At 37.4% G+C, this 144179-nt stretch overlaps 1 protein-coding gene across 1 annotated transcript; it reads left to right on the forward strand.

The window, feature by feature from the left end:
- The first annotated feature begins 23872 nt into the window (after positions 1 to 23872).
- On the forward strand, positions 23873 to 117116 carry LOC127672475 (cytochrome P450 3A13-like). The gene is made up of 13 exons (XM_052167621.1): positions 23873 to 23943; positions 25473 to 25566; positions 33923 to 33975; positions 38380 to 38479; positions 79945 to 80058; positions 80355 to 80443; positions 81079 to 81227; positions 92074 to 92201; positions 92959 to 93028; positions 106450 to 106610; positions 110162 to 110388; positions 114832 to 114994; positions 117021 to 117116. The coding sequence occupies exons 1-13, from the start codon at positions 23873 to 23875 to the stop codon at positions 117114 to 117116; spliced, it is 1515 nt and encodes a 504-aa protein (XP_052023581.1).
- The last annotated feature ends 27063 nt before the right edge of the window (positions 117117 to 144179 follow it).

A 144179-nucleotide genomic window follows, 5' to 3' on the forward strand; every position in this document is an offset into this window, starting at 1 on the left:
AGGCACACTAGGGCTCCAAGGGCACTCAAGAGGAGGACAGCACATCAGCAATCTGTAACAGGGGAAACCCCACATCCATGGTTGCAGAAATAGCCCTAGAGCCTCACAGGAGGCACAAACACCAGCCAGAGACGAGACCAATTAAGGCCAGAAATAACAAGATGGCAATGGGCAAACACAGGAATGCTGCTATGAGAAATCTAGGCAATATGGCAGCGTCTGAACCAAACTCTCCAGAATCAGCAAGTCCTAGTTACACAACCACACCATGAAAACAAGATTTGGATTTAAAATTACTGTTCATGATGGTGCTAGAAGAACACAAAAAGGACATAAATGAATCTCTTAAAGAAATACAGGGGAACATGAATAAGCTAGAAACCTGTATAATGGAAAAACAATAATCACTTAAAGAAATTCAGGAGAATAAGGCTCAAGAGATAAAAGCCAATAAAGAAGAAACACACACACACACAAAACTTAAAGAAATGCAGGATAAAGAGAGTCAAACAGCAGAAGACATGAAAGAGGAAACACAAAAATCTCTTAAAAAATTACAGGAAAACACAAACAAGCAAGTGCAGAAAGTAAGCAAAACGATCCAGGATCTAAAAACAAAAGTATAAACAACTAAGAAATTGCAAAAAAATACAACTTTGGAGATAGAAAACCTTGGGAAGAAACCAGGGTCCATAGATGCAAATATCAACAACAGAATTCAAGAGATAGAAGAAAAAAATCTCAGATGCCGAAGATACCATAGAAACCATGGACTCAACAGTCAAAGAAAATGCAAAATGCAAAAAGCTTGTTACCCAAAACATTCAGGAAATCCAGGACACAATGAGAAGGCTAAACCTAAGGATTATAGGCATAGATGAGAGTGAAGATTTACAACTTAAAGGGCCAGCAAATATCTTCAACAAAATTATGAAGAAAACTTCTCTGACCTAAAGAGAGAGATATACCAGAAGCCTACAGAACTCCAAACAGACTGTACCAGAACAGAAATACCTCCCCTCACATAATAATCAAAACTCCAAATGTACTAAACAAAGAATATTAAAGGCAGTAAGAGAAAAAGGCCAAGTAACAGATAAAGGAAGACCTACCAGAATCACACCAGACTTCTCACTAGAGACTATGAAAGCTAGATCTTGGACAGATCTCATGCAGACTCTAAGAGAACACAAATGCCAGTCAAAACTACTATACCCAGCTCAATCTCTACAGATGCAGAAACCAAGATATTCCATGACATAACCAAGTTTACCCAAAATCTTTCCACAAAACCAGCCATACAAAGGATAATAGGGGGAAAACACCAATACAACGAGGGAAACTTCACCCTGAAAAAGCAAGACAGTAACCTTCTTTCATCAAACCCAAAAGAAGATACCCAATCAAATATAAAAAATAACATCAAAAATGACAGGAAGTAAAAATCACTATTCCTTAATATCTCTTAGCATGAATGGACTCAATTCCCCAATAAGAAGACATAGAATAACAGACTGGATATGTAAACAGGATCCTACATTCTGCTGCATACAAGAAACCCACCTCAGTGACAAAGACAAACACTACCTTACGGTGAAAGACTGGAAGACAATTCTACAAGCAAATGTGTAGGGAGCTGCTTGCTACCGTGCCCTTAAAATGGCACGGGTTTCTGCTTTCTGCCTTCCCGCTGGCAGGCTCCCAGTCAAAAACAACTCCTTATTTAGGTGGAGCCTGTTGAGTCTTGCCTCGTGGATACAGCCTATCAGCAATGTCCACGTGGCTAAGCCTGATTGGCTGGCTATTAGTATTTAAGGGCTTGGCTTATTCAGAAGAAGCTTGTACAGGGATCCTGAGTAAACTGCTTGAAGATCTTCCTGTGTTGCGTCATTCCTTGCTGGAGAGGGTGGTCGCGACAACTGGTGCCGAAACCTGAGAACTCTCCTCGTTGGTGGGGGGGGGGGTGCGGGAGGTTCGAAGATCAGAACTTCTTGCAGTCAGGGTAGTGCACTGGTAAGTTCCCAAGATAAGTTGGGACATAAGGGACCGTGAAAAGTGGGTAGCCTGCTCCTCTCTGTAGACAAAGAGGGAGTGAAAAGTTTGGGGAAAGGAAACCGAAAGTAAAAGTAAATTCCGCGGTCTTGCTGACCAAGGTTTAAGTTTGTGGATTAGCGACCTAGTGAAAATTAAAGGGTTACAATTTATGGACCCTGCTCTGCTCTGATAGCAGTGTCCTACATTTTTGCCTGCGTTCTTTTTTGGAGAGTTGTGTTCTGGTTTTGCTCACCGACGTGCACCCCCAGTGATCGCAAGTAAAAGGACTTAGAGCCTTAATTTTTAAAATGGGGACCTCACAGTCTCATCCAATTTTTCTGGCTCTTCAGGAGCTGCTTTTATCAAAGAACTCAAAGATCAAGAAATCGACCTTAGAGAGATTTCTTAATGAATGTGATACCGTGGGCCTACTCATTAGTACATCATCCACTGCTTTGAGAGGCTTAATAGTGCATCCGGGGATTATTGATCCAGATTTTAAAGGAATAGTCAAGATAATGGTAGAGTCCCCAAAAGGAATTACAGTTATTTCCCCAGGAGATAGAATAGCTAAGCTCATTGTGCTCCCTAGTTTGCATGTAAAGTTTCCAGCTCAGAAAATAAATAGGGGGAAAAAGGGTTTGGATCCACTGGCAATGACCTTACATTTTTGGCACTGAATTTAGACCAGCACCCCATTGTAGAGTTGCAAATTGAAAATAGATGAATTCAGGGACTACTGGACACTGGAGTGGACAAAAGCATAATAGCTAAAAAGGATTGGCCGGCAAACTGGCCAATCCAGATCTCCTCTCAAATGTTACAGGACTTGGGTTATGCAAAGGCCCTGGATATTAGGGCAAGACAGCTCAAGTGGCAAGATCAGGAAGGACACTCTGGTGTAATACAGCCATATGTCCTAGATTTGCCAATCACCCCATGGGGGAGGGATTTGCTGAAGAATATGGGCTATAAATTAACCAATGAATATTCGGAAGTCTCACAACAACTCATGAAGCAGATGGGCCATTACCCCGGAAGGGGCATTGGGAAATTTTTACAAGGAAGAACTAGCCCAGTTGTTGCTCAACAAAGACCCAATTGACAAGGTATGGGTTTTTCCCTAGGGGCCATTGAGGAGGGTATTCTTATCACATGGAAGACAGAGGAACCAGTGTGGGTTCCTCAATGGCCCATTTCCATTGAAAAGCTTGTAGCAGCTCATTCCTTAGTAAGTGAACAGCTCTCCCTTGGGCACATTCAAACCTCAGTATCTCCTTGGAACACACCCATTTTCGTTATAAAAAAGAAAACAGGAAAATGGAGGCTGCTTCATGACCTCCGTGCTATTAATCAACAAATGCAAGTGATGGGTCCAGTGCAGCGAGGCCTTCCCTTGTTGTCTGCCTTACCTAGCCATTGGCCAGTCATAGTAATCAATATAAAAGACTGTTTCTTTTCAATCCCCCTCTGCATTAAAGACAGGGAGCGGTTTGCATTTACCATCCCTTCCTGTAATCATGAGGAACATGATAGGAGGTATGAATGGAAAGTGTTATCCCAGTGCATGGCTAATAGCCCCACTATGTGTCAAGTATTTGTGAGTGCTGTCATCGCTCCTCTAAGGGGGCAATATTCCAGAGTAAGATGCATCCACTACATGGATGATATCCTTCTGAGTAATAAAGATGAGAAGGTTTTGGATCAGGCTTATGAAGAGCTAATAAGATTATTGAGAAGAAAGCAATTGTTTGTTGCCCCTGATAAGGTTCAAAAAACCAGTGTAGTCTCTTATTTGGTAGCAAGATTGGATCCTCTTACAGTAGTCCCACAAAAGATTGAAATGAGAAAGGATAATCTCAAGACAATGACTTTCAGAAGTTGTTGGGTGATATAAATTGGATCCGAAGCTATTTGAAAATACCTAATTATGAATTGAGGCCATTATTCAATCTTTTGGCCAGTGATTCAGCCCTGGATTCTCCTAGACAATTAACTAAGGAGGCTCGAGTGGCCTTGAGGAAGATAGAGCAAGGACTACAGGATGCAGTACTATATCGTTGCACAGAGGACATAAAAATGCCTTTTCCCCTTTAATTTGCTTTCCGATTCGGCATATGTGGTAAATGCTGTAAAAATTCTAGAGGTGGCTGGACCTATAAAACAAAGCAGTACTGTTTGTCAGTTACTGAGAGAGTTACAAAAGATCATTTGGCTGAGAGAGTCAAAAATTTTATACAACATATTCGAGCTCATACAGGCTTGCCTGGTCCATTAAGTGAAGGAAATGATCTGGTTGATCGTTGCACTAGAATGGAATATGCTTTTTTGAGCTCTGTTTTGGAAAATGCCCGAATTTTTCATAAGCAACTTCATGTTCCTTCAAAGACCTTGCAACGAAGGTTTGGATTATCCCAAGCAGATGCCAGACAAATTGTGCTCGAATGTCAACAATGTGCTGTTTATAATCATCCCCCTAGTTTAGGAATTAATCCAAGAGGTTTGCTACCTTTAAAAATTTGGCAGATGGATGTTACTCATACTTCTGAATTTGGAACTTTAAATTATGTTCATGTTTCTGTGGATACTTGTTCTGGCATCATTCATGCTACATCCTTGAGTGGAGAGAAGACATGTAACGTTATTACACATTGCCTTGAAGCATGGGCGGCTTGGGGACAACCTCAACAGCTTAAGACAGACAATGGCCCTGCCTATACAGCTCAGTCTTTTCAATCCTTTTGCAAGCAAATGAATATAATCTTGAATCATGGTCTACCCTATAATCCTCAGGGCCAAGGCATTGTTGAATGTGCTCATTGTACCCTTAAGGAATGTTTAACAAAACAAAAAGAGGGAATTGGGTATGGTAGAACACTCAAAGAACGACTCTGATTGGCATTATTTACTTTAAATTTTTTGAATCTAGATAATGATGGTTTGGCTGCAGCTGATCGGACACCAATGCCCTAATAATACCTTGAAGGGTTATGTTAAATGGAAGGATGTACTTCCTGGATTATGGTATGGCCCTGATCCAGTGTTGGCATGGGCAAGAGGTTCTGTTTGTGTGTTTCCTCAGACTCAACAAGATCCACTGTTGGTGCCTGAGCGGCTGACCAGACGCTGCAATAAAAATGAAGATCCTCCTGCTGTTACTGATTCTCAGCGAGACATTGATGCTGGTGTAGATGGAGCGAAGATGGGCGATCTTGTCGGTGTTCCCGAGACCCATGCCGATACGCCATGATACTAAGCTGTTTCCTTGTCCTTTTAGGTCTAACAAGTCTCTTGCTATACCTTATTCACCTTTAGAGAAAGAGGAGGGAAGCATAAATGAAAAGTATGCCCTTGCCATCCTTTTGATAGTACTTTCAATTGTTTGCCTGTGGTGCATCTGCAGAATGAGGTTTATCCAACAAAGACAGGCTGCAATGATGGTACAGGCATTCACAGCCATTGAAGCTGGACAGTCCTCCCAGGCCTGGCTGGCAGCCATGAAGGCCTAATAAGATGCTTTCCACGCTCAGGATGCGAGGCTAAGCACTGCACTCAGGGGCCCATGATTGGAAAGCCCTTGAGGGGAGTATGTGACTGCACATGGGTTGGTACCCCAGAACCCGTCTCTGAGCAAAAGGTACTGGACGGGTTTGATGAAATCCACTGGGCTGATGGCTCAGAAGGGCGTCGAAACAAGGTCCATGAGTCCACCCGATGGGCAAACGATATATCAGAGGTCAAACCTTTACTCTCGCCTGAATGCATGTTTAAAAAGAAAAAGGAGGAACTGTAGGGAGCTGCTTGCTACCGCACCCTTAAAATGGCGTGGGTTTCTGCTTTCCGCCTTCCCACTGGAGGGCTCCCCATCGTAAACAACTCCTTATTTGGGTGGAGCCTGTTGAGTCTTGCGCCTTCCGCGTGGATAGAGCCTATCAGCAATGCCCACATGGCTAAGCCTGATTGGCTGGCTATTAGTATTTAAGGGCTTGGTTTATTCTCTCCAGGGTCAGAAGAAGCTTGTACAGGTATCCTGAGTAAACTGCTTGAAGAAGATCTTCCTGTGTTGTGTCATTCCTTGCCGGCGAGGATGGTCGTGACACAAATGGTCTCCGGAAACAAGCCGGAGTAGCCACTCTAATATCAGAAAAAATTGACTTTCAACCTAAAGTCATCAAAAGAGACACTGAGAGACACTTCTTGGGGATCAAATGAAAAACACACCAAGAAGAACTCTCAATCCTGAGCATCTATGCTCCAAATGCAAGGGCACCCTCATTCATAAAAGAAACTTTACTAAAGCTCAAAGCACACATTGCACCTAACACAATAATTGTGGTGACTTCAACATTCCACTCTCCTCAATGGACCAATCAGTACAACAGAAACTAAAAAGGGACACAGTGAAACTAATTGAAGATTTGGACCAATTGGACTTAACATATATATATGTATGTATGTATAACATTTTGTCCTAAAGCAAAAGAATATACCTTTCCTCAGCACCTCATGGTACCTTCTCCAAAATCGACCATAAAATCGATCACAAGACTGACCTCAACAAATATAAGAAGATCAAAATAATCCCATGCCATCTATCAGATCACTATGGAATAAAAGTGGTCTTCAATAGCAACAAAAACAACAGAAAGCCCACATACACGTGGAAACTGAATAATACTTTATTCAATGATACCTTGGCCGCAAAAGAAAGAAAGAAACCAAATACTTTTTAGAACTTAATGAAAATGAAGACACAACACACCCAAATCTATGGGAAACAATGAAAAGTGTGCTAAGACGAACACTCATAGCCATGAGTGCCTCCAAAAAGAAAATGGAGAGAGCATACACTAGCAGCTTAATCGCACACATGAAAGCCCTGGAACGAAAAGAAGCTAATTCACCCAGGAGGAGTAGAAGACAGGAAATCATCAAACTCAGGGCTGAAATCAATCAAGTCGAAGAAAAAGAAAACCATATAAAGAATCAACAAAACCAGGAGCTGGTTCTTTGAGAAAATCAACAAGATAGATAAACCCTTACCCAGACTAATATGGAGGCACAGAGACAGTATCCAAATTAAGAAAATTAGAAATGAAAAGGGAAATATAACAATAGAAACTGAGAAAATTAAAAAAAAATCATCCGATCCTACTACAAAAGCCTATACTCAGCATAACTGGAGAATCTGGAGGAAATGGAGAGTTTCCTAGACAGATATCAAACACCAAAATTAAATTAGGATCAAATAGAACATCTAAACATTCCCACAACCCCTAAAGAAATAAAAGGGGTTATAGAAAGTTTCCCAACCAAAAAGGCACGGGACCAGATGGCTTCATTGTAGAATTCTATAAGATTTTCAAAGAAGACCTAACACCAATACTCTTCAAACTATTCCACAAATTAGGAACAGAAGGAACACTACCCAATTCCTTCTAGGAAGCCACAATAATACTGATACCAAAACCACACAAAGATCCAACAAAGAGAGAGAACTTCAGGCCAATTTCCCTTATGAATATTGATGCAAAATACTAAATACAATTCTTGCCAACTGAATCCAAGAACACATCAAAACGATTATCCACCATGATCAAGTACGCATCATTCCCGGGATGCAGGGTTGGTTCAATATAAGGAAATCCATCAATGCAATCCACTACATAAACAAACTCAAAGAAAAAAAAACACATAAACATTTTATTAGATGCCGAAAAAAGCATTTGACAAAATTCAGGATCCTTTCATGATAAAAGTCTTGGAAAGAATAGGAATTCAAGGCCCATATCTAAACATAGTTAAAGCAATATACAGCAAACTGGTAGCCAACTTCAAACTAAATGGAGAGAAACTTGAAGCAATCCCACTAAAATCAGGACTAGACAAGGCTGCCCTCTCTCTCCATATCTTTTCAATATAGTACTTGAAGTTCTAGCTAGAACAATAAGACAACATAATGAGGTCAAAGGGATACAAATTGGAAAGGAAGAAGTCAAATTATCACTATTTGCAAATGATATGATAGTATACTTAAGTGACCCAAAAAACTCCACCAGAGAACTCCTGCAGCTGATAAACAACTTCAGCAAAGTGGCTGCTTAAAGCATTTGACAAAATTCAGCATCCTTTCATGCTAAAAGTCTTGGAAAGAACAGGAATTCAAGGCCCATATCTAAACATAGTAAAAGCAATATACAGCAAACCGGCAGCCAACTTCGAACTAAATGGAGAGAAACTTGAAGCAATCCCACTAAAATCCGGGACTTGACAAGGCTGCCCTCTCTCTCCATATTTTTTCAATATAGTTCTTGAAGTCCTAGCTAGAGCTATTAGGCAAAATAAGTACGTCAAAGCAAAAGAAATTCAAAAGGAAGAAGTCAAACTATCACTATTTGCATATGACATGAAACTATACTTAAGTGTACAAAAAAACTGTACCAAAGAACTTCTACAGCTGAGAAACAACTTCAGCAAAGTGGCTGGTTACAAAGTCAACTCAAGCAAACCAGTAGCCTTTCTATACTCAAAGGATAAGCAGGCTGAGAAAGAAATTAGGGAAATGCCATCCTTCACAATAGCCACAAACAGCATAAAGTATCTTGGGGTGACTCTAACCAAACAAGTGAAAGACTATAGGACAAGAACTTCAGATCTCTGAAGAAGGAAATTAAAGAAGACCTCAGAAAATGGAAAAATCTTCTATGCTCTTGGATGGGCAGGATTAATATCGTTAAAAATGCCATCTTGCCAAAAGAAATCTACAGATTCAATGCAATCCCCATCAAAATGCCAACTCAGTTCTTCATAGAGTTAAGAGGAGCAATTCTCAAATTCATCTGGAATAACAAAAAAAATCAGGATAGCTAAAACTATTCTCAACAGGAAAAGAACTTCTGGGGGAATCATTATCCCAGACCTCAAACACTACTACAAAGCAATAGTGATAAAAACTACATGGTATTGGTACACTGACAGGCAAGTGGATCAATGGAATAGGACTGAAGACCCAGAAATGAACCCACACACCTGTGGTCTCTTGATTTTCAACAAAAAAGCTGAAAATATTCAGTGAAAATAGATAGCCTTTTCAAAAAATGGTGCTGGTTCAATTGGAAGTCAGCATGCAGAAAAACACATTCTTATCTCCTTGTACTAAGCTCAACTCCAAGTGGATCAAGGATCTCCCCATAAAACCTGACACAATGAAACTAATAGAAAGAAACTGGAAAAGAACCTTGAGGACATGGGCACAGGGGAAAAGTTCCTGAACAGAACACTAATAGCTTGTGCTCTAAGATCAAGAATTGACAAACGGGACCTCATAAAATTACAAAGTTTCTGTAAGGCAGAGAACACTGTCAAAAGGACAAAACGTCAACCAACAGATTGGGAAAGGATCTTCACCAACCCTACATCCAATAGAGGGCTAATATGCAATATATACAAAGAACTCAAGAAGGTAGACCCAAGAGAACCAAATAATCCTATTAAAAAGTGGGGTACAGGGCTAAACAAAGAATTTTCACATGAAGAACTTCTGATGGCCAAGGAGCACTTTAAGAAATGTTCAAAATCATTAATCATTAGAGAAATGCAAATCAAAACAACCCTGAGATTTCACCTCATACCAGTCAGAATGGGTAAGTTTAAAAACTCAGGAGACAGCAGGTGTTGGCAAGGATGTGGAAAAAAAGGAACACTCCTCCACTGCTGGTGGGATTGCAAGATAATACAATCACTTTGGAAATCAGTCTGGCTGTTCCTCAGAAATCTGGGCATGACACTTCCGGACGACCCTGCTATACCACTCCTGGGCATATATCCAGAGGATTCCCCAATATGCAACAAAGACACATACTCCACTATATTCATAGCAGCCCTATTTATAATAGCCAGAAGCTGGAATGTACCCATGTGTCCCTCAGTGGAGGAATGGATACCAAATGGATGTGATATATTTACACAATGGAGTACTATTCAGCCATTAGAAAAAATGAATTCATGAAATTCTTAGACATATGGATGGAGCTTGAAAACATCACACTAAATAAGGTAACCCAGTCTCAAAAGATCAATTATGGTATGCACTCACCGATAAGTAGATATTAGCCTAGAAACTTGGAATACCCAAGACATAATCCACATATTAAATGATGTCCAAGAAGAACAGAGGAGTGGACCCTGGTTCTGGAAAGAGTCAGTGTATCAGTATAGGGGAATACCAGAACAGCGAAGAGGGAATGGGGTGGATGGGGGAAATAAGGGGAGGGAAGAGGGCTTATGGGACTTTTGGGGAGTGGGGTGCCAGTAAAGGAAAAATCATTTGAAATGTAAATAAAAATATATCTAATAAATTAAAAAAGCACACAATGTTACAAATTGAAAAAAAAAAGATTGACTCAAAGTCAAACCATGGATCTGAGCCAAAAAAGTAAAATAATAAACAAACAAACAAACAAACAAACAAATAAAATCACCTCAAGCAAATCAATTGTCTTCCTATACTCAAAGGATAAGCAGGCTGAGAAAGAAGTTAGGGGAATGACACCCTTCACAATAGCCACAAACAATTTAAAGTACCTTGGTGTGACTCTAACCAAACAAATAAAAGATCTGTATGAGAAGAACTTCAGATCTCTGAAGAGGGAAGTCGAAGGAGACCTCAGAAAATGGAAAAATCTTCCACGCTCATGTAATGGCAGGATTAATATAGTTAAAATGGCCATCTTGCCAAAAGCAATATACAAATTCAACGCAATCCCCATCAAAATCCCAACTCAGTTCTTCATAGAACTAGAAAAAGCAATTCTCAAATTCATCTGTAATAGCAAAAAACCCAGGATAGCTAAAACTATTCTCAACAGTAAAAGAACTTCTGGGGGAATCAGTGTCCCAGACCTCAAGCCATACTACAGAGCAATAGTGTTAAAAACTGCATGTTATTGGCACAGGGACAGACAAGTGGACCAATGGAATAGATTTGAAGAACCAGAAATGAATCCACACAGCTATGGTGACTTGGTCTTCAACAAAGGAGTTGAAATCATCCAGTGAAAAAAAGATAGCCTTTCCAACAAATGGTACTGGTTCAACTGGAGGTCAGCATGCAGAAGAATGCAGAAGAATTGATTCATTCTTGTCTCCTTGTACTAAGCTCAACTTCATGTGCATCAAGGACTTCCATGTAAAACCAGACACACTGAAACTAATAGAAAAGAAACTGGGGAACAACCTTGAGGACATGGACACAGGGGAAAAGTTTCTGAACAGAATACCAATAGCTTATGCGCTAAGCTCAAGAATTGACAAATGGGACCTCATAAAATTACAAAGTTTCTGTAAGGCAAAGGACACTGTCAAAAGGACAAAACAGCAACCAACAAATTGGGAAAAGATCTTCACCAACCCTACATCCGATAGAGGGCCAATATATACAAAGAACTGAAGAAGTTAGACTCCAGGGAATCAAATAATCCTATTAAAAATGGGGTACAGAGCTAAACAAAGAATTTTCACCTGAAGAAATACAGATGGCCGAGAATCACCTTAAGAAATCTTCAACATCTTTAGTCATCAGGGAAATGCAAATCAAACAACCCTGAGATTTCACCTCACACCAGTCAGAATGGCTAAGGGTAGAAACTCAGGAGACAGCAGGTGTTGGTGAGGATGTGGAGAAAGAAGAACACTCCTCCACTGCTGGTGGGATTGCAAGATGATACAACCACTCTGGAAATCAGTCCAGAATTTCCTCAGAAAACTGGACATTACACTTACGGAGGAACAAGATATACCTCTCCTGGGCATATACCCAGAGGATTCCCCAGCATGCAATAAGAACACATGCTCCACTATGTTCATAGCAGACTTATTTTTAATAGTCAGAAGCTGTAAAGAACCAAGATGTCCCTCAATGGAGGAACGGATATAGAAATTGTTGTATATTTACACAATGGAATACTGCTCAGCAACTAAAAACAATGAATTCATGAAATTTTTAGGCAAATGTTTGGAACTGGAAAATATCATCCTAAGTGAGGTAAACCAATCAAAAAAGAATACACATGGAAAGCAATCACTGATAAGTGGATATTAATTGGCCCAGAAGCTCTGAATACCCAAGACACAATTAGCATACCAAATGACTCCCATGACAAAGTAAGGAGAGGGCCCTGATCCTGGAAAGGCTTGATCCAGCATTATAGGGGATTACCATGACAGAGAAAAAGGAGGGAGGTGATTGGAGAATGGGTGGAGAGAAGAGGGTTTATGGGACATATGGGGAGGGGGAAAATGGAAAGGAGAAAGCATTTGGAATGTAAACAAAAAATTTAGAAAATAAAAAAAGAAAGAAATGTGAGTTCCTTGAGCAGAGGGCCAAGTTAAACTGCATAGAAGAGCCTGATCTACTGATGAGACCGTGCTGTGTTTATCCTTGAATTTGTGATAATTGGTGACAAAACAATAAAATATGGAAATGGCATGTGTCATTCATTTAAAAAAAAAAGACGACTCTATTGTGAGTAATGCTAGAAAAAATCAGTGTGTCTGGGATTAAAAAGTTAATTTTATCAAAATGGAAAACGGATCATGGCTGTCTTAAGACTGACAAAACAAATGCTGCTCTGTGAAGCACAGTCTTCTGTGTAGGATTGTATTGATTTGTAGAACTGTGTAACACAGTACTACAGCTGGATAACTTCAAAAACAAAAATATATATGTCCTGGAAGCCAGAGATCTAAAACCAAGGAATCCAAAGGTTCTGTTCCCTCTGAGGTTAGAGTGGGAAAGATCTGCTCTAGGCCTCTCCCCTCATTTGTTAGTGGAACATTCACATTTTGTGACATTCTTGCTTATTATTTATGCCTTGTATTCAAACATCCCTTCCATAAGGACACTGGCCATTTTTGATTGAGACCAATCCCACTCTGTACTGTGATGACTATTTCCAAATAGAGTCAAGATCTGAGGAAGAAAAAATAGAACACTGCCAGTTATTGAAGACTGGGGTTCAATTCCCAGTAGCCATATGATACCAAAAAATATATCTGTAATTTCAATGTCCTTGGATCCAGTGCCCTCTTATGAGCTCTGCAACTGGTGCATCCCTGTGGGACGATATAGATGGATGAAAAACTGCCCATACAGCTATCATTAAATCTTCAGGTGGAAGTGGTGGCATCAAGATCCACTTTATATTCAATGACAAATTTTTAATTGGATTGATATTCTACAGATCTAGAGGAATAACCACATTACTCGTTAGTACATGGGTGCAATAGCAATAGCATTCCCAGAGTCTAGACTTTCATGGCACTCCTTTTGGTTCAAGTTTTATGTGATCCATGCATAGACCAAACTGCACATCTCTTACATATGTGTGGGGATACCTTGGTCCAGCCCATGTATGTACTTTGGTTGATGGTTCAGACTCTGAGAACACCAAAGGTCCAGGTTAATTGCCTTTGTTTGTATTCCTATCTCCTTCTGGGCAGGGAATCTTTCTTCCCACTCCTCCATAATAATACCCAAGCTGCATCCAGTGTTTGGCTGTAGGTATATGTATTTATCTGAGTCAGCTGATGGGTAGAGTTTCTCAGAGAACTACATGCTCCTGTCTGCAATCCGGACAGAGTATCATTATTAGGTGCTTGCCCATGAGATGGATCTCAAGTTGGGCCCATTTTTAGTTGGCCATTCCCTTAGGCTCTGCTCCAATACATATGCCTTCATTTCTTCTAGTTAGGAAACCTTGGGGTTGAAATTTTTGTGGGTGTGTTGGTGTCTCTATTGCTTCATTGGGATTCCTGCCTGCCTACAGGAGGTGGACTCTTCAGGTTCCATATCTCCAATGTAGTGAGTCCCACAAAAGACCACCCCCCTTGATTCTGGGATGCCACCCTTACCCAGATCTCTGTCCCATCCTGTAGATGCCACTCACCTTCTCACCCCTGTCAGTTGTAGATTTCCATTATTTTTATGGCCATTAACCATCTCTCTGGTCTTTTTCCATACCTGATCATGAGTGCCCCATTTCGGACCACATCCCACATCCCACCCAGATTCCTTCCTACATCTACTTCTTATGACTATTTTATTCCCTCTTCTATGTCAGGTTCAAACTTTCTAACTTGGACCTTTCTTCTTGTTTAGTTTTTTTGGGTGTGTGGAATGTAACATGATCCCAGAATTTTAGGGCTAATATGGAATTATAAATGACTAAATACTATGTGACTGGGTTACCTTATTCAGAATGATATTCTCAAGTTCCATCCATTTGCCTGCAAAATTTATGATGTCTTGGTATTTAATAGCTAAATAGTATTTTATTGTGCAGATGTACCACATTTTAACCAATTTTTCAGCTGAGAAACATCTAAGTTGTTTCCTTTTTCTGATAATTTTGAATTGTTACAAACATAGTTGAACAGTGTCTTTGTGTGATATTAAAGGATGTTTTTGGCTATATGCCCAGGAATCTTGAGTCACAACTGTTCCCAGTTTTCTGAGAAATCACCAAAATGACCTACCTGATCTTGATTTATCTTTGGTAAGTGATATATTTCTAGAAAATGATCAATTTCATTAATAGTTTCCAATTTTTTGAATACAGGCTTTTGAAGTAAGACCTAATGATTTTTGATTTTTTCCTTAATTTCCTTAATATCAGTTATTATATCTTCTTTTTCTTTTTTTTTCTTTTTTTTATTCGATATATTTTTTATTTACATTTCAAATGATTACCCCTTTCCTAGCCCCCCTCCCACTCCCCGAAAGTCCCATAACCCCATTCTCTCCCCCTGCCCTCCCACCCACCCCTTCCCACTTACCCGTTCTGGTTTTCCTGAATACTGCTTCACTGAGTCTTTCCAGAACGAGGGGCCACTCTTCCTTTCTTCTTGTACCTCATTTGATGCGTAGATTATGTTTTGGGTATTCCAGGCTTCTAGGTTAATATCCACTTATTAGTGAGTGCATACCACGATTCACCTTTTGAGTCTGGGTTACCTCACTTAGTATGATGTTCTCTAGCTCCATCCATTTGCCTAAGAATTTCATGAATTCATTGTTTCTAATGGCTGAATAGTGCTCCATTGTGTAGATATACCACATTTTTTGCATCTACTCTTCTGTTGAGGGATACCTGGGTTCTTTCCAGCATCTGGCAATTATAAATAGGGCTGCTATGAACATAGTAGAGCATGTATCCTTATTACATGGTGGGGAATCTTCTGGGTATATGCCCAGGAGTGGTATAGCAGGATCTTCTGGCAGTGAGGTGCCCAGTTTTCAGAGGAACCGCCAGACTGATTTCCAGAGTGGTTGTACCAATTTGCAACCCCACCAGCAGTGGAGGAGTGTTCCTCTTTCTCCACACCCTCTCCAACACCTGCTATCTCCTGAATTTTTAATCTTAGCCATTCTGCCTGGTGTAAGGTGAAATCTCAGGGTTGTTTTGATTTGCATTTCCCTAATGACTAATGAAGTTGAGCATTTTTTAAGATGTTTCTCCGCCATCCGAAGTTCTTCAGGTGAGAATTCTTTGTTTAACTCTGTACCCCATTTTTAATAGGGTTGTTCGGTTTTCTGGAGTCTAACTTCTTGAGTTCTTTATATATATTGGATATTAGCCCTCTTTCTGATGTAAGATTGGTGAAGATCTTTTTCCAATTTGTTGGTTTCTGATTTGTCCTCTTGATGGTGTCCTTTGCCTTACAGAAACTCTGTAATTTTATGAGGTCCCATTTGTCAATTCTTGCTCTTAGAGCATACGCTATTGGTGTTCTGTTCAGAAACTTTCTCCCTGTACCGATGTCCTCAAGGGTCTTCCCCAGTTTCTTTTCTATTAGCTTCAGAGTGTCTGGCTTTATGTGGAGGTCCTTGATCCATTTGGATTTGAGCTTAGTACAAGGAGAAAAGAATGGATCAATTCGCATTCTTCTGCATGCTGACCTCCAGTTGAACCAGCACCATTTGTTGAAAAGGCTATCTTTTTTCCATTGGATGTTTTCAGCCTCTTTGTCGAGGATCAAGTGGCCATAGGTGTGTGGGTTCATTTCTGGATCTTCAATCCTGTTCCATTGATCCTCCTGCCTGTCACTGTACCAATACCATGCAGTTTTTAACACTATTGCTCTGTAGTATTGCTTGAGGTCAGGGATACTGATTCCCCCAGATTTTCTTTTGTTGCTGAGAATAGTTTTAGCTATCCTGGGTTTTTTGTTATTCCAGATGAATTTGATAATTGCTCTTTCTAACTCTGTGAAGAATTGAGTTTGGATTTTGATGGGTATTGCATTGAATCTGTAGATTATTTTGGCAAAATGGCCATTTTAACTATATTGTTTCTACCGATCCATGAGCATGGGAGGTTTTCCCATTTTTTGAGGTCTTCTTCCATTTCCTTCTTCAGAGTCTTGAAGTTCTTGTCATACAGATCTTTCACATGTTTGGTAAGAGTCACCCCAAGATACTTTATACTGTTTGTGGCTATTGTGAAGGGGGTCATTTCCCTAATTTCTTTCTCAGCCTGCTTCTCCTTTGAGTATAGGAAGGCCACTGATTTGCTTGAGTTGATTTTATAACCTGCCACTTTGCTGAAGTTGTTTATCAGCTGTAGGAGTTCTCTAGTGGGGTTTTTTGGGTCACTTAGGTAGACTATCATGTCATCTGCAAATGATAGTTTGACTTCTTCCTTTCCAATTTGTATCCCTTTGACCTCCTTATGTTGTCGAATTTCCCAAGCTAGTACATCAAGTACAATATTAAAAAGATAAGGAGAAAGGGGGCAGTCCTGTCTAGTCCCTGATTTTCGTGGGATTGCTTCAAGTTTCTCTCCATTTAGTTTGATGCTGTCTACCGGTTTGCTGTATATTGCTTTTACTATGTTTAGGTATGGGCCTTGAATTCCTGTTCTTTCCAAGAGTTTAAGCACGAAAGGATGCTGAATTTTGTCAAATGCTTTTTCAAATGCATCCAATGAAATGACCATGTGGTTTTTTTCTTTGAGTTTGTTTATGTAGTGGATTGCATTGATGGATTTCCGTATATTGAACCAACACTGCATTCCCGGGATAAAGCCTACTTGATCATGGTGGATGATCGTTTTGATGTGTTCTTGGATTCAGTTGGCAAGAATTTTATTGAGTATTTTTGCATCGATATTCATAAAGGAAATTGGTCTGAAGTTCTTTTTCTATGTTGGATCTTTGTTTGGTTTTGGTATCAGCATAATTGTGGCTTCATAGAAGGAATTGGGTAGTGTTCCTTCTGTTTCTATTTTGTGGAATAATTTGAAGAGTATTGGTGTTAACTCTTCTTTGAAGGTCTGATAGAATTCTGCACTGAAACCATCTGGTCCTGTGCTTTTTTTGATTGGAAGACTTTCTATGACTCCTTCTATTTCTTTAGGCATTATGGGACTGTTTAGATGATCTATTTGGTCCTGATTTAATTTTGGTATTTGGTATCTGTCAAGGAAATTGTCCATTTCCTCCAGATTCTCCAGTTGTGTTGAGTACAGGCTCTTGTAGTAGGATCTGATGATTTTTTGGATTTCCTCAGTTTCCGTTGTTATATCTCCCTTTTCATTTCTAAGTTTGTTAATTTGGATACTTTCTCTGTGCCCTTTGGTCAGTCTGGCTAAGGGTTTATCTATCTTGTTGATTTTCTCAAAGAACCAGCTCCTGGTTTTGTTGATTCTTTGTATGGCTTCTCTTTGTTTCTACTTGATTGATTTCAGCCCTGAGTTTGATGATTTCCTGCCTTCTACTCCTCCTGGGTGAAATATCTTCTCTTTGTTCCAGGGCTTTCAGGTGTGTCATTAAGCTGGTAATGTATGCTCTCTACATTTTCTTTTTGGAGGCACTCAGGGCTATGAGTTTTCCTCTTAGCACTGTTTTCATTGTGTCCCATAGATTTGGCTATGTTGTATCTTCATTTTCATTGTGTTCTAAAAAGTCTTTAATTTCTTTCTTTATTTCTTCCTTGACCAAGGTATCATTGAGTAGAATATTGTTCAATTTCCACGTGTATGTGGGTTTTCTGTTGTTTTTGTTGCTATTGAAGACCACTTTTACTCCATAGTGATCTGATAGGAGGCATGGGATTAGTTCGATCTTCTTATATTTGTTGAGGTCTGTCTTGTGACCAATTATATGGTTGATTTTGGAGAAGGTACCATGAGGTGCTGAGAAAAAGGTATATTCTTTTGCTTTAGGATAGAATGTTCTATATATATATCTGTTAAAACTAATTGGTCCAAAACTTCAATTAGTTTCATTGTGTCCCTGTTTAGTTTCTGTTTTCCTGATCGGTCCATTGAGGAAAGTGCAGTGTTGAAGTCACCCACAATTATTGTGTTAGGTGCAATGTGTGCTTTGAGCTTTAATAAAGTTTCTTTTACGAAAGAGGGTGCCCTTGCATTTGGAGCATAGATGTTCAGGATTGAGAGTTCTTCCTGTTGTATTTTTCCTTTGACCTGCAAGAAGTGTCCCTCAGAGTCTCTTTTGATGTCTTTGGGTTGAAAGTCAATTTTATCTGATATTAAAATTTCTACTCCAGCTTGTTTCCTGAGTCCATTTGCTTGTAAAATTGTCTTCCAGCCTTTTACTCTAAGGTAGTGTTTGTCTTTGACCCTGAAGTGTGTTTCCTGTAAGCAGCAAAATGTAGGGTCCTGTTTACGTATCTAGTCAGTTAGTCTATGTCTTTTTATTGTGGCATTGAGTCCATTGATGTTAAGAGATATTAAGTCATAGTGATTGCTAGTTCCTGTCATTTTTGACGTTATTTTTTAAATTTGATTGGTTAACCTCTTTTGGGTTTGGTGAAAGGTTACTATCCTGCTTTTTCCAGGGTGAAGTTTCCCTCCTTGTATTGGTGTTTTCCTCCTATTATCCTTTGTAGGGCTGGGTTTGTCAATAGATATTGTGTAAACTTGGTTTTGTCATGGAATATCTTTGTTTCTCTATCTACGGTGATTGAGAGTTTTGCTGGATATAGTAGTTTTGGCTGGCATTTGTGTTCTCTTAGAGTCTGCATGACATCAGCCCAGGATATTCTAGCCTTCATAGTCTCAGGTGAAAAGTCTTCTGTGATTCTGATAGGTCTTCCTTTATATGTTACTTGGCCTTTTTCTCTTACTGCCTTTAATAGCCTTTCTTTGTTTAGAACATTTGGTGTTTTGATTATTATGTGATGGGAAGTATTTCTGTTCTGGTCTAGTCTGTTTGGAGTTCTGTAGGCTTCTTGTATATTCATGGGCATCTCTCTCTTTAGGTTAGGGAAGTTTTCTTCCATAAGTTTATTGAAGATATTTGCTGGCCCTTTAAGTTGTAAATCTTCACTCTCATCTATGCCTATAATCCTTAGGTTTGGACTTCTCATTGTGTCCTGGATTTCCTGGATATTTTGGGTTACAAGCTTTTTGCTTTTTGCATTTTCTTTAACTGTTGAGTCCATGGTTTCTATGGTATCTTCAGCATTTGAGATTCTTTCTTCTATCTCTTGTATTCTGTTGTTGATATTTGCATCTATGTCCACTGATTTCTTCCCAAGGCTTTCTATCTCCAAAGTTGTCTCCCTTTGAGTTTTCTTAGTTGTTTCTACTTCTGATTTTAGATCCTGGATGGTTTTGCTTAGCTCCTTCACTTGCTTGTTTGTGCTTTTCTGTAATTCTTTAAGAGATTTTTGTGTTTCCTCTTTCATGACCTCAACCTGTTGACCAAAGTTCTCCTTTATTTCTTTAAGTGTTTTTTGTGTTTCCTCATTATTGGCTTTTGTATTCTCCTGGATTTCTTTCAATGATTTTTGTGTTTCCCTTGCAAGGGCTTCTAACTTTTGATCCATTTTCTCCTGAATTTCTTTAAGTATGTCCTTCATGTGTTCCTGTACCAGTATCATGACCAGTGATTTTAAATCCAAATCTTGTTTTACTGGTGTGATGGGATATCCAGGACATGCTGGTAAAGGAGAATTGGGTTCAGATGTTGCTGTATTGCCTTGATTTCTGCTAGTGACGTTCCTGCGTTTCCCTTTTGCATTCTAGTTCTCATTGGTGTTAGTTGGTCCTGTCAATGCTGGAGTCACCAGTGCAAGCTGCCCCTTCCCAGGTGGCCTCTGGTGCACAGCTTACCTCCTGCACTGCCTGGAGACAGGGTGTTGTTGCCCAGGCTGTTCAGATCCTGAAGCAGACACCTGAAGGCTCCTGCTGGGGCCCGCTGAATTCACTGGAGCACACCGACTTCTCCCCGCTGGCCGCCCGGAAACCCCACTTGCCTCTTTCAGGACCTGGAGAGGTGGTGGTGCCGCTCAGGCTGATCTGGATCCGGAAGCGGAGAGGTCTGAGGGCTACCGCCAGAGTCCTCATGACTGAAGCCTAAGCTCTGTCCCACAGGAACGAGCTGTGCTGTGAGCTCCCTATATCTTCCTTTTCAATACATGATTTTGATTACTTGTAGTAAGCCTTAAGCATGCATGATAGTTGGTCAGCTGCCTACTCTCCATGCTCTTATAATCTACTTTTTTGTCCATAAAACTAAGTTATTATGTACTTTTTACCATGTTCTCTCTGGGTTGCACTTAACTCCAACTGGGCATTCTGGGGGCCACAGACTCTTGACCTTTAACCAATGCCAGATTCTCCTACCTTCTCCTGAACCTTCTTTCTTCTCTTCATCCTACTATCCCCCAAAACTGTGAAACCTAAACCAACCTATGTCTCTTTTGCTCAGCTATTAGGTGTCTGCATCTCTAAATTGGAGACAGGAACACAGGATCTATTTGCAGACTTAAAGGTTTGCGGGCCAACATTTAGCATTACAATAGACAGTAAAAGAAAACCTCAATAGGTAGAGCTAGTCGTTCCTGATATCAACAGGCCTCTGACATTGCAAATAGAGTTGCTTGCCCATACTGGCTCTAGGATTCCAGGGATGCAGGCAAACTTAGTTGAGTCTAAATGCTTCAGCCTGCTAGTTGTCCTGGGTAGGCCTGGTGCTCTTCTTTTGAACAAATCCCCAAATCAATAAAGGAGTCAATCACTAGACTAGTAGGTAGGACTTCTGGGTTCGATGAAAGAATACAGGAAGCAGGAGAGAGTAAGGCTTTTCTGAATCTGGGTCAACAGAGGGGTACAATGTAACTACTACAGATTCTTTGTATCATGGAGGATCTGCAAGAATTATCCACCGGAGGGGGTCAGATTTTAATAAGTCTTACAACACTAGGTTTTAGTTGTTGTGCCCAGAAATTGAGTTACCATTGTTTCTGAACTGTTTGTATTGTGTCTATCTTCAAATGGTGGCCTGTTTGGGTTCAAGAGAGAAAGGTATGGCAGCCAAGCATGGATTTGCCTTAGGTGCTCCACAAAGGCTGTGGGGGATTTGAAGCAAGAGGTTGGCATGGTATAACTCAACAGTGGGAACCTGGTGAGCTGGATAATGAGATTGTGGAGTTCAGAGTTAGAATCTCCATGAGATATAAGCAAGTCAGCCATTGCCCTCCAGTTCATTGCCAGCCAGGCTGCTGGGACAGGCACAACAGCAGGAATGAACCACTTCTACTTTTCACTATTTCATCCAAAATGAGCAGGCCTCCAGTGAAAGAGATAGAGCTGGTAGTACCTGATAGTTGAAGTCGTCTATTTGTCCCAGGCACCAAAAGTCCTTCAAGGATAAAGACAGAACAGTGGCCAGGAAAGTGGAATATGAGGACAGTGTTATGCTTGCTGCTACTGGATTTTTCCAGTCAGGAAACTGGGTATAGTGGTTTCATGTGGTGGTCACCAATGTCTGCACATGTCTGGAGTTGTTGCTACATTGTGTACCTGTAATGTGAAGTGTGAAGAGGTTAGGGCAGACCACATGACTGCAGAACTGCATGGGAACATAGCAAGCAGAAACTTAGGGCTTGGGAACTCAACTGGTTGACCTTGAGAGCAGCAGGAAAAGGGAGAAGGGTAGGCAGATCAAAGTGTAGGGAGAGCATGGGGAAAGAGATGGGAGATCAGAGATGTGAGCATCTCTTGGACATTCCAGAGACCTGGGAAAGGGGCATGCTTTAAGAATTCATGGGATACCACTCCTATTCTTCTTGCAGAGTATTTCCAAGGTTCCCAATTGTTCTTTGGTGCAAGGATAATTCTCTGCAAGTAGTTTCATGTTACATTTCTACAGGGATTCATTATTCTTTACATGCCTTAGGCATGTTCTTGGAACAGGTACTCATGAAAAAATTGTTTTGTTTTTCACTTCATGTGAGGCAAAATCTGAACAAGGTACATCAAAAAGTCAAACTACACACTATGCATGATTAATTCAGAAGACTGTTTCATTTGCCTTCAATTTATGGATAGAAGCATGTTCTATGGAACTTTATGAGGAAATCTATGACTTTTATCTAATGAGTCTCAGAAGAAAAACTTTTCTCAATGTACAAAATATAATAGAAATTTTACATGATCTGGTAATAGTAACTAACAAAAAAAAGTCCATCACCACCACTATTACAATAACAAAAATTTGGAAGAAAATAAACCAGCAAAAAGTCTAAGAAGTGATTATGCTGCACCAAGTATACATACTTGTTAGTCAGTGCTCAGAAACCACAAGATGCATGCAAGTAAAAATGGGAAGAGTTGGTGAGTGTTGTTTCGTAATTTCTGGAATTGTTAATAAAGATGATTATGTTGTTAAAAATACCTCATCTTATGGATTCACTAAACGTACAAGTAGAGTGTGAATGTGATGCTTTTTCAGAAGTCCAATCTGTAGTATGCCAAACTTCTTCAGCTATGGAGGATGCACAGTATGTGGATTACTATGGAAATGAAAGAAAACAACACTATAAAAATATTTTAAAAAATGTGTTCACGAACATCACCATATTTTTTTATTTTTTAAAGAACAATTTACTTCTATGGTATGTTTATTGTTGTTTTGAATCCTAGTACACAAAGACACTGGGATTGCACGTGCAATAGTGAGCAGTGTCAAGACTATTCCAATAATAATGACATAGTATAAGAAGAATATGTACAAAAAAGTGAATTGAGAAAAAAAAAAGACAAGAAAGAAATGCATGAGCCAGGTGGTGGTGTCATATGACTTTAAACCCAGCACTTGGGAGGCAGAGGCAGGTGGATTTCTGGGTTTGAGGCCAGGCTAGTCTCCAGAGTGAGTTCCAGGACAGCCAGAGCTACACAGAGAAACCCTGTCTAGAAAAAAACAAATAAAACAAAACAAAACAAAAACCAAAAAAGAGAAAGAAATGCATGAGACATTGTAGTTTATTTTAGGATGATTTTATTTACTTATTTAGGGTGGCATTTTGTCATGCTTTGTTACAAAATGTGATACTTTACATTTTAAGGTATTTAAAGTATTCCAGAGATATGGAATGTTTATGTGCATAAACATTTACAAATGGAGCATGTGTGCAAATATTTAATAAACTTTGCAATGTAGGAAACTACATAAATATAGAATGGAAATTTAGCATCAATCACATTACTATAATTTTTATTTAAAATATTGATGATCTTTGGTCTTACTGAGAGCATAGCTTTATTTATTAATTTCCTGCAGAAAATAACTACAAAAGAATTGAAAATGTCAGTTTTAATGAACAATTGCTAACTGTAAAGAGGAAACTCATGTTTCAGTACTTAGAATACAAAGTTAATTGTTCAACTGACAATATTGATTGTTCCACCTACTGCCCTAGCACATAAATACTGCTGATTGGAAGCACAGATAAACAACTGGATGCAGAAGGGGAACTCAAGGCCTTACCTGCTAGGAAAAGTCAGACAATAGATTTGTTGAAGTCAAATCCATGGACCTGGTTCCAAACTTTTCCATGGAAACATGGGCACTGTTGTCAACTATCGTCGTGCTGCTCTACCTGTGAGTAAAGGCTCGGACTCCTCTTCTTTGTACTCCAATAGCTGGGATGATTCTTAGGCTCTTATTCCCTTTTGAAAAACAAAAGTTATTATCCAATGAAAATTCATTCTGCCAGAGATGATAAAAGAAATCTGCTGTAAACTAAATCATTTATCTCATTGAGCTTTTCAGTCATACTGTCTCAACTCTTGTTTAGGAGCCAGTGTTGTGAAACTAAAGACCGGGCTTGAAGTGGTTATACAACTACTTATCTTGGTGGTTTTGTGTTATTGGTCTGTAATTTGTCACATTAGTATAGAAAGGTTTCTAGGATATAGAACTCACAACGACTACACCTGAGATGTTAAAGATTATTCTGCCTGTAGCCTGTTTGTCCAGAAAGTGTTTTCAATATAGATGGCTAGGTTACAAAGTCAGTTAATTAAGCACATTTAGCTGATGTACTCAGTACTGAAAGCCTTGGAAGAAATAAGACAGATATATGATGACTTATGTAGTAGTAATATCATTTGGGTAACTCATGGTGCTCTTCAACTATTCTTGGGAAAATGGAAGAAAACATCTTATGGCCATGTCACCAATCATACCTTGGAAAGACAAAAGTTTATGGTGCTATGACAGTAATTTGTTTTAAATATTGCTTCCATGGGCATGAAAGTCTCAAAGGCATCTGCAGCAACAAACCACCACACCTGACCAAACGGTGACTTCCAAATACTGTATCTTTAAATGAGAGTATTCATGTACATTACTGGTTTGCCTACATGCGTGATAAATATGAATGTCAGAATAAGGTACTTGATTCCCAGGTACTGGGATTATAGCATGCTGTGAATTGGTGTGTGTGTGTGTGTGTGTATGTGTGTGTGTGTGTGTGTGTGTGTGTGTGTGTGTATGTTACAGAACCTGGTACCTCTGCAAGAGCAGCACATGTTCTTAACTGCTGAGCCTTCTCTTCATCCCAACAGCTGCATGTTTGAAGTTCTGAACAGTTTGCAGACTGTGACACATGACAACTCAGAAAGATCCTCTTATGTTGAGCAAGCTCACAGCTTACTGCTTACATAACATTCACAAGGGATCTTGTGGACCTTGCATTCAGGTTACCCATAGTGGTTATCTGTGCTTGCTTCCTAAGTCTGTGAGACCCTCAGTAACATTCAAACTATAGCTTATAAAGTTGTATTACTTATTAACTCTAGGATTAGAAACATCAAGCATTAACCTAAAATGTCTATGCTAAGTTGGAATGTGAAGAGTATTAATACTCTAAGAGTTTATGTTAAATTCTGTTCACCTGTCTCCTCACTGAAAAGATTCTAGTAACTGCATCCAAGAATATATATTCACAGAAACACATATACACATGAATATACTCATATATTGAGTCAATGATATACATAGATTAGTACCTGTGTGAATACATATGTGCATATATCAATACCTATACATGTCCATATGAATCTGTGTATTCATATATGTGTATGTGTTAGTATACCCATGAGCTGGTTCTCTCCTTCATGTTTTAGTTATGGAACTTCTACCCATGGACATTTTAAAAATCTGGGGATTCCTGGCCCCAAGCCTCTGCCTTTTATTGGGACAATGCTTTTCTACAGGAGGGTAAGTGATGTTGAGCTACTTACTTTGCTTCAGTGACTGTCATTTTCATGTGTGTTAAGAAACCCTTGTCAGTTCACCAGTACAAGTAGCCATTGCAATGAAATGCTAAAGTTTTCAGCTTTTAAAATTGTTTGTGCTACACCAACATCATTGCCAGGTTATCCCTGGAATTTATTGACTTGAGTTGGTGTCCACAGGTTTTTGTCAGGTCAAGGGAGAACACTAGATCTTGACACACCAAGGCCCGATGCCAAAATGCTGATGTGTAAATTGTGTAAAAATAAAAGACTTAGGTTTCTTTTTCAGTTCAGATTCTTGAAATGTACAATTATTCATAATCAATATTAAAAGGATCATATGCATAAGTCCAATGAGTGGCACCCAACCAATTTGAATTACATTTCAGTTACATTGTTTGCTCTACTTGTTGAGTAGCTCTGGCATATGGCTATCAAGAGTCATATTGGTACTTTTGGGGAATATGCACATACTTGAATTCTTAACGGAACTCTTTAACCATGTTCTCATTTCCAACATAACAGGCAAGGCTTTGCCACCTAAATGAAGATTTGGCTTTACTCCTTTTCATTACAAAATAGGATCCTGTGTATAACTATACGGAACTGGAATATGGGAGACTAGATAATTCTTACAAACCACAGATGTTTAACCATATCATGAGTTTTGTTTCTCAAAACAGAAGCAGATTTATACAAAATTATTAATGAAAGCATGATTTGACAAATATGAAAATACTTAGTTGTAGTGTTTGTAGTGTGGAATATGTGTAAATACATGCATATATACAAATACATGTACATGTACATACATACAGACAATTTTGAAATGTTTATTTACATAATCTTTTTGTGTATGCTTTCTAAAGATGGAGTTCTGGCATATCATTTTTAACAACAGACCAACATGTTAAATATTTACTCATTAGATCGTGATTCTTCAAAAATGAGGGCTTAAGTTCCAAAGAATTCCACACTTTTAGACCTCACTTTAAAAAGCAATAACTTACCCCATCATTTTTTGATGACCTCTTCTTTATGTATTTGACATACACTTGTTGGGATAACCATGGGCTGAGGGAAAGTTTTGAATCCCAGAAACTTCATCCTTGACTGCTTAGAGGACATAGCACCAGATTGAGACAGAGCCTTGTGAAATCTGTTCCTTGAAATAACAGGAACTGTTTGTATTTTCTGTACAAACTCTTCTATTTGGACTTTGACCATGTTGTCTGTAAGATCTTTGTTTCAGTATGGATCAAATAGTACCACACTTTTTAGTTTTTATACGCAGATGAGTAATTTGTACCTAAATGTTTAAAAGCCCCAGATGTCCCTTACACTAGAAAAGACCTCCTAAAAAAAAAAGCATTCCAATAAAAGAAATTTGAGGATACTACTCCACAAATATACAGAGATGACAAAGATGTTACATGTTTAGAGACAGTGTAATATATCTTTAGAAACATCTAAAGAGAAATTGAATGTGCAATGAACTTGGCACAGGTATTTAACAATTTGATTTATGGTTAGGAAGTCTAAACTAACATTATCCTGATGCTATATTCCCTGCAAATGATATATTCTTCTATCCCATTTCAATTCTCACTTGCCCCCTCATGACTTAGAAGAGAAACATATAGGTATCTAAAGCCAGCACAACAGTAATTGTAACTGATATCCTAGTATCTCCTAGGTAAAACACCCCAATGTTTAAAACATTTAAATGCTGGGATTTATACATTTCTTCTTGTGATGGCCAAGCTACAGAGCTATTATGAGAAAGCTTATTAACAAAACGGGCAGTTTACACTTGTAGGACAAGGGCCATTCTGACAGTAGCCTCTGGTTTGATCATTATTAGTACTGTAAAAGTTATGGTTAAAATTGATCTAGAAATACTTTTTAGTAAAATCCTAATGTATTTCACAGAGCATGTGTTAATCAAAATCACCATACTTAATGTATCATTAAGGTGCACAGGGACCATAGCAAAAGAAGGGCGTTGAAGTAAAATAAGGCCTGAATGAGCAGAGGAGTTTTCACAGAAATGATAAAACTGACCCAAGTAATTTTGAAGTGTCTCTCACTCTCTTGAATAGGGAGATTCTCACTCACTTCAATATATGGAGGGTTGATAGAATAGGTAAGGTAAAATATAAAATGATGTCTATGGCATGGTTTGTCATTTTTTCAATAGATCATCTCATTATCCAGATGTACATTTAACAGCCTAAGTTCCTTTTCACCCCTTTCACTGACTATGGTATAATAGGAAATATCCAATGGGCAGGTTCTAAGAAGTTATCTTTAATCAGATGAGTTGAGCACACCTAGGATCATCTATCTACTAAGAGGCAAGGAATACTGTTGAACCATTGGAGTATGCCATTTATGGGGAATTTTATTCTGAACCAAAGCACAGAATTCTCACCATATTCTGGGCTTTGTATATCCAATGGATAATTGAATTGATCAGAAACTAGAAAACTCAGGTGATGAATAAGTTGGTGATGTTTGATAAGTTCTATCCTTAATTCCACATGGATAATAAAATAATAGTCCTTATCAGTCACTCAAATGAGAACATCCATACTGATACAACAATGAAAATGCAAATAATTCATGATATTCCAGTGCAGATAGAGCACTGAAACATCAGAATTGCACAGTAAACATCATATTATTAGTAAGTAGGCTTCCTAAGTGTCTGTGTCAAAATGGATGTCAGATTGATAGGCCCAGTAGACTTCATCACCTTCCATGGACTTGGCAGAAAGTAATGCCAGAATTGCTAACAATTAATTGAATGTAAGTAACAGGGTGCCTTGTCTCATAGAGCATGCAATTTTTTTCTGCAGTGAGACATTTAACCTATCATCAAGTTGGGAGTATGACCAACCAGACTTCAAACCTATCATCATATGCATCCCAGTTTCTGGCACCCATAGTACAGCAGCTGCTTTCAAATAATAGGAATGTCTGAAAAAGTGCTTTGATACCCAAGCTGCTCCATAAGCTGCCTCTGGAAAAACACAAATATATCTACTTCCCTACATAAGCACAGAGTCAGGACCACACCGTTTCCCTATAGTAAGATCTTTCTATAAACACCTCTATATCTGGAGCATGTCTGCCATAAATTCTCTGCAGCAGTTAATCTTTGTCGATCAAATCTCAAAAAAAAATATAGATGAATTAAAATTGAGAAGATTTTTAGGAGTAGGCAGGTATATGTAAAATTCCATTTCTTTTCAAGAAATACTTTAAAATACCCACTTACAATTTTTGGCCTTTGCGGAATGTAAGCGAGACCAATTATATATACAATACTAAAGATGGCATGAATTTTTAAAGGCACCAAAAGTGTATGCAGGAATGTTCATTGTTTTTAACATTTTCAATGGCTAGCTATAGAAAAGGATTCTAGGCAATTAGTAAACTAATGCTTACCAGCATTTCTAGTCATTTGGATAAACATGTGGAGTAACCCAGATATGTGTCACATTTGTGGCTGTCGAGCTGTGGCTGATGATATGTGGCTGATGATATGTCTATAACATCTATCAACTATAATACTGTAAGTCTTGGGGATTTGCAACATAACAAGCAGTAGGCAGATAGGTTACATGATCAGGATGATTTGCCATACCTGATCTCTAGACTGAAAGAGGACAATTCTGATGGTCCTGTTCTCCTCAATTGCTTCATTATTTGTCCGTAAGAGAAGCCAGGGGCCAATTTCTAGTAAAAAAAAAATAGAGGCAGATTTTCCACGTACCAGGATAAAAAGACAGATTCAAAGAAGGAGGGGGGTTGCTGACATATTTGGAGAAAGAACATAGCAACTATATGAGGTCTCAAGGGGCGCTGGTGTCTGTGACCACTACCATAGATGGGTCGTCAAAGATGTTTCACAGAGGTTGGTTGGGAATTGCCACTGAAGTTTAGGGTAGGTGAAGAAATGGAGACAATGAATTGATAAGGGCACACTTTTCCATGTGAAAGACATCAGCACCCAGCACTTGTGCCAGGTAGATGAATTGGAAAGGAAGAAAAGGGGAAATCATTTGAAATGTAAATAAAAAATATATCGAATAAAAAAGGAAAGGAACAAACTGTGTGTGTGTGTGTGTGTGTGTGTGTGTGTGTGTGTGTGTGTGTGTGTGTGTGTTTTGTCTGTGGATTCAAGGTAGGGGCTGGTAGAATTATCACCTCCCAGAGCTACAGACTGGTAAAAACATAAGGGAAGTCAGTTGGGGACTGGTAGCTCAGCTGGTCTCAGAGAAAATCTGGTAGCCTTAAACTGCACACAACATTAGAGTATGGAAATTGAGAGTGAGGCATAGCAGAGGTATGATGGAGACTTGACTGTGTCTGTAGCTTGTGTAAACTGAGAAGACACACCAAACATCTGAATGGAATAATAGGAAGCTGGATATACTGCGTGACCTCTTTCCAAGAAAGCAGAAAGACTAGTGCTTGAAGATTTTGGAGAAAATAAAGAAAATCTCTTGGTTCTGAAGTTGTTGCTGGACATGCTGAGACAAGTGAAGTATCTCTTTAGCCTCAGTAAATTTTACTAGCTACCAGGAAGGATATGAGCAACTTGCATGGCATGTACACTGTCAGAGTAAATGTTTAGAGGGTAAGGGAATGCAAAAGAATCTACGCTTTGAGAAGACATAACTGAAACATACAAACTAGGATGAATGTCTTCTTCAAGTATAACATCAGCCATTCCAGACAGATTCTCACTAAGAAACACAGTACTTGCTGTGGGGATTGTATACTTCATACAAAGGATAAAATGATTAGAAAGTAATGTTGACAAATCTGAATTAAAATATCTGCAGAATATGATATGCCAAGGAGAGCTACCTGTCATGAGTCAGTGAAGGCATAGAGTGTATCTATCTCCTCTTTGGGAGCCCCATCTGCCCTCTAGTCTGTATCTCCTCCTGCAACTGAGACAAGTGCTGACCTCATGCAGCAAAATCTGGCTGTCTCTCAGGAGGTTCACCCTAACCAGTGATACAGGAAGTCTCCCCTAACCAGGAACAAAGGAAGAGAGGCAAATCAGGGACACAGTAGGCCTCCTGTGACCAGAGACAGAACAGAGTGTACAAAACAAGAGAAAGCACTGCCTTCCTCCAAGGAGACCTGCTTTAACCCATGTTACAGGTATTTATTTCCAATGAAGCAGAATCCAGTCAGAGATACCCAGAGCAGTTAATACCAGAGACAACCAGATGACAAAAAGAAAGCACAAAAACACAAGCAACAGAAGCTAATGTAATTCAATATCATCAGAATGCACTTCTCCCACCACAGCCAGCCCAGATAACCCTAACACGCCTGAAAAGCAAGATTCATAACTAAAATTCCCTCTCATGAAAATGATAGAGAACTTTAAGGAGGTTGTAAATAACTCTCTCAAAGAAATATAGGAAAACACAGGCAGTGCTTAAAGAAAAAACAAATAAATCCCTTAAATACATATAGGAAAACATCTTCAACCAAGAGAAGGAATTGATCAAAAAATTGCGAGACCTAAACTGGAAATAATAACAATAAAGTAATCACAAATGTAGGAAACCCTGGATCCCTGGAAATGTAAAAATAGGAAAGGAATAAGGAACTACAATGCCAGCACAACCAGCTGAATACAAGAGATAGACAAGAGAATGTCAGGAATATACCATAAAAGATATTGACACCCTGTTTAAAGAAAATATGAAGTGTTAAAGGCTCCTCATATTCATACAAAGCATCTTGGAAATTCACAGCACAATGAAAAGATCAAACCTCTGAATAATAGGAATAGAATAGTGTAAAAATTCAGAGTTCAAAGGCCCAGAAAACATTTTCAATTAAATCATAGGAAAAAACTTCCCTAACCTAAAAAAGAGATGGCCATAAACATACAAAAAGACCACAAATCACCAACAACATTGAAACAGAAAAGAAAATCTTCCCCTCACATATTAACTAAAAGACGAAATTTACAGAACAAGAACAATATTAAAAGCTATATGGGGAAAAGACAAAGTATCATATGAAGGCAGACCTATCAAAATTACAGCAAACTTCTCAACAGGGGTGATAAAAAACAGAAGACCATGTACATGTGTCACACAGAGAATAAGAGAACACAAAGGCTAGCTCGGGCTACTATACCCAACGAAATTATCTGTCACCGACATTGGAGAAACCAAAGTATTCCATGACAAAACCAAATTTAAACAGTATCTTGCTACTAATCCAGCTCTACAGAGGACACTAGAACGGAAAATTTCATTATAGAAAATACAGGCAAGAAAACACAACAAAGTAATAATCTCACAACAAACATAAAAGTAGAAAATCATAAAAACTCTCTCTCTCTCTCTCTCTCTCTCTCTCTCTCTCTCTCTCTCTCTCTCTCTCTCTCTCTCTCTCTCTCTCACACACACACAATATTACCTCCCAAAATAAAAATAACAGGAACTAAGAACCATTGGTCTTTAATGTGTCTTAACATCAATAGACTCAATTGAAACACACCACACTGATAAAAACAGACACTACTTCCAAGTAAAATGCTAGGAAAAATTCCAAGCAAATGGTCCCATGAAAAAAGCTAGAGTCACCATTTGAATATCCACTGAAATAGACTTTCAACCAAAATAGATGGAGAAGGAACTTCATATTCATCAAAGGAAAAATCCACACAGACAAAGTCTCAATTCTGAAAATCTATTCCCCAATGCAAGGGGTCACATATTCATAAAAGAAACTTTACTAAAGCTCAAAACAAACATTGACCTCACACAATAATAGAGACTGTACTATCTTTTCTCTCAGTGATTACACCACCCTTTCTATTTTACAGATCCACAAGTCTGACATTTGACAAATATTATTTCTAATAATCTCAGGACCCACATTGAGCAACACATAAGTCAAGTAGAAGGAATGAGGATGCCCAAAGTGCAAGATGATGAGAAGATTAGGGAAAGAATCATGGAAAAGAAATATAGAAGGAACATAGCTCAAAACAGGAAGTCTTCCATAAAATAATGACTTATGTTGGAAATTTGTTGAGCATCATAACTTCTTACATGTTAAATGCAGGAAAAAATGACCAAGGTCACCACAGAGCTAAATGATACAATCTTGGCAAACAACCTAGGATAGTTCAGACACATATGCCATTCTGACAGCTCAGGAAAAGTCAGATCCCTTTGGAACTACAACTTCCACTTCTGTAATGCACTGTCTTCATCCCTAGACTATAACTTAGGAAGTCTGCTTGTGTACAAGGACTGAAATGTAATGTTCTCTTTGTCCTTTCTTTAGAGTCTCTGAGCATGCCTTGGTTCAGAATAACTCTAAGCCCTGGGGGGAGTGCTCTACAGGATAGGTTTTAACATCTGCCAGGCTCATAGTTTCATGCAGTTGAAATTGACAGTGGCTGAAGGAGTAATTGCTTTATGTATATTGCTTGCCTGGAACAGACTAATCCCTAGGCTAGACCCAGCATCATACAAATTATAGGATGATGCCACACACCTATAATACCATCAGTTAAGAGGATTAGAAATTCAAGTTCAGCTTTATATACACAGAGATTGAGTCAGGCTGAGGTACATAGGATTCTATCTCAAAAAAGTCACAATAACCACTTAATGACTACATTGATTCCTCCCCCAACCCAGGGTTCAGTGGTAACAGTTGAGATCAAGCTTTTGACTTTGTTTCCCTTATATCAGGGAAGAACTCCTTATCTTTTGATGTTTAACAGAGGCACCAGAAGTCAAAATCATTTGCCTGTACTTCATTTCTAGTATAAATCTAATATGCTATAGGCATCAATGTTGTCTTCATTTTACAGAAGATATTAAAATCCTAGAGAAATCATCGGGTGAGTGAAAGGGCAATAAGCAATGAGAAGGAAAGAGATTTTGAAAATTCCTGTCAGTCTCCCTGATTCTTGATGCCTTCATATATCAAAATGTGAAAGACTAGTGTGTTTCAGGATTCCACAGTCAAAGCATAACCAAAGAAACTGCCATAGATTAATACAGTTAGCACTGTTCTTTTATTAGAGAAGGAAAAATTGGGAATGTACAATACTCAGAAACAAAATCATGAATATCTTTTAAATTCCTGACATGTCTCAGAGAATACTGTAGGATTTCTATTACTTGAATGTTAGGAACGTTATACAATTTCTATTACTTGAAAGTTAGGAACGTTATACAATGAGACTAATTTCCTGGTTACTGAGTCATTGGTTTCTCACTTAGGGGCCAAATGTGTATAAAAATAATGATCTATTTAATTTGTTTTCCCAGGGTGTGTGGAAATGTGACATAGAATTCCGAAAAAAGTATGGTGATATGTGGACGTAAGTAGTTTGGAAATGTCTAATATATGGTTTTGCTAATATGTGAAACCAACCTGACTGAAGACTCTGTCAGCCTAGAGTATCTTTGGATGCATTGACCTATTTTAAAGTGTGTGAAAGACTGCCCTGCCAACAGTTCCATAAGTATGTTGTAATTCAGTCTGAATTAGAACATTGCAGGTCATGATTTTTCAGCATCATTTAATGATATAGCAGCATAGTCTTACTTTTACTCACTGTCATATAAGGGTTCTTGGCTCTATTTGTTATTAATTAGGACCTTTTTTAAGTTGAGTAAAATGTATAAATTTAGACAAAATTAAAACATGATTATAATTTTAAAAGAATGTCTCCTGCCCTCACTTAGGCACCAGAAAAGCAGTTAATAAAAACATTTCTACTATTCTCAAAGACAGGATTTATTTTTGTTTTTCTTTGTGGTTTTAAATCTTTTTATTGATTACTTATGAGTTTCACATAGGCCATCCCACTATTACTCATCTTACTATCCCCTCATATCTATCTCTCATCCTTGCAACGTAAACTCCCTACAAAATAATCACACACACACACACACACACAAACACACACACACACACACACATACACACACACACACACACACACACACACACACGTAATTCAACACTACTGATGACAACAATGATGATGATGACAACAATGTCCAAAAATAAAGCATAGAAAACATCTCATTGTGGAAACTACAGCATGCTTCTCTGTGTCCCACACTATATCCCTGTGTCCTCACATCTTTACTTACAAATGTTCACTGCAGTGAGTCATTGGTCCGGTTTGAGGGCTCTGGCTTGTGTGACACCATCAATATTGGATCCTCATTGGGACTTCTCCCAGTTATTTTGTTGTTGCCAAGTGTCAAGGAAATTCTGAAACCTTGAAAAAGGACTGGCCAATTCATGTGTCTGAGTCATTAGCGGATGATGTAGATTTAGAGGTGGGCCAACTCAGAGCCCTGGATCTAGGCCTGGGTAGTAAGAGAGCTAATTATCCCACTGGCTATACCTTACCCACACTAACCGGGTGAGCTTACCAGGATTGGTATAGCCCTGCCACCCAATGGTACCATCAACAAGACACAGGATCAGATTTACTTCTTTCATTCCATGAGATAGCTTACCCACATCCTAATCTCCAGAATCAGATCTACCACTGCCCACACAAGATGCAGGACCAATTCTTGCCAGTGCTGCGGCAGATCACAGATAGGGTCAGTTTGTCAGTTCTTATGACCACAGGGCCAATTCTCCCAGCTACCAGAGGTAATGGGGGAAAAGGAGGTGGGCACCTCCCCATCACCCACAACACCTCATCACAGATGAGTGGTAGAGACAGCTCTGGCTCAATCTCATCCTCAGGGCTGAATCACCTGCATCCCCTCAACCATGGCCAGCTCTACTGTGCTGCTTAGGTGAGGTGTAAGGCCTCTAATTGTTCATTTTAATATAACTAATATAACGTATAAATTAATATGATGGACATTTTTCTTTATTCAAGCTATTTCTCCAATAATGAAACAGAAATACAAAGGTTTATTTTAAAGCTTCACCTCAATTCCTGGGAAGTCAATTGATCTATCTTATTCATTCCCTTAAACAAATCTGGATACCTTCAAGCCAAAATCTGCATAATACTTTAATTTAGAGCCTTCCATGCTTCTGCTGAACTCTCATGAACTCCCTCCTCTCTCCTCATGGTTCAGTCTGAATGTGTCTTTCTCTCTCTTTCTACTCACCAAATGGGTGATCAGCTTTTATTGACATGACAGAGAAAATATGGTAAGACAAAAATTTGAGTCATGAAATTATTGACATAGGCTTTACAATGCTATGTTCAGATTAAAATAAGAAATGAAGACAGAGAAATAGGCATTTCAATAACACAAGGATAACTTTCACAAAGTGCACAAACAGATTTGGCCTACAAAGGTCTGTTCTTCTGAGCTCTGTGTCCATTGACAAACAGGGCCAGCTCATCTGTTTTCTTGACCACCCCCAGCTAGTTCTCTTGAGTGCTAACAGATGGTGAGGGGAGCATCCACACCCCACCATTGCACTCATTTCACAGCAGGACTGTCAGGACCAGCTCTCTCATGCTTTTACCCTGGGTTAGCTCACCTATGCCCCTTAAATTGGGCCAGCACTATTATGTAAATGAATTACATATAATATAAATTTAAATGGTGAATTAATTGAACAGCTGTACTTCTTTACCTTATGGTATTCTCCAATAACTACACAGAACAAAGGGCATTTATTCACATCTATACCTCATTAGCTGAGCAGTTAAATGACCTACCCTTTTCTCCTATGTGGATCTGACTTCCTCCCACTCACATCCCATGATACTTGCATATTATTATTAGTCTGGCTCTTTGACCACTTCTCCATGGCTCCGATTCCTCCATCCTGTCAGCTAATCTGAAAAGTGAATTCTTTCTCACTCTCTCCATTCTATGCCTGGCAGGTATCCTGATCTATTCTACATTCTGCCCAGCCATTGGGTGGTTAGTATTTTTGACAAGTCAGAGAATAAATGATAAGAATTGTTTACACAAACTTGAGAGGGAGATCCTTGGTAATAAACATGACAGTAAGCATTGAGACAATTTATGAGGTCAGAAAAGTAAGCATTTGAATAATTGAGGGTAAACTTAACACAATGTATAAAAACATTATGCCTATACTGTTGTGATGTCCAGACAACGTACAGGGCCCGCTGAAAATGGGCGTATTTATAGTTATTACTTTTGTTTAGTTTACAGTACTGATACAGTGTGGTTTTTTTATTGTTATTACTTCATTTTTGATGGAGGTTATAATTGCTTCCTTCCTCCCTTCCCCTTTCTCCCTTCAAATATATATTTTGTACATGCAAATGAATTTATATTCATAATCACAACATGCTCAGTCAGTCTTAATTATATTTATATATTATGGTCTGACTACATGGAATTGTGTAATCAGTTGATGTGTTCTTCTCTGGGAAAGACCATTTCTCTCAATCTCAGGATCCTTGACTTGCCTGTAATACTTTCCATAGGGTTGCTGCATCCCGGGCTTTCTCTCATTATTTTTTTGAGACTTGATATCCACATATCCAAGGTAGAAGTATAAGTTCCTATAGCCCAGATATCACTGTTTTCCATGACTACCTCCTGGCTACTTGTCTTAAAAGTCTGTGGCATCACACTTAGCTGAAATTTCTTTTCCTACTCTTTTTACTGCATTCATTACAAGACAATGACTATTTAACAGGAATGTATATGGATATTTTCTCATAACCCATACAACTAACTTTAAAGTACAGGTATAGTATGTGTTAAATTATATTATTGTCTTTAGGCATGTTTCATTAATTATTTTGTGTGATAACTGAGCCAACAGCAGCATAACCTCCCTATGAGAGATGCTTGTAATTTGGTTACGGTCTGAGAAGAAGTGACATCAATGTTCTGCATGACACAAGCAAGGTAGAAGAGATTCTAATTCTTCATGTAATTTATTCATCCTCAGAAATCTCAATAGTAATCACAAGGTCAGTTGCATTGGCATGAACACTAAGAACAATGTGTTCCATGCCATGGGTAATTTTTATTGGTTCCTTCTGAATTTATTACCATATCATACACCCCAATTCAACTCAGTACCCTGTCTCCTCATACCCACCCTCAACCCTTGTGACCTTACCTCAACAGAAAAAAAAAATCTCATTGTGGAAGCATTTATGTGTCAGAGAGTGTCCCACGAGATAAAATTTTGTCCACACTTCTTTGCTTGGAAATGTTAATTTTAATGAATTGTTGGTATGGTCCTAGTCCTCTGGCTTCTGCTATACTATCAAATCTGGAACCTCACTGGGACATCTATCAAATATTCTGTCATTATCTAGTGTCATGGAGATCCTGTTTTTTTTTTTTTTCTTCTGTAGAACTGGCCCAATCATGCACTCCAAAAGTTCCTGGAGGAGTCACTGTCAGGTTGGGCTAATTTAGAATCCTATATTGGACCTGAGAGGTATTTGAAAAGATTAGACTTCCAACTCTCTTATACACACACCACTGGGGCAAGATTTGCTGATCTCATGACCCCCAGCAGGTGCCAGCTCCTGCACTCAGTTCACCACAAGTGGAGAGGGCAAAAGGGAGAGGAGAGAGTCTGTTCCTCTTCAATGATACTGAACTGTTCTACATTTCTAATGTTTCTAAAGGAAAAGTTCCTTGCAAATTTTACCACTTGTCAGTTGTTAATGGTATAGGGGCTGTAGAGATGGCTCATTAGTGAAGAACAATTGTTCTTATAGAAGATCAAGATTCATTTCATAGTTCTGGATCAAACTGGTGTAATCATCTCTGTTTTCCCAATACAGGCTCCATGATGGGATGACCCCTGTCCTGGTCATCACAGATCCAGACATGATCAAGAAGGTGTTAGTGAAAGAATGTTATTCAATCTTCACAAATCGACCTGTAGGTATTTTGTTTTCAAAATGTAAACATTGTGCATACTGGACAAATTTTTATCTTTTTATCTAGCAATATATATATTGCTAGTAATATATATATATATATATATGTATTATGTATATATATATGGACGATTATATGCATATTCATATATGCATGGAGAAACATTTATTGCAAAACCTAATGAATATGAAAAAGAGAAAGTAGTACTTGCGAAAAATATTGTAATCACAATCTTAGAATGCAAAAAATTAAAATGTGAGCATTCATTTAAAAATTTGACTATGAAAAGTTGTTAATATTGCCCTGGAACACATTTATCTTGCTCATGGCTCATGATTCAGCACCAACAATCAAACAAACAAACATTTTATTTTGAAATTCTTATGATTTCACCATAATTTTCCAACAATGTTCAGAGTGTTATGTGACTTTGTGCTATTGTGTTGGGGAGCAGGGTAGCTCATCCTTCCTGAAGGAAAATTTTTCAGAAATATATGAAAATCTCCTTTAATTCGTTTGCACATATAGCCTCTGGCTAATGGTTAAAGAGGACTGAACTTGCTATCTAATCAGTTACAAGTGAAGATGTGACACTTATCAGCAGAGAAGATAAGAAAACAAGATCACAGAGCAAAAGTCAGTAGCTGATTTTAGCAGCTTTGCTGCCGAAGGCCAAAGACAGGTCTCTACTGTCTCCTTATTTTTATTTCACCCCCTATTCCCCATGGAAAAGTGGCAATAATAACTAAGGTTAAGGCTACTGTTTTTCTGATCTCCTTCAGTTTTTCCTTGTCTATGTATATATACATATGTATATATACATATACATAGACTATGTATATACTTTTCCTAATCTATGTATATATACATATACATAGGCTAGGAAATACTCCACAAATATACACATATATCCAGATGCATATATATCATATACATATACACATACACATATACTCATTTGTGTACATGTATATGTATGTATATGCATTTATTTTAGATGTGTGTTTTAATTCTTTATTAGTATCAGTGCATATATTCAAACCCAGAATTCACAGTTTTCTGTGATGACAGAGCTAAGTATTTATCTAAAAAATGTTAACATCACTCAAATACATACCTTTTTATATAAAGAGTTTAGCACGACAATTTGTAAATTTTAATTAAATTACATTTATATTATTCATTATTTCCTGCTCACTCCCCTCATATTCCTGCATAAACTCTCTTCCAAATTCACACACTCATCTTCCTTTCTTTTTCCTTTTTTTGAACAAGTCCCAATATATGCCCTAGCTATTATGTAATTCACTCAGTAGATCGTGCTTATCCAAGATTCATGCAAATCAGCCTGCCTTTATTTTTCAAGTATTTGAATGAAACTTGTATGACTGTTTAATTAGCTATACATAAATATAGATGAAAAATACATAAGTACAACTTGATTGTACTGTTTAATGTTACCACCATATGTATGTTTCTAGAGATGATTGCTCAGCATTCAATAATCAGTCCTGGATGAATCTCAGGAGAAGACTGATTCTCCCTCTCTGGCTCTTCATCTAGGAGTTTAACATTTTCCCTACATCACCATTTGATGAAAGTGTTCTTGTTTAGGCAATGATGTGGATTTTTCATTTTGTAGCTTCCATGGTATAGCTAGAAGGCATAATCTCACAAAAAATCTTCCTGATACTCTGGCTTTTAAAATTCTGGCCATACATCTACAATGTTCTATTAGCCTTAGGTGCAGCAAATCTCTTGTGATGGTATCAATAAGCTAGGAGAGCAGTGTGAAAATTAGTCCTCTCCATAATGACTAGCTGTGCTTTTCTGTAATTGTCACTTTACATTTCAAAGAAACTTCTTGACAAGGATTGAAATCTATACTTTTCTGTTGATATGATGAAAAAATTTGAAGACAGTTACATAGCATACTGCTCTGGTAGGGTGATAGTAATAGGATTACTTCTAGAATCCTCAATGGCCACACATATTTAGCTAGGTTTCCAGTAACAGTAAGCATTTTTCTACTTTCAGCAGACCTTGAATCCAACAAGTCAGCTATTGATTACTAATATATATATATATATATATATATACTTACTACCAATCTTTTAATGCTACTATTATACTTTTATTAACATTTCCTTATAATAGTATTTGTTGTGTTTTGTAGGTATCATAGTAGGGTTCAATTCCCCGTAGCCATATGATACATAAAACATGTCTGTAATTTCAGTGTCATTGTATCCATTGCCCACTTCTGGGCTCTGCAACTGTTGTACCCCTGTGGGACAGAAGTAGATGGAGGAAAACCTGCTCATACAACTACCATTAAATACTCAGGAAGAAGTCGTGGCATCAAGATCCATTTTACATTCAATGATGAATTTCTAATTGGATTGATATTCCACAGATCTAGAGGAATACACACAACAATCGTTAATTCGTGGGTGCAATAGCAATATCATGCCCAGAGTCAAGACTTTCATAGAATTCCTTTGACTCTAAGAGTCTTTCCACCCTATCTTCCACAATGTTCTTAGGGTCTTGGGTGTGATTGGTTATACACTAGTTGTGAAGTAATTTGGCCAATTATGACTTCCCTTAATTTTTGTAAATAACCCTTCTATATTCCACAAACTTTTTGACATACTTGAATATAAAAAATAATGTTATTTTCCATTAAAATCAGTATGCCTTTTAATTTAGTTTGTTTTTCTTTTTCCTTTATTTGATAATAAGACAATATATTAGAACATGCCAATTTATCAGAACTTATATACTTAGGTTTTTCTTTTGTTGTCCCTCCTGTTTTTTATTTTATTCTTTTATTGGTTTCAAGATTATAATTTATTTTTTTAATTTTTTAAAGATTTTTTTATTCGATGTAAATACAGTGTAGCTGATGGCATCAGTCCTTTTTTTTATCGATTATTTATTTACATTACAAATGATTTCCCCTTTCCTGTATCCCCCCTCCCTGAAAGTTCCATAAGCCCTCTTCCCTACCCCTGTTCCCCAATCCACCCCTTCCCATTTCCCTGTGATGGTATACCCCACTGCTGCATTGAGAGTTTCCAGGACCAGGGGCCACTACTTCCTCCTTCTTAGGCATCATTTGATATGCGAATTGTGTCTTGGGCATTCCATGCTTCTAGGCTAATATCCATTTATCAGTGAGTACATACCATGAGTGTTCTTTTGAGACTAGGTTACCTCACATAAGATGATGTTCTCCAGCTCCATCCATTTGTCTAAGAATTTCAAGAATTCATTGTTTCTAATGGCCGAATAGTACTCCATTGTGCATATATACAACATTTTCTGTATCTATTCCTCTGTTGAGGAATATCTGGGTTCTTTCCAGCTTCAGGATATTATGAATAGGGCTGTTATGAACATAGTGGAGCATGTATCCTTATTACATGCTGGGGAATCCTCTGTATATATGCCCAGGTGTAGTATAGTGGGCTCCTTCACAAGTATCATTGCCAGTTTTCTGAGGAACTGCCAGACTGATTTCCAGAGTGAATGTACCAGCTTGAAACCCCACCAGCAGTGGAGGAATGTTCCTCTTTCTCCACATCCTCGCCAGCACCTGTTTTCTCTTGAGTTTTTGATCTTAGCCATTCTGACTTGTGTGAGGTGAAATCTCAGGTTTGTTTTGATTTGCATTTCCCTGATGACTATGGATGTTGAACATTTCTTTATGTGCTTCTCAGTCATTCGATATTCCTCAGGTAAAAATTCTTTGTTTAGCCCTGTACCCACTTTTAAAGGAGATATTTGACTCTCTGGAGTCTACCTTCTTGAGTTCTTTGTATATTTTGGATATAAGCCCTCTGTCGGATGAAGTGTTGGTAAAGAACTTTTCCCAATTTGTTGGTTACTGTTTTGTCCTTTTTTTTCTACATTAGAACTCTTTAACAATTATACTTATTTTTTATTTCATTTTTTATTGATATAATTTTTCTTTACATTTCAAATGATTTCCCCTTTTCTGGGTCCCCACTCCCCGCAAGTCCCATAAGCCCTCTTCCCTCCCCCTGTTCTTTTTCTACCCATTCCCGCTTCCCTGTTCTGGAATTCCGCTATACTCTTGCACTGAGTCTTTCCAGAACCAGGAGCCACTCCTCCATTCTTTTTGGACATCATTTAATTTGTTGATTATGTCTTGGGTATTCAAAGTTTCTAGGCTAATATCCACTTATTAGTGAGTGCATACCATGATTGATCTTTTGAGACTGGGTTACCTCACTTAGTATGATGTTCTCCAGCTCCATCCATTTGTCTAAGAATTTTATTAATTCATTGTTTCTAATGGCTTAATAGTACTCCATTGTGTAAATATACCACATTTTTTTGTATACATTCCTTCGTTGAAGGACACCTGGGTTCTTTCCAGCTTCTGGCTAGTACAAATAGGGCTGCTATGAACATAGTGGAGCATGTGTCCTTACTGCATGCTGAAGAATCCTCTGGATATATGCCCAGGAGTGGTATAACTGGGTCCTCAGGAAGTGTCATGCCCTGTTTTCTGAGGAACCGCCAGACTGATTTCCAAAGTGGTTGCACCATCTTGCAATCCCATCAGCAGTGGAGGAGTGTTCCTCTTTCTCCACATCCTCGCCAACACCTGCTGTCTCCTGAGTTTTTGACATTAGCCATTCTGACTGGTGTGAGGTGAAATCTCAGGGTTGTTTTGATTTGCATTTCTCTAATGATTAATGATGTTGAACATTTCTTAAGGTGTTTCTCAGCTCTCCTATGTTCTTCATGTGAAAATTCTTTGTTTAGCTCCGTACCCCATTTTTAATGGGGTTATTTGGTTCTCTGGGTTCTACCTTCTTGAGTTCTTTGTATATATTAGATATTATCCCTCTGTCAGATTTAGGGTTGGTGAAGATCCTTTCCCAATCTGTTGGTTGACATTTTGTCCTCTTGACAGTGTCCTCCGCCTTACAGAAACTTTGTAGTTTTATGAAGTCCCATTTGTCAATTCTCGGTCCCAGACCACCCTATTGGTGTTCTATTCAGGAACTTTTCCCCTGTGCCCATGTCCTCAAGGGTCCTCCCCAGTTTCCTCTCTATTAGTTTCAGTGTGTCAGGTTTTATGTGGAGGTCCTTGATCCATTTGGAGCCGAGCTTAGCACAAGGAGTTAAGAATGGATCGATTCGCATTCTTCTGCATGCTGATCTCCAATTGAACCAGAACCATCCTTTTTCCACTGGATGCTCTCAGCTCCCTTGTCGAAGATCAAGTGACCATAGGTGTGTGGGTTTATCCCTTGGTCTTCAATCCCATTCCATTGATCTGCCTGCCTGACACTACCAATACGATGCAGTTTCTATCACCATTGCTCTGCAGTAGAGCTTAAAGTCTGGGATACTGAATCCCCCTGAAGTTCTTTTACTGTTGATAATAGTTTTAGCTATCCTGGGTTTTTTGTTATTCCAGATAAATTTGAGAACTGCTCTTTCTAGCTCTATGAATAACTGGGTTGGGACTTTTATGGGGATAGCATTCAATCTGTAGATTGATTGCCTTTGACAAGATGGCCATTTTAACTATCCAATGCACGAGCATTGAAGATTTTTCCATTCTCTAAGATCTTCCTCAATTTCCTTCCTCAGAGATCTGAAGTTCTTGTCATGTAGGTCTTTCACTTGTTTGGTTAGAGTCACCCCAAGACACTTTATGCTGTTTGTAGCTATTGTGAAGGGAGTCACTTCCCTAATTTCTCAGTCTGCTTATCCTTTGAATATATAAAGGCTACTGATTTGCTTGCATTGATTTTGTAGCCAGCCACTTTGCTGAAGTTGTTTATCAGCTGTAGGAGTTCTCTAGTATAGTTTTTGGGTCACTTAAGTATACTATCATATCATCTGCAAATAGTGATAGTTTGACTTCTTCCTTTCCAATTTGTATCCCCCTGACCTCCTTATGTTGTCTAATTGTTCTAGCTAGGACCTCAAGAACTACATTGAAAAGATATGGAGAGAAGAGGCATCCCTGTCCAGTCCCCAACCTTAGTGGGATTGCTTCAAGCTTCTCTCCATCTAGTTTGACTTTGGCCAGCGGTTTGCTGTATATTGCTTTTACTATGTTTAGATATGGACCTTGAATTCCTGTCCTTTCCAAGACCTTTAGCATGAAAGGATGCTGGATTTTCTCAAATGGTTTTTCAGCATCTAATGAAATGATCATGTGGTTCTTTTCTTTGAGTTTGTTTATGTAGTGGACAGCATTTATGGATTTCCTTATATTGAACCATCCCTGCAGCCCTGGGATGAATCCCACTTGATCATGGTGGACGATCGCTTTGATGTGTTCTTGGATTCGGTGGGTAAGAATTTTATTTAGTATTTTTGCATTGATATTCATAAGGGAAATTGGCCTGAAATTCTCTTTCTTAGCTGGATCTTTGTGTAGTTTTGGTATCAGCGTAATAGTGACTTCGAAGAAGGAGTTGGACAGTGTTCCTTCTGTTTCTATTTGGTGGAAAAGTTTGAAGAGTATTGGTGTTAAGTCCCCTTTGAAGGTCCGATAGAACTCCGCACTGAAACCATCTGGTCCTGTGCTCTTCCTGGTCAGAATTCTATCTATGACCCCTTCTATTTCTTTAGGGGTATTGGGTCTGTTTATATGGTCTATTTGATCCTGGTTTAATTTTGGTAATTGGTATCTGTCTAAGAAAATGTCCATTGCCTCCAGATTCTCCAGTTGTGCTGAGTACAGGTTTTTGTAGTAAGATCTGATGATTTTTTGAATTTCCTCAGTTTCTGTTGTAATATCTCCATTTTCATTTCAAATTTTGATAATTTGGATACTTTCTCTGTGCCCTTTGGTTAGTCTGGCCAAGAGTTTATCTACCTTGTTGATTTTTTCAAAGAACCAGCTTTTGGTTTTGTTGATTCTTTATATGGTTCTCTTGGTTTCTACTTGATTGATTTCAGCCCCAAGTTTGATGATTTCCTGTCTTCTTCTCCTCCTGGGTGAATTAGCTTCTCTTTGTTCCAGGGCTTTCAGTTGTTCCGTTAATCTTCTAGTGTATGCTCTCTCGAATTTCCTCTTGGAGGCACTCAAATCTGTGAGTTCTCCTCGCAGCACTGCTTTCATTGTGTCCCATAGACTTGTGTATGTTGTGTCTTCATTTTCACTAAATGCTAAGAAATCTTTGATTTCTTTCTTTATTTCTTCCTTGACCAAGGTATCACTGAGGAGAGCATTGTTCAGTTTCCGTGTGTATATGGGCTTTCTGTTGTTTTTATTGTTATTAAAGACCACTTTTACTCCATAGTGATCTGATAGGAGGCATGGGATTACTTCAATATTCTTATATTTGTTGAGGTCTGTCTTGTGACCAAATATATGATCTATTTTGGAGAAGGTACCATGAGGTGCTGAGAAAAAGGTATATTCTATTGCTTTGGGATGAAAAGTTCTATATGTATCTGTTAACTCCAATTGGTCCAAAGCTTCAATTAGTTTCACTGTCTCCCTGTTTAGTTTCTGTTTTCCTGATTGGTCCATTGGTGAGAGTGGAGTGTTGAAGTCACCCACAATTATTGTGTTAGGTGCAATGTGTGCTTTGAACTTTAGTTAAGTTTCTTTTATGAATGAGGGTGCCCTTGTATTTGGGGCATAGATGTTCAGGATTGAGAGTTCTTCTTGTTGGATTTTTCTTTTGACCAGCAAGAAGTGACTTTCCATGTCTCTTTTGATGACATTAGGTTGAAAGTCAATTTTATCTGATATTAGAATGGCAACTCCGGCCTGTTTCCTGGCACCATTTGCTTGTAGAATTGTCTTCTAGCCTTTTACTCTAAGGTAGTTTTTGTCTTTGACACTGAGGTGTCTTTCCTGTATGCAGCAAAATGTAGGGTCCTGTTTACGTGACCAGTCTTTTAGTCTATGTCTTTTTATTGGAGAATTGAGTCCATTGTTGTTAAGAGATATTAAGGAGTAGTGGTTATTGCTTCCTATCATTTTTTTATTTTAATTTTATACGTGTGTGGTTATCTTCTTTGTGTTTGATGAAAGAAGCTTAATATCTTGCTTTTTCCAGGGTATAGTTTCCCTCGTTGTAATGGTGTTTTCCCCCTATAATCATTTGTATGGCAGGGTTTGTGGAAAGATATTGTGTAAATTTGGTTTTGTCATGGAATATTTTGGTGAGAGTTTCGCTGGGTATAGTAGTCTTGGCTGGCATTTGTGTTCTCTTAGAGTCTGCATGAGCTCTGCCCAGCATCTTCTAGCTTTCATAGTCTCTGGTGAGAAATCTGGTGTAATTCTGATAGGTCTTCTTTTATAAGTTACTTGTCCTTTTTCTCTTACTGCCCTAAGTATTCTTTCTTTGTTTAGTACATTTGGGGTTTTGATTATTATGTGATGGGAGGTATTAATGCTCTGGTCCAGTCTGTTTGGAGTTCTGTAGGCTTCTTGTATATTCATGGGCATCTCTCTCTTTAGGTTAGGGAAGTTTTCTTCCATAATTTTGTTGAAGATATTTGCTGGCCCTTTAAGTTGTAAATCTTCACTCTCATCAATGCCTATAATCCTTAGAGTTGGCTTTCTCATTGTGTCCTGGATTTCCTGGATGTTTTGGGTTACAAGCTTTTTGCATTTTGCATTTTCTTTAACTGTTGAGTCTATGGTTTCTATGGTATCTTCGGCATCTGAGATTCTTCTATCTCTTGTATTCTGTTGATATTTGCGTCTATGGTCCCTGATTTCTTCCCAAGGTTTTCTATCTCCAAAGTTGTCTTCCTTTGTGCTTTCTTAGTTGTTTCTACTTCTGTTTTTAGATCCTGGAAGTTTTTTGCTCAGTTCTGTCATTTGCTTGTTTGTGTTTTCCTCTAATTCTTTAAGAGATTTTTGTGTTTCCTCCTTCATGACTTCTGCCTGTTGATTCAAGTTCTCCTGTATTTCTTTAAGTGATTTTTGTGTTTCCTCTTTATTGGCTTTTGTATTCTCCTGAATTTCTTTCAATGATGTTTGTGTTTCCCTTGTAAGGGCATCTAATTTTTGATCCATTTTCTCCTGAATTTCTTTAAGTATGTCCTTCATGTGTTCCTGTACCAGCATCATGACCAGTGATTTTAAATCCAAATCTTGTTTTTCTAGTGTGTTGGGGTATCCAGGACTTGCTATTGTTGGAGAATGGGGTTCAGATGCTGCCATAATGCCTTGGTTTCTTTTAGTAACATTCCTATGTTTGCCTTTAGCCATCTAGTTCTCCCAGGTGTTAGATGGTCTTATTGTCAGTGGCTGTTGCTTAACCTACTGCGGATCTTAAAGGTTATTTCTGCAACACTGGATGACTGGGTTTCCCCTGGCACAGATTACTGATATGCTGCCTTCCTCTTTTGTGCCTTTGGATCCCTTCTTAGTCTTGCCTCAAGCAATGTTATACTTAGGTTGTCAAGGTCAATAATGTGTTCTCTGTCTGCTTAATTATGGAGCAAAGATGGTATGGTGGAGGTTACTCCCTCTGTTGATTGCCACCTAGGGCACAGGTCCTGCGATGGACTGGATTGCAGATGAATCACCTCTGTGCTCAGTTCCTGAGTGCAGGCAGACCCCTGGAGATTTGCACCACCAGAGATCTAAAGCTCAGGGTGATCTAGTACCTAGTAGCCCTTTTCTGTGCAGCAGGCAGCGAATAGGGCCGCGGGGCTTCTCTCCTTCCACAGCTCTCTGGGCAGGACACAGGCCCCACTCCTGGTTGGCTGGCAGACAAACTGCCTATGTGCTCAGTTCCTGAGTGCAGGCAGACCCCTAGCTGTTTGTACCACCAGAAATCTAAAGCTCAGGGTGATACAGTACTTAGTGACCCTTTTCTGTCCCGACAGGCAGCGAGTATGGCTGCGGGGCTTCTCTCCTTCTGCAGCTCTCTGGGCAGTACACAGGCCCCACTCCCAGTGGGCTGGCAGACAAACCGCCTATGTGCTCAGTTCCTGAGTGCAGGCAGACCCCTGGCGGTTTGCACCACCAGAGATCTAAAGCTCAGGGTGATACAGTACCTAGTGACCCTTTTCTGTCCCGGCAGGCAGTGAGTATGTGTTTTGTCCTTTTGACAACATACTTTGCATTACAGAAACTATAATTTTATAAGGTCCCATTTATTAATTCTTGATCTTAGAGCCTAAGATATTGATTTTCTGTTCAGGAAATTTTCCACTGTGCTCATGTCCTCAAGGTTCTTCCCCAGTTTCTTTTCTATTAGTTTCAGTGTATCTGGTTTTATGTGGAGGTTCTGGATCCACTTGGACTTGAGCTTAGTACAAGGAGGTAAGAATGGATGAATTTGCATTCTTTTGCCTGCTGACCTCCAGTTGAGCTAGCATCATTTGTTGAAAAGGCTACCTGTTTTCCATTGGATGGTTGTAGCTCCCTTGTCAAAGATCAAGTAACCATAATTCTGTGCATTCATTTCTGGGTCTTCAATTCTATTCCATTGATGTACTTGCCTGTCACTGTACCAATACCATGCAGTTTTTAAAACAATTGCACTGTAATACTGTTTGAGGTCTGGGATATTGATTACCCCAGAAGTTCTATTACTGTTGAGGATAGTTTTAGCTATCCTGGGTTTTTGTTATTCCAGATGAATTTGTGAGTTGCTCTTTCTAAATCTATGAATAATTGCTTGGGATTTTGATTGGGATTGCATTGAATCTGTATATTGCCTTGGGGAAGATGGCCATTTTCACTGTATTTATCCTGACAATACAAGAACATGGAAGATTTTTCCATCTTCTGAGGTCTTCTTTGATTTCTTTCTTCAAAGACTTGAAGTTCCTGTCATACAGATCTTTCACTTGTTTGGTTAGAGTGACACCAAGATACTTTATATTGTTTGTGGCTACTGTGAAGGGTGTCATTTCCCTAATTTCTTTCTCAGCCTGTTTATCCTTTGAGTATAGGAAAGCTACTGATTTTCTTGTGTTAATTTTATGTCCAGCAACTTTGCTGAAGTTTTTTTGTCAGCTTTAGGAGTTTTTTTTTTTTTTTTTTTTTTTTTTTTTTTTTTTTTTTTTTTTTAGGTTGCCTAAGTATACTATAATATCATCTGCAAATAGTCATAGTTTGACTTATGCCTTTCCTATTTGTATCACTTTGACCTCCTTATTTTGTCTAATTGCTCTGGGTAGAACTTCAAGTATTATATTGAATAAATATGGAGAGAGAGAGCAGCCTTGTCAAGTCCCTGATTTTAGTGGGATTGCTTCAAGTTTCTCTCCATTATTTTGATGTCTACTGGTTTGCTGTATATTGCTTTTATTATGTTTAGGTTTGGACCTTGAATTCCCGTTCTTTCCAAGACATTTAACATGAAGGTTTGTTGAATTTTATCAAATGTTTTTCAGTATTTCATGAAAAGACCATGTGGGGTTTTTTGTTTGTTTGTTTATGTAGTGGATTACATTGATGGATTTCTGTATATTGAACCATCCCTACATTCCTGGGATAAACCCTACTTGATCATGGTGAATGATCATCTTGATGTGTTCTTGGACTCTGTTGGCAAGAATTTTATTGTGTAATTTTGCATCGATATTCATAAGGGAAATTGGTCTAAGGTTCTCTTTTTTTGTTGGATCTTTGTGTGGTTTTTGTATCAGCGAAATTGTGGCTTCATAGAATGAACTGGGTAATATTCCTTCTGTTTCTATTTTGTGGAATTGTCTGAAGAGTATTGGCATTAGGTCTCCTTTGAATGTATGATGAATTCTGCACTAAAGCCATCTCGTCCTGTGCTTTTTTGGTTGGGAGACTGTCAATGATCTATTTCTTTAAGGGTTATGGGACTGTTTAGATGGTCTACCTGATCCTGATTAAATTTGGTAGTTGGTATCTTTCTAGGAAATTTTCCATTTCATCGGATTTTCCAGTTGTGTTGAGTATAGGTTTTTGTAGTAGGATATAGTAATTTTTTGGATTTCCTCAGTTTCTGTTGTTATTTCACTCTTTTGATTTCTGATTTGTTAATTTTTATACTGTCTCTGTGCCCCCTGGTTAGTCTGGCTAAAGGTTTATCTATCTTGTTGATTTTCTCAAAGAACCAGCTCATGCTTTTGTTGATTCTTTCTCTAGACCTTTTTGTTTCTACTTGGTTGATTTCAGCCCTAAGTTTGATGATTTTTCTGCCTTCTACTCCCCTTGGGTGTATTAGTTTCTTTTTGCTCTAAAGCATTCACGTGGTCTGTTAAACTGCTAGTGTATGCTCTCTCCAGATTCTTTTTGTAAGCATTCAGAGCTATGAGTTTTCCTTAGCACTGCATTCATTGTGTCACATAAATTTGGGCATTTTGTGCCTTCATTTTCATTAAATTCTAACAAGTCTTTGATTTCTTTCCTTATTTCTTCCTTGACCAAGTTATCATTGAGTAGAGCATTTTTTTAGCTTCCATGTATATGTGGGCTTTTTTTGTTTTTGTTGCTATTGAAGACCACCCTTATTCCATAGTGATCAGATAAGAGGAAGGGTATTAGGTCAATCATTTTATATCTGTTGAGGTCTGTTTTGTGACCAATGATATGGTCAATTTTGGAGAAGGTACCATGAGGTGGTAAGAAGAAGGTATATTATTTTGATTTGGGATGAAATGTTCTACAGATATCTATTAAATCTATTTAGTCTAAAACTTCTGATAGTTTCATTGTGACCTTGTTTAGTTTGTGTTTCCATGATCTGTCCATTGAAGAGAGTGGGGTGTTTAAGTCCCCCACAATTATTGTGTGGGGTGTGATGTGTGCGTCAAACTTTAGTAAGGTTTCCTTTCCGAATGCCAGTTCCCTTGTATTTGGGGCATAGATGTTCAAAATTTAGAGTTCTTCCTGGTAGGTTTTTCCTTTGATGAGTATAAAGTGTCCTTCTGTATATTTTTGATGACTTTAGGTTGAAAGTCTAGCTTATTGGATATTAGAATTGCTACTCAAGCTTCTTTCCTGGGACCATTTGATTGGTGAACTGTTTTCCAGGCTTTTACTCTTAGGTAATGTTTGTCTTTGACACTGAGATGTTTTTCCTGTATGCAATAAAATGTTGGGTCTTGTTTATGAATCCAGTCTTTTATTCTGTTTTTTTTTAATATTTTCTTTTCTATATTCTTTGTTCACATACCAAATGATTTCCCCTTTCCCAGATCCCCCCTCCCCATATGTCCCATAAACCTTCTTCTCTCCATCCATTCTCCAATCACCTCCATTTTCTCTGTCCTTATATTCCTCTCCAATGCTAGATGAATCCTTTCCAGGATCAGAACCCTCTCTATACTTCTTCATGGGAGTCATTTGTTATGTTATTTGTGCCTTGGGTGTTCAGAGCTTCTGGGCTAATTAATATCCACTTATCAGAGATTGCATTCCATGTGTATTCTTTTGTGATTGGGTTACCTCAAGTAGGATGATATTTTCCAGATCAAACCATTTGCCTAAAAATTTTGTGATTTCATTGTTTCTAATTGCTAAGTAGTATTCCATTGTGTAAATATAGCACATTTTCTGTATCCATTCCTCCTTTGACGGTCATCTGGGTTCTTTCCATCTTCTGGCTATTATAAATAAGGCTGCTATGAACATAATGAAGCATGTGGCTTTATTACATGCCAGGGAATCCTTTGGGTATATGCCCAGGAGAGGTATAGCAGGGTCCTCTGGAAGTGTCATGTCCAGTTTTCTGAGGAACCGCCAGACTGATTTCTAAAGTGGTTGTACCATCTTACAGCCCCACAAGCAGTGGAGGAGTGTTCCTCTTTCTCCACATCCTCGCCAACACCTGCTGTCTCCTGAGTTTTTGACCTTAGCCATTCTGACTGGTGTAAGGTGAAATCTCAGGGTTGGTTTGATTTGCATTTCCCTAATGACTAATGATGTTGAGCACTTCTATCAGATGTAGGGTTGGTGAATACCTTTCCCAAATTGATGGTTTCCATTTTGTCCTTTTAACAATGTCCTTTGCCTTACAGAAACTTTGTAATTTTATTAGGTCCCATTTGTCAATTCTTGATCTTAGAGCATAAGCTATTGGTGTTCTGTTCAGTAACTTTTCACCTATGCCCATGTCCTCAAGGGTCTTCCCCAGTTCCTTTTCTATTAGTTTCAGTGTTTCTGATTTTACATGGAGGTCCTTGATCCACTTGCAGTGAAGTTTAGTACATGGAGATAAGAATGGATCAATTCACATTCTTCTGCATGCTGACCTCCAATGGAACCAGCACCATTTGTTGAAAAGGCTATCTTTTTTGTCCCACTGGATGTTTTCATCTCCTTTGTCGAAGATCAAGTGACCATAGGTGTGTGGATTCATTTCTGGATCTTCAATTCTATTCCATTGGTCCACTTGTCTGTCACTGTGCCAATACCATGCAGTTTCTGGTTTTTTGATTGGGGAATTGTGTATATTGATGTTAAGAGATATTAAGAAATAGTGATTGTTACTTTCTGCTATTTTTGACATAATTTTTATGTTTGTATGGTTATCTTCTTTTGGGAATGTTGAAAGAAGATTAATTTCTTGCTTTTCCTTGTGTGTAGTTTCCCTCCATTTGATGGTGTTTTCCATTCATTATCCTTTGAAGGGATGGATTTTTGGAAAGATACTGTGTAAATTTGTTTTTGTCATTAAAAATCTTGGTTTCTCCCTTTATGGAAATTGAGAGATTTACTGGATATAGCAGTTTGGGTTGGCATTTGTGTTCCTTTAGGGTCTGCATGAATTCTGCACAGGCTCTTCTGGCTTTCATATTCTCTGGTGAGAAATCCAGTGTAATTCCTGATAGGTCTACCTTTATATGTTGCTTGACTTTTCCCCTTACTGCTTTTAATATTCTTTCTTTGTTTAGGACATGTGGTGTTTTAATTATTATGTGACAGGATGAATTTCTTTTCGGTCAAATCTAGTTGGATTTCTGTAGATTTCATGTATATTCATGGGCATCTCTTTCTTTAGGTTAGGGAAGTTTTCTTCTATAATTTTTGTTGATATTTACTGGCCCTTTAAGATGGAAACCTTTACTCTCTTCTATGCCAATAATACTTAGGTTTGCCTACATTAGATAGAGGGCTAATATCTAATATATACAAAGAACTCAAGAAGTTAGACCCCAGAAAACCAAATAACCCTATTAAAAATGGGGTACAGAGTTAAACAAAGAATTCTCACCTGAAGAACTTCAGATGGCGAGAAACATCTTAAAAAATGTTCAACTTCATTAGTCATCAGGGAAATGCAAATCAAAACAACCCTGAGATTTCACTTTACAACATTCAGAATGGCTATGATTAAAAACTCAGGAGACAGCAGGTGTTGGTGAGGATGTGGAGAAAGAGGAACACTCCTCCACTGCTGCTGGGGTTGTAAATTGGTACAACCACTCTGGAAATCAGTCTGGTGGTTCCTTAGAAAACTGGGCATGTCACTTCTGAAAGATCCTGCTATACCACTCCTGGGCATATACCCAGAGGATTCCCCACCATGTAATAAGGATATATGCTCCACTATGTTCATAGCAGCCCTATTTATAATAGCCAGAAGCTGGAAAGAACCCAGGTATACCTCAACAGAATAATGGATGCAAAAAATGTGGTATATATACACAATGGAGTACTATTCAGCCATTAGAAAAATGCATTCATGAAATTCTTAGGCGAATGGATGGAGGTGGAGAACATCATACTAAGTGAGGTAACCCAGTCTCAAAAGATCAATCATGGTATGCACTCACTAATAAGTGGATATTAGCCTGGAAAACTGGAATACCCAAAACATAATCCACACATCAAATGAGGTACAAGAAGAATGGAGGAGTGGCCCCTGGTTCTGGAAAGACTCAGTTTAGCAGTATAAGGCAAAACCAGAACAGGGAAGTGGGAAGGGGTGGGTGGGAGAAAAGGGGGAGGGAAGGGGGCTTATGTGACTTTCGGAGAGTGGGGGTCCAGAAAAAGGGAAATCATTTGAAATGTAAATAAAAAATATATCGAATAAAAAACAATAAAAAAACATTCAAGGAAAATAATATTTAGGTTTGGTCTTCTCATTTTGTCCTGGATTTCCTGAATATTTTGGGTCAGGAGATTTTTGCATTTTTCATTTTCTTTGACTATTGTATCAATGCATTCTATGGTATCTTCTACATCTGAGATTCTAGCTTCTATCTCTTGTATCTGTTGTTGATGCTTGCATCCATGACTCCTGACTTCTTTCTTAGGTTATATGTGTCCCATGTTGTCTCCCTTTGTGATTTCATTATTGTTTCTACCTCCTTCTTTAGATCCTGGATGGTTTTGTTTAATTCCTTCACCTGTTTGGTGGTGTTCCCTTAGTTCTTCAAGGGCTTCTCTCTGTTTACTTGTGTTGTCCTGAATTTCTTTCTTTTTTTTTTTAAATATTTTTATTTCTATATTCTTTGTTTACATTCCAAATGATTTCCCCTTTCCTGGATGCCCCCTCCCTATATGTCCCATAAACCTTCTTTTCTCCATCCCTTCTCGAATCACCTCCCTCCTTTTTCTTTGTCCTTATATTCCCTTCCAATGCTAGATCAATCCTTTCCAGGATCAGGACCCTCTCTATACTTCTTCATGGGAGTCATTTGTTATGCAATTTGTGCCTTGGGTATTCAGGGCTTCTGGGCTAATTAATATCCACTTATCAGAGATTGCATTCTATGTGTATTCTTTTGTGATTGGGTTACCTCACTTAGGATGATATTTTCCAGATTAAACCATTTGCCTAAAATTTTTGTGAATTCATTGTTTCTAATTGCTGAGTAGTATTCCATTGTGTAAATATACCACATTTTCTGTATCCATTCCTCCTTTGAGGGGCATCTGGGTTCTTTCCAGCTTCTGGCTATTATAGATAAGTCTGCTATGAACATAATGGAGCATGTATCTTTATTGCATGCCGGGGAATACTTTGGGTATATGCCCAGGAGAGGTATAGCAGGGTCCTCTGGTAGTCTCATGTCCAGTTTTCGGAGGAACCGCCAGACTGATTCTCAAAGTGGTTGTACAATCTTACAGCCCCACCAGCAGTGGAGGAGTGTTCCTCTTTCTCCACCTCCTCTCCAATACCTGCTGTCTCCTGAGTTTTTGACCTTAGCCATTCTGACTGGTGTAAGATGAAATCTCAGGGTTGTTTTGATATGCATTTCCCCAATGACTAATGATGTTGAGCACTTCTTAAGGTGCCTCGCGGCCATCCGAATTTCTTCAGGTGAAAATTCTTTGTTTACATCTGTACCCCATTTCTTAATAGGGTTATTTGGTTCCCTGAGGTCTAACTTCTTGAGTTCTTTGTATATATTGGATATTAGCCCTCTATCAGATGTGGGGTTGGTCAATATCCTTTCCCAATTCGATGGTTGCTCTTTTGACCTTTTAACAGTGTCCTTTGCCTTACAGAAACTTTGTAATTTTATGAGGTCCCATTTGTCAATTCTTGATCTTAGAGCATAAGCTATTGGTGATCTGTTCAGGAACTTTCCACCTGTGCCCATGTCCTCAAGGGTCTTCCCCAGTTTCTTTTCTATTAGTTTCAGTGTGTCTGGTTTTACATGGAGGTCCTTTATCCACTTGGAGTGAAGCTTAGTACATGGAGATAAGAATGGATCAATTTGCATTCTTCTGCATGCTGACCTCCAATTGATCAGAACCATTTGATGAAAAGGCTGTCTTTTTTCCACTGGATGTTTTTTGCTTCTTTGTCGAATATCAAGTGACCATAGGTGTGTGGATTCATTTCTGGATTTTCAATTCTATTCCATTGGTCCACTTGTCTGTCACTGTGCGAATACCATGCAGTTTTTAACACTATTGTTCTGTAGTATTACTTGAAGTCAGGGATACTGATTCCCTCAGAATTTCTTTTGTTGTTGAGAATAGTTTTAGCTATCCTGGGTTTCTTGTTATTCCAGATGAATTTGAGATTTGCTTTTTCTAACTCTGTGAAGAACTGAATTGGGATTTTGATGGGGTTTGCATTGAATCTGTAGATCGCTTTTGGCAAGATGGCCATTTTAACTATATTAATCCTGCCAATCCACGAGCATGGCAGATTTTTCCATTTTCTCAGGTCTTCCTCGATTTCCTTCTTCAGAGACCTGAAGTTCTTGTCATATAGATCTTTCACTTGTTTGGTTAGAGTCACACCAAAATACTTTATATTGTTTGTGGCTATTTTGAAGGGTGTCATTTCCCTAACTTCTTTCTCAGCCTGCTTATAGGAAGGCAACTGATTTGCTTGAGTTGATTTTATAACTAGCCACTTTGCTGAAATTGTTTATCAGCTGTAGGAGTTCTCTGGTGGAGGTTTTCGGGTCACTTAAGTAGACTATCATGTCATCTGCAAATAGTGATAATTTGACTTCTTCCTTTCCAATTTTTATCCCCTTGACCTCCTTATGTTGTCTAATTGCTCTAGCTAGAACTTCAAGTACTATATTGAAAAGATATGGAGAGAGAGGACAGCCTTGTCTAGTCCCTGATTTTAGTGGGATTGCTTCAAGTTTCTCTCCATTTAATTTGATGTTGGCTACTGGTTTGCTGTATATTGCTTCAGTGATGTTTAGGCATGGACCTTGAATTTCTGTTCTTTCCAATACTTTTAGCATGAAAGGATGCTGGATTTTGTCAAATGCATTTTCTGCATCTAATGAGATGATCATATGGTTTTTTTCTTTGAGTTTGTTTATGTAGTGGATGCCATTGATGGATTTCCTTATATTGAACCACCCCTGCATCCCTGGGATGAAGCCTACTTGATCATGGTGGAGGATCATTTTGATGTGTTCTTGGATTCCGTTGGCAAGAATTTTATTAAGTATTTTTGTGTCACTATTCATAAGAGAAATTGGCCTGAAGTTCTCTTTTGTTGGATCTTTGTGTGGTTTTGGTATCAGCGTAATTGTGGCTTCATAGAAAGAGTTGGGTAGAGTTCCTTCTGTTTCTATTTTGTGGAATAGTTTGAAGAGTATTGGTGTTAGGTCTTCTATGAAGGTCTGATAGAACTCTGCACTGAAGCCATCTGGTCCCGTGCTTTTTTTGGTTGGGAGACATTCTATGACCCTTTTTATGTTTTCAAGTGTTATGGGACTGTTTAGTTGATCTATTTGATCCTGATTTAGTTTTGGTGTCAGATATCTGTCTAGGAAACTGTCCATTTCCTCCAGATTCTCCAGTTGTGTTGAGTATACGCTTTTGTAGTAGGATCTAATGATTTTTTGAATTTCCTCAATTTCTGTTGTTATGTCTCCCTTTTCATTTCTAAGTTTGTTAATCTGGATACTGTCTCTGTGTCCTTTGGTTAGTCTGGCTAAGGGTTTATCTGTCTTGTTGATTTTCTCAAAGAACCAGCTCCTGGTTTTCTTGATTCTTTGTATGGTTCTCTTTGTTTCTACTTGATTGATTTCGGCCCTGAGTTTGATGATTTCCTGCCTTCTACTCCTCCTGGGTGAAACAGCTTCTTTCTGTTCCAGAGCTTTCAGGTGTGTCATTAGGCTGTTAGTGTATGCTCTCTCCATTTTCTTTTTGGAGGCACTCAAGGCTATGAGTTTTCCTCTTAGCACTCCTTTCACTGTGTCCCATAGACTTGGGTATGTTTTGTCTTCGTTTTCATTATGTTCTAAAAAGTCTTTAATTTATTTCTTTATTTCTTCCTTGACCAAGGTATCATTGAGTAGAATATTGTTCAGTTTCCACGTGTATGTGGCTTTTCTGTTGTTTTTGTTGCTATTGAAGACCACTTTTACTCCATAATGATCTGATCGGAGGCATTGGATTAGTTCGATCTTCTTATATTTGTTGAGGTCTGTCTTGTAACCAATTATATGGTCGATTTTGGAGAAGGTACCATGAGGTGCTGAGAAAAAGGTATATTCTTTTGCTTTAGGGTAGAATGTTCTATATATATCTGTTAAATCTAATTGGTCCAAAGCTTCAATTAGTTTCATTGTGTGCCTGTTTAGTTTCTGTTTTCCTGATCGGTCCATTGAGGAAAGTGCAGTGTTGAAGTCACCGACAATTATTGTGTTAGGTGCAATGTGTGCTTTGAGCTTTAATAAAGTTTCTTTCATGAATGATGATGCCCTTGCATTTGGAGCATAGATGTTCAGGATTGAAAGTTTTTCTTGTTGTATTTTTCCTTTGATCAGCAAGAAGTGTCCCTCAGAGTCTCTTTTGTTGACTTTGGCTTGAAAGTCCATTTTATCTGATGGTAAAATGGCTATTCCAGCTTGTTTCCTGAGACCATTTGCTTGTAAAATTGTCTTCCAGCTATTTACTCTAGGGTAGTGTTTGACTTTGACCCTGAGGTGTGTTTCCTGTATGCAGCAAAATGTAGGGTCCTGTTTACGTATCCAGTCGGTTAGTCTATGTCTTTTTATTGGGGCATTGAGTCCATTGATGTCAAGAGATATTAATGAATAGTGATTGTTACTTCCTGTCATTTTTGATGTTATTTTTTAAATTTGATTGCTTAACTTCTTTTGGGTTTGATGAAAGGGTACTATCTTGCTTTTTCCAGGGTGAATTTTCCCTCCTTGTATTGGTGTTTTCCTCCTATTATCCTTTGTAGGGCTGGGTTTGTGGACAGATATTGGGTAAACTTGGTTTTGTTATGGAATATCTTTGTTTCTTCATCTGTGGTGATTGAGAGTTTTCCTGGATATAGTAGTTTTGGCTGGCATTTGTGTTCTCTTAGAGTCTGCATGAGATCTTCCCTGGATCTTCTAGCCTTCATAGTCTCAGGTGAAAAGTCTGCTGTGATTCTGATAGGTCTTCCTTTATATGTTACTTGGCCTTTTTCTCTTACTGCCTTTAATATTCTTTCTTTGTTTAGTACATTTGGTGTTTTGATTATTATGTGACGGGAGGTATTTCTGTTCTTGTCCAGTCTGTTTGGAGTTCTGTAGGCTTCTTGTATATTCATGGGCATCTCTCTCTTTAAGTTAGGGAAGTTTTCTTCCATAATTTTATTGAAGATATTTGCTGGCCCTTTAAGTTGTAAATCTTTACTCTCATCTATGCCTATAATCCTTAGGTTTGGTCTTTTCATTGTTTCCCGGATTTCCTGGATATTTTGAGTTACAAGCTTTTTGCCTTTTGCATTTTTCTTTAACTGTTGAGTTCATTGTTTCTCTGGTATCTTGAGCATCTGAGATTCTTTCTTCTATCTCTTGTATTCTGTTGTTGATATTTGCATCTATGTCCCCTGATTTCTTCCCAAGGCTTTCTATCTCCAAAGTTGTCTCCCTTTGAGTTTTCTTATTTGTTTCTACTTCTGATTTTAGATCCTGGGTGGTTTTGCTTAGCTCCTTCACTTGCTTTTTTGTGCTTTCTTGTAATTCTTTAAGAGGTTTTTGTGTTTCCTCTTTCATGACCTCAGCCTGTTGACCAAAGTTCTCCTCTATTTCTTTAAGTGATTTTTCATTTCCTCCTTATTGGCTTTTGTATTCTCCCGAATTTCTTTCAATGATTTTTGTGTTTCCCTTGCAAGGGCTTCTACCTTTTTATCCATTTTCTCCTGAATTTCTTTAAGTATGTCCTTCATGTGTTCCTGAACCAGCATCATGACCAGTGATTTTAAATCCAAATCTTGTTTTACTGGTGTGATGGGGTATCCAGGACATGCTGTTAAAGGAGAATTGGGTTCAGATGTTGCCATATTGCCTTGATTTCTGTTAGTGACATTCTTGCGTTTGCCTTTTGCCATCTAGTTCTCACTGGTGTTAGTTGGTCTTGTCAATGCTGGAGTCACCAGTGCAAGCTGCCTCTTCCCAGGTGGCCTCTGGTGCACAGCTTACCTCCCGCACTTCCTGGAGACCAAGTGCTGTGGCCCAGGCTGTTCAGTCCCCAAAGCAGACACCTGAAGGCTCCGGCCGGGTCCCACTGGATGCACCAGAGCATACTGACTCCTCCTCTCCTGTATTTCTTAAAGGGAGTTATTTATGTCCTTCTTGAAGGCTTCCATTAAGCCCTCCATCAGCATCATGAGCTGTGATTTTAAATCCAACTCTTGCTTTCCTGGTGTGTTTGTGGAGCCAGGACTTGCTGTTGTGGGAGAATTGGGCTCGAATGGTGCCATATTGTCTTGATTTTTGTTAGCACCGTTACCACGTTTGCCTTTTGCCATCTGGTTATTTCTGGTGTTAGTTGGGCCTGCTGTCACTGGCTGGATCTTGCCCTTCCTGTGTGCCTGAAGGCCTATCTCAGCAACCCTGGTTAAGCTGCTTTCCTCTGGCACAAATTGCTGTGGTGCTGCCTGATTACTGGGTGCAGGTGGAGTCCTCTACTCTGGTGAACCCTGCCTACCAATCTGTTGCACAGTCACAGAAGGAAAGATGTCAGCTGAGACACACTCTCTTGTAGTAGTATTTGGGTATATAATACTGTGGCCCTGATCAGCTCTGAATGTAGGTTGTGCTGGCTGTCTCCTCCTCCCTGGCTTCTGGGTATATAGCTGGCTTCCTACACTGCTTGGAATTGGCGAGCTGTGGCCGAGGGTGTTCCCAATCTGAAGATGGAAACCAGAAGGCTCTTCCCAGAGGCCCCCAGCTGGATCCTCCAATCTGTAGGGTTGGTCTCACCTGTGCAGGCTGCCTCTAGTTTTTTTTCTCAATGCAATAGATACCAGAATAAGGTATGGTAAAATGTGAGCATAGACAGTTTAAAATCATTTCTTAATGGGAAAATCTCAGTGTTTCTCAACAAAGCCTGCTGTTAGATTAAGGTATTATTTGATGGAGCTGTTAATCATGTAAATGAATAATTTCCAATTTTTTTTTTACCTATTCACTTTACATCCTGCTCAGTACTGGTCACCTCCTCACACATTCATTCTCCCAACCTGTGCTGTCTCCACTGAGCAGGTGACCCCTGAGCATCCCACCACTTTGGCATTTAAGTCTCAGGGAGGCTTGATGCTTCCTCACCCAGTGAGGAGAAATGAGACAGATCATCTTGTAGAACATATCTCATGCATAGGCAACAGTTTTAAAATAGCCCCAATTCCAGTTGTTTTGGATCCACACAACTGCACATCTCCTGCGTATGTATGGGGAGACCTTGTTCCAGCTCATGTATGATATTTGGTTGGTATTTCAGACTCTGAGAACCCCGAAGGGCCAGATTAGTTGCCTTTGTTTATTTTCCTGTGGAGTTCCTATCCCCTTCTGGGCAGGGAATTCTTCCTCCAACTCTTCCATAAAAGTCCCCAAGCTCTATCCACTATTTGGCTGTAGGTAATCTCTATGTGTCTGAGTCAGCTGCTGGGTAGAGTTTCTCAGAGGACAACATGCTCCTGTCTGCAAGGCTGACAGAGTATCATTAAGAGTGTTAATTAATAGTTCTTTAATAGTACATTAATACATAAATTAATTAATAGTGCATTAATAGTGCTTGGCCATAGGACAGATCTCAGGTTGGTCTCATTATTACTAGGCCATTCCTTCAGGCTCTGCTGCATCTCTCATGCTTTCTTGTTAGGATAACTTAGGGTTGAAATTTTGGGGGGTGGGTTGGTATCTCTATTGCTTCACCGGGATTCCTGCCTGGCTACAGGAGGTGAACTCTTCAGTTTCCATATTTCCAATGTAGTGAGTCACAGCTAAGACGCCCCCATTGATTCTGTGGTGCCACCCTTATCCCAGATCTTTGTTCCATCCTGTAGATGCCCTCAACTTCTCACTCCTGTCATTTGTATATTTCCATTCATTTTAATGGCCATCTAACCATCTCTTCAGTCTTTCTCCATACCTGATCATGAATCCCCCATTTCTACCCACATACCCCTCCCTCCCAGATTCCTCTCTACATCTGCCTCTTATGACTAATTTAGTCCTACTTCTAAGTCAGGTTTAAGTTTCCTAACTTGGACCTTTCTTCTTGTTTAGTTTCTTTGAGTGTATGGAATGTAGCATGATTCATGCATTTTAGGACTAATATGGAATTATAAGTGACTACATACCAGGCTTGTTCATTTGGGACTGTATTACCTTATTCATGATGATATTCTCAAGTTCTACCCATTTTCTTATAAAATTCATGATGTCTTGGTATTTAATAGATGAATAGTATATTATTGTGTAGATGTACCACATTTTCTTTACCCATACTCAGTTGAGAAACATATACATTGTTCCCATTTTCTGGTTATTTTGAATAAAGTTGTTATGAAACATAGTTGAACAGGTGTCTTTGTGGGATATTAAAGAATTTTTATCTATATGCCCTGGAGTCTTGAGTCACAACTATTCCTAGTTTTCTGGGAAATCACCAAATTGATTGATCTGATCTTGATTTATCTTTAGTAAGCAGTGTATGTCTAGGAAATGATCAATTTCATTAATATTTTCCAATTTTTTGAAAACAGGCTTTGAAAGTAAGACCTAATGATTCTTTAAAATTCCTCAAAATCAGTTGTTATATCTTCCTTTTCAATACTGATTTTGATTATTTGGATACTGTCTATCTCTCCATAATTTTGGCTAAGTATTCATTCATCTCTTCAATTTTCTCAAAGAACCCTCTCTTGGTTCTTTGTATTGCTTTCTTTGTTTCTAATTGATTGATTTCAGCCCCAATTTTTATTATTTTCTGCCTGCTTTTCCTGTTTGGTTTGCTTGCTTCTTTTTTTCTGGAGTTTCCAGGTATACTATTAAATTGCTGATTGAAAAACTTTCTAATTTCTTTATGGAGGCATTTAATGTTATGAAATACCCACTTAGCATGTCTTTCATTGTAAAGTATTAATATTTAGTTAATAAATCTCAGTGGGGATTTTTCTACTGACTTGATGGTTTATGTTTCCAAATGAAGAACACCCATGCAGCCACTATATTTTAATATGCCTTACATAGCACAATAGCTGGGCAGTTCTCTAGCCTCCTTGCTGCTAGAATCTACCATTCATAGAGAATACCAAGTTATTATTTACTAAATTCTATTTTCTATCTTGCCTGCTTTAGACTCGGGTGGACAACCCTCTGGAATTTACTCTCCTGAATCTTTAACATAGCTGCTATAACTCTTTGTCCTGTACTCTTCTCAGGCATTGTTTTTCTCCTTGTCTCCACATAGGAGGATGGTCTATCTCTCATGTCTCCTGGCCCTAAGCTCAGGAAAATCCCAAAACACACTTCTATTTGTCCTTCCCAACTACTTGTGTCTGACATCTTTGTTTATAAATCAGAACCAACTGGGGTCAGGATCCCCAAAACTATGTGCAAACCCTCTCAAGCAAATAGTTTTTTAGGAACAAAGTTAGCATTTATAGCACAGCAGCTGTATTTCCCCCTTTTGGTCCAAGGTTCTTTTCTCTTAGTTATATATTCAATATAACTATAACAATTATATAAATTATAAGGTAAGATATATATTTATAATGTCCAGTCAATCATATTTGGTAATTTTGATTAGTATTCTATCATCTATCCTAACTTAAAGAGTTTACAATTTTGTATCTCAATCATGTTTGAATTTTGCCTTACATTACCATGTGAAAGCCATCCTTTCAAATATAAATCATCTTCCTCCATGCTAGACAACGTAAGCTCAATTATGAGACTATAAATTATCCTTAACGTCCTCAGAGATCTTAGATGGAATTAAATATTACCTTAATATGTCTGAAGCACAAGGACATAACTTCCAAATCTTATTCAGGTTGTTGAGACAAATGACTTCCTGGACAGCCTACAATGCTCTTTATAATGTTGGAGCATCTGTCTTCAGCTTTCTGGCCCAGAACAATATGACAGACTGTAAGTGAAAGAGGAATTATGAAGGACAAGAATACCCTGTCAGTTGGATGCTGTCAACTATCCTGCATCCATTTGTCCCTCATGGACAGTATTTTGTGTGCAGATAAAATTAAGTTATTTCTTAACCAGTGACTATCTTGCCACAATTGAAGGGACTCCAATTGGAGGTACTGATGCTCAAAATCTCTTTTGAAGTGTTATGGGGGTACAGTCAGAAGCAGAAATGTCTTGTAGTTAGAAGATATATTAATAATGAAATGATTTTAAGTGACATATTCTGTGGATCTCTGATGTATTTGAAGACCAACTATCTATATATCTATATATAGTATAACTGAGTTGTTTAAAATTGATTAATTTTACCTGTTTACTATTCAAATAATCATGAAAATACTTTAATGCAATTAAATCAGTATCTATTATTACTTTGAGTTTACTGTCTAATCTTTAACTTGAATTACTTAGTCTTCCTAAAGAGTTTGTAATAGCAGCTATTGGAAAGACTGGGTCTAAGTCTTGTAAATTTATCAAGTTGCAAAAGTAAAATACTTACCTAAGAGTAACAAAATTAATTTTGTATTACTATACAAAGATTTGTGCCAGTGGAAATCTTAAACACTCAGTATCAATGCAAGAAAATATAATTTCAATTCTCTGTCAAAATATACATTTTTACCAATGTAAGATTATTGCTATAAAATGTTTTAAGAGTAAATAGAGTAATCCATCCCCTTATATCTAATTTCCTTTTAAAATTTTTTATTAGATATATTCTTTATTTACTCTTCAAGTGATTTCCCCTTTCCTGGAAACCCCCTCCCCAAAAGTCCCATAAGCTGCCTTCCCTCCCCCTGTTCCCCAATCAACCCATTCCTGCTTCCCTGTTCTGGTATTTCTCTTCACTGATGCATTGAGCCTTTCCAGGACCAGGGTCCTCTTCTTCTTTCTTCTTGGACATCATTTGATATGTGACCTGTTTCTTGGGTATTCTGATCTTCTGAGCTATTATCTGTTTATCAGTGAGTGCATACCATATGTGTCTTTTGTGATTGGGTCAACTCACTCAGGATGACATTCTCCAGTTCTACCCATTTTTCTAAGAATTTTATGTATTCATTGTTTTTCATAGCTGAGTAGTATTCCACAGTGTACATATGCCACATTTTCTGTAACCATTCTGCTGTTAAGGGACATCTGGGTTCTTTCCAGCTTCTAAATATTATATATAGGGCTGTTATCAAAATAGTGGAGTATGTGTCCTTATTACATGCTGAGTAATCCTCTGGGTATATGCCCAGGAGTGGTATAACAGGGTCCTGTGATAGTATCATGCCCAGTTTTCTGAGGAACCACCTGACTGATTTCAAGATTGGTTGTACCACCTTGTAACCCCACCAGCAGTGGAGAAATACTCCTCTTTCTCCACATGCTCGCCAGCAACTGTTTTCTCTGGAGTTTTTTATCTTAAGCATTCTGACTGGTGTGAGGGGAAATCTCAGGGTTGTTTTTATTACATTTCCCTGATGACTAGGGGTGTTGAACATTACTTTAGGTGCTTCTCAGCATTCGATATTCCTCAGGTGCATTTTTTCTTTTGCTCTGTACAGCATTTTAATAGGGTTATTTGGCTCTCTGGAGTCTATCTCCTTGAGTTATTTGTATATCTTGGATATTAACACTCTGTTGAATGTAAAATTGGTAAAGATCTTTTCTCAATTTGTTGGTTCCTGTTTTGTCCTTTGGACAGTGTCCTTTGCCTTACAGAAACTTTGTAATTTTATGAGCTCCCATTTGTCAATTCTTGATCTTAGAGCATAAGCTATTGGTTTTCTGTTCAGGAAAGTTTCCCCTCTGCCCATGTGCTCAAGGATCTTCCCTAGTTTCCTTTCAATTAGTTTCGGTGTTTGGTTTTGTGTGGAGGTCCTTGATCCACTTGAACTTGAGCTTAGTACAAGGAGATAAGAATAAATCAATTCGCATTTTTCTTCATGCTTACCTCCAGTTGAAGGAGCACCATTTTTCAAATAGGCTACCTTTTTTCCACAGGATGGTTTTAGGTCCTTTGTCAAAGATCAAGTGCCCATAGGTGTGTGGGTTCATTGTTGGGTCTTCAATTCTATTCCATTGATCTACCTACCTGTCGCTGTTCCAATACCATACAGTTTTTAAGACTATTTCTCTGTAGTACTTCTTGAGTTCCAGGATACTGTTTCCCCTAGAAGTTCTTTTACTATTGGGAATAGTTTTAGCTATCCTGGGATTTTTGTTATTCCAGATGAATGTGAGATTTGTTCTTTTTAACTATATGAAGAATTGAGTTAGGGATTTTGATGGGGATTGCATTGAATCTGTCTATTGCTTTTGGTAAGATGGTAATTTTTACTGTATTAATCCTGTCAATCAAAGAGCATGGAAGATTTTTCCATCTTTTGATGTCTTCTTCGATTTCTTTCTTCAAAGGCCTGAAGTTCGTGTCATACAGATCTTTCACTTGTTTGGTTAGAGTCACACCAAGATGCTCCCTATTGTTTGTGGCTATTGTGAAGGGTGTCATTTCCCTGATTTCTTCTCAGCCTGCTTATCCTTTGAGTATATGATGGCTAATGATTTGCTTGAGTTAATTTCATGTCCAGCCACTTTGCTGAAGTTGTTTACAGCTGTAGGAATTCTCTGGTGGAGGGATTTTTTTTGGGGGGGCAGGGTCGCTTAAGTGTACTATTACATCATCTGCAAATAGTGCTAATTTGACTTCTTCCTTTCCTATTTGTATCCCTTTGACCTCCTTTGTTGTCTAATTGCTCTAGATAGCACTTCAAATACTATATTGAATAAATATAGAGAGAGTGTGCAGCCTTGCCTAGTACATAATTTCAGTGCGATTGCTTCATGTTTCTCTCCATTAGTTTGATGCTGGCTACTGATTTGCTTTATATTGCTTTTACTATGTTTAGATATGGGCCTTGCATTACTGATCTTTCCAAGACCTTTAAGATGAAAGGATACAGAATTTTGTCAAATGCTTTTTCAGCATCTAATAAAATGACTACATGATTTTTTCTTTGAGTTTCTTAATGTAGTGGATTACATTGATGGATTTCTGTATATTGAACTATCTCTGCATCCCTGGGATGAATCCAACTTGATCATGGTCAATGATCGTTTCAATGTATTCTTGTATTCAGTGGGCAAGAATTTTATTGCCGATTTTTGCATCGACATTCATAAGGGAAATTGGTCTAAAGTTCACTTTCTTTGTTGGATCTTTGTGTGATTTTAGTATCAGTGAAATTGTGGCTTCATAGAATGAGTTGGATACTCTTCCTTCTGTTTCCATTTTGTGGAATAGTTTGAAGACTATTGGTGTTATTTCTTCTTTGAAAGGCTGATAGAATTCTGCACTAAAATAATCTGGTTCTCTCTCTCTCTCTCTCTCTCTCTCTCTCTCTCTCTCTCTCTCTCTCTCTCTCTCTCTGTGTGTGTGTGTGTGTGTGTGTGTGTGTGTTTTGGTTGGGAGACTGGCAATGACCACTTCTCTTTCTTTAGGAGTTATGAGACCGTTTAGATGTTCTATCTGATCCTGATTAAACTTTGATAGTTTGTATCTGTCTAGGAAATTGTCCATTTCATCCAGATATTCCAGTTTTGTTGAGTATAGGGTTTTGTAGTAGAATCTGATGATTTTTTAAATTTCCTCAGGTTCTGCTGTTATTTCTCCCGTTTCATTTCTTATTTTGTTAATTTTGATACTGTCTCTGTGCCCTCTGGTTAGTCTGGCTAAAGGTTTATTTATCTTGTTGATTTTCACAAAGAACCAGCTGCTGGTTTTATTGATTCTTTGTATAGTTCTTTTTGGTTCTATTTGGTTGATTTCAGCCCTGAGTTTGATGACTTGCTGCCTTTTATTCCTTTTGGGTATGTTAGCTTCTTTCTGTTCTAAAGCTTTCAGGTTTGGTGATAGGCTGCTAATGTATGCTCTCTCCAACTTCTTTTTGGAGGCACTCAGAGCTATTAGTTTTGTTCTTACCACTGATTCATTGGGTCCCATACATTTGGATATGTTATGCTTTCATTTTCATTAAATTCTAAAAAGGTTTTAATTTCTTTCCTTATTTCTTCCTTGACCAAGATATCATTGAGTAGAGCATTGTTCAGCTTCCATGTATATGTGGGCTTTCTGTTGTTTTTGTTGCTATTGAAGACCACCCTTACTCCATAGTGATCTGATAGGAAGCATGGAATTAGTTCAATCTTATACGTGTTGAGGTCTGTTTTGTGACCAATTATATGATAAATTTTGGAGATGGTACCATGAGGTGCTGAGAAGAAGGTATATTCTTTTGATTTAGGATGAAATGTTTTATAGATATTTATTAAATCCATTTGGTCCAAAGGTCTGTTAGTTTCACTGTGTCTCTGTTTAGTTGGTGTTTCACTGATCTGCCCATTGAGGAGAATGTGGTGTTGAAGTAACCCACAATTATTGTGTGAGGTATGATGTGTGCTTTATGCTTTAGTAAAGTTTCTTTTATGAATGAGGGTGCCCTTTTATTTGCACCATAGATGTTCAGAATTGAGATTTCTTCCAGTTAGATTTTTCCTTTGATGAGTATAAAGTGTCCTTCTGTGTCTTTTTTGATGACTTTTGGTTGAAAGTCTATTTTATTGGAAATCAGAATGGCTACTTAAGCTTATTTTCTAGGACCATTTCCTTAGAAAACTCTTTCCCAGCCTTTTACTCTGAGGTAGTGTTTGTATTTGACACTGAGGTGTGTTTCCTGTATTCATCAAAATGTTGGATCCTGTTTGTGTATCCAGTCTCTTAGTCTATGTCTTTTTATTGGGGAACTGAGTCCATTGACTTTAAAAGATATTAAAGAATAATGATTGTTGTTTCCTGCTATTTATGTAATTTCTATGTTTGTATGGTTACCTTCTTTTGGGTTTGCTGAAATAAGATTAATTTCTTGTGGTTTTTTTTTTTTTTCTGGTCTGTAGTTTCCAACCTTTGGTTGGTGTTTTCCATTCATTATCCTTTGAAGGTCTGGATTTGTGGAAAGATACTGTAGAAGTTTTTTTGTAATGAAATACCTTGGTTTCTCTATTAAGTTGGAAATCTTCACCCTCTTCTACACCTATAATGCTTAGGGTTGGTCTTCTCATTTTGTCCTGGATTTCCTGGATGTTTTGGGTCAGGACATTTTTGTATTTTTCATATTTGACTGTTGTATCAATGCTTTCTCTGAAGTGTTCTGCATCTGAGATTCTCTCTTCTATCTCTTGTATTTTGTTGTTGATACTTGGATCCATGAATCCTGAGTTCTTTCCAAGGTTTTCTATGACTCAAGTCGTTTCCCTTTGTGATTATTTTATTGTTTCTACCTCTATCTTTAGATCCTGGGTACCTTTGTTCAATTTCTTCACCTGTTTTGTTGTGTTTTTCCTTTAATCCTTCTCCCTGTTTACTTGTGTTCTCCTGTATTTCTTTAAGGGAGTAATTTATGTCCTTATTGAAGCCTCCATCATAATTTTTAATCCAAATTTTACTCTTCTGGTGTGTTGGGGTATCTAGGATGTGCTGTTGTGGGAGAACTGGGTTCTGATGGTGCCATAATACTGTGATTTCTGTTAGTAACATTCCTACACTTGCCTTTTGCCATATCTTATTTCTGGTGTTACTTGGTCCTGCTGTCACTGGCTGGTGTTTGACCCTCCTGTGTGCCTGCAAGCCTATTTCAGCACCCCTGGATGACTGGCTTTCCCCTGGCACAGATTGCTGTGGGGCTGCCCAGATCCTGGGTGCAGGTCGGGCCCTGGCAGACCAAGTCCCAAGTGATCTTTCACGCAGGTGTTCTCTGCATTCCTGGCTGCAACAGCCCACTCAGTCGCAGGAGAGAAGATGTTGGCCTCACCTCTAATCACAGGACTCAATCAGATCAGATACCCCCTAGTAGACTAGGTGCACAGACATCTGTGGAGGTTCTTCCCAGCTCCTGGGTACAGGTGGGACCCTGGTGAGCCCTGTCCCAAGCATTCTTCTATTATGGTGATCCTTGCGTACCTGTCTGCACCTCTAGAGAGTCACAGGAGCAAAGATGGTGGCACCTCACCTCTCAAAGTGGGACTCCATCTTACCGCCTCCCTAAAAGGCTATTGTATTGCTGAGCTCCTGGGTGCAGGTAGAACTCTGGCTGTGCATTTCCCAAGTGATCTTCTACTTAGGTGAACCCTGCGTACCTGTCTGTCTCTCTACACAGTCACAGGAGCAAAGATGGCAGCGCCCCACCTCTCCTAGTTTCTTATGTTATTATTCTATTCCTTTTTTAACCCCCTATCTTTACCTAAGAAAGGATAGAAAAGAGGAAAGGAAGATAGAAATCCTTGCAACTAAGCTGCCTATTTATTTTCCCCCTGTCCAAAATCATGAACTTTTCTAAATTATCCTTTAAAATGATATCTTACCTTTAATTTATAAAATAACCATACTCAGACACCCAAACCCACGAGTTCAGCAAGGAAACTCTCTAGAACTTCTTGCTGCATTGGGGCGATAATTTTTAAGGGGTTGGGAGAAGTAAGAAAATTACAAAAAGTAGTTAGACTTAAGAAATCTAACTTAGGAATTTGTCATCCAGTCTCAGTATGCTTAGAATATTTGGGCCTTAACTGAAGACCTGAAAGACTGGATGAACTGAGTTCATCAGGAATCAACAGGAATTCCTGAAGCTGTTTTGGGAGTAAGCCTCCAGAAATAGCACCAGGTAAGGCAGGGAGCTGTTACTGCAGGTCATTTAGCATTCCCAAGGGTAAATCTTATAAGTTCTACACCTTGGTGTTTCATTCTGCAATATCAGAATCTTACATTCAAGTTTTTTATATTATAGAGATATTCGTACAGATTGTACAAGATGCACAGATTGGTTATGGATGAATTTTTGCTCCTATTTAGTGCAGGTAAAAGACATCTGTCTTTTTATGAGTTAGTTTGATTAATAACCAACTTCAGTATGAGGGGTGGTACTTGGTCAGATAAAGGCTCAATAGAGTTCCCACAGAAGGAAAATCAAGGGGGGAGGTGGGAGCAGATCAGGTAGAGGGATATATACATGGAGACAGGGGTTGGCGGGAGGGGTTGGTGTTCTTTGGGGAGGGAGGAAATCTGGAAAGGTTTTACCAATGGCAATATAAATGAAGATGATATTCAATTAAAAAAAGAAAAAAATCTGGTTGCTTGCAAAGAACTGACCTGTTAGATTTCCATAAATTCCTCCATTCCTATCTTCTTTAGGCTTGTCCTCTGCGGTCTTCCATCCTGTGGATGCCAGTTCTCAGCATCCTGACCTAAATGTTCCAAAATAGCCCAGTATCTGAGAAAGTATACAGTTGAATAACTAGCTCACCACACATTTCACTAGGCCAGCCTGGATGTGATATAGCCTTAAGCCACAAACCCTATAATCATACCTGCCAAACAAGCAAAATCTCCTATTCTAGTTGTAAACCCATGCATTTTGCTTGGCTGCTAAACCAATTCTCCCATTACCCCTTCTAATCTTGAAAGAACAGTATGTGTTTTACATCCAGGGATTTCCAATTAATTTTTAAAATTGAGCTCTTGTCTGATGGCTGGGACACCATCGGTAGTATTAAAATTGCTGTTCTAGACCCAGCCTCTATGCCTTGGAAGAGTGCATAACAAAGAGGCACAGCATGCAAAGGAGCATGAAGTATGCAGCACAGAGGGCTGCTCAACTGTGTCAAGAGAAGGCAACACAGAACATAAAATTTAATAAGTAGTACCTTGGAATTCTCTGAAGGGGGCAGACTCTAGTCGCATGGAGGCTAAGGAGCGGCTCAGCTCTTGTGCTGCATGGAAGATATTAAAATATAAAGGCTGTGTGTTTGTCCTTCATTCAGGAACACAAATCACTGAGGTTTGTAGCAAACCCGCACTGGAATTAATTAATTAATTAATTAATTAATTATTAATACTATACTGATTGGCCTAATATCCTAGGGGGACATCCATTCTCTTGTCAACTCTCCTCGAAATTCATAAGATTACTGAAGTATATGGTTAAGCACCCCTCCCTCCACCCATATTTCCTGTTCTCGGAGATGTCTGAGCCAAACCAAGATGCCCTGAGAAGGCCACCAACCCAGAGGGACCTCCATTCTCCCACCGCCTTCCTAAATCTCCAACAGACTAGAGACCCCTGAACTATACAGATTAACTTGACTTGCCATACCATCTTTTCTGCCTGCTCTGAAATCTGGGTCAAGACAAGCTGCCTTAATCAACCTGCCATCCCAAGGGAACCTTCATTCTACTACTACCTCTCCTCCACCTTCATCAGACTTCTGAATCACACAGGTTAGATTCCCTTCATCCAGGTATCGTCCCTGCTCTCGAAGACCTCTGACCAAGCAAAGATGCCTGGAGTAGCCTACTATGCCAGGGAGACCTACATTTTCCTGCCAACACTCCACGCACTGTCACTAGTCATGAGCTTCCTGAATTGTACAAAACTGCAGGTCAAGAAACATACAGTCAAAGAATACCCATTAGAGGTATTCAACACCAGAACCATCGAGGGTCACTCCCTCCCTATACCTACTAAAACAAGAACATCTAGGGACCAAAACCATCCAGATAGCTAAAGAGCAATGAAAGGACATGATCAGCAGTACCCAGGGTAATATGACATCTCCAATGTACAGTTACCCGACTACAACAAGCCTTGGATATCTTAGCAACCAAAACACATAAAATGACTTAAACCCAATATTATAAAGATGATAGAAGCATTTAAAGAGGAAATGAATAAAAGCCTTAAAGAAATATAGGAAATACAAACCAAACAAAATAGATGTCTTCAGAGAGAAATAAAATGAACCCATTAAAGGCTACAAGAAAATACAATTTAACAGGTAAAGAAAATAAATAAGACTGTGTAAGTTCTGAAAGTATAAATGCAAGCAATAAAGAAAACACAAACTGAGAAAATCCTGGAGATGGAAAACCTAGGAATGATAACAGGAAGAACATCACCAAGAGAATACAGGATATAAAAGAGAGAATCCTGGGTGTAGAAGATACAATAAGAGAAAATGAAGCATCAATCAAATAAAATGTTAAAACTAAAAAATTCTTGTCACAAAACATCCAGGAAATCTGAGATATCATGAAAAGGCCTATCCTAAGAATAATAGAAATAGAAGAAGGTGGAGAGTACCACCTCCAAGCCGCCCAAAAAGTATTGTCAACATAATCAAAGAAGATAATATTCCCAATCTAAAGAAGAAATGCCTATAAACACACAAGAAGTGTTTAACACCAATTAAACAGGATCAGAAAGGAAAATCCTCCTAGCACATAATAATCAAAACACAAAACCTATGGAACAAAGAACAAGCATTAAAAGTGGTAAGGGAAATGGCCAAGTAACTCACAAATGGTTTCTAAGAGAGTCAGAATTGCACCTAACTTCATAACAGAGACAAGAAAGGCTATAAGGACCTGGTCATATACCTTGCAATCTCTAATTTACCACATGTACCAACTCAGAGACTACTGTTACGAACAAGCTCAATCACCAGAGATGGAGAAAACGAGATATTTCAAAGCAGATCTAAATTCAAACATTATCTATACATAAACCAAACCCTATGGAAAATGATTGAAGGAAAACTCCAACACAAGAAAAATAATTACATCTAAGAAAATTAAGGAAATAAGTACTTCCATATGACCAAAAATGAAGGAAAGCACATACACAAACATAAATACACACGTAGACACACACACATAAATACAAAAACATACTACCACCACCATCATTACCACCATCACCACCAACACTACCAACACCAACACCACAACCACCACCACCACCACCACCACCACTACCAACACCACCACCAACAACAACATAACATGAAATAGCAATCACAGGTCAGTAATAGCTCTCAGTAGCAATAGATTCAGTTCCACATTAAAAGGCACAGGCTAACAGAATGGATTAAAAACAGGATCTATTACTCTGCTTCTTGAAAGAAACACACTTCAGCAGTAAGGACAGATACTACCTCAGAGTAAAGGGCTGGACAAAAAGTTTTTCAAGCAAATGGACCGAAGAGGCAAGCTTGACTTATCTAATAATTGATATATTACTATATATTAATAAATAAATTAAATATTTATTCTAATAAAATTAGAAATTCCTCTAACAAAATAGACTTTCAACCAAAATGAATCAAAAGAGACAGAGAAGGACACCTCATACACAAAAAAGAAAAATACTACCAAGATGATATCTCTATTCTGAATATCTATGCCAAAACCACAAGGGCATCCACATTTCTCAATGAAATATAGCTTAAATAGTAGACCAAACCCCACCAATTAATAGTGGAATACTTAAATACCCCACACTCACAAACTGACAGGACATCCAGAAAAAAACTAAACAAAGAAATAATGAAACTAATGAACATTATGAATCAAATGTTCCTAACACACATCTATAGAATACTTCACCCAAACACAAAAGAATATACCTTTTTCTTAGCACATTATGGATCCTCCTCCAAAATTTACCATATAGTCAGTCATAGAGAAAACTACAACAGATATTAAAAAATTGAAATAATGTCTTTTATTTTATGAGACTACCACAGAGTAAGCTGGATTCCAACAATATAAACACCAGGAAGCCAACATTCTTCTGGAAATTGAACAATTCTATACACAATAATTTCTGGGTCAGGACAGAAATAACGAAATTAAGAGTTTCAAGAATTCAATTAGAATGAAGGCGCCTTGTAACCAAATTGATAAAACACGGGACAGCTTGACTTGCCCCAGAGGGCACAGACAGCAGGGAAGATTCCCTCTTTCCCTCTTAATATTAACATGTATTTATATCATCAGGAAATATTTGTATATTCCAGGTTAAAATCAATAGCAGGTGCATATTATGGAAGAAAATTTCCATTGGGAAAATAAACTTATAATTCTCTTTTGCTTATTTTTTAATATAAATAGTCAAGGAAATATATTTCCATAATATTCACCTAATGTTTAGACTAATATTATCTAGTCCTTCAGCATTCTGATAATTTAATAATTATAAGATCATTGCTTCCTTTTAAAATAGCTCATGTTCTATACACTGGTAAGTACAAAACTTATCTTTGGAAAAGTTTGGCAATATCATGTCTTATGTGTATCATTGTGATTTTAGAGGAATTTTAATTCAGAAAATGGCTGCACTAGCAAGGGCTCACATTCAAAGACATTCTAAATATGTGTGACATATCTGTATAGTACAACTATAACATCTTGCTGGAATACAGACTTGCCCTTAGTACACAACTTTATTCTCCTAAAGTATAGATGATGTTAGTTTGTAGAAGAAAACAGTCATGTTTGAAATTGACCTCTCTTTGATGGAAAGAGAATGTGATGAATAGAGAAAGAATTGACAGAATGAGTCAGAGATAGGATACACTGAATTCTCATGAGAACAGACAGGAACGATATTCTCTTAAAGCAGAGAATATTGAATCAGTAGTGAAGGGCTGTAGTGGGAAATATTAAAACAGCAATCCATACTACCACTGGAAATGCACCAGTGAATGGGCCAGTCTGTTCTCTAGAACACAGGTGAGTTGCTACCTGAAGGAAATCATCACAAAATCTTAGTTTAAAATCAAAAGGCAACACAATTTGTTTAGTGCAGTAACTAGCACCTTAATCTGTAAGTTATTTTCAGTTATGGTTATGGTCATGGTTAGGGTTAGGGTTAGGCTTAGGGTTAGCCTTAGGGTTAGGGTTAGGATTGGGGTTAGCGTTAGCATTAGGGTTAAGGCTGTTAGTTGGACTGAGAATAGGCCAGGATGTCTGCCAGTGTCTTGCTGACAGTAGCATGTATTGGTTTTTTTTTTTTTTAATATTTCACACTACAGGTTTCAAACCAATGTGGGACACTAGAATCTACTAGAACTGTATTATTCTTAGCCTATGACTTAGGAATTTACTCTTGGTGATCAGTGCAGCATTGGGTTATTTGATGACTCAAGCACAGGAACCTTGAAACAAAGATAGTGGGCTCTGAGATCTCCTGTGATAAGAGGCAAGATGGTTGCTCTAAATCTGTGAAATAGTCTCAACACCATACACAGACTAATAAATTCCACACAGATATCTTGATGATAGTAAAATTTTGTATTGAGATTTGTATATTAGAGAATATACAGCTTTGTTGAGTCTCATTGTCAGACATGCTGAATTGTCCTACTGGAACTCCTGATCTCAGGGCTTTCAACTGGATCCAATCGGGACACAGAAATCATCAGGGACTACCATTCCAGCCTTCAAAGATATCTCAGTGCCCATATTCAGCGGGAAGAATATATGAAGAGACATCACCCCAGCTCCCTGGGCTTGGGGAATGGAAGTGGTTATTCTAAGTTGTCTAATTGAGGAATTTAGAAATGATAATTTGAACAGGGAGTAAATAGGTAAAATTGATTACATAGCTATAATCTCAATTGGTAGAAATGTTTATAATAGTTACAAAATTAAAGTCATAATTTCTTTTTTTTGTTCAGAATTTATTTTGATCAAATTTAAGGTTTATATTGATATACATCTCTTATTGATATAAAATTGGGATAAATATTCTTACTCTCATATAGGCATTGTGCCTATGCAACACATTTAACAATACAAGGCTTAGACTCAGATCTTCTATAACTGTTATTATGAACTGATCTGAGATGATTAAGCCTTTGAGTTAAAGACAAGACCAATTCTTGGCTCTGAGTTAATTGCTAAGGTGCTTACAATATATTTTACTTAGAAATAGCTGAGAGCAGATAATGAACAACAGCCCAGATTACTTTACAAAAATAGATGGTTTTAAAAACGATCAGAAATTCACAGACTGTGAAGTTTGATGTTATTTATCCATTTATTGTTGAGATATATCAACTCCTAACAGTTCCCCATTTATGGATTCAAAGAAACAGCTGAATATCTCTAACTCCGAATGGGGTTGTATATTGTGGTTATGTTCGCACGGGAAGGAGAATGCCTATTTCATCTACAGAAAAAATACTGTCCAGGAAAAGTACACATTATGTAGAATAGACGACTGATAATCTCTGCAAAGAAAGAATTATTAGTCCTTCAAAATTCTACATTACAAAGGTCTGTCAGATGATCCTAGGCCAGAAGGTTAAAGAATGATGATCCATCTTCCTGACATACTGGGGTTGTTTAGATAGACAATTGTCTCTCTAATTTGTCTCAGTTCTGGAAGCTATGTTAGACTGCCTATATTTTCACTAAATATTGATTGTTCTTAGATTTCTGGAAGGATTAAGAACTTTTTATAGTCTCATAGCCAACCCAGGCTATTTAATATTGAGAATATATATATATATATATATATATATATATATATATATATATATATATATTATAATATATATATGAAGATTGTTTTCAGATACTCTACAAACTAAACTGAGACATAACAGATATAAAATTAAAAGCCTTTTCATGTTAAGATAGATGACAGATTGGTTTTTTTATTGACAAAAAGGTAGACTGTGTGTTAAGTGTAAATAACAAAACAATGTTCATTGTACTCAACTTGTATCTGATAGAAAGGGACTTTAGTTAGACAAAAAGGGGGAATATAGATTTCTGTCTATGCACATGTGAAAGTAGGCAAAATATAAGGCAAGAGCCTGTGCTTAGGAGGTGGAAAAGAAAAGCAGGCTGAGAATTTTAGAGACAGGTACAGAGAGACAGAAGAGATGGAGAGGAGGAAACAAGATGGAATCTATAGGAGAGAAAGCAGAGTGAGAACCACAAAGTGCAGGGAGCCATAAGTATTGGAGATTTCTTTGATAGATAATTAAAAAATAACTAGTGTGCATTTGCCCAATCTACATGTGTACCTTGTGTTTGTATCAGGTGAGTTTTGAGTTCATTGTACAGGCATTTTGTGGGTTGAGAATTTACTAATATAAATCTAAATGATAAATTCCAAGCCTCTAGAGTTTTGATTTTACAAGGTTATAGGTATTTATGACTGATAGCCACACAGGGCAGATGGCTGGAAATGTGAGCAGAGAGACTGCAGAGATGAGAAGAGGCCAGGCCAGCTATCTGCCAGTGCCTTGCTGGCAGTAGTGTGGGATTTATATTTTTTTTTAAATAATTCACACTACAGAGCACAGTTCAGTTAGTGAAGTTCAATTGGGTTCAATTGAGTTTGTTCATGAGTTCCAATCAGTTTGTACAGTTCAAGGAGTGAAGATGAGCAGAGGCATTTTAATCCGGAGAATAAAAAATAGACAGAAAATTACAACAAATTTCCAAAGTTAGTTTGAAGCCAACCAGAGCAATTCAGTGAGAAGCTGAGAAAAGCCCATTTGAATCAGTAAGCTTGCATAGGAGCTTGAGCCAAAGCAAATGAGTTGAAACAGCCAGACCTGAGTTCAGATAGAGATAGAAATGGTGAGCTCATTCAGTAGTAAATCTCCAAGATTATCATTACATATGGTAAATAAAAGTCACATTTACACTGGAGAGTTGCTTTTACAATGCTGGTTGTTTTTTGGCACCATGACATAAACCTAGACATAGTTAGGAAGAATCCTCAATTGAAAAAATGCCTCTATCAGCTCATTTCTACATAGACGTTGGTGCATTTTCTTAATTACTGACTGACAATAAAACTCACTATGGTTGCCACAATCCTTGGGCAGTTAGTCCTGGGTTGTATATAAAAGCAGGTGAGTAATCCAGTAAGTGACATTTATGCAGAGATTCTGCTTCAGTTCCTGACTTCCATTATTGCCTTGATTTCCTGCCTTGAATTCTCTCATTGATGGAATGTGATCTGAAAGTGTAAGCTTAAATAAAGCCTCTCAAACCACGTTGCTTTTACCCATGTTCTGTATCACACAAATAACAATAGAACCCTAAGAAACCATTTTTTCTATACTGACTTGAAAACTATATTTCAATCTCCTTCCAGTCTATTCACTTTAAAAGGAAGTTTTTTTTAAAAATATTTTTATTTTCTATATTCTTTGTTTACATTCCAAATGATTTCCCCTTTCCCGGATCCCCCCCCCCCCCCATATGTCCCATAAACCTTCTTCTCTCCATCCCTTCTCCAATCACCTCCCTCCTTTTTCTGTTTTACTTATGAGTAAATTATACTGATGTGAAGATTATAATAGGGCAGGTTAATACAGTATCAGATACCCCTACATATACTTCTTGTACTTTGAGGTATTTTACATATTTAATTCATTCATCACATGTGTGTGCTTAAGTATATGTATATGCATGACATTTGTGCAAATGGTCACAAAGACCATAAGAGAGCCTCAGATACCAAGACTTGGAATTACTGATAGTTGTGAACCACCAAACGAGTGTGCTAAGTATTGAACCAGGATCCTCTGAAAGATGAGCAAGTACTCTTAACCACTAAGCCACTGGTCCAGTCCCAGTTTGAGGAACTTTATTGAGAGACTTGCAAAAACTATGCCAACTAGAAGAGAATTATTAAAAATGTTAAGGAATATTGTCTATTTTATAAATATTTTACAACTGCCAAGATAGCCAAGATAATGAAAGCAAAAATATATTTTTCTTGGTATTATAGCCTCTTGGTCCTGCTGGATTTATGAAAAAGGGTCTCTTTAGAAGTGAGAATGACGAATGGAAAAGAATTCGGTTATTGGTTTCTCCAACTTTCACCAGTGGAAAACTGAAGGAGGTAAGAAAATAAAGGATGTTTTGTTACAGATAAGGTCAACTCTGTCTGAGAAGAGGGAGAAGTAATATATTCTTCAAAGACATGTTCTTTTGTGCACAACATTGCTAAAATAGTCGCTTTTGATTTGTGTTATTGATATTGTTTTCCCTTTTCCCTTTTTTGTTGTTTATTTGACTCAGGGGAGGTTCATATTACACCTCTGTAAAAATGTAACTCTTTTCATAATTTCAAAACTCTTATTTGGGAAACTCAGATGTTGACAATTACCAATATAGTATATTGCATTTTGTATTTAGATGTTCCCCATCATCCAGCATTATGGAGATTTGCTGGTGAAAAATATGAGCATAGAAGTAGAGAAAGGCAAGTCTATTGCCATGAGAGAGTAAGTAATGATGCATGTATTGGCTGTGGGCTCTGTCACTTCTGGAGACCTCCCCTACTTTTTAAGAACTCCAAATTATTCTAGACACAGAAAAGGGAAGCAGTAAGATGTATCCTATAATGAACCTTGTATTAAGAAACACTTCCCAGATAAACTTGGGAGAATCTCCCTCTTGCATACATAAAACAAAATTAGATTAGCTGTTTCTGTCTCTTATTTTAGAAGACAAATTATATACTTTAGAAAGAAAGATGAAAAGTGAGGTAAGCTACAGCTGTTAAAATTAAGAACTGTGGGAGAATGTTTGAGGATCATCAAAAATCATTATTATGGCATGAATTTTACAGGCTATAACTTTGGACAATCTAAAATTCATGTTTTGCTGAGGGTCTTAGAAAAATGCCAAAAAACCCCAAATCTCTTCTATATCTATTTAATTAAACTGAAGAGGGATGATTTCTGGAAATTATGTGGGGGGCAAAATCACTTTGAATTTTGAAGATTCCACAGTAGTAAACTTAGGCTGTACTAATTTTACTGCAGACAATTTGCTCCTGCAGACAAATTGTCCTGAACTGCAGACAAATTCAGGAGCTATGTTGCCCACCTATTAAACCCCTTGTCTTTCTTTGCAGCATTTTTGGTCCCTACAGCTTGGATGTGATCATAAACACTTCATTTGGAGTAAAGGTGGATTCCCTTAACAATCCTCAGGATCCTTTTTTGAATAATGTCAGGAAGCTTTTTACACGTGACATTTCCAATCCATTAGTCTTCTCTACGGGTATGTAGTTTATTTTTCAACTATCAAGATCTTACTCTTATTGGAACTAGCATACAATGTACAAAATTCTTCACAGCATATCCATACACAATTAATTCTCCCACCTTCTGATTTTCACTACTGTATAATCTGTTTCCATTGCCCCCTTTATACTTTCATATTACATGTGGTTATCCATCACTGCTACTTAGGTTCATGTTTTGGGTTAATTTTATTTTATGGCCATGTGACTTCTGTCATTGAGCCATTAATGTCATGATTTATATTTTTATATTTTCTCATAAACTTGAAGATTTACATGAAAAATATTTCCGATAAAGTTGAAGGAATATATAGAAAAACATGTTAAAATTATAGATTATGGAAATTATACTGATAAAATGATAGGCATAAAGATAATTCTAAGATGATTGAAGGTGGAATTATAAGCAATTTCATATAAGCTTGAACATTTACATGGAAAATATTTCTGGTAAAATACAGAATTTTCCATGTAAATCTTTAATTTTATCATAAAGTGTTTTTACTTCTCTTTTCAATAAATAAAAAATATTTTTATATTTACATATATTAATCATTTCACTATAACTTGAAAGAAACCTAAATAAATATCATTTACATTCAATGTTTGGAAATTTTGTTCTGGATAGTATATTAATTTTAAGAGTATGTATAGAAGTAACTATTTTGTGGCAGAGGTTATTCTGTGACACTATATCTAGAAATTGCTTTATGAAATTAAGTTCGCATATTGTTACATGTACAAATATCATCAGATCCTACTACAAAAGCCTATACTCAACACAACTGGAGAATCTGGAGGAAATGGACAATTTCCTAGACAGATACCAAATACCAAAATTAAATCAGGACCAAATAGATAATCTAAACAGTCCCATAACTCCTAAAGAAATAGAAGGGGTCATAGAAACCCTTCCAACCAAAAAAAAGGCACAGGACCAGATGGTTTCAGTTCAGAATTCTATCAGACCTTCAAAGAAGACCTAACACCAATACTCTTCAAACTATTCCACAAAATAGAAACAGAAGGAACACTACCCAATTCCTTCTACGAAGCCACGATTACACGGATACCAAAACCACACAAAGATCCAACAAAGAAAGAAAACTTCAGACCAATCTCCCTTATGAACATCGATGCAAAAATACTCAATAAAATTCTTGCCAACTGAATCCAAGAACACATCAAAACGATCATCCACCATGATCAAGTAGGCTTTATCCCAGGGATGCAGGGTTGGTTCAATATAGGGAAATCCATCAATGCAATCTACTACACAAACAAACTCAAAGAAAAAAAACCACATGGTAATTTCATTGGATGCTGAAAAAGCATTTGACAAAATTCAGCATCCTTTCTTGCTTAAAGTCTTGGAAAGAACAGTAATTCAAGGCCCATATCTAAACATCATTAAAGCAATATACAGCAAACTGGTAGCCAGCATCAAACTAAATGGAGAGAAACTTGAAGCAATCCCACTAAAATCAGGGACTAGACAAGGCTGCCCCCTTTCTCCTTATCTTTTCAATATTGTACTCGAGGTACTAGCTCGGGCAATTCGACAACATAAGTAGGTCAAAGGGATTCAAATTGGAAAGGAAGAAGTCAAACTATCATTATTTGTAGACGACATGATAGTCTACCTAAGTGACCCAAAAAACTCCATTAGAGAACTCCTACAGCTGTTAAACAACTTCAGCAAAGTGGCAGGTTATAAAATCAACTCAACCAAATCAGTGGCCTTCCTATACTCAAAGGAGAAGCAGGCTGAGAAAGAAATTAGGGAAATGACCCCCTTCACAATAGCCACAAACAGTATAAAGTATCTTGGGGTGACTTTTACCAAACATGTGAAAGATCTGTATGATAAGAACTTCAAGACCCTGAAGAAGGAAATGGAAGAATACCTCAAAAAATGGGAAAACCTCCCATGCTCATGGATTGGCAGGATCAATATAGTTAAAATGGCCATTTTGCCAAAAGCAATCTACAGATTCAATGCAATACCCATCAAAATCCCAACTCAATTCTTCACAGAGTTAGAAAGAGCAATTATCAAATTCATCTGGAATAACAAAAAACCCAGGATAGCTAAAACTATTCTCAGCAACAAAAGAAATTCTGGGGGAATCAGTATCCCTGACCTCAAGCAATACTACAGAGAAATAGTGTTAAAAACTGCATGGTATTGGTACAGTGACAGGCAGGCAGATCAATGGAACAGGATTGAAGATCCAGAAATGAACCCACACACCTACGGCCACTTGATCCTCGACAAAGGGGCTGAAAACATCCAATGGAAAAAAGATAGCCTTTTCAACAAATGGTGCTGGTTCAACTGGAGGTCAGCATGCAGAAGAATGCGAATTGATCCATCCTTGTCTCCTTGTACTGAGCTCAACTCCAAATGGATCAAGGACCTCCACATAAAGCCAGACACTCTGAAGCTAATAGAAAAGAAACTGGGGAAGACCCTTGAGGACATCGGTACAGGGAGAAAGTTTCTGAACAGAACACCAATAGCATATGCTCTAAGATCAAGAATTGACAAATGGGACCTCATAAAATTACAAAGCTTCTGTAAGGCAAAGGACACCATCAAAAGGACAAATCGGCAACCAACAAATTGGGAAAAGATCTTCACCAATCCTACATCAGATAGAGGGCTAATATCCAATATATATATATTAAGAACTCAAGAAGTTAGACTCCAGAAAACCAAATAACCCTATGGAAAAAATGGGGTACAGAGTTAAACAAAGAATTCTCACCTGAAGAACTTCGGATGGCAGAGAAACATCTTAAAAAATGCTCAACTTCATTAGCCATTAGGGAAATGCAAATCAAAACAACCCTAAGATTTCACCTTACACCAGTCAGAATGGGTAAGGTTAAAAATTCAGGAGACAGCGGGTGTTGGCAAGGATGTGGAGAAAGCTGAGCACTCCTCCACTGCTGGTGGGGTTGCAAATTGGTACAACTACTCTGGAAATCAGTCTGGCAGTTCCTCTGAAAACTGGGCACCTCACTTCCAGAAAATCCTGCTATACCACTCCTGGGCATATACCCAAAAGATTTCCCAGCATGTAATAAGGATACATGTTCCACTATGTTCATAGCAGCCCTATTTGTAATTCCTAGAAGTTGGAAAGAACCCAGGTATCCCTCAACAGAAGAGTGGATGCAAAAAATGTGGTATATATACACAATGGAGTACTATTCAGCCATTAGAAACAATGAATTCATGAAATTCTTAGGCAAATGGATGGAGCTGGAGAACATCATCCTAAGTCAGGTAACCCAGACTCAAAAGGTGAATCATGGTATGCACTCACTAATAAGTGGATATTAACCTAGAAAACTGGAATACCCAAAACATAATCCACACATCAAATGAGGTACTAGAAGAACGGAGGAGTGGCCCCTTGTTCTGGAAAGACTCAGTGAAGCAGTATAGAACAAAATCAGAACAGGGACGTGGGAAGGGTTGGGTGGGAAAACAGGGGGAGGGAAGGGGACTGATGGGACTTTCTGGGAGTGGGAGTCCAGAAAAGGGGAAATCATTTGAAATGTAAATAAATATATCAATAAATTAAAAAAAAGTTGCAAGTTTATATGGATCATAGTTCCCTTAAACGCATTAAGTAGTCTATATGCTGGTGATTAGTTTTGGTATATGAGAATAATAATGCATGCTCATTTCCTATGTTGATATTTGATGGTTGGATATATTTCTTGAAATCTACAAGACAAATTATAATTTCTAATCAAATCTGCTAGTCTGCTTGTTTGTTTGTTTGTAGACAGGCTCATGATTTTGACTGGTCTGTTACTTGCTATGTACACCAGATGGATGAAACTCATAATGATCTACCTCCATGAGGTTCCTGACTACTGAGGTTAAGGATGCATCACTACTTTCAGTCTTAATCTGTGTGCTTTGCTAAAGGAATTGAAATGATTTTTAGATTTCTTATTGAAAAGCATGAACTGATTCTTATCACTTTACTGAATCGAACATTCAGGCCTTGCTTCAGTCCTCTTTTTAACAATTGCCTTAGCAGTTTTCAAACTCTTTCCCCTCAGACTCTTGGCTGCATACACCTTTTTCTTCCATTCAAAATGTTCTTTCCATTGTATAATACAAGCAGGCTTCATTGTACTTTGTTAGGCAATTCATTAGGCTTAACTAACATACAGCTTTTGCTCCTCCTTTAATTGTAATCAATAAGGTTTTTATATATCAATACATTTCAACAGTACTTATGTTTTATTTTTTATTCAATATATATTTTTATTTACATTTCAAATGATTTCCCCTTTTCTGGTCCCCCATTCCACGAAAGTCACATAAGCCCCCTTCCTTCCCCCTGTTCTCCCACCCACCCCTTCCCACATCCCTGTTCTGGTTTTGCCTAATACTGCTACACTGAGTTTTCCAGAACCAGGGGCCACTCCTCCCTTCTTCTTGTACCTCACTTGATGTGTGGATTATGTTTTGGGTATTCCAGTTTTCCAGGCTAATATCCACTTATTAGTGAGTGCATACCATGATTGATCTTTTGATACTGGGTTACCTTACTTAGTATGATGTTCTCCACCTCCATCCATTTGCCTAAGAATTTCATGAATTCATTGTTTCTAATGGCTTAATAGTACTCCATTGTGTATATATACCACATTTTTTGCATCCATTCTTCTGTTGAGGGATACCTGGGTTGTTCCCAGCTTCTGGCTATTATAAATAGGGCTGCTATGAACATAGTGGAGAATATATCCTTATTACACGGTGGGGAATCCTCTGGGTATATGCCCAGGAGTGGTATAGCAGGATCTTTCAGAAGTGATGTGCCCTGTTTTCTGAGGAACCTCCAGACTGATTTCCAGAGTGGTTGTACCAATTTGCAACCCCACCAGCAGTGGAGGAGTGTTCCTCTTTCTTCACATCCTCGCCAACACCTGCTGTCTCCTGAGTTTTTAATCTTAGCCATTCTGATTGTTGTAAAGTGATATCTCAGGGTTGTTTTGATTTGCATTTCCCTGATGACTAATGAAGTTGAGCATTTTTTAAGACGTTTCTCTGCCATCCAATACTTCAGATTGGGAACTTCTTTTTTGTAATTTTATTGAGACTATGAGAGAATTTTCTCCCCATTTGACATAGAATCTGTGTCATAGTTCTATTCTGAAACTCATTGAGTTATTTGTCTCCCCAAAACTTACATGTTCCATAGAACAGTTTAACAAATTTATTAGTACTCATGACTTAATGGTCCTACAACTCTGATTTTCATTCATGCTCTGAAATTCTGTATTCTATATGATCCACTATAATTCAGAGAATTTCTGCTGAAATGTGTATATGACTTGATGATTTTTTTCAGTCATCATTTCCCTATGTTTTTCTTCTTTATATTTCTTTAACAAATTCCATATTAACATTCTAAATCGTTGTGTTCATTTCTTTCAACTTTCAGTATTCTTTTGGGATTAAATCAAAAGCTATTCTTTGAATTCTCCAAACATATTTATAAACACTTTGATTGCTTAAGTTTATTTTGTACATTTTGTTCATTTGTGGTACTGTAACATTGAGGAAGAATTGATAAAGTATGCTTAAAATTGAGAAATGCCAATCTGTAGTTATATAAATGGTTACATTTTATTATAATTTTTGTTAATTCATGTCATTTTCCCTCTACATTTGGAGATTTTCCCACTGTTCAGGAAAGCATAGGATGTAGCAGTTGTGGTGATGTTTTCTTCTGGAGGCACGAGTTCAGTGCTCCTAGTTCTCACCCCAGTGATCCTCTGGAAGGTGATCAGCCTTTGAAGAATAAATTTTCTATCAATTAGAAAACATTCAATGACAGTAGAGTAGTGGTTGATTGAAAAAAAGGTCATTAGTCCTTCTTTAAATTTCAAAAAGATATTGTAGAAAAAAGTTTAAGTTCTCTTTATAATGATATGTTAGCTACTGTAGGTAGAAAAAGAGAGGGTAAAAGAAAAAAATTAATCCATGATGGGCCTAATTGAGATAGTGTTACTAAGAGGGAAATGGAGATACAAAAGCATTTGAGAAACATATGGTAAAGTGAAAAACTGCGAGGAAGATCTGGGCATTAAGGTTTAATAGAAACAGAAAAAGAGAGGTAAAGTATGTACCTACATCATACGGAACAGATCCATCTTTCAGAAAAATTAGAATCAGATCCTATACACCAGGACAGACTATATTACTAAAAGTGTGAAAGGATATACAAGGATTTTCAAAAAATAGAAATTATATAAGATTTGAAAATTGAGAAATTGGGCTGATTTCCTGTAGGGACCTTGGATAGTGCATAAGGGAGTAAAAGCTCTAGATGTAAAAGACATTCACAATGCAATGGAGTCCTTAATTTATTACATTATCTTATTGCTCTATCTGGAACTTCAAGTACTGTATTGAAGAGATATGGAGAAAGTGGACAGACTTGCCTTTCCCCTGATTTAGTGGAATCGCTTTCAATTTCTCTCCATTTAATTTGACGTTAGCTTTTGGATTGCTATATATTCTCTTTATTATGTTTAGGCATTTGCCTTGAGTCCCTGATCTCTCCATGACTTTTACCATAAAATGGTACTAGATTTTGTCAAATGGTATTTTACCAACTAATGAGACAATAAACATCATGTATTTTCTCTCCATTTGTTTATATGGTAGATTACATTGACAAGTTTTGTGTATTGTGCTACTTCTGAAGCATTGGGATGAAGCATACTTGATCATGGTGGATGATATATCCTTGAATTTGGTTTGTAGATATTTTGTTGAGTATTTTTGCATCAATGTTCATAGCAAAATTTGGTCTGAAATCGTCTTTATTTGTTGGCTCTTTTTGTGGTGTAGATATAAAGTTGCCTGTGGACACAAAGGATGAGCTTGACAATATTCCTTTTACATATTTTATGGAATAGTTTGTGGAGTCTTGACATTAAGTCTTCTTTGAAAGTCTGGTAAACTCTGCACTAAAGCCATCTGTTCCAGGGCATTTTCAATTGGGAGACTTTTAATGAGAGTTTCTTTTCCATAGGTGTTATAGGCCGTATTAAATAGTTAAACTGATCCTGATTTAACTTTGGAAAGTGGTATCTATTTAGTAAATCATCCATGTTATTTACATTTTCCAATTTTGTGTAATACAGACTTTTGAAGCAAGACCTAATGATTTTTTGAAATTTCCTCAGTGCCTAATTTTATGTCTCTCTTTTCATTTCTGATTTTCTTAATTTGAACACAATCTTTTTGCCTTATAGTAAGTTTAGCTAAGAGAATTTTTATCTTGTTGATTTTCCCAAAGAACCAGCTCTTAATTTCATTGACTCATTGTATTCTTCTGTTTATTTCTAATTGATTGATTTCAGTTCTAAGTTTGCATACTTCCTGCCATCTTGAGTGGGTTTGCTTCTTTGATTTGGTACTTTCAGGTGTGTTGTTAAATTCCTAGTATGAGATCTCACATATTTCTTTATGAAGGAACATAGTGCCATGGGATATCACCTTATCACTGCATTTATTGCTTGGGTATGCTGTAGCTTCATTTTCATTGAATTCTAGAAGGCCTTTGATTTATTTCTTCTTTGAACTAGTGGTCATTGAGGAAAGAGTTCTTCAGACACCATGAGTTTATAGGCTTTCTGTTGTTCATGAAGTACAGTTTTATTCCATAGTCCTATTATGATATATAAAATGTTACTTTAATCTTCTTGACTCTGTCTAGGCTTCCTTTAAATGAGTATATGTTCAATTTTGGAGAAGATTTTTTGAGGTGTTGGGTAGAAATGATATTCTTTTCTGCTTGGATGAAATGTTATGTATATGTCTATTAGCTCCCTTTGATTTCTACTATGTTATTTTCATTGTGTCTCTGTTAATATTCTGTTTTGATGACCTGTACATTGATGAGAGTAGCATCTTGAAGTCTCCCACTATCAATGTGTGGGCTTCATTGTGTGATTTAAGGTTTAGTAATGTTTCTTTTATGAACATGGATACCCTTGCATTTGGCACATAGAGAGAACTGAGACATCATCCTAGTATATCTTTCCTTTGGTGAGTATGAAGTGACTTTCCCTGTCTCTTTTTATTAATTTTGACTGAAAATCTATTTTATTGGATATTAGAATAGCTACTAAAGCTGTTTTCTTGGGTTTGTTTTCTTGGAAATACTTTTCCAGCCATTTATACAGTTAGTGTCTATTGTTTTGGCTTAAGTGTGTTTCTTGTTTGCAGCAGAGTGATAAATCCTGTTTTCACAACTGTTCTGTAAGCCTCTGTCTTTTTATTGGTGAATTGAGTCCATTGATATTGAAAGATATAAATAACCAATGATTGTTAGTTCTTGTTATTTTTCTGTTAATAGTATGTGTGTGTGTGCATGTAGAAAAATGATTCTCTTCTTTTAGTTTTGCTAGTGTGGAATTATTAATTTTGTGTTTTCTTGAGTGTAGTTAAACTTGTTCGGTTGGAATTTTCCTCCTGGTATCTACCATAGGGCTAAACTACTGGAAAGATATTGTTCAATTTTGGTTTTGTTGTGGAATGTATTGGATTCTAGATCTATGGTAATTGAAAGGTTTTCTAAGTATAGTAATCTGAGCTGACATCTGTCTTCTCTTGAGGTCTTCTTGACATCTGTCCAGGCCCTTCTGTCTTTTAGAATCATTGTTGAGAAGTCAACTCTTATTCTGATTGGTCTGCCGTTATATATTTGTTGGCCTTTATCAAGCTTGTAGCTTTCAACACTCTTTCTTTGCTCTGTATATTTAGTGTTTTCACTATTATGTGGCATGAGGAATTTTATTTTCTGGTTCAATTCATTTAGTGTTCTGTAAGCTTCTTGTATGTTTATAGCAATCTTTACTTTAAGTTAGGGAAATTTTCTTCTGTGATTTTTGTGGAAGATATTTTGTGGTGTTTTGAGATAGGAAATATCCTTCTTCTCTTCTTTTTGCCATTAGATTTTTCTATTTCCATAATATTACAGATTTCCTGGATGTTTTGTGTCAGGATTTCTTTCTTTCTTTCTTTCTTTCTTTCTTTCTTTCTTTCTTTCTTTCTTTCTTTCTTTCTTTCTTTCTTTCTTTCTTTCTTTCTTTCTTCCTTTGATTTAAAGTTTTCTTTGACTGGTGTATCAATTTCTTCTATTGTATCTTCTATGGCAGAATGTGTCTCTTCCATCCCCTGTATTCTGTTTGTGATGGTTCTAACTGTATCCCTGTTCTCTTGGTAGGTCTTCTCTCTCCAGGAATCCCTCAGTTTGTGTTTTCTTTATTGCTTCTATTTTCATTTTTTAGGCCATGGACAATTTTACTCATTTCCTTCACCACTTTTATTTTCCTGTATATCTTTATGGGATTTGTTTATTTCCTCTTTAAAGGCTTGTATCATCTTCATAAGATTGGATTTAAGGTTGTTTTCTTTCTGTTAATGTATGTTAGAATGTCCCGAGGTTCCTGTAGTAGAATAGGTGAGTTCTAGTGGTACCATATTCTCCTAGCTTTTCTTGAGTGTATTCTTACTCTAGGCTTTATCCATCAGTTTGTCACTGGTGTTGCCTGGCATGATAGTCCCTTCTGGCCTTTGTGACTGCATTTATAGCTGGTATTTCTGGGTTGAACCAGATGGCTATAGGCCCCCATGAATAATAAATTATAGTGAACTAGAAGATATAGAACAGAGAAGACAACTTTAAGGATTTACTAAATACTGTTTTATTGCTAAAAAATTCACATTGACATTGCTTGTTGTGTTAGATATGAGTGCAAAAGTATGGGGATAATATTGTATATGGTGTGTTGGGGAAGATTTTTGAGCCAAAAATAGTACAATAGTGGTAGGGATAATACAATCCTTGACCTATTTGACCTACTATCAAAATTTTTCCTTAATCCCAGAGAGGGATGGTGCTTCATGATAGCATACTTAGCTGGCATGTATAAGGGTGTGGAATTCTTCACCAACACTACAATTATTTCTAAATTTTTATGCAAATTCTGTGTAATAATACAATATTCTCTCAAACTAATATGTTTTGGACTCAAACTCTTGTTTTGTGATTCTAATAGCTGAATAGAAGTGAAGATAGAGCAAGCAAACTTCCATTGCCCTTTTCCTGAAAGTAATAAATCCTTTGACCCTCAATTTCTGGGTTACTTCTTAGTTTTTATTGACAAATTTTCATAAAATTAAGGGAATTCTATGCTATTGATAATTATCTGAGAACATTAATTTTCCCTGAAGTTTTTCATAATACTCCAACTCTGTTTGTGTATTTTGGTTTTTTTTCTCTCATGTCTTACCGGATAGCATGCCTATTGCTATATAACAAGATTAATTTCATGTTTCTGCATTCAGGTGGTAAATGTTTTGCTGATAAGATCATGTATGGCACATTTAATTCATGTTTCTATACAGGATTCTTTCCAAAAATTGTTCTGATTTTAGAAAGAGGACTGGAGAAGCTCCCAGATACAATTTTCCACTTTAAACTAATTTTCTAAGTTTTGGAAAGTCATGTGAAATTTGATATAAATTGTCTGTTAAATATTTCATGAAACTCCACCATGAATCTATCTGGAGCTGAATTCTTAGTTTGTGTTTTATTTAAAATTCAATTACTCTTAAGAATGATAGACTATATGTTATAGTTACATTCATTTCTACCACAATATTTCCTGTAGTTTTATTTCACTTAAATTATTAAATTCTTACATTATTAAATAAAATGTCTGTCAAAAACTTAAGTTTGTATTTTCATCATATTTTTTCTCTTTTTATAGCACTCTTTCCATTTCTTTACCGAATATATAATAAACTAAACATTTCCGTATATCCAAGTGATGCTATAACATTTTTTAAAAAATTTGTAGAGAAGACCAAAAAATATCGGCTTGAAAATACCCAAGAGGTAAATATGTGAAAATTTCTTTTAATTCAAAGGCAATGATGTCAAAAGCCACACATTCCCCCAGAGAAGACCCTATTGAGATATTTGAAGAATTTAGTCTATTCAGTTTTAGTTGTGGCTTGCCTAGAACTTGGGCAGTAATGTTTGACCATAGGGATTGACAATTGTATAACCAAGTTTTGCCTAATGCAGCCTATATGCTGGGCAAGGGATACTGAGAGAAAAAATATAGCAGAAGGATGTCTGGGAGTCAGTATTGTGCCTGAGATGTCACCAGTGTTTTTCTAGTAGTCTGGGGTTTGGAGCATTTTAGATAATCATATAAAACCCAGGAATTCTAATAGAGTCACAAACAGCTGTTAATAATTATGGGATGCGGGTTAAGAACGTGTCAAGGAAATGAGAGATTGACATATTCTGTGTGCAGAATTGCTTTCTAAATAAGTATCTATGACAGGAGAAGGAACTTTAATCATTCATCAAGAGGCTTGTGATCATCAACTAGAGATGCTCATAATCAGAGAAAGCCATGAGAAAAAAAAGTTTTGGGCATGGCAGCATGATACTAGACCAGAGTACCCATCTCGTTCTCCAAAATGTAATGAGTGTTTTTATTTACCAGTGATTCAGGCAACAGTAGCTATATTCTTACATTAAATAATGTATAGTCTCATAATACTGTTTAAGTTCATTGTTAGATTTCCATTTTAAGCTCCCAAAACACATATCTCCCTTTGATATTTCTGTCTACTTTCAGAACCCAGTAGATCTTCTTCAGCTGATGATAAACTGCAAAATTTCCAAAAATGTGGATGATTCCCATACAGGTAAGTATAGATACATTAGGATATTAAAGATATTCACAGAATAAGGGATATTTATTAACATATAAAGAGATATTCAAGTATAGAAGGCAGTCTACTAAATTTCAGAAAAGCCCAGACATGTGGTCTTATATGCAGCAGCCTCAGGAACTTTCTAAAACCACACAGTATAAAAATGCTCATATTCTTAAGATTACTGTGCCTTCTATATATGGCAGACTCTACTTGCATGAAATCTCATAAACCTGATTACCTAAAAAAGACCTGATTATTTAAAAATAAAGTTTGGTGTCCCTAATAGGGGAGGGAAATCTCTGGAGGACTCATCCTTACATAACAAGGTACAGAGATAATGAATTTTCCCCAAGAATGAGCCCCCTGAATAGCTTTCCAATATATAGATATCAGCCCTAGAAAGAAATACATGAAGATAACACTGAGGAAATTCATTAGGTAATATGTTTATGATTATTCATTTGTGTGCATGTTGCAATGACGCTCAAGGAATTGGAGGCCATGGATTTGGAAGTAAGTGCAAATATGACATGGGAAGAGTAAGAGGGAAAGTTATACTTAAATAGTATTACATTTATAGTAATCTTAAAGCCATTTGTAAGCATGACTTTCTTAGCCCAAAATTCATGTATGATGTATGCATTTACTGCATAGCCAAATGCTGTTTCTCAGATTCATGCAGAACCATTGAATTAGAAACTTCTCCAGGAAATCTGCTTCCATGGCATTTAATCAGGATGTACAGTGGTTTTAGGTGGCATAAGTATTTGCCAATGTAAGAGACTTGGAACCTTTATTTTTTCTTTCATTGCGATCTAGTATACTAATGATGAAAGGAAACACTGTGGTTGTTAAATTTGTTTCTTTTTTTAAATTTTATTCAATATATTTTTATTTACATTTCAAATGATTTCCCCTTTTCAAATTTTATTTTTCAAATGATTTCTGGTTCCCCACTCTCCAAAAGTCACATAAGCCCCCTTCCCTCCCTCTGTTCTCCTACGTGTCCCTTCCCACTTCCCTGTTCTGGTTTTGTCTTATACTGCTACACTGGGTCTTTCCAGAACTAGGGGCCTCTCCTCCGTTCTTCTTGTACCTCATTTGAAGTGTGGATTATGTTTTGAATATTCCAGTTTTCCAAGCTAATATCCACTTATTAGTGAGTGCATACCATGATTGATCTTTTGAGACTGGGTTACCTCACTTAGCATGATGTTCTCCAGCTCCATCCATTTGCCTAAGAATTTCATGAATTCATTGTTTCTAATGGCTTAATAGTACTCTATTGTGTATATATACCATATTTTTGCATCCATTCTTCTGTTGAGGGATACCTGGGTTCTTCCCCGCTTCTGGCTATTATAAATAGGGCTGCTATGAACATAGTGGAGAATATATCCTTATAACATGGTGGGGAATCCTCTGGGTATATGCCCAGGAGTGGTATAGCAGGATCTTTCAGAAGTCCCAGTTTTCTGAGGGACTGCCAGACTGATTTCCAGAGTAGTTGTACTAATTTGCAACCCCACCAGCAGTGGAGGAGTGTTCCTCTTTCTCCACATCCTCGCCAACATCTGCTGTCTCCTGAGTTTTTAATCTTAGCCATTCTGACTAGTGTAAGGTGAAATCTCAGGGTTGTTTTGATTTGCATTTCCCTGATGACTAGTGAAGTTGAGCATTTTTAAAGATGTTTCTCCGCCATCTGAAGTTCTTCAGGTGAGATTTCTTTGTTTAACTCTGTACCCCATTTTTAATAGGGTTATTTGGTTTTCTGGGGTCTAACTTCTTGAGTTCTTTGTATATATTGGATATTAGCCCTCTATCTGATGTAGGGTTGGTGAAGATCTTTTCCCATTGGTTGCCGATTTGTCCTTTTGATGGTGTCCTTTGCTTTACAGAAACTTTGTAATTTTATGAGGTCCCATTTGTCAATTCTTGATCTTAGAGCATAAGCTATTGGTGTTCTGTTCATGAACTTTCCCCCTGTACCGATATCCTCAAGGGTCTTCCCCAGTTTCTTTTCTATTAGCTTCAGAGTATCTGGCTTTATATGGAGGTCCTTGATCCATTTGGAGTTGAGCTTAGTAGGAGGAGACAAGGATGGATCAATTCGCATTTTTCTGCATGCTGACCTCCAGTTGAACCAGCACCATTTGTTGAAAAGGCTATCTTTTTTCCATTGGATGTTTTCAGCCCCTTTGTCCAGGATCAAGTGGCTATAGGTGTGTGGGTTCATTTCTGGATCTTCAATCCTGTTCCATTGATCCGCCTGCCTGTCACTGTACCAATACCATGCAGTTTTTGACACTATTTCTCGGTAATATTGCTTGAGGTCAGGGATATGGATTCCTCCAGAATTTCTTTTGTTGTTGAGAATAGTTTTAGCTATCCTGGGTTTTTTAGTATTCCAGATGAATTTGAGAATTGCTCTTTCTAACTCTATGAAGAATTGAGTTGGGATTTTGATGGGTATTGCGTTGAATCTGTATATTGCTTTTGGCAAAATGGCCATTTTAACTATATTAATCCTGCCGATCCATGAGCATGGGAGGTTTTTCTATTTTTTGAGGTCTTCCTCTATTTTCTTCTTCAGAGTCTTGAAGTTCTTGTCATATAGATCTTTCACATGTTTGGTAAGAGTCACCCAAAGGTACTTTATACTGTTTGTGGCTATTGTGAAGGGTCTCATTTCCCTAATTTCTTTCTCAGCCTCTTATCCTTTAAGTATAGGAAGGCTACTGATTTGCTTTAGTTGATTTTATAACCTGCCACTTTGCTGAAGTTGTTTATCAGCTGTAGGAGTTCTCTAGTGGAGTTTTGTGGGTCACTTAGGTAGACTACCATATCATCTGCAAATAATGATAGTTTGACTTCTTCCTTTCCAATTTGTATCCCTTTGACCTCCTTATGTTGTGTAATTGCCCGAGCTAGTACCTCAAGTACAATATTGAAAAGATAAGGAGAAAATGGGCAGCCATGTCTAGTCCCTGATTTTAGTGGGATTGCTTCAAGTTTCTCTCCATTTAGTTTGATGTTGGCTACCGGTTTGCTGTATATTGCTTTTACTATGTTTAGATATGGGCCTTGAATTCCTATTCTTTCCAAGACTTTAAGCATGAAAAGATGCTGAATTTTGTCAAATGCTTTTTCAGCATCCAATGAAATGACCATGTGGTTTTTTTCTTTGAGTGTTTTTATGTAGTGGATTACATTGATGGATTTCTGTATATTGAACCAACCCTGCATCCCTGGGATAAAGCTTACTTGATCATGGTGGATGATCGTTTTTATGTGTCTTGGATTCAGTTGGCAAGAATTTTATTGAGTATTTTTGCATCGATGTTCATGAGGGAAATTGGTCTGAAGTTCTCTTTCTTTGTGGGATCTTTGTGTGGTTTTGGTATCAGCGTAATTGTGGCTTCATAGAAGGAATTGGGTAGTGTTCCTTCTGTTTCTATTTTGTGGAATAGTTTGAAGAGTATTGGTGTTAGGTCTTCTTTGAAGGTCTGATAGAATTCTGCACTGAAGCCATCTGGTCCTTGGCTTTTTTTCGTTGGAAGGATTTCTATGACCCCTTCTATTTCTTTAGGGGTTATGGGACTGTTTAGATGATCTATTTGGTCCTAATTTAATTTTAGTATTTGGTATCTGTCTAGGAAATTGTCCATTTCCTCCAGATTCTCCAGTTGTGTTGAGTATAGGCTTTTGTAGTAGGATCTGATGATTTTTTTTTTTAATTTCCTCAGTTTCTGTTGTTATATCCCCCTTTCATTTCTAATTTTGTTAATTTGGATACTTTCTCTCTGCCCTTTTGTCATTCTGGCTAAGGGTCTATCTATCTTGTTTATTTTCTCAAAAAGCAGCTTCTGGATTCATTGATTGTTTTTATGGTTCTCTTTGTTTCCACTTGACTGATTTCAGCCCTGAGTTTGATGATTTCCTGTCTTCTACTCCTTCTGGGTTAATTGGCTTCTTTTTGTACCAGAGCTTTCAGGTGTGTCTTTAAGTTGCTAATGTATGCACTCTCCATTTTCTTTTTGGAGGCACTCAGGGCTATGAGTTTTCCTCTTAGCACTGCTTTCATTGTGTCCCAAAGATTTGGGTATGTTGTGCCTTCATTTTCATTAAATTCTAAAAAGTCTCTGATTTCTTTCTTTATTTCTTCTTTGGCTAAGGTATCATTGAGTAGATTATTGTTCAGCCTCCATGTGTATGTGGGCCTTCTGTCGTTTTTGTTGCCATTGAAGACTATTCTTACTCCATAGTGATCCTATAGGAGGCATGGAATTAGTTCGATCTTTTTATATTTGTTGAGGACTGTCTTGTGACCAATTATATGGTCGATTTTGGAGAAGGTACCATGAGGTGCTGAGAAAAAGGTATATTCTTTTGTTTTATGGTGGAAAGCTCTATAAATATCAGTCAAGTCCAATTGGTCCAAAGCTTCATTTAGTTTTATTGTGTCCCTGTTTAGTTTCTGTTTTCCTGATCGGTCCATTGAGAAGAGTGGAGTGTTGAAGTCACCCACAATAATTGTGTTGGGTGAAATGTGTGCTTTGAGCTTTAGTAAAGTTGCATTTGGCGCATAGATGTTCAGAATTGAAAGTTCTTCTTGGTGGATTTTTCCTTTGACCTGCAAGAAGTGCCCTTCTGTATCTCTTTTGATGACTTTAGGTTGAAAATCAATTTTATCTGATATTAGAATGGCTACTTCTGCTCATTTCCTGAGACCATTGACTTATAAAATTGACTTCCAGCCTTTTACTCTAAGGGGGTTTTTGTCTTTGACAATGAGGTGTGTTTCCGGTATGCAGCAAAATGTAGGGTATTGTTTCCTCATCCAGTCTGTTAGTCTATGTCTTTTTATTGGGGAGTTGAGTCCATTGACGTTAAGAGATATTAAGGAGTAGTGATTATTACTTCCTGTCATTTTCGATGTTATTTTTATATTTTAGTGGTTATCTTCTTTTGGGTTTGATAAAAGAAGGTAACTATCTTTCTTTCTTCTTTATTGGCATCTATCTCTTGAGCCTTATTCTCCTGAATTTCTTTAAGTGATTTTTGTGTTTCCATTAATCGGGTTTCTATCTTACTCATGTTCTCCTGTATTTAAGAGATTCATTTATGTTCTTTTTTGTGTTCTTCTAGCAGCATCATGTACAGTGATTTTAAATTCAAATTTTTTTCTAGTGTTTTTTTTTGCATAATCAGGGCTTGCTGATGTTGGAGAGCTTGGTTCAGATGCTGCTTTATTGCCTAGGTTTCTGTTAGTAGCGTTCCTGCATTTGCCCTTTGCCATCTTGTTATTTCTGGCATTAGTTGGTCTTGTCTCTGGCTGGTATTTGTGCCTCCTATGAGGTTATATGGCTATTTCTGCAACACTGGATGGCTGGGTTTCCCCTGTTACAGATTGCTAATGTGCTGCCCTCCTCTTGGGTGTCCCTGCAGCCCTAGCGTGCTTTGCCCCAGGTTGTCTGTGTGAACCAGGGTGTGCCCATTTACTCCTTCAGTGAGTGCTCCAAAAATTTTCTGTATCATTGTTAGTTTTGTCAATTATAGCCCTTATACATTTGTCTTCCTTCCCATAAACAGTCTAAGGACCAGTTAGGAGATTTCTGGGTTGTACAGCTATTTAAGTACACATACCAAAAGAGAAAGCTAACATACATATATGAGAAAGAATGTCAAGTGTAATTTGCAGTTTGTGTTTATATTATCAAAGGCATAATAAGTATTTCAAGATTCATTCATATGTCATTTTACATCAAATATTACAATCTCGGTTTTCATAAGACAGATATTATATTGTACAATGTATAGTACTGTATTTTCTTCTTAGTTTATCAGTTGATGGACATCTATGCTTTTGGGAATAAGACATAGGTGAGTCTAGATATCCATAAATATCCCTACAGTAGGATGAAGAGTAATCTGAGAATATACCAAATAGTGATGTGTAGTAGAAAACATTTAATCTTACATTGGGATTCTGCTGTGCCATTTGTTATACAGTTCCTAGATAAAAACCACCCAACCATAATATTTATAATGAGTCTTAATTTGGCCTAGTGCTGGGCATATGTCTGAACTGGAAACTTCTGGTTTCTTTGAAATGCCAGATTTCTGATAGTGTTTTGCTGGGGAAAACACATGAAGGAGTGTTTTCCTGAAGTGGACAAAAGTGAAAAGATATTTTTCTAAACCAAGCCTGTGAAAGGATGTATAATGAAGGATTGTTCCTTAATGAAAGTATTGCTTCAACTTACATGAATTGTTGAGGTCCATTTGTCACGACTCCATAGACAGAAACACACCAAAAAATTTCTACTCATATGCTGGTGGCTTCTTGACACTTCTGTAGACTCTGGCACTTTGGCAGAGTGATATCAGCTGATAGAATCTCACATAGAGTTTTGCTAAGACAGACTCACATAATGAGGCAAAACATGTGTATCCATGGAACACACATGATGTTTAGAGGGAAAGTAAATAGGAGTCAACTGTTAGAAAGGCTTGTATGTAGAGCAAGATTTGTGACACTTCTTTGTCTCAAGTTTTTACTGACCTTCACTTTCTTGAGAGAGGCACACACAAGAACTTTTCCTGGCATCCCTGGTGGTCCTATTCCATCCTGCTGACTTTTGTCCAATCACTTGAGGCCTGAATATCTCTGCTATGTCATTCCACCATTGTTGTTTCATCTTTGCTATCCTGAGCCTATTGAACTGTACTCCAGGGTAGATTCCTCCTCTTACCACCTTCTTTCCCCTTGTGGTTCTCAGAACCCAAGCTTGGGAACCCTAACCCAATGTTGGCACTTCTATTCAGCAATTGACTGTCAGCATCTTTATTTAACCAATAGTTTTAAATTAAGGATCAAGGAGAAATTGTATGTACAGATTCTCTCATCCCTAGAAGCGACCAGACCTTGAGAAGCAGTAGTTAGCATTGGAATATATAGCAGAAGACCAAACCACAAAAATTCTCATTTTTATTTAAGCAAGAAGGCTCTTTCTCTTTAATAATCAACAACATACAGAATGAACAATTATGGAACATATGATGAAATTAATAAGTAAGAGTTACATTCAAATAGTCCACTCTGTTTAAGTCTGGCAACTCAGAACAAAAGTATTCAATTAACTATACTGGGGAGTTTAGAGTTTGGCATCTAAACCATTTTATATTCTAATTTTTAAATTAACTGAAAAATATCTTATGCCTAAGTATCTTCCTAATGCTAAACAACTTAAGTTTAATTCTTTGTCTTCCCTAGTCTTTAACCCCATCAAAACCTGAGATGGGATAAGTATTACTTGAGTATATAGAAAGTGCTGGAACTGACAGAGACAGCTGGCTTCCTGGATGTCCCAATTATTGCCTCTATAACATTGAAACATCCACCTTTAGCCTTCTGAACCCAACATATCTGTCAGAGCTTAAGTGAAGCAAGAATTATGAAGGACTCTCTTATCCTGTCTGGGCAAAGTTTAACAACTGACTATCTGCACAACACTCTGCCGATGAAGTTAGGGCATTTTTGACTAATGGCTAGCTAGTCACTACAGCAGCAACTGCACATGAAGGTTACTTATGTGCATGATTTTTTTGGAGTAGAATGGGGGTACTTTCAGTAGCAGACACGTCTCATGATCAATAGATCTTTAAATAATAAAATAATTTTAAATGCCATATTCTGTGGATCTCTAATGCTTTTAATGACCATCCATCTAGTCACAACATATCTGAACAAGCAAACATTGCCTGTCTCCAGATACCTATTATCTATTCATTCAGTATGCACATTTCACTTATGAGCTGGACAAATGACTGGTATGGCCATTTGTTTTACTGTCTGAATATTAATTTGTATTAATTAACTTTGTTTATAATATCAGATATTAAAAGGACTAGGACTAAACCTTGTATCCTTAAAATGAGTTGCATAGGCATAGTACCTAAACAAGGATTAAAATATACATCAATTTTGTTGTTACTAAATTAATATTATTAATATGCAGAGATTTATACCAATGTAAGCCTTAAACCTGTATCAATGTATAAAATTATGTACAAATGTAATAAATTATAACCTCAATTCTGCATCAAAATATAAAGATGTCTACCAATGTAGTATTATGGTTATGAAATATTTTTTAGTCCAAGACTACATTCAATAATCTAATCTTCTTTGCCTAATTTCATTCTGTTCAATCTCCTTACCCCTACAAAAGAAAGAAAGAAGGATTAATGTGGAAGCCGATATTTATAGAGCCCTCATACTAGTGTGACACCCATTATCAAGTTAGCTCTCATGAGTGGCAATTAGGTCTCCTGTGGGAGCCCCACATTCCAAGGAAACAAGCTGAATGCTCAGAGAAACTTGAAATTCTACCAATATTAGCTCTTGTGAGCATAGCTTTTCTTTTTCTCTTGGATAAAAGCAAAATTGTGCCCCCACTTGACCTCTTCACATTGAGCAGCAGAATACATCCTTCCTATGGCAAAATGTTTTTTTAGTAACATAAAAGCATAATTTTACAATTTGAAATTATAAGCATACGATATGTGGATAAATATACACAAAAATACATTTATATTATTACAAATTTAAGTTTCATTTGTATTTTATTTTTAATTGATAAGGATACTCCTAATTATTATTAATAAAACACCTATATAATAATTTTATGGAAAATCTGTGTTATTTTTTATCCCAGACTGTTGTTTTTAAGTAGCTCTGTCAGCAGAGGGTCCTACCCTAAAATTATTGTGCAGACCAAGCAAGTCCAAAATTCAGAAATCTCTACTTCTGCCTCGTATGTCTGCTATATTTTAGTTCAGACACTGTGTTACATCCATGTTTGTGGCTGTCATCATTCCTCAGGCGGACCTGTGCTTTAGCAGCCGCACTTAGTAGCACCTGGAAAGGACATAGGGTTGGTTGATGTTTAAACCTGCCATTGTATATCATAGAATCTGCTGCCTAGAATTCCATTCAAATTGGAAAATTTGCATTTGAATTTCGAAAGAGATTTACCTGAATCTGTATATTGTTGTTTATTTGTAGCTCATTTCACAGTATTAATGCCACCAAATCTTCTGGGAATTTATTTCTATTTCCTGGTGTCTTCCACACTTTCTTTCTCCAGTGACATAAAGTTCTTATTTTGTAATTCTTTCATGATTTTATATTAATTCCAAGACATTTGTGAAGCAAGTGTGAATGAAACTGATTTTCTGACTTCTATTCTTTTTTTGTAATTTAATTAGAATGTTACTGATTTTCACACACTGACTTTATATCCTAAAACTTTGCTAAATTTGTTTGTCAATGGAAGGAATTATCCAATGGAGACTTTAGAGTCATTTATATATAGAAGCATGGACCCAAAGATAAGTATGTGTTGTGTTATATCTTTCTTCTTTTACTTACTGCTATAGCTATGTTTTTCAGACCTTTAAAATGTTCATAGACTCATAAGGATATAATTTCAATTTTTAAATTCTACTAAACTCAAAAATCTAAAATAAAATACAAGTATTTCAAGATGTATATGACATGTCAAAGTGATGTCAAGATGAAATGTATAATTTAAACAAATTATGTCAACAAAAGTTATAGAAATAATTTGACAATATTTCAGTATGTATTCTGTTAGAATTTCAGAGATTTTCATCAATACTACTTGAAGTATTCTGAAAATGAAAAATGAAAGAAAATTTCAAGGAACCTTTTTTTGTAAATGGAATATTACAGTGGTGCTAAATATAGACAAACCTTATCAAAAGTGATGTATAGGTGAATCTCCTTAGTGAACATAAGCCTGAATTTCTAGATAAAATATTTGCAAACCAAATTCAAGAAATATATGTACAAATCGCTGTGGTGAAAATTCTCCATAAAATGTTTGCAAACCAAATTAAATAATACATAAAAAGGATAAATTATCAGGATTGAATCTCATGAATCTCTTTTATCTCAGAAACTTAGAAATGATATATGTATATGTATATATCCTGTGGCATAGAAAAACTTAAGAACAGAAAAACATAGTCTTTCCTTAGATGCAGAAATAGTCTTCTAAAAATCCAACGTTTCTGTATGATAAACATTCTATAGAATCTCTGATTACAGAGGGCATGTATGTGTATGATTAAAGCAATATAAAGCAAGACCACATCTAATGTGATACAAAATGAATATACATACGCATGTGCATATGTATGCATGTACATGTACATGTATATACATATAGACATACACATACATATACATATACATGTGCATGTACATATAATCAACAACAGTACATAGATGTCAAATCTCTCCAAATGGCATAGTCTGAGTATTATTTCTCTCTGGTAAAGCCATCCCTGATTGTACTTTCATTTCCCACTACTGCTCTGATATCAAGCACCACTTGATAAGCTAAATGAGAGAATCTCTTTTAAGGCCTTTTACATTCTTTTTTAAAATTATTTGATCTATTTACATTCCAGTCGTTTTCCCACTCTGAGTGTCCCCTCCCACAGTTCCTCGTTAACATCTCTTTTACTCCTTGCCTCCAAGAGGATGTATCCCATCCCAGGCCTTCCCATTCACTGGGCCTGAAGGCTCTCCCCCCATACCTGATCATGTATCCAATTTTCCTCCTGTCTCCTGGCTTCTGAGGCCAGAACAAGCAGTCCCTTGCTTTATATATGCTAGGGTCCTCAGACCAGCTTGTGTATGCTCCTGGTTGGCGGATCAGTCTCACTGGAGCCCAGGTTTGTTGAGACTGCTGGCCATTCTATGGAGTCACCCTTCACTACAGCTTCTTTAATCCTTCCCCTAATTCAACCACAGTGGTCCCTGACTTCAGTCCAATGGTTAGGTTTAAGTACCTGCATCTGTCTCAGTCAGCTCCTGGTAGAGCCTCTCAGAGGACAATCATGCCAGACTCACATCTATAAGCACATCATAGCATCAGTATTAGTGCCAGGCCTTGGTGTCTCTTCCAAGAGATGAATTGAAAGTTGGTCATTTGACAGCCTTTCCTTCACTCTCTTCTCCATTTTAGTACCTGCATTTCTTAAGAAGGAAGAAAGTCTGGGTCAAAAATTTTGACTGTTACTTAGTAACCCCATCACACCACCACTTGAGACCCTGTCTCTCTACTGGAGGTGAACACTTCAAGTTCCCTCTCCCCATTTTTAGGCATTTGGGCTAAGATCACCTCCAATGTGTCCTGAGAGTCTCTTACTTCTCAGGTCTCTAGTATTTTTTAGAGGGTCCCCCCTAACTTACCACCTTCCAAAACTGCACATTTCCATTGGTTCTTCTGGCTTCTCTCCTGTCTCTCCCACCCATATCTGATCATGTACCCCTTTTCCCCTCCCTGTCTCCTATCCCACACAGATATAGCATGTAGTTTTAAGAAAACCAATCCACATAAACAAGCTATGCACTAGTGCTCTCACTGGCCCCCATGGTTCCCTCACCCAGCTACTCCCAAGCCATTCCAATCATCCCAGTCCATTCACCATCTATGGCTAGCCTACAGAAAGCCAGCTATCACTTGCACAGATACCCTTGACTCCATAAAATGATAATACTAGAAACTTGTATTGTAAACAGCAGCCATATTTATAACAGTAAACCTCCAACCCCAAAATACCAACACAAAGAAAACAAAACACAATTGATATGAACATGATCTATACACCTAGATTGAGCAAATGTACCTTACACTGCTTATTGACTATTTATGAAATCCCTGGCTTCTTGTGGCTTTTCCTGTTGTGGAAAATATTTCAAAAATAGAACTGTCATGTTCCCATACTTATGCCTCTTCCCTAACCTGTTTTTATCTTGAGGAGACTCTGACTCAGAGCTCCAAAATCTCTCCAGAAAGCTCACTGAGTTCCCACCAGCAAGTTGCTGCTATGCCAACCCTGTGTTTTAAATCCACCATGGCCTTTGTGGTGTACTTCTGGCAAATCCAAACTTTGCTGCCGTACCTTTCTCTCTTGAACCCAGACAAGATACCGCATGAAGGAAAACACAACACAAACTTAGTTCAGAAACAATGGTAACTCAGTCTTTGGGTGCAACAATTAAAACCTAATCATATAAACCTTATTAAAATCTAATCCCTGAATTAGTGAATCCTTGTGGATCTGCCATGATACTGGGAAATTCTAGCAGATATGTCTTACCAATATGCTCTACCCATTCCAAAAGGACCTAACTCTCCCGCTTCCTCTCTTCCTCCATCCAACATGAAAGACCCACTTACTCACACAATTGGACTCCATATTGGAGTGGGGTGGAATCTCAGGATCATTTTGACATACATTTCTCTGATATCTAAAGAATTTAAATATTTCTTTAAGTGCTCCTCATCCATTTGAGACTCTTCTATTGTGAGTTCCCTGTTTAGCTCCATACCCCATTGAATGAATTAGTGTTTATTTTGCTTCTATTTTGTGGAATAGTTTGAGGAATGTTGGTATTATCTCTTCTTTGACAATCTGGTAGAATTCTATATTAAAATCATCTGGCCCTGGGCTTTATTGGGATTGGGAGGTATTTTATAACTTTTTCAATTTCCTTAGCAGTTATGAGAATGGTTAGGTTGCTTGTGTGATATTTATCTACTTTAGTATTTGTCTAGAAATCATCTATTTATTCTAGACTTTCCAGTTTATAGTGTATAGGCTTCTGTACTAGGATAGGATGAATCTTTTTTAATTTCCTCAGTTCTGTAGTTATGTGTCTGTTTTCAATTATAATTTTGGCAATTTGGTTACTGTCTCTGTGACCCTTATCTAGTGTGACTAAAGGTTTATCTATCTTGTGGACTGGCTCACAGAAGCAGATCCTAGTTCTGTTGATTTTTTGTATCATTCTCTTGTTTCCAACTAGTTGATTTCCATGCTGAATTTGATTATTTTCTGCCAATTTGAGAGTGTTAGCTTGTTTCCGTTCTAGCGATTTCAGGTATACTGTTAACTTACTTGTATAAGGCCACTCCAATCTCTTTATGAATGCACTGAATGCTATAAATTTTCCTCTTAGTCCCAGTTTTTCATCTCACACATTAAGTTTACATTTGCTGCACATTTGATTGTGGATATGCTCAAAATTCCAGCTCTTTCCTATTCTATTTTTTCGCAGATTTTCAGTATGTGGTACATTGGCATCTTGCTTATCACTATGCATAGAGATTATTGTTGACACTTCTCTGATAAGTACAATGTATAGTAGTTTTACATTTATCCTGGTATCATTTTACTATTTACTCTCATAGAACACTGCCCTAAACATGATTGATATTTTCTCAAAATTATAGAGAGAGGTGGTTTCAACTATGCCATCTTCTCAACATGATCCATTATACCTGTTATGTCTAATCTTATTTTAGCTCTCTCTGATCTGGAGATTGTGGCCCAATCAATGACATTTGTTTTGGCTGGCCATAATACTACAAGCAATGTTCTTTCCTTTATTATGTATGCACTGGCCACTCATCCTGATGTCCAGAAGAAACTCCAGCATGAAATTGATGCAGTTCTGCCCAATAAGGTGAGTAGATAGCATCTGAAAACCAGAAAATATCAAACCTCAACAAGAAACATTTCTTCCACACATATACTGAAAATGATAATAAATAGCATAAATATTGGTGCTTACAAAAATAAATAGTGAAAATCTAAGTGCAGAAGAAAAATGAGAGGTGGAAGTCAATAGTGTTCAAGGAGAAAATTAATCATTGTACATTTTAATGATCCTCTAATATGTATTATTTCTTGCCAAAATGACACACTCTAAATGCGTGAACAAAATATCTAGTCTTAAAGTATAATTATTTAACAGCCAATTAACTTTTAAATTTGTACTTAATGTACAAATTTGCTTTAATGTACAAATGTACTACTTTGCCTGAATGCATATTTATCATCATGCGCATGCCTAGAGTCTGAGGTTACTAAAATGGTAAAAGTAGATGCCCCAAAACTAGATTTCCAGTAATTGTGATACACTATTTTGGTACTGGGAAGCCACTCTTTGTCCTTTGCAAGAAAAAACAGTGCCCTTCATTACTGAGGCATCCCTTTAGAATCACAGTGACCTGGTAGCTGCATTACTACTGTGCATGCTTTGGCATGGATATCAGCAATGAAACCTTATCTTTTTAAAAAAAAAACATTTTATTGTATTTTTCCGAAACAAATAGCCTCAGAAGATGCTACTAAGGGAAAAGAAATAAAGCCCTAGCTCAGAGATCAAGGAGCAGTAAATATCTGAAGACATACAACAATATACCACGTACTCCTTTTTTCTTTTTCTTTTTTGTCTGTTTTTAGATTGACAATAGATTCTTCTCTGATGTTACACATTCTTAACACAGTTTCTCCTCAATCCACTCCTCACAGCCCCGCCATCTTCCCTTCCTCTCCTTCAGATTCATTCTCTCTCTCTCTCTCTTTCTCTCTCTCTCTCTCTCTCTCTCTCTCTCTCTGCTTTCAGGAACTATCAATTCTCTAAGAGATAAGAACCCAATGAGACAGAACAGGATACAATAGCACAATACAAAGGCCACCTATTGTGCATTTTCTTATCTAAGCTGGGCAGCAATTCTGCCCATAACTCCTTTCTCCAATCACATGATTATATATGGACATGGAAATTATGGTAGCTTTCAAAATAAGCTTTTCACCTCCTCATTGTGGTAGCTCCAGTGTCGCATGGAGTAATAGCAACATATTACATAAGCTGTCTTCACATCTCTACCCAAAACTGACTGCAGTGGAGTGTGAGGTATCTGAAATATGTGACTGTCTAGTTATCAGTTAGAAGTATGCAAAGCATCATCAAGTTTCATACTCACCTTCTGTTCTTGCTTCATTCTGTCTTGTGGCAAATACCATGACCAAAACCACCTATGTAGAGGAAACCACTCATTTCAGCTTACAATTTTTGATGACAATCTATCACTGAGGAAAGAAAAGGCAGGGACTCAAGGCAAGAACTTGCAGGCAGGAGTGCTTGCAACTGCACATAGCATTTCTTGTGACAAAGGCACTTACTCAAAGCTAAATAAGAACAGCAGGGATCATGTATGATGCTAATTGCTGGCTGACCCACTCACTGAACTATCATTATATAGCTGTTTTCATATACCCCAATATGATGTTCTAATGAAATAATGCTATCTACAGTTGCTTGGACCCAGCCACATATATCAAGACAATCAGGAAAACAAACCTCCAGTATATATCCACAAACCTATCTAATCTACTAATCCTTAATCTCTCTGTTAAGACATCCTTTTCAGCCAGATCTAGGCTGTGAGATGTTGAAATGTAAAGATTTGTTAGAACACTATATGAAGCAAGAAGAGGAAGACTGTTTCAGCAACTCTGCATGGAGTTGAATGGAAAATTTTCAGTAGAACTTAAATTTTGCCCATCTGCTCTGACAAATGGGACCTCATAAAACTACAAATTTTCTGTAAGGCAAAGGACACTGTCAAAAGGACAAAATGGCAACCAACAAATTGGGAAAAGATCTTCACCAACCCTACGTCTGATAGAGGGATAATATCCTATATATACAAAGAACTCAAGAAGCTAGACCCCAGAAAACCAAATAACCCTATTTAAAAATGGGGTACAGAGCTAAACAAAGAGTTTTCACCTGAAGAACTTTAGATGACTGAGAAGCACCTTAACAAATGTTCAACATCATTAACCATTAGGGAAATGCAAATCAAAACAACCCTGAGATTTCAACTCACACTAGTCAGAATGGCTAATGTTAAAAACTCAGGAGACACCAGCTGTAGGCCAGGATGTTGAGAAAGAGGAACACTCCTCCACTGATGGTGGGATTGCAAGATGGTACAACCACTATGGAAATTCTGGAGGACCCTGTTATATCACTCCTGGGCATAAACCCAGAGGATTCCCTGGCATGCAATAAGGACACATGCTCAACTATGTTCATAACAGCCTTATTTATAATAGCCAGAAGCTGGAAAGAACCCAGATACTCCTCAAAGGAGGAATGGATACAGAAAATGTGGTATATTTACACAATGTAATACTACTCAGCAATTAAAATCAATGAATTCATGAGATTCTTAGGCAAATGTTTGGAACTGAAAAATATTATCCTAAGTGAGGTAACCCAATCACAAAAGAATACACATGGAGTTCAATCACTGATAAGTGGATATTAATTAGCCCAGAAACTCTGCATTCTCAAGACACAATTAGCATATCAAATGATTCCCAAGAAGAAGGAAGGAGAGAGCAGTGGTTCTGAAAAGACTTGATCTAGCATTGTAGGAGAGTACCAGGACAGATAAATGGGAGGGGTGATTGGGAAATGGGCAGAGGGAAGAGGGCTTATGAGATCGATGTGGAGGGGGGAACCAGGAAAGGGGAATGCATTTGGAATGTAAACAAAGAATATAGAGAATTAAAAAAAAACAAAAAAACCCAAAAAAGAATATAAATTTTACAGTCAATTATTGTCCACTTTTACCTTACTTTACCATGATGAGTTTCAAAGAGAAAAGATCCTGCTGAAGTTATTTCATTATAATGTCATATGTTATTCTAGTTTAATATGGCATTAATCATCATACCCATAGTAATATTAAACTTAATAATAGGTTTTACACACAATGAGTTCCCATTAGAAAGGCTTGCTTCAGATGTTTCAAAGAGATTTGACACTGTCTCCATTAACTTTCCTTAGTCTGCATTAATGTCCTCTCTAAAAAAAGTTATGATAACCTTGATAGATGATTTATTTGAAGCAAGATTTGTATAATATGATACTCATTATTACTGAAAAGAAGAGCGGTAAAAAGAAAAACTGATAACTTGAGATCTAAGAAGATGTTTATCTGAATACAATCACTTATATAATCATTTCACCATGCATTTCAAAGGCCCTTTAGCATGTCAAAACACATGACTTTTGTGAATATAACATATAAGCATTCAATTCACTCTTTAATCTGTGTTGAATGAGGAGTTTCTAAACTTAGAAGTGCTGTATATACTGATATGAAAGTTAATTACAGATCTCAAATCATCAAATATCTGTTTTTCTCTTCCCAGGCACCTGCCTCTTATAATTGCCTGGTAGAGTTAGAATATCTGGACATGGTAATAAGTGAAACTCTGAGATTATATCCAGTTGGTGTCAGAATTACCAGACTCAGTAAGAAAGATGCTGAAATCAATGGTGTGTTCATTCCTCAAAATACAAAAGTAGATGTACCTATCTTTGTTCTTCACCGAGATCCCAAATACTGGCCAGAGCCTGAGAAATTCTGTCCTGAAAGGTATGATGTCTTTGTGAATGGAAACACACTCAGAGTCATAATTCTCTAAGCAAGTCTCTTATAGTAATCACACAGATGGAAATTTGTATTATCTTAAACATATGTTTGAATTTGCATTGTTCTTACTACAAGGAGATAATTATTATTTTAAAAAGCTAAAAGGATTTTAGCTGAACAAAAAGTGACATTTCTAAATGGTGAAATTTTGTTTTAGAATCTTAAAACCTTCATACAAATTTCTTTAATAGAGTGATATCATTGTATACATTTCTAAGTATGGGTGGGTATTTAAAAATCAGTAAAACCACAAGTTTATCCAGTTTTTATAAATTCTGGTTACTTTCTATAATTTATCAACACTATTTTTGAGGCATGCTTGTATGATGTATGCATGTATGTGTGTTAGCACTTGTCAGAGAGAGCAAGCACAATTACAATGATTATGAAACTAATATTTTATTAAAGTCATTATGTTTATGTTTCTTTGAAGTTTTCCTTTATGCTAGAAGAAATCTCTAGACACATGCCCAAATATGGGAATCATGTCTCAAATATGGGAACCAACTGAGTTACACATTTATGCATTTCGAAGTTGCAGAAAGTCAGACTTTTAGTAGTTTGAGCAGGTTCACTGAGGATAAATGTGAATACACTGGCTCCTAGTGTTGTCCCTGTCTGCTTCCTGAAGTTTGCTCCTCCATACTTATTCAGTGAGTGATTCCTCCAAATCGAAATAATCTATTCCCTAGAAAATTGATATGATCTTTCTTTTTGTAAATATTTTATTTAGTGTGAGCACATTTTCTGTGATCTTCTTTGATTTATTTTTTGAGAGACTTGAAGTTATTGCTATACAGGTTTTTCACATCTTTGGTTAGATTTACTCCAAGATATTTTATATTATTTGTGGCTACTGTGAAGGGATTTGTTCCCCTAATTTCTTTCTCAGGCTATTTATCATTTGTATAAAGGAAGGGTACTGATATATTTGAGTTACTTTTATATCCACCCACTTTGCTGCAGTTGTTTATCAGCTCGAGAAGTTCTCTGGTAGAATTTTGGTATTGCTTATGTATATACATTTACTATCTATTATACTATCTATTATTACTTTCTATTATATCATTTGCAAATAGTGATACCTTTATTTCTTCTTTGCCAATCTGTGTCCCCTTGATCTCTTTTCGTTGGCTTATTGTGCTAGATATGGGGAGAGTGAGCACCCTTGTCTTGTCCCCAATTTCAGTGGTATTGCTTCAAGTATGTCTCCATGTAATTTGATATTGACTCTTGGTTTGCAGTAAATTGCTTTTATTTTGTTTATGTCTGGGCCTTGAATTCGTGATCTCTCCAATACTTTCAACACGAGGAGGTGTTGTGTTTTGTCAAATGCTTTTTCTGCATCTAAGAAGATGATCATGTGCTTTTTTTCTTTGAGTGTGTTTATACAGTGTATTACATTAATGAATTTTTGTATATTAATCCAATCTTGCATCTCTGGGATGAGGCCTGCTTGATTGTAGTGAATGATGGTTTTGATGTGTTTTTGGATTTGGTTTTCAACAGTTTTATTAAGTATTTAGCATCGATATTCATAAGCAAGATTGGTCTAAAATCCTCTTTTGTGTTTAGGACCATGGGTTATTTAGGTGTCAGAGTAATTGTTGCTTCATAGAACAAAGTAGGTAGTGTTCCTTCTCTTTCTATTTTATGGAATAGTTTGAGCAAAATTGGTAACAGTTCTTTGAAGATCTGGTAGAATTCTGCACTAAATCCATCTGGCCCTGGGCTTCTTTTGGTTGGGAGGTTTTTAATGATTTCTTCTATTTCCTTAGGGGATATGGACTTGTTTAGATAGTTTACCTGCTCTTGATTTATCTTTGGTATGTGGAATATGTCTAGGAAACCATCTGTTTCATCTAGATTTTTCCCCTCTTGTTGAGTATAGGCTTTTGTAGTAGGATCTGATGATTTTATTGAATTTTCTCAGTTTCTGGCATTATGTTTCCCTTTTCATTTCTGATATGTTTACTTGGTTACTGCATATGAACCCTTTAGTTAATTTGGCTAGGGGTTTATCTATCTTCTTGATTCTCTCAAAGAAACAGCTTCTGGTTGTTTTTTTTTTTTACCCTTTGTATTGTTTTCTTTTTTTTATTTTTGGTTGGTTTCGGCCCTGAGGTTGCTATTTCCGGCCTTCTTCTTGTCTTGGATAAGTTTGTTTGATTTTGTTCTAGAGTTCTCAGGGGTACTGTTGTTAGTGTTAGATCTCTCCAGTTTCTTCACCAGGGTCCTTAATGCAATGAAATTTCCTCTTAACAATGCTTTCATTGTGTCCCATAAGTTTGGGAATGATATATCAATATTTTCATTAAATTCCAGGAAGTCTCTAATTTCTTCTTTTATTTCTTTCCTGACCAAGTTATCATTGCATAAAGAATTGTTCTGTTTCCAGGTGTATCGGACATTCTGTAGCTTTTGCTGTTTTTAAAGACCAACACTAGGTCATGGTCATCTGATAGGATGCATGATATTATCTCAGTCTTCTTATGCGGGTTGAGGGATGTTTTGTGCCTGAATATATGGCCTATTTGGGGGAAGGTGCCATGAGGTACTGAGCAGAAGGCTTATTCTTTTTTAGGGTGACATATTTTGTAGATAGCTGTTCAATGCATTTGGTTCATATCCCCCCTTAGTTTCAGTTTGTCTCTGTTTATTTTCTGTTTCTATGACCTGTCCGTTGGTAAGAGTGGGGTGTTGAAGTCTCCCACCTCTATTGTTTGGTGTTTGTGCGTTTTGAGCTTTAGTAAAGTTATATATGGATGCTCTTGCATTTGGGGCATAAATGTTCAGAATTGAGAATTTCTCTTTGTGGATTTTCCCCTCGATGGATATGAAGTGTCCTTCTTCAATAAACTTTTTTAACTTTTGGTTGAAAGTCCATTTTCTTGGATATTATGATGACAATACCAGGTTTTTTTCATGGGATCATTTGCCAGTCTTTTACAATGAGGTACTGTCTGTCTTTGTTATTGAGATTTATTTCTTGTATGCACCAAAATCCTGGATCCTGTGTGTGTATCCTCTGTTAGCTTATGTCTTTTTATAGGTGAATCAATTAATATTGAAAATATTAAAGACAGAACATTATTAGTTCCTGTTATGTATTATCTTTGTACATGGCATTATGGGCACGTGGTTCACTCATTTGCTTTTGTTGTAAGATGATTAATACTTTGTTTTTTCGTTAGTAAATGTACCTTCCATGTGTTGGAATTTTTCTTCTGGGATTTATAGGGTTGGATTGGTAGATACATTGCTTTTTTAGATACTTGTCTTTTGCTATCTGGATATCCCTGATGTTTGTTGGTCTGGATGACTGTCTTGATTCTTCCTCTTTTGTCCCTTGGTTGCATAAGGTCTCCTGGTAGACCTGCAGCCTTGGCTGTAGCAAACCACCTGTGGGACCTTCCAACTGGGAAATTTTCACAGGGGCAAAGAAGCTTTTGATCTGTTACCCTGGCTGCAGTAGATTTTCTAGGTGGCCTTTAAGGACTTGGGTCTTCACTGGAGCAGTCAAGCTGCTGTCCAACTACTCTGAGTGCATCTGGTCCTCAACTGTTCTGAGTGCAGTGGGTCCTCAATTGCTCTGAGTTCAGTGGGACCTTCTATTCTGAGTGTAGCAGGTCCTCAGCTGCTCTGAGTACTGCTGGTACTTTCAGATGGGTTAGGATATGATGTCTTCAGTGGAACATCCCAGCTAACACTCTGTCACAGAGGAAAGGACCAGGCAGAAGGGGCAAAGTGGATGGGAGGGAGATTTTGAGATTTTATTTTAGGTATAGCATTTTTTCTTACACTTCTCACACCCAAAAGTTACTGTACATCTCTACCCACACTTTTTCAAGTTCAAGATCTCTTTTTGCATAAATAATTATTGCTTGTATGTAAGTGTATGGCTATACATATAAATTTACGAAAGTAACCTGCTCAGTCAATATAATGTTACTTATGTGAAAAATATTTTTAAGATAGTAGTAGCTGAATCAGGAGTCAAATAATTTAGAAATGTGCTCTTCTCTCATTTTTCATAAAGTGTTTGATGCCTAAGATCTTGTAATATTAGTCCTGCCTCTGACTAAGGCAGGTTACATATAGTAAACATTAGAAGAGTAAAATAGAGTTGACTGATTCCTGTTTCCTGTGTAGGTGAAATCTATATACCAACCAATCCCTCACCCTGTAGCTTAGTGGTATAAAACAGATGTCATTTATTGTACACATTGATCTCATAACAAATCAATACCACCTCTATTACAATAGTGAATAAACTGAATTCCTGTATATGACTCTGTCTGAGGGCTATAACTGAAACCTACAAATATACCAGTCTTATGTGCTTCTTGTTTCATTATTTATGCTCTTGCTCAATTTTGACACCAGGTTCAGCAAGAAGAATAAGGTCAGAATCAATCCTTATGTATACATGCCTTTTGGAAATGGTCCGAGAAACTGCATTGGCATGAGGTTTGCTCTCATTAACATGAAGCTTGCTGTTGTCAAAATCTTGCAGAACTTTTCTGTGCAGCCTTGTGTGGAAACACAGGTGAGGCCAAATGTATTCTTTTTTGACATCATTTTATTTTTTATTCACATGCATTTTCATAAACTTGGGGTTATGTATCCCATAGATAGATAGACAGACATACATATATACACATTCATACATAAACAGATGTACACATATATACATATACACATATACATACACATATATGTATATATGTATATGTATATACATATATACATATACACATATACATAGATACATAGATACTTAGATACATAATACATAGATATATACACACACATATATCATATACATATACAGGTACATATACATATACACATACACATACACGTACACGTACACATACACGCACATGCACACGCACACGTACACATACACATATACATATACACATATACATATTTTTAAGGCAGTTATTCTGTGTTTAAGTGTAAGTTGAAAGATCACATAGAGTTAATGAAAGTATCACTTATATGGATATACATAATATCATTGAAAGTAGGTGGTTTTTCCCTCATTACAAGTATATTTGTATTTTACACTATAATTGACTGTTAGAATATTTTCATACTTATGTACACTATATACGTGACAACTCTTTTCTGATCTTTCATAAAACACATCTCAATCATAGCCTCCACTCACTCCTCTTTCCAGCCCTCTGTTCTGCTTTCTCACTCTACGAGATCCACTGCTGCTTCATTTGCCTTCATAAAAGAACAGATCTCCCAGTGACAGCAACAAAACACAGCATACAAAGATGCAATAGATTATATATAAACAGTTCTTGATGACGTAACTCAGTATGAGGAAATGGATCCCACAAGGTCAAAGACTCATAGACACACATACATAGGTCACACAAAAACTCCACTCTACACAAACATGACATGTATGCAAGAGGGCCACTGCAGTCTCTGTGAGCTCCCATGAGCTCTGCTTTGTTCAGTGGATCATGTTCTCATGAATTTCTTGACCCATATGGCTGCTGCAAGTATGGAAAAGATATTAGCGTGTGTTTTATGTTAACTATGTATGAAAATGTATGTGTGTATCTGTCTATGGTTCCTGAAGGGCACTGTCCCCTTGAAGTCAGCCATCTGGTCTTACAAAACCTCAACCGCATTCTGTGTAAACTTTAAAGCAAGTTGTCCCCTTTAGAAACATGCTTCAAATGTCTCAGAGGAAGAACTAAAGAATATATTGTCATTAACTTAATTGAAGAAATGCCCAGCAAGTTTAATTTCATGAGTTTTATAATAAATATGTCTCAAAATATGTCTGTTGTAGCACACCCCTGTCCCACAAACCAACAAGAATGTCATTTTAAAACTAATTAAAATAACTGTATTTTTTCTTTTAGCACCAACTTGGAATTTCAAAATAGATACAGGGGACTAATACCTTAATAGTTCTCAAGGTCCCATCCTGTATTATGAACCCACATGTATCAGATGGGATAGGTAAATGTACGGTTGGGAAGCAGTGTCTGACAACAGTGTTCACTATGTACAAACCCTGCTCATGGTTGTCTTTCCAGTTTTACTAAATGGAATTTAACTTTATATCATATTTTTTAAATGTATACTTCGTGTCCTAAAATGTGCTTTACCAAGTTCAAACTTCTAAATTTCATCTAAAATTTATATCCAATAAGAAGATACACTGCTACAATTTTGTCCTAGGCCTATTATGGGATAAGTAATCAATATGTGTGTTAAAGGATAAATAGACTGAATCACATTTTTATATTCTGTATAAGCAATTCAAGATGTTCAATATTGAAGTGATATTTAATCACTTATATAGCTCTTGTTAAAACAGGAAGAAGGTCTATGTGGTTCATGATGGTTTTAAACATACTGTGTACTTCAGGAAGACTTAACTTTATATTCCTCCTCTCTCTTACTTCTAAATATTAGGGTCACAGACATGAAACAACAGAGAAAGAAGTCACTATTGGTCTTAAAAATTGGTTCTAGAAAACTGTGAAATTTGATAATTCATTTAACTTACCAATGTGTTTCTTCAATTATTTCAGATTCCCTTGAAATTAAGTAAGGAACTGATTCTTTCTCCAGAAAAACCTATTGTCCTGAAAGTTACATCAAGAGATGGAACCATAAATGAAGGATGATTTTGTTCTCAAGTTCTGATATGTTCTTTAAAGAATGAATGATAAATATCTGAGATTTTAACTTACCTAGAAGAAAACCTAGATGACTCTGGCTTTAACCTTCTATACTTTATTTGAATAATCCTTTGGCAATGATTTTTGACTTAATAGATGCTTGATTATTATGTGTGAAAGGAAAAATTATTGTTTAGTAATGTACATGTTATCTCATATCAAAAGTTGATTTTTCCAGAGATAGCACAGTATGTTTCATTTCTATTACTGATTAAAGTTTTCTCCATAATATTGTCAACATTGTTTCATTGTAGAATCTTTAATTTCCATTTATGGCTGAGCATTCTACTAACAATTTCTTTGACTAGTTGTGACCTTGTTTTTAAAGATTTACTTACTGTGGTTTGGAGAGCTGACTTTTCTTGCTATGTTCCTGATTGAGGTCTAGAACTTGCTATATAATTCAATTGGATTCAGTCCTGGGATCCTCTGGAGTGGGCATATTGATTTCTTGGATGACAGGCATATGGCATCACTCTCAAAAATGCATTATTGTTCTCCTTTTTTAAATTCACTTTGCATCCTGATTGCTGCCCCACTCCTACACCCCCCCATCCAGAGTCCCTAACCCTTCCCCACTCTTCTTATTCTCTGAAAGGGAGAAGCTCTCTCTCCTGGTATTACCTCACCCTGGAACATCAAACCTCTGTGGAGCTAGGGCTAGGTACTTCTCCCATTGAGGCCAGAAAAAGAGAGCTGAGCTATGAGAACAGATGCCACAGGCAGACAACAGATTTAGGGATAGCCCCGGCTCTAGTTGTTTGAGAACCACAGGCAGACTGAGCTACATTTCTGCTATATATGTGTGCATGGGGATCTAGGTCTTGCCTTTTTATGCTTTTTGTTGGTAGTGCAGTCTTTGAGAGTCCCCAAGGATCCAGGTTGGTTGACCACATTGGTCTCCCTGTGGAGTACCTATACCATTCAGAATCTTTAATCCTTCCTATCTCTTCCAGAAGAGTCCCCAAGCTCTATCAACTGCTTGGCTATGGATCTCTGCGTTTGTCTGAGTCTGCTGCAGAGTAGTCTGTAAGAGAATAGCCATAGTAGGTTTCAGTCTACAAGCATAAGAAAGTATCGTTAATAGTGTCAGAGATTGGTGCTTCTCTATGACATGGGCCTATTTGAGCCAACTATTTCTTGGCCATAAACCCAGTCTCTGATCCATCCCCCATGCTTGCATTTTTTTATCAGTAGAATAAATTTAGGGTGGAAATTCTTGTGGGTGGGTTGGTTTCCCTATAGTTCCATTGGGTTCTCTACATGGCTATATGGAATAGCCTCTTCTGGTTCTATAATCGCAAAGCTAAGAGTCATAACTAAGGGTATTCCAAAAAAGTCTTGGGACCTGCCCTATCCACAGATTTCTGGCATGTCCTCAAGCCACCCGAACCACACATCCCTGAAGATTGATGATTACATTCATTCTCATGACCATCTTGCCATCTCCTCTTTTTCTACCTGTATGGGGAGCATCTGATACTAAAATCTGGTTCCCTAATTGTTTCTTGATTATGTGAATTAAGATGGTGGAAGACAGTTGCTGGGCAAAAGAAAAGGCAAGAATTATGGATCCCAGGAAGAAGAAGAGAAGGGACAGAGGGAGAGAGGCCGTTTCATTGGACCAGGCTTCAGAATGAGTAAGACACAAAAACCATAACCTGTAGGAATCGATACAGCATGGTATTATCATAAAAAGACACATTTATTAATGGAGTTGAACTAGAGAATCAGATATTTGTACACCCTTCTGTGATTCCTGACTAAAGGCAAAAAAATCATAATGAAGAATGAGTGCTTTTTCATCTGTAGCACTGATCAAACTGATTCAATGCATGTAAAATAATGCAAATAGATCCCTATTTACTACACTGCAAAAACTCCACTCAAAGTGAACAAAGGACCTCAATGTAAATCCACCACACTGAATCTGATGAAAGAAAAAAAAAGGAATAGGCTTGAATTTGGGTAATATCCAAAATTTATAAAGTCAGATAAGAGACTACATTAAAACAACTCAAATCTCCCAATTTAAAAATGGGGTGCAGAGCTAAACAGTATTCTCAACAGTGGAATCTCAAATGTCCAAGAAGAAATTTAATAAATGTTTATAGTTCTTAGTCACCAGGGAATAGCAAATCAAAACAACTCTGAGATTCCATATTGTACCCTTCAAAATGACTTAAATGAAAAAAAAAACCAAAAAAAAAAAAACAAACCTCAAGAGATAGTACATGCTGGCAATGATTTTGGAGCAAACAGGACAGTCCTCCATTCCTGGTGAGAGTACAAACTTGTGCAACAACTTAGAAAATCAATTTCATGGTTTCACAGAAATCAGAATAGTTCAATCTCAAGACGCAGATATATTATTCCTGGGCATATACCCAAAATTTTCCATCATCCCACAAAACCATCTCATAATCAATCATCTGTGCCTAACACTATCAATGATAATTTGTTATGCTTTCAGACAAGAACATGTAGTCCTCTGAGAGGCCCCACTCAGGAGCTGACTCACACAGATGCAGACACCCAGAGCTAAACTGTGGATGGAGCTTGGGGACTCCAAGAGAAGAACAGGAGGCAGGATTATAGGACCCAAAGAGGATAGGAACTCTACAGGAAAACAAAAAAGAGTCAAATAACCGGGACCTTTGTGGCTCTCATAGTCTAAACCACCAATCAAAGAACATACATGAGCTGGACCTAGGCCTGCCCACACATTTGTAGCAGATGTGCAGCTTTGTCTTCATATGGGTTTGGAACAATGGGAGAGATGGCAATCCCAAAAGTTGTTCCTGGCACAGGGGATATGTTATCCCAGCTGGGCATCCTTTTCTACAAACAGTGGGAAGAGGATATGCCTAGTCTTAAATATTTGATATGCTGGGGTTGGGGGATAGCCAGGGGTCCTTCACCTATTCAGATGAGAAAGGGAAGAGGGAGTGAGTTGAAGGATTATGGGAGGGTTGACTGGGACAGAGCTAGTGAGACGAATGTAAATTGAGTACATTATTTAAAAAGCAATAAAATCATTAAAGCATAAATAATCATATTCCCATCAGTGCACACTGCCATATTTAACTGCCCACAGTTACATCGAATGGGTTACCTGGAAGGGAAGCTGGGGATCTATGCGAAGGCTGCAAAAAAGAGATGGATACCAAGACAACATTGCTGTTCGAGGTCTCAAAGTTTAATGAAGAACTCCGAATATAAAGGCAGGGGAAATCCCTTCCCCCCAAGGCTTTTCAGCAGAACTGGTTCAGTTGCTCCACAGGTGGCTAGTGTTTCTCAGGAAGCTGCCAGGTGGCATGGCACCTCAATAAGGCTCTCAATAGCATAGCTGGCCCCATGAGAGTAACATGATTGACCCAAAGAAGAATTTGATGAAACTCAACCTGAAATATTTTCTGGAGAAGAACTTTTGCATAAAATAAACCATAGGTTCCTCAAGTGGTGAGAAAGCCCAATATTCTGGCCAGGTGGTTTTCTTTTCTAATATCTCCACCCATCCTCATTTCCCCTTATTCTTTTTTTATATCATACACAATATCAATAAATATTCCAGGTTTTTTAACTTTTACATACAATGTGATTTCTTTGTTTTATAAACCTTTCTTGATAACCTCTCTTATTTCTTGAAATGTATACAGGCCTGGTTTACAGTATTTCTTGGACTTGGCTTTCTGAGAGATGAGATCATTTTATACTGTATGACTGAACAACTCTATCTTTCTAGATTTAGTCTTCTTTTAACTAAAACTTTCACTTCTTCCCTTATATTTTTCTTGTCTCTACCATGTCCTTTCTATGTAATTCTCCTCATTTACTTTCTACAAGAAACCTTGTATTAATCACTAGTCTCTCGGTGATTTGCATCTGATTCCTTTTCTCCTTTTTTCTTGCTTATACCAAATCAAAATATCTTACATGAAAGTACAAAGAGAATTGAGTATGCCTTACTCTATAAAATAATTGCTACTTAAAGAATGTCTAATGACTGTTTCATAGACAAAAACGAATATATTTTCATAGAGTTCTTACAGATGGATAATAATTTGTATTGAAAACATGAAAGACATCTCTGAGGGTGGCTGAGTGGAGAGCTCAGAGCCATCCTCAGTCTGACATCATCCATACATGTCTGACAATGGAAAATACCACCTCAATGTCACTAACGTCTTGACTGTCCTTAATTCTGAAAATGTTGCCAGTGAAGTGAGGAAAACTTCACTGAATTAAAGGAACAACAAATCTTCACCACTGAAGTAAACTCAGATGGGCAAATCTGATTGCTAAAACACAAGAAATCATGAAAAGCAAAATCAATTCTCCTTCAATAATTATTAAGCTCATGAAACCCCAAATAAAACAAAGAAATATAACTCAAGTTAAAAAATCAAAAATGACTATAAATATGTTCAAAGTATTTATATAGCACAAGCATATCTTGTGGTAGTTGGCCTGATCCTGCTTGTATTCTAATGATAAAATTGGCTCCCCAAGACTGATTATCCCAGAGATATAGACATAAGTGCTAAGTGACTCCATTCCTAAGTTATTTCTTATTGGTAAAATGATGCCAACAGTCAATAGCTGGGGAGAAGGGACATCAGTGTGGTTTAGGTTTCATGGGGTTGGGGATGGAAAAAAACCATGAGGGAAGTACTTATAGGAGGAGAGAAGAGAAGACACTGTAGATTAGGAGGGCTACTCTGAGGGCTGTTCAATTGTAGTAAATAGAAACCAAGATGAAACATAGTAAGTAATAAATAATAAGTCAGGGATGTTAGGAATGTAGATTCTAATAGTATTGACAGTATGCAACTGTCCAATTTTTGTCATGTTTAAGGCTTATTGTAAAAATAAATGCTGTGTGCAGTTTTTATCTGGGATCTAACTAATCTAATGCAGGATAGAAAGCCCCAGGTCAGGATTTAATAATTTCTACAACCACATCTTCTAAAGTAATCCCCCCCCCCAAAAAAAACACCAAATGCTGAAAGAAGTAAGGACATTGACTCAGGATTTTAAAATAGAGTTTGATTTCTAAAACATTAAAAATAAATAAAGAGATAACATAGAGATTGATTTAAAAGATAGGGATATCAAAGAGAATCAAAAGTGAATGACAACATAAATGACAATTTCATCAAGTTACATATGAAATTCAATGGAAAGCCTCACAGAATGGATCATGTTGAAAACAGACTATGGAGTCAGGAAGATAAAAAATAAGAATAGAATGATTAAGTTATGCTTAGTTATCAATTTGATAAAGAGGGTGGGCAAGATTTGCAAGTGTTTTTAGGAGATCAGGAACAAACTCTTTGATTTTCAGCATTCAGCAAAGAAAAGATCTTAATTCCTGGCCAAATCATACAAAATGTTCTCATTAAAAACAAAAGCATCTGTGTTGGGATTTTGATGGAGATCACATTGAATCTGTAGATTGCTTTTGGCAAGATGGCCGTTTTAACTATATTAATCCTGCCAATCCACGAGCATGGAAGATTTTTCCATTTTCTGAGGTCTTCTTCGATTTCCTTCTCCAGAGATCTAAAGTTTTTGTCATACAGATCTTTCACTTGTTTGGTTAGAGTCATACCAAGATACTTTATATTGTTTGTAGCTATTGTGAAGGGTGTTATTTCCCTAACTTCTTTCTCAGCCTGCTTATCCTTTGAGTATAGGAAGGCTACTGATTTGCTTGAGTTGATTTTATAACCAGCCACTTTGCTGTAGTTGTTTATGAGCTGTAGGAGTTCTCTGGTGGAGATTTTTGGGTCACTTAAGTAGACTATCATATAATCTGCAAATAGTGATAGTTTGACTTATTCCATTCCAATTTGTATCCCTTTGACCTCCTTATGTTGTCTAATTGCTCTAGATAGAACTTCAAGTACTATTTTGAAAACATATGGACAAAGAGGGCAGCCTTGTCTAGTCCCTGATTTTAGTGGTATTGTTTCAAGTTTCTCTCCACTTAGTTTGATGTCGTCTACTGGTTTTCTGTATATTGCTTTAACTATGTTTAGGTATGGGCCTTGAATTCCTGTTCTTTCCAAGACTTTTAGCATGAAAGCATGCTGAATTTTGTCAAATGTTTTTCCAGCATCTAATGAAATGATCATGTGGTTTTTTTCCTTGAGTTTGTTTATGTGGTGGATTGCATTGATGGATTTTTGTATATTGAACCAACCCTGCATCCCTAGGATGAAGCCTACTTGACATGGTTCATGATCATTTAGATGTGTTCTTGGATTCGATTGGCAAGAATTTTATTTAGTATTTTTGCATTAATATTCATAAGGGAAGTTGGCCTGAAGTTCTCTTTCTTTGTTGGATCTTTGTGTGGTTTTGGCATCAAAATCTCCCAACTCAGATCTTTATAGAGTTAGAAAGAGCAATTCTCAAATTAATCTGGAACATCAAAACACACAGGATAGCTAAAACTATTCTCAACAGTAAAAGTATTTCTGGGGGAATTAGTATGCCAGATCTTAAACAATACTACAGAGCAATAGTGTTTAAAATTTCATGGTATTTGTACAGTGACAGACAAGTAGAATAATGGAATAGGATTGAAGACCTAGAAATGAATGAACACACCTGTGGTCACTTGATCTTCTACAAAAGATCAGAAATCATCCAGTGGTAAAAAAGAACCTTTTCAACAAATGGTGCTGGTTCGATTGGAGGTCAGCCTGCAGGAGAATATGAATTGACCCATTCTTATCTCCTTGTACTAAAATCAACTCCAAGTGAATCAAGGATCTCCACATAAAACCATACACACTGAAACTAATAGAAAAGAAACTGGGGAAGACCCTTGAGGGCATGGGCACAGGGTAAAAGTTCCTGAATAGAACAATAGCTTATGCTCAAGGATCAAGAAATGACAAATGGGACCTCATAAAATTACAAAGTTTCTGTAAAGCAAAGGACACTGTCAAAAGGACAAAATGGTAACCAACAAACTGGGAAAAGAGCTTCACCAATCCTACATCTGACAGAGGGCTAATATCCAATATATATATATTAAAAAAAAAAAAAAAAACTCAAGAAGTTAGACTCCCGAAAACCAAATAACCCTATGAAAAAATAGGGTACAGAGCTAAATAAAGAATTTTCACCTGAAGAAATTTGGAGGGCTGAGAAGCACCTTAAGAAATGTTCAACATCATTACTCATTCGGGAAATTCAAATCAAAACGACCCTGAGATTTCACCTCACACCAGTCAGAATGGCTAAGGTTAAAAGCTCAGGAGACAGCAGGTATTGGCCAGAATGTGGAAAAAGAGGAACACTCCTCCACTGCTGGAGGAATTGTAAGATGGTACAACCACTGTGGAAATCAGTCTGGCAGTTCCTCAGAAAACTGGACATGACACTTCCGGAGGACCCTTCTATACCACTTCTGGGCATATACACAGAGGATTCCCCAACATGTAATAAGGACACATGTTCCACTATGTTCATAGGAGCCTTATTTAAAATTGCCAGAAGCTAGAAAGAACCCAGATGTCCCTCAATGGAGGAATGAATATAGAAAATGTGGTATATTTACACAATGTAATACTACTCAGCAATTAAAAACAATGCATTCATGAAATTTTTAGGCAAATAGTTGATACTGGAAAATATTATTCTAAGTGAGGTAACCCAATCACAAAGGAATACACATGCAATGAAATCAGTGATAAGTGGATAGTAATTATCCCAGAAGCTCTGAATACTCAAGACACAATTAGCATATTAAATGGTTCCCATAAGGAAGGAAGGAGAGGGCCCTGGTCCTGGAAAGGCTTGATTCAGCATTGTAGGGGAGACATGACACTTGCAGAGAGAAATGGGAGGGAGGTGATTGGGGAATGGGGGTAGAGAAGAGGGCTTATGGGACATATGTGGAGGGAGGAACCAGGAAATTGGAAAGCATTTGGAATGAAAACAAAGAATATAGAAAATAAATTTAAAAAAAAAAAGCAAAGTCCCCAAACCTTAATAGAGAAATGTACTTGAAAGAACAAAAGTACCTGAAGAACATCTCACAGAAAAAATCAGAAACTTGCCACATCATATTTAAGCTAAAACAGATAACACAGAAACAAGGATCAAGTCATAATCAAGACAGTTCCATCAGCAAAATATTTGAGTTCTCAATGGAAACCACGAAAACTCAGAGGGTTAAGAAAGACATAATTTCCCACCAGCAGTGGAGTATAACCACTATGGATATCAGTCTGGCAGTTCCTCAGAAAACTGGGCATGACACTTCTGGAGGACCTTGCTATACCTCTCCTGGACATATACCCAGAGGATTCACCTGCATGCAATAAGGACACATGCTCTACTATGTTCATAGCAGCCTTATTTATAATAGCAAGAAGCTGGAAACCACCCAGATGTCCCTCAGTGGAGGAGTGGATACAGAAAATGTGGTATATTTACACAATGGAATACTACTCAGCAATTAAAAACAATGAATTCATGAATTTTTTTAGGCGAATGGTTGGAACTGGAAAATATCATCCTAAGCGAGGTAATCCAATCACAAAAGAATACACATGGAATGCAATCATTGATAAGTGGCTATTAATTATCTGAGAAGCTTTGAATACTGAAGATACAATTAGCATTTCAAATGATTCCCATGAAGAAGGAAGAAGAGGGCCCTGATCCGGGAAAGGCTTGATCCTGCATTGTAGGAGAGTACCAGGACAGAGAAAAGGGAGGGGGGATGATAGGAGAATGGATGGAGAGAAGAGGACTTATGGGGCATATGGGAGGGGGAAAATGGGAAATGGGGAAGCATTTGGAATATAAACAAAGAATATAGAAAATTATATATATATATATATATATATATATATATATATATATATATATATATATATACACACACACACACACACAAATAAAAGAAAGACAAAATTTATGTTCTCAAGATCAAAGCCTGCAGAACATGATTAAGATAAAACCAAAATATTGATCACAATTAAGGAAGGAATAAAATATCCTTGATAAGTCAAGCTAAATTATTTTATGCTTGTTATAGAACATACTAGAATGAATATTTAAAACTGAAGAAAAAGATAAATATATCCAAGAGGCAAGAGGAAAAAGTAAAAGAGGCGAAGATAGATGTTAAGGACCAGAAAACTAAGAAAATATCAGAGAGTAGCAAATGAACAAAGTTTTAGAACAAGATTTAGATAACATTCATTTCAATTTCATTCCAATGATGGAAGAATGGTTCAATCATCTCATATACTTAACAACTCACCATCAAGCATGCACCAAAACCTGTTAAAACCACATGTACTGTGCACATACAAGTATGGATATTGGATCTGAACATTCAATAGAGACAGGAAGAATTAAGTGTGTATGGATATAGGATACAAAAATTTTTACATTCTGTGCTAATTTAAAACCCATTTGAAACATTTTAACCAGGAGTTGTCCCTGTCTAAAAGAAATGTGGGGACAAATAGGGTGCAGAGCCTGAAGGAAGGGCCATCAAGAGACAGCCCCACCTTTCAATCCATTCAACCTTCAGACCCCAAACCCTGACACCATTGCTGAGGTCCACATGTGCTTATAAATGGGAAATAGAATGGCTATCCTCTGAGAGGCTCTACTAGCACCTGAGTAAGACAGATACAATTACAATCAACCATTGGGCTGAACCCAGGGACCACAATGGAAGGGTTATAGGAAGGACTGAAGGAGCTGAAAGAGATTACCCCCATAGGAAGAACAAAAGTATAAATTAACCAGACCCCTCAGAGTTTCCATAGACTAAACCATTAATAAGAGTAAAGATTAGCCATTCCATGGCTCCTACAACATATGTAGCAGAGGACTGCTTCATCTTGTATCAATGGGAGAGGTGGGGCTTGGTTATCGGAGGTTTGAAGATCCAGAGAAGCACAATGCTAGAGAGATGAGGTAGGAGTGATTGGGTGGGTGGAGGAGCATGATTTTAGAGACAAAGGGGAGTGTGTGTGTGGGAAAACAAGAAAGAGGATAACATTTGAAATGTAAATAAGTAAAATGATTAGTAAAAGCAAATACTAAGAATAAATAACCTCCATACCTATAGAGAAAAACAATGGATTGAAAACGTCAATGTTAAAAGATTCCTGGTATTTTTCACAAAAGGAAAATGGAGGTTGTTAAGGGAAGCCACCTTCACTCCAAATGAGGCACTAGTGATCACAACCATGCTATAGTTACCAAAGATGTTGAGTATAGAAACATTGCAGATAATGTGTGCCCATTACACACCAAACTTGACCTCCTGAAGCATGCATATGTCCCAAACTCTCAGAAACTGTCTTGCCCTGAGGGAAATCATCTCTGGGCAATGTAAGAATTTAGGATGATTCTGATTAAGGTATAAATATAGGTTCACTTACTTTTACCTATTGTATATCTATGTGACAATTTGTACTGAGTATGCTCACAAACCACTGAGTTTATCACACTAGTGCCATCGTAAAAAAAAAAATGCAACTTAATATCCACCTTATTTCCAGAAATTTCTTGCTTTTGAGTTTCTTGGAGAGGTTGGCATTTTTTTTTTTTTGGTTTTTGATAATTTTCTAAGTACTTCAGCAGAAATAAGAATTTTAGTTTGTTTTTATTGCTGCAAGATGAGACACTTAGTCAAACCAACTACGTTAGTGTATACCAGCTATAACCTCCTCCTTTCAGTTCCCAATCTCCACAATTCTACTTACATTAAGATGTTATTTCAATGTTATATAATTTGTCTCCTGGAATATACAAAATGACACAGTTAACCCAACTTTATTCATGTCCACAGTAGGTAAAGATCTATCAAGGCAGTCTTTAAATTGCCCATTTGAAAGAGTTAACAACAGGGTAACATCACACCCTCCTTTATTCTGGCTCTGAAACAATTTAAGACTGGGAACATGAGTTAATTGGTAAGAAGAGGAAGATATCCAGATGGGGCACAGAGCCCCCAAAAAGTGTATGTACCACTCACTCTTTCATCATAACAGCCTTCCCATTCTCGATTTCTTGCATTTTTCAGGAGCACATCTCCATACTGTTAGATGATGAGGAACATTTAGGCACAATACACAACTTTCTCTATTGTAAATATAAAGGTTTGAATCCTAAAATAAAAAGTAATTGGCAAACATGAGTAAATAGTCACATTTAAAGTGGAGTGTATAGAGTTGTGTAGGCTTCTTGTATATTCATGGGCATATCTCTCTTTAGGTTAGGGGAGTTTTCTTCCATAATTTTATTGAAGATATTTGCTGGCCCTTTAAGTTGTAAATCTTCACTCTTATCTATGCCTATAATCCTTAGGTTTGGTCTTCTCATTGTGTCCTGGATTTCCTGGATGTTTTGGGTTACAAGCTTTTTGCATTTTGCATTTTCTTTAACTGTTGAGTCCATGGTTTCTATGGTATCTTCAGCATCTGAGATTCTTTCTTCTATCTCTTGTATTCTGTTGTTGATATTTGCATCTATGTCCCCTGATTTCTTGCCAACGTTTTCTATCTCCAAAGTTGTCTCCCTTTGAGTTTTCTTAGTTGTTTCTATTTCTGATTTTAGATCCTGGATGGTTTTGCTTAGCTCCATCACTTGCTTGTTTGTGCTTTCCTGTAATTCTTTAAGAGATTTTTGTGTTTCCTCTTTCACGACCTCAGTCTGTTGACCAAAGTTCTCCTGTATTTCTTTAAGTGATTTTTGCATTTCCTCCTTATTAGCTTTTGTATTCTCCTGAATTTCTTTCAATGATTTTTGTGTTTCCCTTGTAAGTGCTTCTGACTTTTGATCCACTTTCTCCTGAATTTCTTTAAGTATGTCCTTCATGCGTTCCTTTACCTGGACCAGAACAAAAATACCTACCATCACATAATAATCAAAACCCAAAATGTACTAAACAAAGAAAGAATATTAAAGGCAGTAAGAGAAAAAGGCCAAGTAACATATAAAGGAAGACCTGTCAGAGTCAGAGCAGACTTCTCACCTGAGACTATAAAAGCTAGAAGATCCTGGGCATATCTCAGGCAGACTCTAAGAGAACACAAATGTCAGCCAAAGCTACTATACCCAGCAAAACTCTCAATCACCATAGATGGAGAAACTAAGATATTCCATGACAAAACTAAATTTACCCAATATCTATCCACAAACCCAGCCCTACCAAGGATAAAAGGAGGAAAACAGCAATACAAGGAGGGAAACTTCACCCTGGAAAAAGCAAGATAGTAACCTTCTTTCATCAAACCCAAAAGAAGTTAACCAATCAAATTTTAAAAATAACATCAAAAATGAGAGGAAGTAATAATCACTATTCCTTAATATCTCTTAACATCAATGGACTCAATGACCCAATAAAAAGACATAGACTAACCGACTGGATACATAAACAGGACCCTACATTTTGCTGAATACAGGACACACACCTCAGGGTCAAAGACAAACACTACCTTAGAGTAAAAGGCTGGAAGACAATTTTACAAGCAAATGGTCTCAGGAAACAAGCTGGAGTAGTCATTCTAATCTCAGATAAAATTGACTTTCAACCCAAAGTCATCAAAAGAGACTCTGAGGGACACTTCTTGCTGGTCAAAGGAAAAATACAACAAGAAGAACTCTCAATTCTGAACATCTATGCTCCAAATGCAAGAGCACCCTCATTCATAAAAGAAACTTTATTAAAGCTCAAAGCACACACTGTACCTAACACAATAATTGTGGGTGACTTCAACACTGCACTTTCCTCAATGGACCAATCAGGAAAACAGAAACTGAACAGGGACACAGTGAAACTAATTGAAGCTTTGGACCAATTAGATTTAACAGATATATATATATAGAACATTCTATCCTAAAGCAAAAGTATATACCTTTTTCTCAGCACCTCATGGTACCTTCTCCAAAATCGACCATATTTTGAGGTCACAAGACATACCTCAAAAAATATAAGAAGATCAAACTAATCCCATGCCTCCTATCAGATCACTATGGAGGAAAAGTAGTCTTCAATAGCAACAAAAACAATAGAAAACCCACATACACGTGGAAACTGAACAATATTCTACTCAATGATACCTTGGTCAAGGAAGAAATAAAGAAAGAAATTAAAGACTTTTTAGAACATAATGAAAATGAAGACACAACATACCCAAATCTATGGGACACAATGAAAGCAGTGCTAATAGGAAAACTCATAGCCCTGAGTGCCTCCAAAAAGAAAATGGAGAGAGCATGCACTAACAGCTTAATGACACACCTGAAAGCCCTGGAACAAAAAGAAGCTATTTCACCCAGGAGGAGTAGAAGGCAGGAAATCATTAAACTCAAGGCCAAAATCAATCAAGTAGGAACAAAGAAAACCATACAAAGAATCAACAAAACCAGGAGCTGGTTCTTTGAGAAAATCAACAAGATAGATAAACCCTTAGCCAGACTAACCAAAGGGCATAAAGACAGTATGCAGATTAACAAACTTAGAAATGAAAAGGGAGATATAACAACAGATACTGAGGAGGAAATTCAAAAAATCATTAGATCCTACTACAAAAGCCTATACTCAACACAACTGGAGAATCTGGAAGAAATGGACAGTTTCCTAGAGAGATATCTGACACCAAAACTAAATCAGGATCAAATAGATCATCTAAACAGTCCCATAACACCCGATGAAATAAAAAGGGTCATAGAAAGTCTCCCAACCAAAAAAAGCACGGGACCAGATGGCTTCAGTGCAGAATACTATCAGACCTTCATAGAAGACCTAACACTAATACTCTTCAAAATATTTCACAAAATAGAAACAGAAGGAACTATACCCAACTCATTCTATGAAGCCACAATTACTCTGATACCAAAACCACACAAAGATCCAACAAAGAAAGAGAACTTCAGGCCAATTTCTCTTATGAATATTGATGCAAAAATACTTAATAAAATCCTTGCCAACCAAATCCAAGAACACATCAAAACAATCATCCACCATGATCAAGTAGGCTTCATCCCAGGATGCAGGGATGGTTCAATATAAGGAAATCCATGAATGCTATCCACTACATAAACAAACTGAAAGAAAAAAACCATATGATCATCTCATTAGATGCAGAGAAAGCATTTGACAAAATTCAGCATCCTTTCATGCTAAAAGTCTTGGAAAGAACAGGAATTCAAGGCCCATACCTAAGCATCATTAAAGCAATATACAGCAAACCGATAGCCAACATCAAACTAAATGGAGAGAAACTTGAAGCAATCCCACTAAAATCAGGGACTAGACAAGGCTGTCTTCTCTCTCCATATCTTTTCAAAACAGTACTTTAAGTTCTAGCTAGAGCAATTAGACAACATAAGGAGGTGAAGGGGATATAAATTGGAAAGGAAGAAGTCAAATTATCACTATTTGCAGATGACATGATAGTCTACATAAGTGACCCAAAAACCTCCACCAGACAACTCCTACAGCTGATAAACAACTTCAGCAAAGTGGCTGGTTATAAAATCAACTCAAGAAAATAACCTGCCTTCCTATACTCAAAGGATAAGCAGGCTGAGAAAGAAGTTAGGGAAATGACACCCTTCACAATAGCCACAAACAATATAAAGTATCCTGGTGTGACTTTAACCAAACAAGTGAAAGATCTATACGACAGGAACTTCAGGTCTCTGAAGAAGGAAATTGAAGAAGTCCCCAGAAAGTGGAAAAATCTGCCATGCTCGTGGATTGGCAGGATTAATATAGTTAAAATGGCCATCTTGCCAAAAGCGATCTACAGATTCAATGCAATCCCCATCAAATTCCCAACTCAGTTCTTCACAGAGTTAGAAAAAGCAATTCTCAAATTCATCTGGAATAACAAAAAACCCAGGATAGCTAAAACTATTCTCAACAACAGAAGAAATACTTGAGAAATCACTATTCCTGACTTCAAGCAATACAACAGAGCAATAGTGTTAAAAACTGCATGGTATTGGCACAGTGACAGAAAAGTGGACCGATGGAATAGAATTGAAGATCCAGAAATGAATCCACACACCTATGGTCACTTGATCTTCGACAAAAGAGCCGAAAACATCCAGTGGAAAAAAATAGTCTTTTCTACAGATGGTGCTGGTTCAATTGTAGGTCAGCATGCAGAAGAATGTGAATTGATCCATTCTTATCTCCATGTACTAAACTTCACTCCAAGTGGATCAAGGACCTCCACGTAAAACCAGACACACTGAAACTAATCGAAAAGAAACTGGGGAAGACCCTGAGGACATGGGCACAGGGGAAAAGTTCCTGAACAGATCACCAATAGCTTATGCTCTAAGATCAAAAATTGACAAATGGGACCTCATAAAATTGCAAGGTTTCTGTAAGGAAAAGGACACTGTTAAAAGAACAAAATGGCATCCATCCAATTGGGAAAGGATATTCACCAACCGTACATCTGATAGAGGGCTAATATCCAATATATACAAAGAACTCAAGAAGTTAGACCTCAGGGAACCAAATAACCCTATTAAAAATGGGGTACAGATCTAAAAAAGAATTTTCACCTGAAGAAATTCAGATGGTCGAGAGGCACCTTAAGAAGTGCTCAACATCATTAGTCATTAGGGAAATGCAAATCAAAACAACCCTGAGATTTCACCTTATACCAGTCAGAATGGCTAAGGTCAAAAACTCAGGAGACAGCAGGTGTTGGCGAGGATGTGGAGGAAGAGGAACACTCCTCCACTGCTTGTGGGACTGTAAGATGGTACAACCACTTTGGAAATCAGTCTGGCGGTTCCTCAGAAAACTGGACATGACACTTCCGGAGGACCCTGCTATACCTCTCGTGGGCATATACCCAAAGGATTCCCTGGCATGCAATAAAGACACACGCTCCATTATGTTCATAGCAGCCTTATTTATAATAGCCAGAAGCTGGAAAGAACCCAGATTTCCCTCAAAGGAGGAATGGATACAGAAAATATATATTTACACAATGGACTACTACTTAGCAATTAGAAACAATGAATTCACAAAATTTTTAGGCAAATGGTTTGATCTGGAAAATATCATCCTAAGTGAGGTAACCCTATCACAAAAGAATACAGATGGAATGCAATCTCTGATAAGTGGATATTAATTAGCCCAGAAGTCCTGAATACCCAAGGCACAAATCGCATAACAAATGACTCCCTTGAAGAAGTATGGAGAGGCTCCTGATACTGGAAAGGATTGACCTAGCATTGGAGGGGAATATAAGGACATTGAAAAAGGAGGGAGGTGATTGGAGAATGGATGGAGAGAAGAAGGTTTATGGGACATATGGGGAGGGGGGATCCGGGAAAGGGGAAATCATTTGGAATGTAAACAAAGAATATAGAAAATAAAAATATTAAAAAAAATAAGGTGGAGTGTATGAGACCTAAAGTAGTCAAAAACCATTCTTAGCAATCTAATGCACCATGGAACATTTCTGTGAGGAAAATTTTACTTCTATATATCCTCAGATACAATTTTTTACATATACAATTAAAACCCCTTAATTTTCTTACCTCCTTCATTTTTCCATGAGTGAGGGTTAACATCAGCAATGCTCAAATTCTTTTCCATTCTTCATTCTCATATCATGTGATACATTTTTTCATAGATCCACTTGGACCAATTGGCTGTAACACCAAGAAAAGTAGATTTTTCTTTTCTGTGGGACTGGTTATCATAAAAGCTGTAAAACATGTTAAACATCATCTTTCTGGTCTGGACCTCCACCTGCACCCATGGCAGAATGTCAGTCTTTTCCCCCATACCTACCTAACTGACTGCCTGTATCCCAGAAGGTATAAAATAACCAGGGACGCGGGAGGGATGCAATAACCAGGGACACAGGAGGGCTGCTCAAACCAGAGACAGGACCACATGTTTTCCAAGGAGGCCTGGTCTAATTCTGGTCAGACAACTCTACCTAACATTGAGGAGACCTGCTATAATGCAAGACACCCTAGCCTTTTAACACCAAATATAACTATGTGGGGAATGGCAAGCCCAAGAACATAAGGAACAGAAGCCAATTTAATTGGACACTATCAGAACCCAGTTCTCCTACCGCAACAAGCCCTAGTTACCTTACACACCCCAAGAGAAAGATTCTGACCTAAAGTCTTATCTCATACAGATTACAGAGGCCATTCAGGAAGACATAACTCCCTTAAAGATAGACAGGAAAACAAAGGCAAAAAACAAGTAGACGCCTCAAAGAGGAAACAATTATGCACATTAAGTAAATACAAGAAAATGTAGCCAGTTCCACAACACCCAGAAGAAGCTCCACTCCCAGTCACTCTAACAAAACCAGGATCATGGGATCAGAGGAGATGAGGAAACAGCATCTTTCCCAATACCAGGATTTACTGGGACCAGTGGGATCTAGGCACTCAGAAAAACTCTCAGAGCAGTGGCATGGGTTCCTTTGGGTCTGTCTAGACTGGTGCCCTGAGTAGATATTGGGCATAAACTTCTTAGTCAATCCCACAACACCCTGAGGAAGTTCTACTCCCAAGTGATTTTACAAACCAGGGAACATGAGATCCCAGGACCCAGGGATCCCAAGAGTGTAGTAACAACAGAATCTAAGGATCTCCGAGGCAGTTTGAGTCCCAGGAGCTCAGAAACACCCAGGATTTCAGGATCACTTGATCCAAGAATTACAGGACCACAGAGACACCTTAACTCTGAGAATTTCTGACACAACCAGGATTACAGGAATGACAGGCTTCAATAAGATATAGCAAGGCAGGTAGCAGTAGAGATAACAATGTCAAGAGGCAAAGTTAAGAACATAAGTAACAGAAATCAAGGTAACATGGCATCACCAGAATGCAATACTTTCATCATAGGAAGTCCTGACTATACCATCACATTGGAAAAGCAAGACTCAAATCTAAAATCACTTCTCCTGATGATGATAGAGGACATTAAGGAAAACATAAATAACTCCCTTCAAGAAATACAAGAGAACACTGTAAACAGCTGGAAACCCTTAAAGAGTAAAGACAAAATTCCCTTAAAGAATTACAGGAAAACTCTTTTAAACAGGTGAAGAAAATAAACAAAACTATCCAGGATCTAAAATTGAAACTATGAATAATAAAAAAATCACAAATTGAGTCAACACTGGAGCTAGAAAACCTAGGAAAGACAACAAGAGTCATAGGTGTAAGCATTACCATCACAATAAAAGATGTAAAGGAGAGAATCTCAGGTGCAGAAGATACCATAGAAAACATTGACATAGTACCACAGAAAACAGTGAGAGTCAAGGAAAACACAACAATCAAGAAGCCCCTAACCTAAAATATACAGGAAATCTAGGACAAAATAAGAAGACCACAACTAAGGATAATAGATATAGAAGAAAGTGAAGATTCCCAACTTAAAGGGAACAATCTTCAACAAAATTATAGAAAAAAACTTCCCAAACCCAAAGACAGAAATGTCCATGATCATACAAGAAGCTTACAGAAGTCCAAATAGACTGCACCAGAAAAAATTCCTCCAGACATTTACTAATCAAAGCATCAAATGCACTAACCAAGAAAGAATATTAAAAGTAATATGGGCAAAGGGTCAGGTAACATATAAGGGCAGGCCTATCAGGATTAAAACAGACTTCTCACCAGAGACTGAAAGGGAGGAGATCCTCAGCACATGTCATACAGACCCTAACTGAATACAAATGCCAACCCAGGCTACTATACCCAGCAAAACCATTAATACCATAAATGGAGAAACCAAATTTTCACAATATCTTTCTGCAAATCCTGCCTTAAAAGGATAATACATGGAAAACACCAAAAACAAGGAAGGAAACTACACCCTAGAAAAAGCAAGAAAGTCAACTTTCAACAAACTCACACAAACATAATTCTACCTCAAACAACAAAAATAACAGGAAGTAACAGTCACTTTTCCTCAATAAATCTAAATATCAAAATTAATATTGATAATATATCCTAATCTATTTAAATTCAAAAATGAGGAATTAGAAATTTGTTGGTTCTCACGAAGTGATCTCTCTAATTTAGTAACTGGAGAAACATTTCCAATATTGCACAATCCATGTACACTTTCTGCTTGTTTATACATGACAGTGTCTTGCTGTACCACATTAAAGTCTTGAAATAATGCTTTTTCTATCACAGTGTCTCTATTAGTAGGATTGTTTATTTGATGTTTTTACACTATATAATGGTTTTCTGAACAGCTTAAATATTTAAAAATTATTTATACAGTAAAAAGGAACATAGGCAATTAATTTGGGAGGTGGCTTGTAATAGAACAACAAAGAGTGGGACTGAATGTTTTGCTTGATATTTATAATTATTGTATCAATTTCAAAGAAGCATACTATAAATTACTCTTTTTCTGAGATGAATGCTTTTCAAAATCATCATAGCCAATGATCCAGAATCTTACCCTCATCTAATGTCTGTGCCACCCTCAAAGTACAGCCATTGTTCATTGAAAGAGTTGATGAATGACTTCCTGGATAGACCATCTTTATACAAACATGATTTTGTAAATGAAGGTAACCTGTTCCCTGTGGGTTGAGAATGATGACAATCACTCAAGTCAAATATCATAGCAGGAAATCTGTATCCAAATAATTGTGCCTACAATTCATTCCTTGTTGTGGAAGAACTGTCAATTCTTAAGTTAGCTACTACAGCGGTAAAATCCTTTGGTGATATGAGAGACATTGAAGTACAGCCTTATTACAATGGACTCCAAAGTCTAAAGCTTGTTCTTATTTTGGGTTTATACACAGTAAGGGTCAAGATTTAAAGGTGTACTAAAAACAATGCAAACAAACAAAAAGACTTTATTTATGTTTATTTAATAATATGTTCATCGTTTTAATGAATGCTATAAAATATATATTGTGTTGAATATAATAAAAAAATTAAGAAAAATTAAATAAAAAGTTCCAAAGAAGAAATACAGGAAAACACAATACAACAGTTGCAGGAATTGAACAAAACTCTCCAAGTCTTAAAAGGGAAATAGAAAAAAATAAGGAAATCACAAATGGAGGCAACTATGGAGAATGAAATCCTAGGAAAATAGAACAAAAACTATAGATGTAAACATCACAAACAAAATACAAGAAATGGAAGAGAGAATCTCAGGCATAGAAGTTACTATAGAAGATGTTGGTACATTAGTTAAAAAATTTGCAAAATGTAAAATTCCTAACCCAAAATATCAAGGAACTTTGGGATACAATGAAAGGACCAAATCTAACAACAATAGGAATAGAGGTGTTTAAGGATTTCCAGTTCAAAGAGACAGTAAATATCGTCAACAAAATCATAGAAGAAAACATCCCTAACCTAAATAAAGAGATAACTGTTTTAGTCAAGGTTTTATTGCTGTGAAGAGACACTTATTATAAACAATTATTATAAGAGCAGCATTTAACTGGGGCTGGTTTACTGGTTCACAGATTCAGTCCAGTATCATCAAGGCATTAACATGCAGCATCCAGAAAGTATGGTATAGAAGGAGCTGAGAGGTCTACATCTTCATCTGAAGTTCTCTAAGAGAAGAGTGACTTCCAGCCAGCTAGGACCAGGGTTTTAAAGCCCTTGCTCACAGTGACACACCTACTCCAACAAGGCCACACCTCCTAATAGTGCCACTCCCTGGCCCAAGCACCTGCAAATAATCAGAGCTATAAACTTACAAGAAGTCTATAGAACACCAAATAGATTGAAACACAAAATGAAATTCTCCCACATAATAATAATAATCAAAACATAAATGCTCAGAATAAAGAATGAATATTAAAAGCTGTGAGGGGTAAAGGTCAAGTAACATATAAAGGCAGACCTATCAGAATGACATTCACAACAGTCTCTAAAAGCCAGATGATACTGGAGAGATATTACAAGACCCTAAAAGGCCACACATAATAGTCCAGAAACAGTGTTAATGAACATAGATGGGGAAATCAAAGTATTCCCTGACAAAACCAAATTTAAACAGTATTTTTTTCCTAATACAGCCATACATAGGGTACAAGAAGAACTACAACAAAAAGATGATAACTAGAAGCAAGAAAGCACAAGAAATTGATCATCTCACAACAAACCCAATGGAAGAGAAACACACCCACACACACACACACATGCGCGCGCGCACACACACACACACACACACACACACACACACACACAATAATACCTTCAACAACAAAATTAACAGAAATTAAAAATCATTGGTCAATTATATCTCTCAACAGCAATAGGTTCAGCTCCCAAATAAAGAGATAGAGGTCATCAGACCAGATATATAAAATGAATCCATTATTCTGCTACATACAAGAAACACACCTTGTCAAGAACACAGTAATTACCTCAGGGTAAAGGGCTAGAAAACACTTTTCCAACAAACAAGTCAAAAATAGCCATTCTAATATAAAAAAAAATGAGTGAACTTCCAACCAAAAGAAATTAAACAATGGGAAAGAACACTATATACTCATCAAAGGAAAAAATACACCAAGAAAAAATCTCAGTTCAGAACATCTAGTCCCCAAATGAAGAGTACCCACATTCAGATAAGAAATATTACTAAAGCTCAATACACACAATTGACCTCACACCATAATAGTGAGATAGTTCAACACCCCATTCTCAACAATGTATAAGTCATTGAAACAGAAACAAAACATACATAGTGAAACTAACAGATGTTATGAATCAAATGGATTTAACAGATATCTACAAAACATTTTGACCCCAAATAGAAGGATATACCTTCTTCTCAGAACCCATGTAACCTTCTCAGAAGTTGACCATATGATCAAACATAAAACAAGCCTCAATGGATTAAAGAATATTTAGTTAATTACCATTGACTAATGCTAGACTTCAACAAATTCATAGATGAAAGCTTCCCTAACCTAAATAAAGCAAAATTGTCGTGGTTATGGTTTCATTGCTCTGAAGATACACCAAGGTAATTCTTAAACGGACAGTGTTTAATTGGGCCTGACTTAATGGTTCACAGATTCAGTCCAGTCCAATCAAAGCATTAACATGCAACATCCAGAGAGGTATGGTACAAGAGGACCTTAGAGATAAACATCTTCATCTGAAGACCTCTAAGAGAAGAGTGACTTCCAGCCAGCTATTTCCAGAGTATTAAAGGCCATGCCCACAGTTGCACACCTACTCCAACAAGGCCAAAACTCTGAATCGTGCCACTCCCTGTCCCAAGCATATACAACCAATCACAGCTACAAACATATAAGAAGTCTACAGACACCAAATAGATTGAGCCTGAAAATAAAATCTTTCCACCATGAGGTGCTGAGAAAAAGGTATATTCTTTTGCTTTAGGATGAAATGTTACACATATACATATACATATACATATACATATACATATACATATACATATACATATACATATACATATACATACACATACATATATATATATATATATATTATATATGTTAAATGTGTGTATATATATATATATATACATCTGTTAAATCCAACTGGTCCAAACCTTCAATTAGTTTTACTGTGTCCCTGTTTAGCTTCTGTTTTCCTGATCAGTCCATTGAGGAGAGTGGAGTTCTGAAGTCACCCACAATTATTGTGTTAGGTGCAATGTGTGCTTTGAGCTTTAGTAAGATTTCTTTTATGAATGAGTGTGCCCTTGCATGTTCAGAATTGAGAGTTCTTCTTGATGGATTTTTCTTTTGACCAGCAAGAAGTGTCCTTCCATGTCTCTATTGAAGACTTTAGGTTGAAAGTTAATTTTATCTTATATTAGAATGGCTACTACAGCTTGGTTCCTGAAACCATTTGCTTATAAAATTGTCTTCCAGCCTTTTACTCTGAGATAGTGTTTGTCTTTGACACACAGGTGTGTTTCCTGTATGCAGCAAAATGTAGGGTATTGTTTCCTTATCCAGTCTGTTAGTCTATGTCTTTTGATTGGGGAATTGAATCCATTGATTTTAAGAAATATTAAGTAATAGTGATTATTACTTCCTGTTATTTTTTCCTTTTCTTTTTTTATTCGATATAATTTATTTACATTTCAAATGATTTCCCCTTTTCTAGCCCCCCCAATCCCCGAAAGTCCCGTAAGCCCCCTTCTCTTTCCCTGTCCTCCCACCCACCCCTTCCCCCTTCCCCATTCTGGTTTTGCTGAATACAGTTTCACTGAGTCTTTCCAGAACCAGGGGCCACACCTCCTTTCTTCTTGTGCCTCATTTGATGTGTGGATTATGTTTTGGGTATTCCAGTTTTCTAGGTTAATATCCACTTATTAGTGAGTGCATACCATGATTCACCTTTTGAGTCTGGGTTACCTCACTTAGTATGATATTCTCTAGCTCCATCCATTTGCCTAAGATTTCATGAATTCATTGTTTCTAATGGCTGAATAGTACTCCATTGTGTATATATACCACATTTTTTGCATCCACTCTTCTGTTGAGGGATACCTGGGTTCTTTTCAGCATCTGGCAATTATAAATAGGGCTGCTATGAACATAGTAGAACATGTATTCTTATTACATGGTGGGAAGTCTTCTGGGTATATGCCCAGGAGTGGTATAGCAGGATCTTCTGGAAGTGAGGTGCCCAGTTTTCGGAGGAACCGCCAGACTGATTTCCAGAGTGGTTGTACCAATTTGCAACCCCACCAGCAGTGGAGGAGTGTTCCTCTTTCTCCACACCCTCTCCAACACCTGCTGTCTCCTGAATTTTTAATCTTAGCCATTCTGACTGGTGTAAGATGAAATCTTAGGGTTGTTTTGATTTGCATTTCCCTAATGACTAATGAAGTTGAGCATTTTTTAAGATGCTTCTCCGCCATCCGAAGTTCTTCAGGTGAGAATTCTTTGTTTAACTCTGTACCCCATTTTTAATAGGGTTGTTTGGTTTTCTGGAGTCTAACTTCTTGAGTTCTTTATATATATTGGATATTAGCCCTCTATCTGATGTAGGATTGGTGAAGATCTTTTCCCAATTTGTTGGTTGCCGATTTGTCCTCTTGATGGTGTCCTTTGCCTTACAGAAACTTTGTAATATTATGAGGTCCCATTTGTCAATTCTTGCTCTTAGAGCATACGCTATTGGTGTTCTGTTCAGAAACTTTCTCCCTGTACCGATGTCCTCAAGGGTCTTCCCCAGTTTCTTTTCTATTAGCTTCAGAGTGTCTGGCTTTATGTGGAGGTCCTTGATCCATTTGGATTTGAGCTTAGTACAAGGAGACAAGGATGGATCAATTCGCATTCTTCTGCATGCTGACCTCCACTTGAACCAGCCCCATTTGTTGAAAAGGCTATCTTTTTTCCATTGGATGTTTTCAGCCTCTTTGTCGAGGATCAAGGGGCCATAGGTGTGTGGGTTCATTTCTGGATCTTCAATCCTGTTCCATTGATCCTCCTGCCTGTCACTGTACCAATACCATGCAGTTTTTTAACACTATTGCTCTGTAGTATTGCTTGAGGTCAGGGATACTGATTCCCCCAGATTTTCTTTTGTTGCTGAGAATAGTTTTAGCTATCCTGGGTTTTTTGTTGTTCCAGATGAATTTGATAATTGCTCTTTCTAACTCTGTGAAGAATTGAGTTGGGATTTTGATGGGTATTGCATTGAATCTGTATAGTGCTTTAGGCAAAATGGCCATTTTAACTATATTGATTCTACCGATCCATGAGCATGGGAGGTTTTCCCATTTTTTGAGGTCTTCTTCCATTTCCTTCTTCAGAGTCTTGAAGTTCTTGTCATACAGATCTTTCACATGTTTGGTAAGAGTAACCCCAAGATACTTTATACTGTTTGTGGCTATTGTGAAGGGGGTCATTTCCCTAATTTATTTCTCAGCCTGCTTATCCTTTGAGTATAGGAAGGCCACTGATTTGCTGGAGTTGATTTTATAACCTGCCACTTTGCTGAAGTTGTTTATCAGCTGTAGGAGCTCTCTAGTGGAGTTCTTTGGGTCACTTAGGTAGACAATCATGTCGTCTGCAAATAATGATAGTTTGACTTCTTCCTTTCCAATTTGTATCCCTTTGACCTCCTTATGTTGTCGAATTGCCCGAGCTAGTACCTCAAGTACAATATTGAAAAGATAAGGAGAAAGGGGGCAGCCTTGTCTGGTCCCTGATTTCAGTGGGATTGCTTCAAGTTTCTCTCCATTTAGTTTGATGCTGGCTACTGGTTTGCTGTATATTGCTTTTACTATGTTTAGGTATGGGCCTTGAATTCCTGTTCTCTCCAAGACTTTAAGCATGAAGGGATGCTGAATTTTGTCAAATGCTTTTTCAGCATCCAATGAAATGACCATGTGGTTTTGTTCTTTGAGTTTGTTTATGTAGTGGATTGTATTGATGGATTTCCGTATATTGAACCAACCCTGCATTCCCGGGATAAAGCCTACTTGATCATGGTGAATGATCGTTTTGATGTGTTCTTGGATTCGGTTGGCAAGAATTTTATTGAGTATTTTTGCATCGATGTTCATAAGGGAAATTGGTCTGAAGTTCTCTTTCTTTGTTGGATCTTTTTGTGGCTTTGGTATCAGCGTAATTGTGGCTTCGTAGAAGGAATTGGGTAGTGTTCCTTCTGTTTCTATTTTGTGGAATAGTTTGAAGAGTATTGGTGTTAACTCTTCTTTGAAGGTCTGGTAGAATTCTGCACTGAAGCCATCTGGTCCTGTGCTTTTTTTGGTTGGAAGACTTTCTATGACTCCTTCTATTTCTTTAGGCATTATGGGACTGTTTAGATGGTCTAGTTGGTCCTGATTTAATTTTGGTATTTGGTATCTGTCATGAAAATTGTCCATTTCCTCCAGATTCTCCAATTGTATTGAGTACAGGCTCTTGTAGTAGGATCTGATGATTTTTTGGATTTCCTCAGTTTCCGTTGTTATATCTCCCTTTTCATTTCTAAGTTTGTTAATTTGGATACTTTCTCTGTGCCCTTTGGTCAGTCTGGCTAAGGGTTTATCTATCTTGTTTATTTTCTCAAAGAACCAGCTCCTGGTTTTGTTGATTTTTTGTATGGTTCTCTTTGTTTCTACTTGATTGATTTCGGCCCTGAGTTTGATGATTTCCTGCCTTCTACTCCTCCTGGGCGAAATAGCTTCTTTTTGTTCTAGGGCTTTCAGGGGTGTCATTAAGCTGGTAATGTATGCTCTCTCCATTTTCTTTTTGGAGGCACTCAGGGCTATGAGTTTTCCTCTTAGCACTGCTATCATTGTGTCCCATAGATTTGGGTATGTTGTGTTTTCATTTTCATTGTGTTCTAAAAAGTCTTTAATTTCTTTCTTTATTTCTTCCTTGACCAAGGTATCATTGAGTAGAGTATTGTTCAGTTTCCACGTGTATGTGGGTTTTCTGTTGTTTCTGTTGCTATTGAAGACCACTTTTACTCCATAGTGATCAGATAGGAGGCATGGGATTAGTTCGATCTTCTTATATTTGTTGAGGTCTGTCTTGTGAGCAATTATATGGTCGATTTTGGAGAAGGTACCATGAGGTGCTGAGAAAAAGGTATATTCTTTTGTTTTAGGATAGAATGTTCTATATATATCTGTTAAATCTAATTGGTCCAAAACTTCAATTAGTTTCATTGTGTCCCTCTTTAGTTTCTGTTTTCCTGATCGGTCCATTGAGGAAAGTGCAGTGTTGAAGTCACCCACAATTATTGTGTTAGGTGCAATGTGTGCTTTTAGTTTTAATAAAGTTTCTTTTACGAAAGAGGGTGCCCTTGCATTTGGGGCATAGATGTTCAGGATTGACAGTTCTTCTTTTTGTATTTTCCTTTGACCAGCAAGAAGTGTCCCTCAGGGTCTCTTTTGATGACTTTGGTTGAAAGTCAATTTTATCTGATATTAAAATTTCTACTCCAGCTTGTTTCCTGAGACCATTTGCTTGTAAAATTGTCTTCCAGCCTTTTACTCTAAGG

The sequence above is a fragment of the Apodemus sylvaticus genome, chromosome 22 (assembly GCF_947179515.1).
Source record: "Apodemus sylvaticus chromosome 22, mApoSyl1.1, whole genome shotgun sequence".
NCBI classification, from domain to species: Eukaryota; Metazoa; Chordata; class Mammalia; order Rodentia; family Muridae; genus Apodemus; species Apodemus sylvaticus.

Excerpts from the sequence above, each read along its gene's own strand:
- LOC127672475 (XM_052167621.1), top strand. The coding sequence starts at position 23,873 with ATGGACCTGGTTCCAAACTTTTCCATGGAAACATGGGCACTGTTGTCA. Across the intron at positions 23,944-25,472 it reads ATCGTCGTGCTGCTCTACCT|TTATGGAACTTCTACCCATG; the intron begins GTGAGTAAAGGC and ends TTCATGTTTTAG. Across the intron at positions 110,389-114,831 it reads GAGAAATTCTGTCCTGAAAG|GTTCAGCAAGAAGAATAAGG; the intron begins GTATGATGTCTT and ends TTTTGACACCAG.